This window comes from Nicotiana sylvestris, chromosome 5 (genome assembly GCF_000393655.2).
Source record: "Nicotiana sylvestris chromosome 5, ASM39365v2, whole genome shotgun sequence".
Lineage (NCBI taxonomy): Eukaryota > Viridiplantae > Streptophyta > Magnoliopsida > Solanales > Solanaceae > Nicotiana > Nicotiana sylvestris.
The window spans coordinates 169,271,542-169,415,720 of record NC_091061.1 but is presented as its reverse complement, the minus strand read 5'-3'; the positions used below and the strand labels follow the sequence as shown (position 1 = coordinate 169,415,720).

The window sequence follows — 144,179 nt, the reverse complement described above, 5'->3', positions numbered from 1 at the left end:
TTGAGCCATCAAATCATAACAGTGTTCCCTGTCAGCTTTGAAATCTTTAGCCTGCTTAGCTGCCTCATTCTCAAGAGTAGTTACCTTTCTTCTCAGGGTGGTGATTGTCCCTTCATATTTTCTCTTTATTTGTTGCACAAACTGTGTCTGACCTTTTGCATTTTCCGCTAATTGAGCCCGGGCTTTTGCTAGATTGGCCTCAGACTTTTCTAGGTCATCTTGACACTCAAGGGCTTTCTTTTTCAGACTACTTATAAACCTTTCATCTGCTCGGCTTCTTTCCTAGTTTCTAGCAGCTATTTTCATCTTCCAGATTTGAGCTTTGAGGGCTTCATTTTCTTGAGTTAGGTTTTTCTTTTCTACCTCATCTACAGCAACTTGCAAACCATTTTCAAACTGAAGGTCCATGACTTGCCTTTCCAACTGGCTTATTTTAGCCCTGTAGCTTTCTTCTTTTGCTAACCAGCCCCACTGCTCTTGCGAGTCGCTAGTAAATTGTTGAACGTGGGCTCTCTTAGCAGGTCTCTCAGGAATCTGAAATCTTTTACCGAACCAAACAATGTACTTAGGGTCCACTTCACATCTAGCTAGATCTCGCACTATGGTTTAGGTTCAAGAAATCTACATTCATTCCACACCTGGCGAATTCTCCCTTCTGGAAATACGGCTTTTGGGCCCAATTCATGACATGTTTACTCAAATCTTCGTCATGGGAGACGGTTTGAAATCTTCCTAATTGGCACAAAACCCTGTGGGGAGCATACGGCTGGATGCTCCGAATGCCTATTAGGAGGAGATAACATGCTTCAGCTGACATGTATATTGCTTCGGTGACAGGAAGCCATCCGAATGCCCACTCAATTTTATCGGCAGTCAAGGATCTCAAATGTGCAAGCCAAGCTTCAGTCCCCTCAGGGAATTCAATACCCACTACTGGACTTTCAAATTATTCAATGCAACTCAAATCGGTCATACCGTAATTCATATACCCAACCCGGTGGCAAAGATCTTCATGCATCCATAATTGTAGTAACAGATTACAGCCTTGGAAGAACTTTCCCCCTTCCTGACAGATAGTCAAGGCTCGGTAGATTTCAGATAAGATCGGGGGAATCACAGTGTCGTTGGCTTTCTTGATTGCAACATCGATCATTCCTACTAGACCTACCTCTATATTACCATCTTTTCGCGGGCAGACTACAACACCTAAGAATGCTACTATAAAAGCCAAACCCCGCCTTGCCTCCCATTTGTCTTTATTCCCGGCATGGGTCAGACCAGTGTTCAGCTCTTCAAAACCTCGGGGGTTACCATAACGTTGATACAAGAACCGGAGAGTGCAATAACCTTCAAATAAACTTCCATCCTGGATATCCCGACTAATACTCAGCAGATCCAGAAATCTGTGGGGAGATACCGGTCTTGGTGACACTGGATATCGACTTCTAAGGTATCCATTAAGGCCCACATAACCCGCAACTTCCTCCAGCGTGGGTGTGAGCTTAAAGTCAGAGAAACAGAACACATTGCGAGTTAAGTCCCAAAAAGGTACTAAAGCTTCAATTATGTCCAACCTTGGCTCGATGTTCAACAGTCCGACGAGGCCTCCCAGAACCTTTACCACAGTTTCTCTACTGCTTTTTCCTAGATCATTCCACCACATGCGGAGCTGTAAGGGGACCTCTTTAAGGGCAGTGAAGGGTTCAATTTCATTTGTGCTCATCCTGCACATTTATTAAGGTGATTTAATAACTCTTTTTGACCCAAAAGAGTAACACCATTTTTTCAAAATTTTACTTAAAAATAAAACCCGGTTTTGCAGATACGGCCTTTCAGCACTTCGGGGAAGAAGATTTTAAGGTTGTGCCTACTAATCGACCGAAAAATAAAAAAAAATGACCAGAGGTGGTTGTTCTTGCAAAAGCAGTCTTCCAGTGCCCTTTTGGGGACATTCGGCTTATTTTAGACATGAATGGCATCACCCTGCTTATTTGTGACAAAAACTAAATTTTTTTTGTTTTTGGGCTATTTTGCAAAAGGGAAGTTGGACTCGACGTATCCCACATCCAGTGAGAATCAAACTGGCGTAGTTCGGGAAGATTGAGAATGGAGTAAATAAGCTAACTCTTTTTTTTTGTTTACTTTTATAAAACTCAGACTATGAAAGCTTTAAGAAAAGGAAAAACATATTATTTTTTATTCCTTTTTTTATTTTGGAATTTTTTAAAAAAAAATGCTTTAAAAGAATAAGGAATTTTTTTTGGATTTTTTTTATTTTTCTTTTATTTTTTGAAAGAAAGACTTCTAAAAATTCTTTTTCTATTGATTAGAACTTTGGGAATTTCAAAAGTAAAAGGAAAATATTTTGTTTAAATTTTCATTTATTTTATCTTTTCTAAGGAAGAAAGAAAATATTTTTAGATTTTGGATGTTGCCTCTTAATTTTCGAAAGAGAGACTTTTAAGAAAATGTTTTGGATTTCTGAGTTTACCTTTAAAGAAAAGCAAAAATATTTTTTTGGACTTTATTTCTAAAAAAAATAATAATTTATGCACATTTACAAAAGAAAGACTTCTAAAGAAGAAAAGAATATTTTTGGATTTTTGTTTCTGTTTTTTTTTGGAGTTGTTTTTGGAAAAATACTTCAAAATGAAGGAAACACGTATTTTGGATTTTCATTCTTTTATTATTTTTTATTTTTATTTTATTTTTTTCGTATGAAAGACTAAAAAAGGAAAAACTATTTGTTGAGTTTAAAAATCTTCTTTTTTTTGAATTTTTTAAGGAAATGCTTCTAAAGAAGGAATTAAATGAAAATATTCTTGGATCACATCCGGTGAGAATCAGACCCACGTAATTCGGTCAGTTTTGACGGAACAAGGGAAACATGGCACTTGAAAATTTTGGCTCATTTTGAAATGACCTTTTTTCAGAATTTTGGCAGAGTTTCAGAATTTTCTAAATACCTACCTCTCACTCCTATTTATTATTTTTGATTGTTTTGTCTTTTTTTTTTCTTTCCCTATTTTAAAAACCGGTCAACATGCAAGCCGAAACAAACAGATGCGCAAGTAGCACGTAAGATGCATCAGGATGGTCTTTTTAATTTGGGTACACCTGTCCTAGACGGACCCAACCCCTGTATTGAGTCCCCAAAGTCAAATGCACGTGATGCAAACAAACGTTCCTACTAGGGATCCGGCATGAAGCTGTGTTATTCTAGGTTTAAAAACCTAGGTGTATTGTTCTAGACCTAGCTTACTCGAGCGAACAGCTCGAGCCGAGAGGGGGCAGCGTACCGGGAATATAGAAGCTTCACCGGCTTTGCAACTTGTCCGAACCTCATTCTAAAATTGGGATATGACTCTAATAGAAAAGAAGTCACACGAAGTGCACACTTCCCAGATGATTTAGAAGACTCAGGGAGAAGAGGGTTTCATAACAGTTTTATATACAATTCAAGCAATATCAAAGCGGTAAATAGTAGCATTTAGCACATTAGGTTCAAATACATAAAAATCAGATAATAAATAAAAGTCAACTATAACAGTTATTCCAAGCTCGAATTCTGAACCCTGAACCAGAGGGTTCTTGTCCCCAGCAGAGTCGCCAGAGCTGTCACACTTCTTTTTTACCCGCCCGAGGGGGTGTAAGGGATGTGAGCACGTGATTTTTGTCTTACGAAAACTACTCCAAAATAAATCAAAAAAATAAAATAAATTTCTTTTACTGTATAATTTTTGAATTTGCATGGTGTTAAATATTTGTTTTATGTCCGTAAATGTTTACTTTGTCATAATAAAATGAAAATTAAAATAAAATACATGTTGCATGCATATAGGATTTAATTATATATTTGAAAGATAAAAAAATAAAATCACAAAATTATGTGTCTGTTCTAGTTTTAATATTTCAATGTGTGATTAATGTGTTGTCTATGTATTAATAGGTAATTTATCTTTGTAAGGGTAATTTTATTTTTTATAATTTTAATTAGGAATTTAATTAGAAAATGAAAGAATGGGAAATGATAGAAACGGACCTGGGCCAAGAATTTTTAAACAAAAATCAGGCCCAAATACTCAAAGGACCCGGTCCATGTCAACCAGTCCCATACTGGACTCAAACGACGTCGTTTCTGGATTTTTAATCCGGGCCGTTGATTCATTGCAATCAAACGGTCCAGTTCAGCCCCTGCATAAATAAAACGACGACGTTTAGGGCAACTGGATCTGAACCGTTCATCCATCTTGATCCCACGGTCTTAAAAACTCACCCAAAACCCGATCCATTTCAACCCCGGGTTGACCCTTTCCCCAACTTAAATCAAACGATGTCGTTTTGATAAGTGGATTGATCTTAACCGTGCATCTTAATTGATCCAACGGATGAGATCAATCCACCCCACCCCTATATAAGTCCCAAGCCCCTACCCCGGCCCCGAACTGAACACCCCCCTCCTCTCACTGTTCATCATCGTCCCCAAACCCCACTCCTAACCCTAGCCGCCCCTATTCCCCTCCGCCTGAAACCCGGCGGCATCAACGCCGCCGGTCACCATCTTAACACCCCAGAACCCCCTGAACACCCTCTATCCGAATATGTTAGCCTCTTGGCTCGAATCTTCCTGAAGGTTCTCGAATCTTCATTTGAAGATTCGAGCCAAACTCAGATCTAAACCTAACAGCCCCAAATCGACACCATAACTTCCCCTAACCACCATAGGTATGGATCTGTTGCTTGTTTGGCTCGAATCACTTCCGAGCTTCTCAAATCTTCTTTTGAAGATTCGGACCAAACAAGAACAAACTCAGACTTGTTCTAAAATGACACCAAATGACCCCTAGGCTCCCCTCACCCTTGTGTCATCTTTGGTTCCCTTCGAATCAGCCCGGAAATGTTCGGATTTAAGATCCAAATTCTGAAACCCTAAAAATTTTCCAATCTTGGAATTTTTTCAATTCAAACGAAGGATTGAGGTTTAATCGACCTTAGTCGAAGTATTTTCAGTTGAAAATACTTCGACTAAGGTCTGTTTGATTTCAAAAAGTCCAAATCCAAGTTGAGTTTGAGTCCGGTTAAATTTAAAGATTCAGAGGTATGTTTTTTCTATTTCCTTTTTGTATTCTATATGTTTGTTTTAGTAACCTGTGTAATGTTGCATATTTTTGTTTAATTCCATGATTCTGCCTCCTACCTATCTACTTGATCCGAATGTGAATTGTTTCTGTTGGTTGTGATTAATTACAATGTGTGTAATCGACTCGATTAAGTTCGTCGATTAGTTATATTATAGAATTCTGTTTCTGAAAATGCTGTTTGAAATAATCTGTTTATCAGTTGTTTGTTGACAATTGTTGTAAATAATCAGTTTGACTAATACTCGTTAATTAAATCAGCTTTGTTTGAAATTCAATAGATGCTGTTGATTTCTTAGCATTAAGTTTCAGGCAGTGTCAATATACTGACCATGCCCCTGCACTTATGCTAAATTCAATTTCAATTCAGATTTTTGTTCTGTTAAGTTCTGCGTATTGTTAATACGTTTGTATACAAGTTCAGTGTTCAATCTGAATTTAGTTTTGTCCATTAGCTATTAGACATTGGGTGTTGGATCAATAAGCTATCATTGAAAAGACAAAATGTTTGTTTTGATTTAGGAATTGGTTCTTAGCTGCTAAACAGTTTAATTCAGATAAGTCTGTTAAGATTTAGGCAGTCTTTGGTCTGGGGCAGTAAAAACTGTAATTACAGTAGGATTTTCAAGGGTATTTCTGGGATAGAAACAGTAGGGTAATGTGATAATAGTAGTGGGCTGAAAGTGGAAAGTTAATGGCTATTATTTAGTGTGATAATGGGAAACAAAGGGTAATGGGCTGTTGAAAATCAGGAAAAAGATCACTTAATGGGACTTAAAGTAGTAAAAGCAGATTTTTAATGGAATATTCTGATTTTAAAAGAAGAAGGGGGTCCGGGCAGCACTTAAAAAGGGGGGGACAGACCTGTATAAGATAGAGGGGATTGGGATTGATTTAGAGATCAGTTTTCAGACAGAGAGAGAGAGCTTAGGAGAGCTTGGGAAGACATTTTTTTGAAAGAGAAAAAATCTGATAGAGGCAGATTTTAAAACAGAAAGATTTTAAGAAGAAAAATCTGATTTTGAGAGGAGAAGAAAATATGATTTAGGAGCTCTTTTAGAAAAAGAAATAGAAAAGAAAGTATTCGCACACACACTGAAACAGAAAAAAAAATAGAAAAGAAAAGAAAAAATCCGAAACCTTGTTGTTCTGTTGGAATCTGTCCGGGTCTGTGTACTGATACTATTTGATTTTAAAATCTGAAGTTCTTTAAGAAGCTTTACTCTTGTGAATCTGGGTTTCTTGGGTCTTGTTATTGCTCAAATCTGTGGAAAATACTGATATTCTGCCAGTATTTTGTTACTGCTGCTACTGCTGAAATTTACTTCTTCTACCTTCATTTTCAGGTACTTATCTTTTGAATTTTATGTTGAAAAGAGATTCAACATGACAAATCCATGAAGCCTGAATTGCAATTCTGTTTCCAATTGTCCAAGTTCATTAGTTTAAATTTCATTTTTTTTTGTTTCATGTTAGTTAACTAGTAGTGAATTCAATTTGATAGCTATGAGTTAATTGTCTTATTTTGAAATTCATATAAAGCTTTGTAATAATGTTAGCCATTCCGAAATCTCATTGGTATAGGTATATGTGAATTGTCAAAACAGGGAGTAAGGCATAAAAATGGGCCATTGATTACATCCCATAATACCATTAGCTAAATGTAAAGTAGAATGGAAATATTAAGAAGTTACATTAGTAGTATATCTTGTAACAAATATGATTTTGTTTAGATTGGTATAAGTTATTATATGGTGTGATGACAGGTATAATCATAGGAGTAAAGTGAGTTGGTATAGCTCGTCATGATGTTAAGAATATTATGAATGTTTAGGCGTACATCTATGTTGTATGTAATACAATTCGAATTGAATCAATTTGCATAATAACTCTTTTCTCATCAATTTGATTATTTATCGTTATAAATAAACTGAGCAATTATAATTCTGGATCAAAACAAGCATGTGAGAATGAGGTGATATGTATAAGAACAAATCGCAACACTTTATATCAATAGTAAATAAAAGTAGAATTTGCATTAATTAAAATAAATAAAAATTGTTCAAAAATACTTCTTCCCTTCATAAATTATTTTTGTGAGTTTCATATGGCATTCATCCTTTGGTATATGTATATGTTGTATTTGTGAAGAATAGTATTAATCATGTTCTTATTTTACTTTGAATTTGAATAGTCTTGGGATGAACATAATTAATACTCGGAAATTATAGTCAACGGGCAATACTTAATAAATTGTGAAATTCTTTTAAAAGAATTCAAAGACATCCCTTAAATATGAATTTCTCAGTATTCTCATATAAAATGTGTAGATATAACAAACAATTTGTGAAAATTCATAATACCATTAAGAATATTTGGTGTAATTAGGGATACGTTCGCGTAACCTGATTATACCGATAAAAGCAATTCGAATTATGCGTACGCGCAATTTCGAGCGAATATTTAAAATAAGGGATTTCTTCGAGGACGTTAAAATAATTTCATATAACTCGAGGTGTGCAGTTCATTCTAAATAAAAAGGGTGATGGTGTTCCTGACTTTATTTTTAATATATATATTTTTTTATAAAAACTATAACATGGACAATTTTATTGTGTACACGTACGCGTGGCACAATCCCTGGTACTTATAAAAAATATATAATACGAATATACGTACGCGTAATTCGTCCATATAATTGTAAACAATAAGTAAAAAGCGGTAGTAAAATCATGCAATAAAAACGTATTTAGTAAAATCAAGATAATTAAGCCAATAATAAAAACAGTTAAGCGACCGTGCTAGAACCACGGAATTCGGAAATGCCTAACACCTTCTTCCGGATTAACAGAATTCCTTACTCAGGATTTCTGGTTCGCAGAATAATAAACAGAGTCATATTCTCCTCGATTCAGGGATTAAAATTGGTGACTTGGGACGCCTTAAAATTCCCAGGTGGCGACTCTGAAATAATTAAATAAATCCCGTTTCGACTGTCCTTCAATTGGAGAAAACTCCCCCACGCGCCCCGCGGGCGCGGTGAAAAGGAGGTGCGACAGCTCTGGCGACTCTGCTGGGGACCGAACCCAGAATCTCTGGTTTAGGGTTTAAAGAATTCGAGCTTAAAATAACTGCAATAATTGGCTTTATTTACTATATGATTTTCAACTGTTTATATGCTTAACATGCTAAATGTTTTTTTACCGCTTTAATATTATTTGAATTATGAATATATACAACTGCTACGAAACCCCCTTCTTTCTGAGTCTTCTGAATTTATGGTGTACACGTGCGCGTGACCCACCTTTCTGTTAAAGTCATACCAAATAAGACGGAGTTGGGACAAGTAACTAGGCCGGGCAGACTTTCGTGCTCCCGGTACGTTGCCCCCGCTTCGGCTCAAACTGTCCGTTTGGGTAAGCCAGGTTTAGAACAATCAACCTCAGGTTTTTCACTTAGAATAACTCAGCCATGTACCGGATCCCTAGTAGGAACGTATATTTGCATCATGTACATTTGGCCTTGGAGACTCAACACAGGGGTTGGGTCTGTCTAGGACAGGTGAACCCGAAATAAAAAGACCATCATGATGCATCCTACTTGCTACTTGTGCATTCATTTGCCTCGAACATGCTTGTTGACCAGCTTAAATGAAATCATGGTGAGAAGAAAGGAATAAAATGGGTTGTTTTAAAAATTTCGAAAAAAGAAAAATAGTTTTAAATCTTGAAATAAAGGTATTTAATAAATAAATAAAAAATTGAAAATGATTTTTTTTAGTATAAATTTTCAAAATGAAGTTTGACTTTATTAAAATTAAATTTCAGATACAAAATGAGCACCACACAAAGTCCCTCATCCACGAGTACAGAAGAATTTCTATTTCAGCTTCAAATGTGGTGGTATGATTTAGGCGAAGACGGTCAAAAATGGGTCGTCAAGCATTTGGGAAATCTCACGGACATTATGAAAGTTGAACCCCGTGATGATCTGATTGCGGCGTTAGTAACTTTTTGGGACCCTGTTCACAATGTCTTTCGTTTCTCTGACTTCGAGCTTACTCCTACATTAGAGGAGATAGCTGGATATGCTGGTTTTGACGGAAGTCTAAGAAATCAAAGCTTGATATTCACAAAGGCTCCTTCGGTACATCGATTCTTCGGTCTTCTGAACATCAGCAGTCAAATCAGGAAAAGCAATGTCATCAATGGATGTTGTTCCTTCAACTTTTTGTATTCAAGGTTCGGAAAGTCAGATGGGTTCGAAATTCATGAGAAAGGCCTTACCAATAAGCAAAACAAAGACACTTGGCAGATTCACCGTCGCTTTGCTTTCATGGTGGCTTTTCTAGGAGTCATGGTCTTTCCAAACAAAGAGCGAACAATTGATATTCGCACCGCAAAAATTGTGCAAATCCTCACCACCAAAGAAAATCACACCTTTGTCCCCATCATTCTATCAGACATTTATCGAGCTTTGACTTTATGTAAATCAGGAGCAAAGGTCTTCGAAGGATGCAAAATTTTGTTGCAAATGTGGGTGATGGAGCATCTCCAACAACAGCCCAAGATCATACAGTATGGGTCAAACAATGATAATTGCATCGAGAGCTATGAGGAAAGAACAAAAAATTATCAGGCTCCAGAAGGAATAGAAGCATGGGTATCTCATCTAAAGGCTTTAACGGCAAATCAAATTGACTGGACTCTGGGATGGCTCCCGATGAGGGAAGTAATACACATGTCAACCTCAAATAGTTATCTACTACTATTAGGATTGAGAAGCATTCATCCATATGCGCCACTAAGAGTCCTAAGGCAACTAGGGAGATATCAAATAGTTCCTGATGATGAAGATTTGAGTGTGCAAGTAATCGAATTACACCCAGAAGCCACTATTCCCGAGGCTCTACTTCAGCAGATGTGGAATGGGTGCCGATACTTGAAAAGTGATACTCAAGTCCTAGACACTACAAAGGGTGAGATAAATCCTGGATATGCAAGGTGGTTCGAAAAACGGTCTCGCGTGGATGATGTACCAGAACCTGAGCTAAGAAGGCCAACAAAAAGACCCCATGTTCAAAACTTCAATGATAAAATCCAAGAGCGGTTAATCTGGGGAGAAAAAGAAAAAGGGTACAAAGCAACTATCCATGCCCTAAAAGAAAATCTGAGAAGCCTCAGTTTGGAGAAAGATTTGCAAGCACAAGAAGCCGAAGGCGAGAAGAAAAGTCTAGCTTGTGAGAATGAAAATCTTCATGCTCGATTCCAAAAAATGAAAAGAGTTTCTGAAACGCCAAAAAGAGCTGGAAGGATCAAAAAACCATCGCCAATCTCTTTGAAAAAATGCAAGATTATGATTTCATTCTTGCGGAAAACGAAAGGCCATTGAGCAAAGCAAAAGAAAGGATCCAACAATTAAACGAGGAAGCCAGATCTAACAAAGAACGCCAAGATAGGCAATCCGAAAAAGACAAGGCATAATTCAAGAAGGAAAAAGACTATTGGATGCAATCAGAAGACCAGCTTCGTGCACAACTAGAAGAGGCGAGAAGATGCAACAGAGAACATCAACAAGCAGACCTCGACAGGGAAAGAGCGCAAGCAAGATTAGAGCAGGCCAGACTCCAAGCTCTATTAGAATCAGCTCTAGATCGGGAAAATCGTGTCAGAGATGTAGCCACCACTCGTCAGCAGCAATTGCAGAACCAAGACCAACGTCTCCAAGATTTCAGGGCACAAATCCACGACCTGGCGGTCTACACTTCTCAGAGTTACGTAAACTGTCAGGGAATGGATTATGAAAGGTTTACAGAACATGCACCCACTTTTGCCCGTCATCTAGCATTGGAATTGGAAAGGATGTATCGTACGCTGGGAGGTCATCCAGGTCAAGCTCCACATTGAACGAATAGTCTAATAATATACAACACAAGTGGAAAGTGGGGCACGTTGTGAAATGTTAAGAATTGTATCTTTTATTTTTATAAGTGTGTGTGTTTCAAGCCATTTTCTTAAAATTTTCAATTCCATCTTTGTGTAATGAATAAAAGTGATTGCCTTTAGTCCGAACTATGCAAGGTCTGATTCATGTGGGGGCATGATACGTAGGCAATCTCTAAGATTTGACCACCACGATAAAAGATATATATAATAAATAAAAGTGAATAACAATAAAAATTTCAAGAAAACTGGGACGACACAAGCAGCCGAGCAAATGCATAATAGAAAGGGATTATTTGTCTAGGAGCATTGCATCTCAACGTGCGATTATATATGTGTTAAACTATCAAAACTAACAAGTTTGTTCATTTTCAGAATTCAAGCAGTTAGTTTCTCTAAAGAGTATACTGGCATATTATCACTATCACACAAGATCAAAAGGACCAATACCCGAAAGTATGTCTATCCCAGATGTTGACACAGGTATGGAGCTAGAGGAGATGGATGTCGGGAAAATGAAAGAAGAGATGTTTAAACTCAAGCAGCAAATGGCTGAGATGTACCAAGCCTGGTCTACAGGACAGTTACCCCCATCTCACCCAAATAACCCTGCTCCATCAATGACCCAAACTCAGGATAATATCACCACTGAATTATCCCCAAATTTCCCCATTTACCAGCATTACCGAGGCACCACCTCTCAGACACCGCAGTCTCCACCTCCAAAACCCGTTCCATATTTTCCTCCACCTATGACTCCTGTTTTCGTAGCACCTTCCCCTGCTACATTCCACAAATCTCCTAGTGAGTCTACATTCCAGGCCCAGGACAACCAATATTACCCCCCGGAGCCCACCCTCAAGGCCTCCGAAATTAATTCAACTGCTCCTCGTTTTGATCTCCCAACCGAAATTGACAAGCCAGCCAAAAATGCTGAACAAGAAGAGATGTTCAGGAAGGTCAAAAGTCTAGAACAATCGTTCCGAGACATGCGGGGATTAGGTGGGCAAGTCAGTGTAGCCTACAAGGATTTGTGCTTGTTCCCAAACGTACAATTACCAGTTGGCTTCAAGATGCCCAAATTTGACCTATACAACGGGCACGACAACCCAGTAGCCCACTTAAGGGGTTTCTGTAGCAAGATGCGAGGAGCTGGGGGAAAGGACGAATTATTGATGGCTTACTTCAGTCAAAGTTTAAGCGGATCAGCTTTGGAGTGGTATACACGCCAGGACCATGGGAGATGGTACACCTGGGATGACCTGGCACAGGCATTCGCATACCATTTCCAATACAATCTGGAAATCATCCCAGATCGATTATCTTTGACAAAATTCGAGAAGAAACACAATGAAAGTTTCAGAGAATATGGTTTTCGGTGGAGAGAACAGGCAGCAAGAGTGGATCCTCCTATGAAGGAGAGCGAAATGCTAGACTACTTCCTCCAAGCCTTGGAACCGACTTACTATGCCCACTTGGTTTCAGCGGTTGGGAAATCATTCAACGAAGTAGTGAAGATGGGAGGTATTGTGGAAGAAGGCCTCAAGACAAATAAAATCATGAGCTATTCAGCAATTAAGGCAACTACTCAAGCTATTCAAGGCGGGGTAGGAGGAATCGGAAGAAAAAAGAGGGAGGAAGCAGCAGTAGTTGATTCAGGAATTTGGTCGGGACCCAGAGGTTCACCGCTTTACTATAATCAACAACGACCTCGCCAATCAGCTTACCACCATGATTCATCCCAACACTACCATCACCCTTCAGAGCCTCATTTTTCCATTAACCATGCTCAAGCATACAATCAGCCACCTGTTCACACCAATTGGCGTGCTCCTGTCACACCAAATACTTACCCACGAGCCTATCCCGGACCAGGTTTCAGGCCTAGGCCAGCATTCAGGGGAGAAAGGGAACAGAAAAAGAAAACTTACACTCCATTGGGAGAGTCTTACACTAGTCTGTTCCACAGGCTGAGACAGCTAGACATGCTGAGACCAATACAATCCAAGCTACCCAATCCTCCTCCAAAGAATCTGGATTACACCATTAGCTGTGAATATTGCTCCGGTGCACCAGGCCATGATACGGAGAAATGCTGGCATTTGAAAAATGCAATACAAGAGCTGATTGATACTAATAAAATCGAGGTTCAAACCCCCGAAGCCCCAAATATCAATAGAAATCCAATGCCAGCCCATCAAGAGGCTAATATGATAGAAATCATACAAGCTGATGGGGAGACAAAGAAGCCGTCACAAACTGTCATGATGATCAAGTCTCATGAAGCCAAGCCAGATAAGCAGTTAACAGAGGAGAAGCCGGTATCTAAGCAGAACAGAAATGGTGATGGACCATCTATGATAATCGAGGAGGGATCATCGAGCAAAGTTGCCGCAAAACAAGAAAGGCCGAAAGTGATAGTACCAGGGGTTGCTAACAAACCCATTGTATTCGTGGAAGGAGCCCGTACAGATCGGGTTATTATTGCACCTGTAATCCAGCTGCCGGTCATCAACAACAAAGCCATCCCATGGAACTATGAACGGGTGACTGTAATGTACAAGGGCAAAGAAATCAAGGAAGAAGTGTGTGAGGTGCAAGGCTTGACACGTTCGGGAAGATGTTTTACTCCCGAAGAGTTGAGAAAAACTAAAAACAATCCAACGCCAACAAAGAGAGCTGTGACGGAAGAAGAGGCGGAGGAGTTTTTAAGAAAAATGAAACTCCATGATTATTCTGTTGTGGATCAATTAAAGAAGACCCCCGCTCAAATTTCATTGTTGTCATTACTGATCCATTCAGAGGAGCACCGTCTGGCTTTGATGAAAATCCTGAATGAGGCTCATGTTCCTGAAAAGATCTCTGTAAATCATTTGGGAAAAATAGCCAACAGAATCTTTGAGACAAACAGAATTACATTTGCTGATGATGAATTACCTGTGGAAGGTACTGAGCACAACAGAGCTCTTTACCTCACCGTGAAATGTGAAAACTCCGTAGTAGCCCGGGTATTGGTTGACAATGGGTCAAGTGCAAACATATGCCCTCTCTCCACTTTAAGCAAATTAAAAATTAAAGAGGAGAGGATCCAGAATAATAGTATCTGCGTACGAGGGTTTGACGGTGGAAGCAGAGATTCATTTGGCGACATAGTGTTGGAACTAACTATAGGGCCAGTTGAATTCACAATGGAATTCCAAGTGTTGGACATAACTGTTTCTTACAACTTGTTGTTGGGTCGACCATGGATCCATGCTGCTAAAGCAGTCCCGTCAACACTACATCAGGCTGTCAAGTTTGAATGGGATCATCAAGAAATAGTCGTGCATGGAGAAGAAAGTTTAAATGCTCACAGCAGTACCATTGTACCGGTCAAGGGAACAGAAATTGACCAGGGACCATGGGTATACCAAGTGTCCGACACAGTGTCGGTAGAGAAAATTCCAGAGGGAAAATACCTTCCGAATCCAAAGATATCCTCTGCATTAGTCATGGTAGCTTATGAAATGTTAAAGAATGGCTTTATACCCGGCAAAGGTCTGGGCTTATTTCTGCAAGGAATTGTACAACCAGTATCTCTCCCCGAGAACTGGGGAACATTCGGTTTAGGGTTCATACCCACCACCAATGACGTGATAAGGGCCAGGAAGTTGAAACACCAAGCATGGGTTCTTCCAAAACCAGTACCACATCTGTCAAAGTCTTTTGTCAAGACCGGTGCTAAAAATCGCCCGATAACAACAATTCCTAAATCCCGGGTCAATCCTGAGGAGGAATTAATTGAAAGGTTCGAGAAATTGTTTAGTGATGTGAATATGTTGGAAAGCGGAGAAGGGTGTAGCAACGCAGAAGTTCAATTCGTTGGGCCAGAAACAAAGCTCAATAATTGGAAAGCCACTCCTCTCCCAATTCGAAAGGAGTCTTGGTAGTTTATTTTGATTTTCTTTCAGTTTGTTTGGGTTACTTCAGGGTTGTAATCCCAAAGCTTATCTTACAGTTTGTTTGAAGTGTGCAAAACCTTGTTATCTTTCATCATCCAATAAAAAGCAGTTTCCTTTTTTATCATTCCTGATAGTTTTCTTTTCTTTTTTTCTTTCCTGTACAGTTCCTTTTACGCTGGCTCTAGTGATATGGCATGCATGAGGAATCCTCAGCCCAGTCTTAAAAATCAATCTGGTTCCAAAATATTAATTCAAGAAATATATTGTGATTATGAATCAGAATATGATGAAGATGAGGTTTTTGAAGAGATTAGTAAAGAGTTAATTCACTTTGAGGAAAAAATCAAACCTAACTTGAGTGATACCGAGGACATCAATATAGGGGACATGAGTAATGTCCGGGAAACTAAAATAAGTGTCCATCTTGAGCCAAAGATCCGAGAGGAGTTAATTAAAGCACTCATAGAATTCAAAGATGTTTTTGCATGGTCGTATGACGACATGCCGGGCCTGAGCACTGATTTAGTGGTTCACAAATTGCCCACCGATCCAACGGTGCCTCCTGTCAAGCAAAGGCTAAGAAAATTCAAGCCCGATATGAGTGTGAGAATTAAGGAAGAAATCACCAAACAATTGGAAGCAAAGGTCATTCGAGTCACTCGATATCCTGTTTGGTTGGCTAATGTCGTTCCTGTGCCAAAGAAAGACGGCAAAATTAGAGTATGCGTCGACTATCGCAATCTCAACAAAGCAAGTCCAAAGGATAATTTCCCATTACCCAATATCCATATTTTGATCGACAATTGTGCCAAGCATGATATAGGGTCTTTCGTGGATTGTTATGCCGGGTATCATCAAATTCTAATGGATGAAGAAGATGCAGAAAAGACGGCATTCATCACACCATGGGGAACTTATTGCTACCGGGTAATGCCATTCGGTTTAAAGAACGCCGGAGCAACCTATATGAGAGCAATGACCACAGTGTTTCATGATATGATACACAAGGAGATTGAGGTATACGTGGACGATGTGATCATAAAATCAAAGCATCAGGCCGACCACGTTGGGGATTTGAGGAAGTTCTTCTTAAGACTTCGCAGGTACAACCTCAAGCTTAACCCTGCCAAGTGCGCATTTGGAGTTCCATCTGGAAAGTTGCTGGGATTCATAGTCAGTCGACGAGGCATCGAGCTAGACCCCTCAAAGATCAAAGCCATCCAAGAACTGCCACCTCCAAGAAACAAAACTGAAGTAATGAGTTTGTTGGGGAGGTTAAATTACATCAGCAGGTTTATTGCTCAGCTCACAACAACCTGTGAACCAATTTTCAAATTGTTAAAAAAGGATGTTGCGGTCAAATGGACCGATGAGTGTCAAGAAGCGTTCGATAAAATAAAAGGGTACTTGTCGAACCCACCCGTGTTGGTCCCGCCAGAGCCAGGAAGACCTTTGATTCTTTACTTGACGGTTTTGGAAAATTCATTTGGTTGCGTATTGGGGCAACATGACCTCACTGGCAGAAAAGAGCAGGCCATCTACTACCTTAGCAAGAAGTTCACAGCTTATGAGGCTAAGTACACTCATCTGGAAAGGACATGTTGCGCCCTAACATGGGTAGCTCAAAAATTGAAACACTATTTGTCATCCTACACTACATACCTCATTTCTCGGTTGGATCCATTGAAATACATTTTTCAAAAGCTTATGCCAACAGGAAGACTTGCAAAGTGGCAGATATTGCTCACAGAGTTTGACATCATCTATGTAACTCGGACTGCGATGAAAGCCCAAACACTGGCCGATCATTTGGCCGAAAACCCGGTCGATGAGGAATATGAGCCATTGAAAACTTATTTTCCTGATGAAGAAACAATGCACATCGACGAGGTGGAGCGAATTGAAAAACTTGGCTGGAAACTTTTCTTTGATGGAGCCGCTAATATGAAAGGAGTCGGGATAGGAGCTGTAATCATTTCTGAAACAGGGCATCACTATCCTGTTACGGCTCAATTACGATTTTATTGCACCAATAATATGGCTGAATATGAAGCTTGCATTTTGGGGTTAAGGCTAGCCGCCGACATGGGTATCCGAGAAATCTTAGTCATGGGAGATTCGGATCTTTTGGTACATCAAATTCAAGGAGAATGGGAAACCCGAGACTTGAAGCTCATACCATACCGACAATGTCTACATGATCTTTGTCAGCGTTTTCAATCAGTGGAATTCCAACATATTCCAAGAATCCATAATGAGGTTGCCGAATGCATTGGCTACCCTGGCATCAATGTTGCACCATCCGGACAAAGTTTATGTAGATCCGATACATATTCAAGTCTACGATCAGCACGCTTATTGCAATATGGTTGAAGAAGAATTTGATGGTGAACCATGGTTCCACGACATCAAGGAGTATATCAGGATGGGGATATATCCCGCACAAGCCACAGGAGATCAAAAGAGGACCATTAGGCGATTAGCAAATGGATTCTTCTTAAGCGGAGGAGTTTTGTATAAAAGAACACCAGATCTTGGATTATTAAGATGCATAGATGCCAGACAAGCTACAGCTGTCATGTCTGAAGTACATTCAGGAGTTTGCGGACCCCACATGAGTGGATATGTGTTGGCAAAGAAAATCCTCCGAGCTGGTTACTATTGGCTTACCATGGAGCGAGATTGTATCAGTTTTGTGCGCAAGTGTCATCAATGCCAAATACACGGAGATTTGATTCATTCTCCACCATCCGAGTTGCACACAATGTCGGCACCATGGCCCTTCGTTGCCTGGGGCATGGATGTGATTGGACCAATTGAGCCGGCAGCATCCAATGGGCACAGGTTCATTCTGGTAGCTATTGATTATTTTACCAAATGGGTTGAGGCCAAGACATTCAAATCAGTAACCAAGAAAGCTGTGGTCGATTTTGTCCACTCAAATATCATATGTCGATTCGGAATCCCGAAGGTGATCATCACAGATAACGGTGCTAATCTTAACAGCAACTTAATGAAGGAAGTATGTCAACAGTTTAAGATTACACATCGCAACTCTACCCCATATCGGCCCAAGGCGAATGGAGCAGTAGAAGCAGCCAACAAAAACATAAAGAAGATACTTCGGAAAATGGTAGAAGGTTCAAAACAATGGCATGAAAAATTACCATTTGCATTATTGGGATACCGCACTACTGTTCGCACTTCAGTAGGAGCAACTCCTTATTTGTTGGTATACGGCACTGAAGCAGTAATTCCTGCAGAAGTTGAGATTCCTTCCCTTCGGATCATCGCCGAAGCAAAGATTGATGATGATGAATGGGTCAAAACCCGTCTAGAACAGTTAAACTTGATTGATGAAAAATGATTGACCGCAGTATGCCATGGTCAATTATATCAAAGAAGAATAGAAAGAGCATACAACAAAAAGGTGCGTCCCCGGAAGTTTGAAGTAGGTCAGCATGTGCTGAAACGTATTCTTCCACATCAGGTTGAAGCAAAAGGCAAATTTGCCCCGAATTGGCAAGGACCATTCATTGTGACCAGAGTATTATCGAATGGTGCACTATGCTTAAAAGATATTGAAGGAAAATGCATAGATATGGCGATCAATTCTGACGCGGTAAAAAGATATTATGCATAACTTTTTGAATGTTTGTATTTAGCATTATTTCGAAGATTGGAATGACAAAGGCAATTTATTCTGCTATCCAAACACTATACCATTTGTTTCCCTTTTGAGCCATACTTGTTTCTTTCCTACCCTCTCTTGGAATCAATGAAAGTCAAATATGTAAAAAAAAATCACTATCATTTTGGGAACTACGTTTGACCTGATTCCTCAAAGAGGATACGTAGGCGCTTCGCGGCTCGGTCATAGGGTGCACAATATACATAATGCGCACAAAAAGAAACATCAAGCGACCCCAATCAAGAAACTGGGGCAAGAATTGTATTGGAAATAAGAAAAAGATTCCAAGAGTTGTAATTTTAAACCCATACCAGAACTGTTTAGCTTTTAATACCTTTTCCATTTCTAACCCCATACCAGAAAGACCTTTCGACCAATCTTAGAAAAATGCTGAGTCAAGAAGATGGTTCATAACACTCTGGTACAAAAAAGAAAAGAAAGTAAAAATGAGAGATTCTTATAGGTGAAAACCCACACGGGCACCATAAGGCGACGGAAGTTGAGAGAAAAGTAAAGTGAGAGAGTCTTATTGGTGAAAACCTTCGTAGGCACCATAAGGCGAAAAGGAAGTGAAAAAATGAACAAATGAGGAAAGTTTATCGGTGAAAACTCTTTAAGATATTGCAAGTCCAACAGGTCTGTGAAATGAAAAATGAGGTTGGATTATGGAAATTTTGGCGAAAACAAAAATGAGACAATTGAAAGGAGATTGATTAAAAGACTGGGTTGATTAATCCGAAATGCATACCCTGATCATTGGTGCCAGTAACTCCAATCAGATAAGTTTTTATTCTTTCTCCACCAGTCATCCAAACTTGGATTTTTCTTTTCATTCTATAATTGTCGAAATCAGCGTGTTTCGTCACTAATAATCTTACTTTTCTAAAAGCTTTGAGATAAGTTTTATTCCAAACAAATAAGAAGGAATGTCAAGGGTATACTACCAAGATTCAAGGTTACATGATACAAAATACGGCCACAAAAGGTGGGAGATAAAAGATATGGGTGTAAGAAAGGTGAAATCAAAAGTGGATCAGCAAAGTCAGAAGGGACATATGATTACAGTTAAAAGGGTTTGAAGGAAAACGTACAGAGGGGAATCCTATAGTCAAGGATCAATTACAAGGACAAAACAGTCTTTTCAACCATTCCAAGGCAATAAAGAGAGACAAAGAGAAGCCTCACCATCGGCAAGAATACCCCAGTTAACCACCCTGCTTTAAACTAACGAAGTTTTCTTTGATTTAAAACAGGGGCAAATACAATATTTGTGTCAGGAAATACCTGGTAAAGAATTAAAGAAGTCAGGCGTCCACCTGGAGAATGAGGATGAGAAAAAGAAGAAGTCAGGCGTCCACCTGGAGAATAAGGATGAGAATTAAAGAAGTCAGGCGTCCACCTGGAGAATGAGGATGAGAATTAAAAAAGTCAGGCGTCCACCTGGAGAATGAGGATGAGAATTAAAAAAGTCAGGCGTCTACCTGGAGAATGAGGATGAGAATTAAAGAAGTCAGGCGTCCACCTGGAGAATGAGGATGAGAATTAAAGAAGTCAGGCGTCCACCTGGAGAATGAGGATGAGAATTAAAAAAGTCAGGCGTCCACCTGGAGAATGAGGATGAGAATTAAAAAAGTCAGGCGTCCACCTGGAGAATGAGGATGAGAATTAAAGAAGTCAGGCGTCCACCTGGAGAATGAGGATGAGAATTAAAAAAGTCAGGCGTCCACCTGGAGAATGAGGATGAGAATTAAAGAAGTCAGGCGTCCACCTGGAGAATGAGGATGAGAATTAAAAAAGTCAGGCGTCCACCTGGAGAATGAGGATGAGAATTAAAGAAGTCAGGCGTCCACCTGGAGAATGAGGATGAGAATTAAAAAAGTCAGGCGTCCACCTGGAGAATGAGGATGAGAATTAAAGAAGTCAGGCGTCCACCTGGAGAATGAGGATGAGAATTAAAGAAGTCAGGCGTCCACCTGGAGAATGAGGATGAGAATTAAAAAAGTCAGGCGTCCACCTGGAGAATGAGGATGAGAAAAAGAAGAAGTCAGGCGTCCACCTGAAGAATGAGGATGAGAAAAAGAAGAAGTCAGGCGTCCACCTGGAGAATGAGGATAAGAATAGAAGAAGTCAGGCGTCCACCTGGAGAATGAGGACAAAGAATAGAAGAATGTCAGGCGTCCACCTGGAGAACGAGGATGAAGAAGTTAAAAAGAAGTCAGGCGTCCACCTGGAGAATGAGGATGAAGAAAGAAAAGAAGCAGTCAGACACCCACCTGGAGAACGAGGGAATACAATTGAAGTGTTGAAATCAAAAGCCCGCTCATATGATAAAGGAGCACATTTAGAATCAATAAAGCAGAGGAGTCCAACAAAATCCCCAGCAAGAAACAACGAGAGTCCCAAAAGAAAATACGGGACACAATGAAAAGGAATACGGAATAAGCCAAATGCCCAAGAGTCACCAAGATATCAAGACAACAAGAAACGCAAGGGCATGATCTAGATAAGATTTTTTATAATTCATGTACCATAGTCTAGTTTAGCTTTTTTGTATTAACTTTGAATTAAGGTGTAATAAGGAGGTCAGCAAGCAGTAAAAACAGCACGAAGCAGCAGTAACATCACAGTCCCACGGTAGTCCCAGCTACCCAAAACTTCCCGAACTACATTGACCTGATTCCTTTATAGCCAAGGATATGTAGGAAACCTTTGAAGCAGAGGTTCGGTCAAATCTTTCAAAAAATGCTTCCCACGGAGTATTTGAACGGGCAAAAATCGCTCGTATCCGCTCACTTTATCTTTGCACGAAAACTCTTCGAGTTTCCGCACAAAGAGGGGCAGCTGTGAGCACGTGATTTTTGCCTTACGAAAACTACTCCAAAATAAATCAAAAAAATAAAATAAATTTCTTTTACTGTATAATTTTTGAATTTGCATGGTGTTAAATATTTGTTTTATGTCCGTAAATGTTTACTTTGTCATAATAAAATGAAAATTAAAATAAAATACATGTTGCATGCATATAGGATTTAATTATATATTTGAAAGATAAAAAAATAAAATCACAAAATTATGTGTCTGTTCTAGTTTTAATATTTCAATGTGTGATTAATGTGTTGTCTATGTATTAATAGGTAATTTATCTTTGTAAGGGTAATTTTATTTTTTATAATTTTAATTAGGAATTTAATTAGAAAATGAAAGAATGGGAAATGATAGAAACGGACCTGGGCCAAGAATTTTTAAACAAAAATCAGGCCCAAATACTCAAAGGACCCGGTCCATGTCAACCAGTCCCATACTGGACTCAAACGACGTCGTTTCTGTATTTTTAATCTGGGCCGTTGATTCATTGCAATCAAACGGTCCAGTTCAGCCCCTGCATAAATAAAACGACGACGTTTAGGGCAACTAGATCTGAACCGTTCATCCATCTTGATCCCACGGTCTTAAAAACTCACCCAAAACCCGATCCATTTCAACCCCGGGTTGACCCTTTCCCCAACTTAAATCAAACGATGTCGTTTTGATAAGTGGATTGATCTTAACCGTGCATCTTAATTGATCCAACGGATGAGATCAATCCACCCCACCCCTATATAAGTCCCAAGCCCCTACCCCGGCCCCGAACTGAACACCCCCCCTCCTCTCACTGTTCATCATCGTCCCCAAACCCCACTCCTAACCCTAGCCGCCCCTATTCCCCTCCGCCTGAAACCCGGCGGCATCAACGCCGCCGGTCACCATCTTAACACCCCAGAACCCCCTGAACACCCTCTATCCGAATATGTTAGCCTCTTGGCTCGAATCTTCCTGAAGGTTCTCGAATCTTCATTTGAAGATTCGAGCCAAACTCAGATCTAAACCTAACAGCCCCAAATCGACACCATAACTTCCCCTAACCACCCTAGGTATGGATCTGTTGCTTGTTTGGCTCGAATCACTTTCGAGCTTCTTAAATCTTCTTTTGAAGATTCGGACCAAACAAGAACAAACTCAGACTTGTTCTAAAATGACACCAAATGACCCCTAGGCTCCCCTCACCCTTGTGTCATCTTTGGTTCCCTTCGAATCAGCCCGGAAATGTTCGGATTTAAGATCCAAATTCTGAAACCCTAAAAATTTTCCAATCTTGGAATTTTTTCAATTCAAACGAAGGATTGAGGTTTAATCGACCTTAGTCGAAGTATTTTCAGTTGAAAATACTTCGACTAAGGTCTGTTTTGATTTCAAAAAGTCCAAATCCAAGTTGAGTTTGAGTCCGGTTAAATTTAAAGATTCAGAGGTATGTTTTTTCTATTTCCTTTTTGTATTCTATATGTTTGTTTTAGTAACCTGTGTAATGTTGCATATTTTTGTTTAATTCCGTGATTCTGCCTCCTACCTATCTACTTGATCCGAATGTGAATTGTTTCTGTTGGTTGTGATTAATTACAATGTGTGTAATCGACTCGATTAAGTTCGTCGATTAGTTATATTATAGAATTCTGTTTCTGAAAATGCTGTTTGAAATAATCTGTTTATCAGTTGTTTGTTGACAATTGTTGTAAATAATCAGTTTGACTAATACTCGTTAATTAAATCAGCTTTGTTTGAAATTCAATAGATGCTGTTGATTTCTTAGCATTAAGTTTCAGGCAGTGTCAATATACTGACCATGCCCCTGCACTTATGCTAAATTCAATTTCAATTCAGATTTTTGTTCTGTTAAGTTCTGCGTATTGTTAATACGTTTGTATACAAGTTCAGTGTTCAATCTTGAATTTAGTTTTGTCCATTAGCTATTAGACATTGGGTGTTGGATCAATAAGCTATCATTGAAAAGACAAAATGTTTGTTTTGATTTAGGAATTGGTTCTTAGCTGCTAAACAGTTTAATTCAGATAAGTCTGTTAAGATTTAGGCAGTCTTTGGTCTGGGGCAGTAAAAACTGTAATTACAGTAGGATTTTCAAGGGTATTTCTGGGATAGAAACAGTAGGGTAATGTGATAATAGTAGTGGGCTGAAAGTGGAAAGTTAATGGCTATTATTTAGTGTGATAATGGGAAACAAAGGGTAATGGGCTGTTGAAAATCAGGAAAAAGATCACTTAATGGGACTTAAAGTAGTAAAAGCAGATTTTTAATGGAATTTTCTGATTTTAAAAGAAGAAGGGGGTCTGGGCAGCACTTAAAAAGGGGGGGACAGACCTGTATAAGATAGAGGGGATTGGGATTGATTTAGAGATTAGTTTTCAGACAGAGAGAGAGAGCTTAGGAGAGCTTGGGAAGACATTTTTTTGAAAGAGAAAAAATCTGATAGAGGCAGATTTTAAAACAGAAAGATTTTAAGAAGAAAAATCTGATTTTGAGAGGAGAAGAAAATATGATTTAGGAGCTCTTTTAGAAAAAGAAATAGAAAAGAAAGTATTCGCACACACACTGAAACAGAAAAAAAATAGAAAAGAAAAGAAAAAATCCGAAACCTTGTTGTTCTGTTGGAATCTGTCCGGGTCTGTGTACTGATACTATTTGGTTTTAAAATCTGAAGTTCTTTAAGAAGCTTTACTCTTGTGAATCTGGGTTTCTTGGGTCTTGTTATTGCTCAAATCTGTGGAAAATACTGATATTCTGCCAGTATTTTGTTACTGCTGCTACTGCTGAAATTTACTTCTTCTACCTTCATTTTCAGGTACTTATCTTTTGAATTTTATGTTGAAAAGAGATTCAACATGACAAATCCATGAAGCCTGAATTGCAATTCTGTTTCCAATTGTCCAAGTTCATTAGTTTAAATTTCATTTTTTTTTGTTTCATGTTAGTTAACTAGTAGTGAATTCAATTTGATAGCTATGAGTTAATTGTCTTATTTTGAAATTCATATAAAGCTTTGTAATAATGTTAGCCATTCCGAAATCTCATTGGTATAGGTATATGTGAATTGTCAAAACAGGGAGTAAGGCATAAAAATGGGCCATTGATTACATCCCATAATACCATTAGCTAAATGTAAAGTAGAATGGAAATATTAAGAAGTTACATTAGTAGTATATCTTGTAACAAATATGATTTTGTTTAGATTGGTATAAGTTATTATATGGTGTGATGACAGGTATAATCATAGGAGTAAAGTGAGTTGGTATAGCTCGTCATGATGTTAAGAATATTATGAATGTTTAGGCGTACATCTATGTTGTATGTAATACAATTCGAATTGAATCAATTTGCATAATAACTCTTTCCTCATCAATTTGATTATTTATCGTTATAAATAAACTGAGCAATTATAATTCTGGATCAAAACAAGCATGTGAGAATGAGGTGATATGTATAAGAACAAAACGCAACACTTTATATCAATGGTAAATAAAAGTAGAATTTGCACTAATTAAAATAAATAAAAATTGTTCAAAAATACTTCTTCCCTTCATAAATTATTTTTGTGAGTTTCATATGGCATTCATCCTTTGGTATATGTATATGTTGTATTTGTGAAGAATAGTATTAATCATGTTCTTATTTTACTTTGAATTTGAATAGTCTTGGGATGAACATAATTAATACTCGGAAATTATAGTCAACGGGCAATACTTAATAAATTGTGAAATTCTTTTAAAAGAATTCAAAGACATCCCTTAAATATGAATTTCTCAGTATTCTCATATAAAATGTGTAGATATAACAAACAATTTGTGAAAATTCATAATACCATTAAGAATATTTGGTGTAATTAGGGATACGTTCGCGTAACCTGATTATACCGATAAAAGCAATTCGAAATTATGCGTACGCGCAATTTCGAGCGAATATTTAAAATAAGGGATTTCTTCGAGGACGTTAAAATAATTTCATATAACTCGAGGTGTGCAGTTCATTCTAAATAAAAAGGGTGATGGTGTTCCTGACTTTATTTTTAATATATATTTTTTTATAAAAACTATAACATGGACAATTTTATTGTGTACACGTACGCGTGGCACGATCCCCGGTAATTATAAAAAGTATATAATACGAATATACGTACGCGTAATTCGTCCATATAATTGTAAACAATAAGTAAAAAGCGGTAGTAAAATCATGCAATAAAAACGTATTTAGTAAAATCAAGATAATTAAGCCAATAATAAAAACAGTTAAGCGACCGTGCTAGAACCACGGAATTCGGAAATGCCTAACACCTTCTTCCGGATTAACAGAATTCCTTACTCAGGATTTCTGGTTCGCAGAATAATAAACAGAGGCATATTCTCCTCGATTCAGGGATTAAAATTGGTGACTTGGGACGCCTTAAAATTCCCAGGTGGTGACTCTGAAATAATTAAATAAATCCCGTTTCGACTGTCCTTCAATTGGAGAAAACTCCCCCACGCGCCCCGCGGGCGCGGTGAAAAGGAGGTGCGACAAGGGAGTTTTTTCAATTTAAGTGACATTATTCGAAATGGAATTATTTTATTTAATTTCGCAGAGTCTCCACTTGAAATATTTTAATTGGTGTCCCAAGTCACCGGTTTATTTTAAATCCCAAATCGTGGAAAAATCGACTTTCCTTTTGAAGTCTACGAACCAGAAATTCTGAGTAAGGAATTTTGTCAACCCGGGAGAAGGTGTTAGGCATTCCCGAATTTTGTGGTTCTAGAACGGTCGTTTAAACTATTACAATTGGTCTATTATCTGATTTTAAAACATGTTTCAACCTATGGTATATTTTTTAACTTATTAGCCGCTTTTAATTAATTTTAGGAAAATTCAACGTCATCTAAAACACGTCTTGAATCACGTCACATGAAATGCACCCGCGGTCCACGACACATTTTATCTAACGTTGTTGAGATTTGGATTTGGGTCACATGAAATGTACACCCGAGTTTAGGAAATTATTTTTAAAAAAATAGCCCGCCTAAAGCAACTACGTATTTTCAAGTTTGCGAGAGCCATGAAAAATTCAACTAAATGGCACGCCTCGATTTTTAAGGATTAAAATTAATTAAATGAGGGTCATGCATTTTGAGATTTTATTTGGCATGGCGCGCCTCGATTATTCTAAAAGGATTGTATTCAATTTAAAGCAAACTACAAATATTCATGATTATGTTTCTTCCTAAAACTACTTTGAGATTATTGTAAGGTCATGATTTATGAATATGGAATTATTATTGAAGAAATATATGATTTGAGTTATTATGGACCTAATCACCCATGTCGGTATCAAATTTGCTATTGACTTAACATCCTTTAATTTGGATCCAAGCTATTACATCGTTCTCTCTCCATTTTGAATACATTTTCCTATCTTTCCCTATGAACTACAATCTCATTGAAGAAACTCATTCTGTCTTTCACGAATTCTATTTCTTGATGCTCTTCCTTCATTTTTTTTTTGTTCATATCTTTCAAGTTGGTAGATAACAAAAATATAATATACAAATCAAAAGGAAATACGATGAAAGAAAAATAATGGAAACATTGGTTAAGAAAAGAATGAACCTTTTATAGATGAAGATCTTATTCAATACATATGGAGCAAAATACCATCAAATTTAATGTGCAAACGAACCACAATCAGAGGCAACGAGCGGAAACCTTTCGAACCGAACTCGACTTCGACCTCTTCGGGCTAGTATTTTGGGCTATCTTTTAAATTGAGTTTGAAGCTTTTGGATTTGATTTTTGGTGTGATTTAGCTCCTGTTTTTTGAGGTATTTTGATTTTAAACAAGGTAATGAATGGCTATATTTTTTTTTGGAAAGAAATAGGTAGAAAGAATAAAACTAGTAGAAATTTTCTTTAGCATAGAAGAAGAAAATTTGTTTTCTCTCAATTTCCTCCCCTCTTCCCTCTTTCTTTTCTTCAAATATTTCTCTTCTATTAATAGGATAATTTTCGAAAATTTACAGATTTTTTAAATTATTTTTTTATTTTTTATTTAAAAAAAATCTCACTTACATTTTGCTTTTCTTTTTTTTTTATAAAACGAATTCCCACATTTATTTATTTTTATTTTTTAAATTTCAACTTTAATTACTTTTATCTTATTTAAAATCTCACTTTTTTTACTTTTTTAAAAGAGAATTCCACTTATTTTACTTTTCTTAAAAAAACAATCCACTTTCTTTTGCTTTTCTTTTTAAAAAATTCTACTTTATTTTAATTTAAATTTTTAAAATTTCCAGCTACCTTTATATTTATTTTTTAATTTCAACTTTCTTTTATTTTTTATTTTTTTAAAATTTCCACAAAACTTTACTTTTATTTTTTTTAATTCCATACTTCCCTTTTTCGTATTTTTTTAAATCTCTCCCGAAAATTAAAAGAAAATTTTAATATTTTCGGATTTTTTTAAGAAAATAAAAAAAAATATTAATAGTAATAATTCACCTTCTAAAATTTGTATTTTTAACCTATAATAAAAAGTGTAACAAAGCTAAACATTGTAGGTTAAAACCCCCCTAAAATATTTACATAGAAGAAGTGACCAAAGAAAAAAATTAAATATTGTCAAAAATTAGGTGCTCACAGTCATTGATCAGTTGAACAAAACGCTAGCCCAGATTTCTATCTTGGATCTGCTACAAAGCTCTGACGCACATAAGAATGCCTTATTGAAGGTGCTGAGCGAAGCATAGGTGCCCAGCAATATAACTGGAGGAGAAATGGCAAACATGGTAGGGCAAGTATTGGAGAGTCACAAAATCACTTTCCATGAAGATGAGCTGCCACCAGAAGTGTTGAGCCACAACAAGGCGTTGCACATCACTATGCAGAGCGAAGATTATTTCATCACCAGAATCCTGATTGACAGAGGACCCATCCTCAATATTTGTCCATTGGTAACTCTCAGAACTTTGGGAAAGAGCCTGCATGAGATCAAGGATGGAGCCATCACTGTCAAAGCTTTCGATGGATCCCAAAGATCCACTATCGGGGAAATCAGTTTGTGTCTGCAAATGGGACCGACTTGGTTCGACGTTGATTTTCAAGTAATAGACGTCCCAGCATCTTACAACTTGCTATTGGGACGACCCTGGATCCATGCCACTGGGGCTGTAGCATCAACCCTACATCAAGCAGTGAAATTCGAGTGGAATCACCAAGAGGTAATTATTCACGGCGACGGTAGCAATCCCATATACAGTCGCCAGACCATCCCAGCAATCGGAGGAAGAAGGAAGATAGGCGGAGAAACCTACCATCACATTGAGCGAGTCAACGCCGTGGACAAGGATAAATGGTGGGATAAAAAAATTGAAAGTATACTGAATTGGTGTGGATACGAACCTGGCAAGGGACTTGGCAAGAATCTCCAAGGAATCGCTAAGCCTATCAAGTTCAAGAAACATGGTACCACTTTCGGTTTGGGATATGAATACACTTGGGAGGAGTTCAACCATTGGTCGCCACCTTGGCGCAGTCCCTACTACCCGCTGGAGCATCCGATACCTCGCTTAGAGCAGACCTTCCGGCCAGCCGATGTCATATATGGGTCGGAAGAAGAGGAAGCACTGGCGGCGATGAGGAATTTGTTTTTGGAAGATGACAATATGGACTGTTGTGTCATTTTCGGGGAGGAGGGGGAGGAAGGCCCTTCTATACAGGTTGTGAGCCGAGGAGCACGCCTCAACAATTGGTCCATCAGAACCACCAGGGCCTGGAAAGCTTCGGGGTAGCAAGGCTGAACAAAGCACCATGCATTATCTTTATTTTTCGCTAGTTGACTTTCTTTCTGCATTTTTAATATTGAAATAAGAGCTCCAATGTTCAAAACAATTATGAAATTTATCAAAGCATTTCAGTTGAGGAAGAGGTTCACAAAGACAGAGTTCCAACATGTTCCTAGAGTTCAGAATGAGTTTGCTAATGCATTGGCTACCCTATCGTCCATGATACAGCACCCAGACAAGAACTTCATTGATCCTATTCCGGTAAAGATCTATGATCAGCCATCTTACTGTGCTCATGTAGAAGAAGAAGCAAACGGAAAACCTTGGTTTCATGATATCAAGGAATATTTGACGAAGGGAGAATATCCAGAACTCGCAAATCCTACTCAAAAGCGCACACTTCGGAGACTATCTAAAAACTTCTTTCATAGAGGAGGAATCTTGTATAAGAGGACTCCTTATTTGGGATTACTAAGGTGTGTCGACGCAAAGGAAGCATCCAGATTATTGGAGGAATTTCGTGCAGGGACCTGCGGACCACATATGAACGGCTTTGTCTTAGCCAAGAAAATACTCTGAGCTGGTTATTTTTGGATGACCATGGAAACGGACTGCATCTAGTATGTACGAAAATGCCATCGTCAGATACATACAGACATGATAAAGGTACCTCCAAACGAGCTTACTGCAACAAGCTCACCATGGCCGTTCGCCGCTTGGGGAATGGATGTTATCGGACCTATCGAGCCTGCTGCATCAAAAACACAGATTCATTCTATTGCTAATTGATTATTTCACCAAATGGGTTGAAGCAGCATTGTACAAAGCAGTGACTAAGAAAGTGGTAGCAGATTTTGTCCGCGACCGTATTGTTTGTCGGTTCAGAATTCCGGAGTCAATCATCACTGATAATAGTTCCAATCTCAACAGCGACCTGATGAAAGCCATGTGTGAAACCTTCAAGATCAAATACAATAATTCTACAGCTACAGACCTCAGATGAACGGAGCTGTAGAAGCTGCCAATAAGAATATCAAGAAGATACTAAGGAAGATGATAGAGAAACATAAGCAGTTGCATGAGAAGTTATCATTTGCTTTATTGGGATACCGCACCACAATTCGCACATCAACCGGGACAACTCCCTATATGTTGATATATGGTACAGAAGCAGTCATTCCCACCAAGGTAGAAATTTCCTCCTTGAGAATCATACAGGAAGCAGAACTTGACGATGCAGAATGGGTAAGGAGTCGCTACGAGCAGTTAGCTCTTATAGATGGGAAAAGAATGAATGCAGTTTTCCATGGTCAACTTTATCAGAACAGAATGTCCAGAGCCTTCAACAAAAGAGTCAGGCCGAGACAATTTACACCGGGGCAGCTGGTGTTAAAGAAGATTTTCCCGCATCAAGATAAATCCAAAGGAAAGTTCTTTCCCAACTGGCAGGGTCCATACATGGTTCACCGGGTTCTAAACGGAGGAGCCCTCATACTTGCAGAAATGGACGGTGAAGTTTGGCCAAAGCCGATCAATTCAGATGCAGTGAAGCGATACTATGTGTAACTCTTACGATTTCTTGTATAATGTATTTGAACTATGCCTGACCTGATTCCCGTTTAAGAGGGGATACGTAGGCAGCCCTATGGGTTTGGTCACAATTCAATAAAATTTTTATTTTCCCCCGCTATTAGAAACTGGGGCAGAATTTTGAGGAGGACCCTCAAAATTCCGAAGTTGATTTCAGCCATCTATCGCACGCAGCCGTCAGAAGCGCCAGCCCAGTAAACTGGGACAAAATTTTAAGGAGGACCCTCAAAATTCCGGAGCGAGAGAGGTTGCAATGTCTTGAACTGCGTCGCATTCATCGGTTCATCTAAGGAAAACTATTTTAAATTATGTATTTATGTTACATTCTTTCTAAATCATGCATGTCTGGTATCAAAATTGCTTTGTTTAGCAACGCTACCTCAATGATACATAACGCCAAGCAGGACAAGCGAAGCTCATGGGGAAACGAACTAACCTCCCCCCTCTTACAAAACTCACGATTTTTCTTTGGATGCAGGTACTCAAGTCGTAAAATCATCAGATATATCTATGCACGCATACTTCCCGGGAATACAACTCTCAGAATCACCATCTATTTACAGTTGCTATCCGTACACGACATCCACAGCAGCCACAATATAGCAATTAGCTATCAGCTATCATCTATCATCTAAGAGATTTCATTACTATTCTCCTTTTATTTTCTGCATTGCATAAGGCTACCTTTCTGCCTTCCGGAGTTAAGCTCTACCTCCATCTGCATTTCTCCGCATTGCATAAGGCTACCTTTCTGCCTTTCGAGACTAAGCTATGTCTCCATCTACATTTTCTACATTGCATAAGGCTACCTTTCTGCCTTCCGAGACTAAGCTCTGTCTCCATCTGCATTTTCTTCATTGCATAAGGATACCTTTCTGCCTTCCGAGACAAAGCTCTGTCTCCATCTGCATCTTCTGCATTGCATAAGGCTACCTTTCTGCCTTCCGAGACTAAGCTTTGTCTCCATCTACATTTTCTACATTGCATAAGGCTACCTTTCTGCCTTCCGAGGTTAAGCTCTACCTCCATTTGCATCTCCTGCATTGCATAAGGCTACCTTTCTGCCTTCCGGGGTTAAGCTCTACCTCCATCTGCATGGCTGAAATACCGCCACCTTATTTCTCTTACATGGCTGAAGTATCGCCACTCTATTTCTCTTGCATGACTGAAATACCGCCACCTTATTTCACTTGCATGGCTAAAGTATCGCCACTCTATTTCTCTTGCATGACTGAAATACCGCCATCTTATTTCTCTTGCATGGCTGAAATACTGCCACCCTTTATTTACGTCTTGCATCGGCTGAAAGATCGTCACCTTCTACATTTTCATGGGCTGAAAGATCGTCATATTGTCCAAAGGCATCATTGTTCGAAGGCACCATTTTCATAGCCCGAGAACGCCATGCCATGGCCTGAGGACCCCATTTTATCTTTTGCATATCATTATTCAAAGGCATCATGGTTCGGAGGCATCATCCTCATAGCCCGAGAACATCATTTCATAGCCTGCGAATCCTTTATCATACGCTTCATGCCCAGGACATTATGGTTCGAGGACGTCATCCTAACCATCCAAAGACAGCATTCACGGTCCAACGGGAGCTTGCATCACGTTTAAATTTATGCACAATATATATATATGCTGGTATTGTTCGCAGGTACACCGGCTAGCAACGACAGTCTCAGCAGGAGCGATCCCGCTCCAGTTCCCGCAGCCTATCAGACTCTGCCCATCCTTTCTCAACCTGAACATCGCGTTCGCTTTTCGAAAATCTCCATCGGCATACTCCGCCGATGGATCCCGAACTACATATGGCCTGATTCCTGTAATACCAGGGATATGTAGGCAGCTCAGAAACCAGAGCTCGGTCAAAAGGCTTCAAAATCGTTTCATTCGGTCAAAATTGACCATCATATCTTTACCCGACAACTCTTTCATCCTTCCTGGGTAAAGAGGGGCAGTTGTTGATACCCAATTTTTCTCTATGTATTTTTATATACAAAATACTTTCAAAATAACATGTACATACATAAATAAGCATGCCCCAGAGTTTTGGTATTTTTTCCTAATTTTTAAAGATTTTTAAAATCAATTTATTGTCGATTTTAGCAGTATAAAGACCAATAATTACTTCCAAAATCATCAATTTTGGCGAATAATTTATGTTATTCTCATATTTAGACCAAAATATAATTAGGGTGATTTTTGCATATTTTTTACAAATCTATTTGGTATTTTAAAGCTAAATTGCATGTAATTGCAATTATAGCCTATTTCACGATTAGTAGCATTTTATAATTATAAAATTATTTCCAGTATTTTTAAATTAATATTTATATAGTATTTGTTGGCTCAGTGTTTTAATTTACTTTTAAAATTATTATTACTATTTTTATAAAATAAAAAGGGAAAATAGGCTATTTAACACTTAGCCCATTTCTATTTCAATTACAGCCCTTTCACCTTTCAATTTTGGCCCTCAATTTGACTCGATTCCGCCCCCAAATTAAACCAGCCCAATCCCCCAAATTACTCGACCCATGACTCGATTTAAAAACCCACCCGGCTCCCTTTTGATCCAGGCCGTTGATCATTTTGATCAACGGCCATAAACTCCCTTTTCCTTTTTTAATTCCCAACCCACCCTTAACCTAATTCATTTCACTGAGACGCTGCCTTTGAATCCTCTTCGTCTCTCAAACTCTCTCGACCCTCTCCGAAACCCTAATCGTTTCCCACCTTATCTCACCATGTTTCCACCGGAATCAATGGCGTCTCCGGCCATGGACGGTCTATACTCATCCTTTCTCACCATCAGACCTAAGCTATTCAAGGTTTGAAGCCCAACTTCAATGGCCTTCTTCAGATCCTTCTCAGACTTGTAGATTTATGGCTTCTTCGGCCATTATTCCGGCATGTTCAAGCAATATGAGTCTTTTCGATTTAGGATCTAACTTTCCTCAAGACCTTTCTCATTGCTAGGGTTTTCTCTGCAACTCTAAGTCGTCTGAGGTTCTGTACCCACCTATTTTCTTAGATCTGTGATATGTCTTGGCTTTATTTGACATTTTAAAGGTTTTCCCCAAATTTCCTTTTTAAAATCGTTCAATTTTGATTTTAAGGTTTCTGAAAAAGTTTCTTCAAATATCTTTCTGATTCTTTCCGTTCTTTCTTTAGGTGTGTTTATCTATGTTAGGCTCGTATGTTTTCTTTTCTACTATGCATGAGTTTGCTCTCTTGTTTCTTTTCTATTATGCGAGACTCTTCTATTTTGCTGTCACTCTTATGCTCTCATGTTAATCCGTGTTGTTAATCCTTATTCTTTGCTATATGTCTTTATGGTTGAGTTCTTTGATTTTGTTCACTTTACTAAGTTTTGTTTGTGTTCCTACTAAGCATATTTCATCTACTTTTGTTTAAAGCTCGTATCATCTCTTTCTTTTGAACTTGTTTAAACTCCAAGTTTTCTCAAGCATGTTCTCATGACTTTGAATCAGTGTTCTTTCTATCGTGTGTGTTTGTCTCTCATAAGTCTTTGGAAAAACTTCTGAGCCCCTCTCAAGTGGCCTGCCTTCTCATCTCCATTGTCTGACTCAATTTGAAACCCTTGGATTTGGGGGTTTCTTTGGCAAAGTGGTATTAGGGACCCTAGGCTTTCAGACTCACTATGAGTCTATAACTGAACTCGAATCCTTTTTGCTTGTGGCTCTAAGACTTTCAATGTTAGACTCTTTTTCTAAGAAACCTGACGATTCCTTTTGCTTGATCTGTGTGCTTTATATATGAGAAATTCCTCTTTCAAAAGTTTTCACCAATTAAGTGATTGATTCTAAAATCCCTTTAATAAAGTTGATGAATTGTCACTGATTTTTCTTCGATTGAACCTCTTTTACCTTTCTTGACTTGGTTCATTCGAATTGAACTTGTAATTTTGGTTTCCTGGCTATTTGATTGATTCCCTTGCCATATTTGGCACAAACCATATGCCATTGATTGTTTTCCTTAAATAACTTCTATGTACTTACCCCTTTTGTGCTACTTTGAAAAGGTTTTAATTAAGACTTCTTTCCTTAACTAATTTTTACCCATTGAAATCAGAATCCCTTAACCAAAGGGAGGTTGATTTCAATGATATTTCCTTGCCTTTCTTACTTGCTTTCTGCACTATAAAAGGGACTGCCCTTCTGTACTTTTAAGACACCTTACACCTTCAGTTCACACGACCTACACACTACCAGTCCTTAACTCCAATTCAATACTTGCACACTTGCAATATTGCTTTGAATTCAATACTCTTTCAACACTCTGCTTTTGCTTGAGATCTTTTGGAATTGCTTGGCTTGAAACTTGACCTTTTCTAAGGCTACTGTTTTTACTTATTTTCCCCTGAAACTGGTATGTTCTAATTTAACGTTTCTGCCTCACCCCTATGTGTTTATTTACAGTCTTCTGCAATCCTATTTACTTTACTGCTCATGTTTAATGATTTATGCTAAGTATGTTCTTTCCCTGCACCTGTTTCTATTGTGAATCCCTACCCCATACTCCCTTCTATGTGTTTGAGTTAAGGCTCATGGCCTGGCAGTATTCAAATTGCTGCTCAGGTCATAACCTGATCCACAATAGATCCTAACTCTTAAGATTTGGTTAACAGGATGGTCGGGGGTATGCCAGTATTCCCAATTGCTGAGCATGACCACCAGTCTGCCATGGCTTTCCCCTAATTCCCCTATGCACTTACACTTATTCTTAGACTCTTATGTTCTGCCCCCCCCCCCTCTTATGAGCCTTGCTTTGGGACCTTGAGTTCCCTCTAAACTTGAACATATGAGGGCTGGCCCTTCCACACTGTACTATGATCTCAATTCTGCAATGTGTTTAGGGTGTAAGCATTGCCCGGGGCCCTTTGAGACTCTTAGGAACTTTGACACATCCCAAACATGAGAAAGGCTTTTGGAAGTCTGATGCTCGAAGTTGGTTTATCTCATATTGTTGGACTTTGAGTCTAAATTAGGTTGTTTGGTTGTAGCTGGAATTTCAGATGTAATTTTACTTTTTTTTTCTGATTCATTCGGGTCTGTAATAATTTGTAATAACTATTGGGGTTGGCCAGTGAAAAGGGATGGGGGTGAATGTATGCAAAGGGTAGAAAACTTGCCTATAGGATTTTTTTTTTTGATTTCTGTATTCTCATCTTAGAACTCATGCCTATAAGATTTTCTGATTTCTGCATTCTCATCTTAGAAACCATACATATAAGTTTTTCTGCACTTCTGCATTCTCATCTTAGAAACCATGCCTATAAGTTTCCCTGCACTTCTGCATTCTCATCTTAAATACCATGCCTATAGGACTCTTGCATCTATGTAATCGTTTAAAAACAATAACGCTTAGATAACTTGCCTATAGGAGTAATCAATTGAATCAGCTTCGTCTATGAGTCTAAAATCAGTCATAAGGTCGTTTAAAATCTACAGATCTTTTGTTTATAGAACCAGTAACCCTCTCTTTAAAATCAGTACGCTCCGTTAGATATCATGCCTATAGATCTCACTTAGGCAAACCATTAGGTCATTAGTTAACTGTGTCAGTTTTGATAACTACAACCAGACAAGGCTAATTCGGACTCCTCATCTGAGAAATATGTGATAAATCAACCTATCCTAATGCTTTAAAATTTAATTCAGACTATAACCAGTATTTGAAGTCATGCTAAATAATTTGCTCCTTTAAGTGAGGAGGCAAGTTTGAGCCCTTAAACTGCTATTTGTTTCCCCCTATTTGTTTATGTGTTTTGTTTGTCGCATTAGAATTTTGTCCTTTTAAAACTCTGGAAAAAAAACCAACCTCCTTCCCTTTAGGACTAGTAGTCCCAAATGCCTCCGGGACTGATAGGATCGGGATGCGTAATAGCATGCAGTAAACAACGATACTATTCCGCGTTTAATACCTTAACGGGGTGGGAAAGGGTAGATATGGACATGATGACTGGTGCGCTAATACCAAGTGCAACCCCTCTTCTAAGGAGTAATTGCCGGGTATTGCATTGATGTGATCCATATTGTTTGTAAACCTAGGACCCCTTCCCCTTTACTTGTTATCCCTTTTTTCTAACTGTCCAGACTATTTGCTTAAGATTTCTGTTTTCTTTATCTTTCTTCAAACTTTTAATTCACTTGCAACATTATGTGTAAATCCTCTTCTATTTGAGACCTTTATTTGCTTACTTGTTAGTTAAAGTCACAATTGTAACATGGCCGGGAACCACACTAGTGGATCTTGGGAGGTGTCTAACACCTTCCCTCGAGATAATTTCTAGCCCTTACCCGAACTCTGGTTTTCCAACTCGAACTCTTCTTTAGTGTCCTAATGCACTTTAATCATTAGGTGGAAACTCTTCAACCCAAAAAACCCAATTCCCAAGAGGGAACGAGTTGTCCTCCCAAATGTCATGAACCCAATTTCGCCTTTAGAAAAAGGGGGCGCGACACATGGAATTATGAGAATTTTGATATTGGTAATTCTACTTTTAATCCTCCTTATGCATATTGTGAAGGAAACCACCCAGGGCAAAATTATCAAAATATTCTCGAGAGCGAGTTTTGTGCACCAACTCAATCTTATGTGTGGAATGTGTGTGATATATGTGGTGGTCAAAATGGTCACTTTCATGGTTATTTTTATAGTTCTTATCTTCCCCCAACCCCTTACTTTGATGGTTCTTCTTTTTCTTGTGAAGTTAATAGGAACAAAGAACTCAGGTATGAGGACCTGAAAAAGATCGAGGATATGCTAAAGTGCCTTACGGAACAATATGATGAGATACAACTGCGGGTACAAAGGCAAGGGGCAACTATTCACAACTTGGAGGCTCAAGCGAATAAATTAATTGAACTTTGTAAAGCACAACAAGTTGACATTGTAGATAGTAGCCAATATGAGCATGAATTGGCTGTAGAAATTGCCATTATACTGGAGGATTTAAAAAAATACAAGGATGAGCTAGAGGAGGAGGCTATAGTAGAACACCAACAATCAATCGCACTAGATTTTTAGGATGTCGATGTTGTAGAAGAGATACTAGAGTAAACCAAGGATATTGAGGATACATATTTAGTTGACTCTATTGTCATTAGTGTTGAGAATGTAGACAGTCCCAATGTTCATGTAGTTGAGCTCATTGGTCCTCACTCTAAGCATTTTTCCACATTGTGTTTAGATGATAATATGGAAATAGAGTCGTCCTAGCCATTTACGGAGTCAAGGAGTAAGGAACAAGATGCTTACATTATGGAATTCTTCTTGTGAGAAAATCGGGATTACACACCTCATCCAAAGGCCAAGAAATGCAGAATACTATATTATTTTATTGGGCCAGTCAGATTCATTCCACCACCCCAGGAGCATGATCATAGAGCAGAATCAAAATTTGGGGTCCGATTCATAAGTTCAAAGTGGAGGCAGAAAGAGATTCGCGTCATGCCGCGAATTTAATTCAAACGCTTGTTGGGAGGCAAACCAGCTTTACTGCTTTCTTTTATTTATTTACTTTTTAATTTTTTATTGTATTATTTTTGTAGTGCCGATTTTTAATTTTCTAGGAGCATGGAAAGCAAAGCTATTGGAAGGACGCAACAGCGAAGCAGATGGTTGGAACTAAGTGTGAGGTACCCGCACGAAGGACCAAGCCTGTGAGAAGTTTGAGTACCCCATGAGCTTCTAGTGCTTCGGCCTTTGGCCTAATAGGGAGATTCTTTTATCCTCTTATTAGTATGGTAGCAAAATTCTAAGTGTGAGGTGAGGATATTGTCTGGGTGTCTTTCTATGCTACTTTAGTTGTGTTAGTTTAATTAAATAATATTTTTTTAAAAGATTGGACTTTTCCCGACGATGGATCTATTAGACAATTTTCTTGAGGGATTTAAGTCTAAAGAAAAAAAACAAAAAGATTTTCTTTTGTTAGGTAGTGTAGCAATTACCCCTTGGTTTTTCTTTAAATCACGGTTCTTTTCCAATGGTTTTGTTTGAACCGGGTGTAGCTATTTTTGTTTTGGGAGTAGGAGTCATTGTGTTGTGTTTTGAATTGAATCAATATCTCTTGACTTTGTTATGCCTTGAGAATAGTGAGTACTTTGGTTGTGACGTTTAGGCTCAGATTTTGACTCTTGTATAAGTACCTTAAATTGTATGATATTAACTTTGCTTAACTGCTTTGAGTAGAGTGCCTATGAATCCAATTCTGAGTGAGTTATTTGTCATGTGTGTGTAAGATTTTTTTGTTATTCAGTGCATTGCATTTGATGTCTAGAACTTGCCCTGTGTGTTTGCAAAGCGAAATAGTAGTTTTGTTCAGTCTTGAAAGTGATATAGGCGTTTCTTTGTTGAGCCAGATATGTATATTTTACCCACCTAATTGTTATATATCATAGTTAACTCCTTTGAGCCTGTAATCTTGTTTCTTTGGCAACCACATTACAAGCCTTACCTATTTGTTTGAATCTATTTGAACCTTCTAACCTCTCATGAACACTTGAATTGTAATGATTTATGCAAAAGTTAAAGTGTGAGGTGGTTGGTTTGGCTTTTGAGTGGAACTAATTAAATTAGGAGAAAGGTGCACTGTTTTGAACAAGAAAGAGCCACTTGAATTGGAAAAAAATAGTGTGTTGTTGTGAAAAAAATAATTCCTTGATAAGTGGTGGCTCTTGATGTAAGCATGCTTAAAGAAGAATGGGGGAATATACATTGATGTGAAGGTGGAGTTTTGGTTTGACATAAGTATGGGGTTTGAATGTTAAAGTATATGTATTAAAGTGCTTAGGGAGGTGTAGTTACTCTTATATCCAAATGTATCCTACCCGTCCCGTAGCCTATATTTCAACCAAATAAAGTCCTAATTGATCCTATGGTGCATCTGTTGTGTCATATGAATGTTATTTGTGAGAGTGAGTGAATTCTTTCTATCTTGAGTTCCTAAGTGTTCTTAAATTTTATTGTATGGAACTACTCTCTTTTGTTGTGTGAGGGCACTTGATTCATGAAGGAAAGGTAATGTCAGTGACCTATATGTTAGAGTAAGTGAATGAGATGTGAATAATGCGTGGTACTTGTGAGTAAAATCTTGAGGTGAAGATGTTACGCTTTTGTGCTTAGTCTATTTTAAATACTCTTGGTGTGATGAGTTAAGAGAATTGTTTAAAAAGGTCGTGTCTACAAAAAGGTGTAGTTTGATTGCTTGAGGACGAGCAATGGTTTAAGTGTGGGGTGTTGATGATAGGCTATAATTACGTATTTTAGTCGCTCATTACACTCAAATTTACTGCACTTTAGTTGAGTTTGTGCTTTAATCGCTAGTGTTTTGCACTAACGGTGTATTTTATGCCTTGTAGGAGTGATTACGAGCTATATAGATATTATGGAATGAATTCAAGTGATTTGGAGCTTTGAAGTCTGAGTAAAAGCCCAAGGAATTAAGCCGTGATCGTATTCGGGGATCAACGGATGATAGAGCAACAAAACGCAGAATCGAGTAGGCATATTGCGCACTATCTAGTCAAATGCACATAACGTTTTGCTAAAAACTCCATTTGACTCCACAATATATGGTTGGAAAGATAACTTAAAGGGATACAACTTTTATGTTTTATGGTTTTCCAAATTCTAAATGGAACAGTATTAAAAACGCAGTCGAAACCGCGTCTGCGGACCTGAGACGGGCTGAGGTAGTATACCTGCCATATACCACGTTTGTACCGCGGCCGCGGCAGTCCAGACGTGAAAGATTGTCCTTTTTCGCGTAGTAGAAGGTATAATTATTTGGGCCCAACCCTACTTGGTATATATACATGAAAAAACGGTATTTTTGAGGGATTGGATAGATTTTTGACACAGATTTGACCTAAGGAGGCAGAGACACAATAAAAGCAAGGTGAGGAATTCTTCTACGAGTTTTTCCTTCCTCTTCCTATTTTCATTGTTGGTTATGAATTTTAGTATTTTAGTTTTACATACTATTATGAATAACTAATTTGTTATCTAGGGTTTTGATGGAACCTTTTATAGAATAAATTCTTATTATGTTTTTATATAATTGAGCCGTAGTATTTTCTCTATTTGCTCAACTATATTATTCTTGTGGTTGATTAAAGGGCCCTCAATTATCTGTGCCTATTTAATATGTATTACTCGGGAGAGAGTGCATATTTAGGTAGTTGTTGAACAACATCACTCCCAACGTATGTGAGGAATAAATAACCAAGGGTTTAAAGGTGGGAATAGGGATAACGAAACCTTGGGTGCGATCTAAGTGAGTTGTAATTAAAGCCAGCTAGTGTAACGCGGGAGAGTATGTCTAGTAAATTGTCGTAATTACTCAGGAGAGAATTATAACACGCAGAGCACTCATGATCGATAGAGAATACTTAAGCAAAATTATAGAAGAGATAGCGGGAAGGATTCCGACAAGTGGGGAAATCATAACTCTAGACCTCCTTAATCTTTTCCCAAACCCTTAGTATTTTTAGTTGTTAATTTACTATTTTAATTTGTTTGTTAATTAGTTAAACACAAAAATCTAAATATCTATACGTTAGAAATTATTCAAGCTTGTCTTCTTGGTGATAGTGAACAACTATAGCTAAACTTTAGTTCTCTGTGGGATTCGACTCCGGACTTGTAAGCCGAATTATATTTGAAACGACCACATTGTCCTTTTAATAAGACATAGTTGGGCGTGATCAAATTTTGGCGCCGTTGCCGGGGATCTAACGGTGTAGTTGTAGGTGTACATATTGCTAGGTTTCAAGTTTGAACTTTTATTTTATTATTTGATTTTCTTATTTTTTTTATTTTAGTTTTATTTGTTTATTTGAGAAACATGGAATTATGAGAATTTTGATGTTGGTAATTCTACTTTTAATCCTCCTTATGCATATTGTGAAGGAAACCACCCAGGACAAAATTATCAAAATATTCCCGAGAGCGAGTTTTGTGCACCAACTCAATCTTATGTGTGGAATGTGTGTGATATGCGTGGTGGTCAAGATGGTCACTTTCATGGTTGTGCTTATAGTTCTTATCTTCCCACAACCCCTTACTTTGATGGTTCTTCTTTTTCTTGTGAAGTTAATAGGAACAAAGAACGCAGGTATGAGGACCTGAAAGAGATCGAGGATATGCTAAAGTGCCTTACGGAACAATATGATGAGATACAACTGCGGGTACAAAGTCAAGGGGCAACTATTCACAACTTGGAGGCTCAAGCGAATAAATTAATTGAACCTTGTAAAGCGCAACAAGTTGACATTGTGGATAGTAGCCAATATGAGCATGAATTGGCTATAGAAATTGCCATTATATTGGAGGATTTAATAAAATACGAGGATGAGCTAGAGGAGGAGGCTAGAGTAGAACACCAGCAATCAATCGCACTAGATGTTTAGGATGTCGATGTTGTAGAAGAGATACTAGAGTCAACCAAGGATATTGAGGATACATATTTAGTTGACTCTATTGTCATTAGTGTTGAGAATGTAGACAGTCCCAATGTTCATGTAGTTGAGTGTATTGGTCCTCACTCCAAGCATTTTTCCACATTGTGTTTAGATGATGATATGGAAATAGAGTCGTCCGAGCCATTTGAGGAGTCAAGGAGTAAGGAACAAGATGCTTACATTCTGGAATTCTTCTTGCGAGAAAGTCGGGATTACACACCTCATCCAAAGGCCAAGAAATGAAGAATACTATATTATTTTATTGGGCCAGTCAGATTCATTCCACCACCCCAGGAGCATGATCATAGAGCTGAATCAGTGGAGGCAGAAAGTGATTCGCGTCGTGCCGCGAAGTTAATTTAAGTGCTTGTTGGGAGGCAAACCAGCTTTACTGCTTTCTTTTATTTATTTACTTTTTAATTTTTTTATTGTATTATTTTTGTAGTGCCAATTTTTAATTTTCTAGGAGCATGAAAAACAAAGCTATTGAAAGGATGCAATAGTGAAGCAGATGGTTGGAACTAAGTGTGAGGTAGCCGCACGAAGGACCAAGCCTGTGAGAAGTTTGAGTACCCCATGAGCTTCTAGTTCATCGGCCTTTGGCCTAGCAGGGAGTTTCTTTTACCCTCTTATTAGTATGGTAGCAAAATTACAAGTGTGGGGTGAGGATATTATCTGGGTGACTTTCTATGTTACTTTAGCTGTGTTAGTTTAATTAAATAATATTTTTTTAAAAGACTGGACTTTTTCTGACGATGGATCTATTAGACAATTTTCTTAAGGGATTTAAGTCTAAAGAAAAAAAACAAAAAGATTTTCTTTTGTTAGGTAGTGTAGCAATTACCCCTTAGTTTTTCTTTAAACCACGATTCTTTTCCAAGGGTTTTGTTTGAATCGGATGTAGTTATTTTTTTTGGGAGTAGGAGCCATTATGTTGTGTTTTGAATTGACGCAATATCTCTTGACTTTGTTATGCCTTGAGAATAGTGAGTACATTGGTTGTGACGTTTAGGCTCAATTTTTGACTCTTGTATAAGTACCTTAAATTGTATGATCTTAACTTTGCTTAACTGCTTTGAGTAGAGTGTCTATGAATCCAATCCTGAGTGAGTTATGTGTCATGTGTGTGTAAGGTTTTGCGTCACTCAGTGCATTGCTTTTGATGTCTAGAACTTGCCCTGTGTGTTTGCAAAGCGAAATAGTAGTTTTGTTCAGTCTTGGAAGTGATATAGACATTTCTTTGTTGAGCCAGATATGTATATTTTACCCACCTAATTGTTATATATCATAGTTAAGTCTTTTGAGCCTGTAATCTTGGGAAACCACATTACAAGCCTTACCCATTTGTATGAATATATTTCAACCTTCTAACCTCTCATGAACACTTGAATTGTTATGATTTATGTAAAAGTTAAAGTGTGGGGTGGTTGGTTTGGCTTTTGAGTGGAACGAATGAAATTAGGAGAAAGGTGCACTGTTTTGAACAAGTAAGAGCCACTTAAATTGAAAAGAAAATAGTGGATTGTTGTAAAAATAATAATTCCTTGATAAGTGGTGGCTCTTGATGTAAGTGTGCTTAAAGAAGAATGGGGGTAATATACATTGATGTGAAGGTGGAGTTTTGGTTTGACATAAGTATGTGTTTGAATGTTAAAGTATATGTATTAAAGTTCTTAGGGAGGTGTAGTCACTCTTATATCCAAATGTATCTTACCCGTCCCGTAGCCTATATTACAACCAAATAAAGTCCTAATTGATCCTAGATTGAATGAGCTCGATTAGTGGAGTAGTACACTACGGGCAAGCTTATGGTGCATCTTTTGTGGCATATGAATGTTATTTGTGAGAGTGAGTAAATTCTTTCTATCTTGAGTTCCTAAGTGTTCTTAAATTTTATTGTATGGAACCACTATCGTTTGTTGTGTGAGGACACTTGTTTCATGAAGTAAAGGTAATGTCAGTGACCTATATGTTAGAGTAAGTGAGTGAGTTGTGAATAATGCGTGGTACTTGTGAGTCAAATCTTGAGGTGAAGATGTTATGCTTTTGTGCTTAGTCTATTTTAAATACTCTTGGTGTGATGAGTTAGGAGAATTGTTTAAAAAAGTCGTGTCTATAAAAAGGTGTAGTTTGATTTCTCGAAGACGAGTAATGATTTAAGTGTGGGGTATTGATTATAGGCTATAATTACGTATTTTAGTCGCTTATTACACTCAAATTTACTGCATTTTAGTTGAGTTTGCACTTTAGTTGAGTTTGCGCTTTAATCGCTAGTGTTTTGCACTAACGGTGTGTTTTATGCCTTGTAGGAGTGATTCCGAGCTATATAGATGTTGTGAAATAAATTCAAGTGATTTGGAGCTTTGAAGTTTGAGTAAAATCCCAAGGAATTAAGCCGGAATCGTATTCGGGGATCAACGGATGATAGAGCAACAAAACGAAGAATCGAGTAGGCATATTGCACATTGTATAGTAAAATACACATAACGTTTTGCTCAAAACTCCATTTGTACTCCACAATATATGGTTGGAAAGCTAACTCAAAGGTATACAACTTACATGTTTTACGTTTTTCCAAATTCTAAATGGACAGGGTGACAAACGCGGTCGAAACCGCGACTGCGAACCTGAGGCGGGCTGAGGCAATATACCTGCCATATACCGCGTTTGTACTGTGGTCGGACCGCGGCCGCGGCAGTCCAGATGTGAAATATTGTCCTTTTTCGTGTAGGAGAAAGTATAATTATTTGGGCTCAACCCTACTTGGTATATATACATGAAAAAATGGTAGTTTTGAGGGGTTGGACAGATTTTTGACACAGATTTGACCTAATTAAGGAGGCAGTGACACAATAGGAGCAAGGCGGAGAATTCTTCTACGAGTTTTTCCTTCCTCTTCCTATTTTTCATTGTTGGTTATGAATTTTAGTATTATAGTTTTACATACTATTATGAATCACTAATTTGTTATCTAGGGTTTTGATGGAACCTTTTGTAGAATAAATTCTTGTTATGTTTTTATATAATTGAGCCGTAGTATTTTCTCTATTTATTCAACTATATTATTCTTGTGGTTGATTGAAGGGACCTCAATTAGCTGTGCCTATTTAGTATGTACTACTCGGGAGAGAGTGAATATTTAGGTAGTTGTTGAACAACATCACTTCCGACGTATGTGAGGAATCAATAACCAAGGGTTTAAAGGTGGGATTAGGGATAACGAAACCTTGGGTGCGATCTAAGTGAGTTGTAATTAAAGCCAGCTAGCGTAACTCGGGAGAGTATGTCTAGTAAATTGTCGTAATTACTCGGGAGAGAATTATAACACGCAGAGCGCTCATGATCGATAGAGAATACTTAGGCAAAATTATAGAAGAGATAGCGGGAAGGATTCCGACAAGTGGAGAAATCATAACTCTAGACCTCCTTTATCTTTTCTCAACCCCTTAGTATTTTTAGTTGTTAATTTACTATTTTAATGTGTTAGTTAATTAGTTAAACACAAAAATCTAAATATTTATAAGTTAGAAATTGTTCAAGTTTGTCTTCTTGGTGATAGTGGACAACTATAGCTAAATCTTAGTTCTCTGTGGGATTCGACTCCGGACTTGTAAGCCGGATTATATTTACAACGACCGCATTGTCCTTTTTATAAGGCATAATTGGGCATGGTCAAATTTTGGCGCCGTTGCCGGGGATCTTACGGTGTAGTTGTAGGTGTACATATTGCTAGATTTCAAGTTTGAACTTTTATTTTATTATTTGATTTTTTTATTTTTTTATTTTAGTTTTATTTGTTTATTTGAGAAACATGGAATCATGGAATTATGAGAATTTTGATGTTGGTAATTCTACTTTTAATCCTCCTTATGCATATTGTGAAGGAAACCACCCAGGGCAAAATTATCAAAATATTCCCGAGAGCGAGTTTTGTGCACCAACTCAATCTTATGTGTGGAATGTGTGTAATATGCGTGGTGGTCAAGATGGTCACTTTCATGGTTGTGCTTATAGTTCTTATCTTCCCCCAACCCCTTACTTTGATGGTTCTTCTTTTTCTTGTGAAGTTAATAGTAACAAAGAACTCAAGTATGAGGACCTGAAAGAGATCGAGGATATGCTAAAGTGCCTTACCGAACAATATGATGAGATACAACTGCGGGTACAAAGGCAAGGGGCAACTATTTACAACTTGGAGGCTCAAGCGAATAAATTATTTGAACCTTGTAAAGCGCAACAAGTTGACATTGTGGATAGTAGCCAATATGAGCATGAATTGGCTGTAGAAATTGCCATTATACTGGAGGATTTAAAAAAATACGAGGATGAGCTAGAAGAGGAGGCTAGAGTAGAACATCAACAATCAATCGCACTAGATTTTGAGGATTTCGATGTTGTAGAAGAGATACTAGAGTCAACCAAGGATATTGAGGATACATATTTAGTTGACTCTATTATCACTAGTGTTGAGAATGTAGACAGTCCCAATGTTCATGAAGTTGAGCGCATTGGTCCTCACTCCAAGTATTTTTCCACATTGTGTTTAGATGATGACATGGAAATAGAGTCGTCCGAGCCATTTGAGGAGTGAAGGAGTAAGGAACAAGATGCTTACATTCTGGAATTCTTCTTGCGAGAAAGTCGGGATTACACACCTCATCCAAAGGCCAAGAAATGCAGAATACTATACTCCCTCCGTTTCAATTTATGTGAATCCATTTGACTAGGCACGGAGTTTAAGAAAAGAGAGAAGAATTTTGATCTTGTGGTGTAAATGAGTCACATATATTTTATGTGGCTATAAATCATTGTATAAAGGTAAATTGTTTCCAAATAAGGAAAGAGGTCATTCTTTTTGGCACGGACTAAAAAAGAAATAGGTTCACATAAATTGAAACGGAGGGAGTATTATTTTATTGGGCCAGTCAGATTCATTCCACCATCCTAGGAGCATGATCATAGAGCAGAATCAAAACTTGGGGTCCGATTCATAAGTTCAAAGTGGAGGCAGAAAGTGATTCGCGTCGTGCCGCGAAGTTAATTCAAGCGCTTGTTGGGAGGCAACCTAGCTTTACTGCTTTCTTTTATTTATTTACTTTTTAATTTTTTATTGTATTATTTTTGTAGTGCCGATTTTTAATTTTCTAGGAGCATGGAAAGCAAAGCTATTGGAAGGATGCAACAACGAAGCAGATGGTTGGAACTAAGTGTGAGGTAGCCGCACGAAGGACCAAGCCTGTGAGAAGTCTGAGTACCCCATGAGCTGCTAGTGCTTCGGCCTTTGGTCTAATAGGGAGTTTCTTTTACCCTCTTATTAGTGTGGTAGCAAAATTTTAAGTGTGGGGTGAGGATATTGTCTGGGTGACTTTCTATGCTACTTTAGGTGTGTTAGTTTAATTAAATAATATTTTTTAAAAAGATTGGACTTTTCACGACGATGGATCTATTAGACAAGTTTCTTGAGGGAATTAAGTCTAAAGAAAAAAAAGATTTTCTTTTGTTAGGTAGTGTAGCAATTACCCCTTGATTTTTCTTTAAACCACGGTTCTTTTTCAAGGGTTTTGTTTGAATCGGGTGTAGTTTTTTTTTTTTTTTGGGAGTAGGAGTCATTGTGTTGTGTTTTGAATTGAAGCAATATCTCTTGACTTTGTTATACCTTAAGAATAGTGAGTACTTTAGTTGTGACACTTAGGCTCAGTTTTTGACTCTTGTATAAGTACCTTAAATTGTATGATCTTAACTTTGCTTAACTGCTTTGACTAGAGTGTCTATGAATCCAATCCTGAGTGAGTTATGTGCCATATATGTGTAAGATTTTGCGTTATTCAATGCATTGCATTTGATGTCTAGAACTTGCCCTGTGTGTTTGCACAGCGAAATAGTAGTTTTATTCAGTCTTGGAAGTGATATAAACATTTCTTTGTTGAGCCAGATATGTATATTTTACGCACCTAATTGTTATGTATCGTAGTTAGCCCTTTTGAGCCTGTAATCTTGTTTCTTTGGCAACCACATTACAAGCCTTACCCATTTGTTTGAATCTATTTGAACCTTCTAACCTCTCATGAGCACTTGAATTGTGATGATTTATGTAAAAGTTAAAGTGTGAGGTGGTTGGTTTGGCTTTTGAGTGGAACTAATGAAATCAGGAGAAAGGTGCACTGTTTTGAACAAGTAAGAGCCACTTGAATTGAAAAAAGAAATAGTGGATTGTTGTGAAAAAAATAATTCCTTGATAAGTGGTGGCTCTTGATGTAAGTGTGCTTAAACAAGAATGAGGTAATATACATTGATGTGAAGGTGGAGTTTTGGTTTGACATAAGTATGGGGTTTGAATGCTAAAGTATATGTATTAAAGTGCTTAGGGAGGTGTAGTCACTCTTATATCGAAATGTATCCTACCCGTCTCGTAGCCTACATTACAACCAAATAAAGTCCTAATTGATCCCAGATTGAATGAGCTCGATTGGTGGAGTAGTACACTACGGGCAAGCTTATGGTGCATCTTTTGTGGCATATGAATGTTATTTCTGAGAATTAGTGAATTCTTTTTATCTTGAGTTCCTAAGTGTTCTTAAATTTTATTGCATGGAGCTACTCTCTTTTGTTGTGTGAGGGCACTTGATTCATGAAGGAAAGGTAATGTCAGTGACCTCTATGTTAGAGTAAGTGAGTTAGTTGTGAATAATGCGTGGTACTTGTGAGTCAAATCTTGAGGTGAAGATATTACGCTTTTGTGCTTAGTCTATTTTAAATACTCTTGGTGTGATGAGCTAGGAGAATTGTTTAAAAAAGGTCGTGTCTATAAAAAAGTGTAGTTTAATTGCTCGAGGACGAGCAATGGTTTAAGTGTGGGGTGTTCATGATAGGCTATAATTATGTATTTTAGTCGCTTATTACACTCAAATTTACTGCACTTTAATTGAGTTTGTGCTTTAATCGCTAGTGTTTTGCACTAACGGTGTGTTTTATGCCTTGTAAGAGTGATTCCGAGCTATATAGATATTATGGAATGAATTCAAGTGATTTGGATATTTGAAATCTGAGTAAAAGCCCAATGAATTAAGTCGGGATCGTATTCGAGGATCAACGGATGATAGAGTAACAAAACGAAGAATCGAGTAGGCATATTGCGCACTGTCTAGTAAAATACACATAACATTTTGCTCAAAACTCCATTTGGGTCCACAATATATTGTTTGAAAGATAACTCAAAGGGCTACAACTTTCATGTTTTAAGTTTTTTCAAATTCCAAACGGAACAGAGTGAACAACGCGGTTGACACCACGACTGCGGACCTGAGGCGGGCTGAGGCAATATACCTGCCATATACCGCGTTTGTACCGCGACTGCGGCAGTCCAGGCGTGAAATATTGTCCTTTTTCGTGTAGGAGAAAGTATAATTATTTGGGCCCAACCCTACTTGGTATATATACATGAAAAAATGATATTTTTGAGGGGTTGGACAGATTTTTGACACAGATTTGACCTAATTAAGGAGGCAGAGATACAATAGGATCAAGACGGGGAATTCTTCTACGAGTTTTTCCTTCTTCTTCCTATTTTTTATTGTTGGTTATGACTTTTCGTATTGTAGTTTTACATACTATTATGAATAACTAATTTGTTATCTAGGGTTTTGATGGAACCTTTTGTAGAATAAATTCTTGTTATGTTTTTATATAATTGAGCCGTAGTATTTTCTCTATTTGTTCAACTATATTATTCTTGTGGTTGATTGAAGGGCCCTCAATTATCTGTGCTTATATAGTATGTATTACTCGGGAGAGAGTGCATATTTAGGTAGTTGTTGAACAACATCACTCCCGACGTATGTGAGGAATCAATAACCAAGGGTTTAAAGGTGGGATTAGGGATAACGAAACCTTGGGTGCGATCTAAGTGAGTTGTAATTTAAGCCAGCTAGTGTAACTCGGGAGAGTATGTCTAGTAAATTGTCGTAATTACTCGGGAGAGAATTATAACACGCAGAGCGCTCATGATCGATAGAGAATACTTAGGCAAAATTATAGAAGATATAGCGGGAAGGATTCCGACAAGTGGGGAAATCATAACTCTAGACCTCCTTAATCTTTTCTCAAATACTTAGTATTTTTAGTTGTTAATTTACTATTTTAATTTGTTAGTTAATTAGTTAAACACAAAAATCTAAATATCTATAAGTTAGAAATTGTTCAAGCTTGTCTTCTTGGTGATAGTGAACAGCTATAGCTAAATCTTAGTTTTTGTGGGATTCGACTCCGAATTTGTAAGCCGGATTATATTGGCAACGACCGCATTGTCCTTTTTATAAGGCATAGTTGGGTGTGATAGCAAATGCAATCACGCAAAACTTTAGCATTCTAGTAGACAGGCCTGAAGTAGCAAAAATTGCTGAACCAAGTGTGCTGAAGTTTTTGTTTGTAATTGCTGAACTTAAGCATTCTAGTAACTGAAGTTTTGTTCTCTATTTGCTGAAATTTTTGTTTGTAATTGTTGAACTTAAGCATTATAGTAACTGAAGTTTTGTTCTCTATTTGCTGAAGTTTTTTTTGTAATTGCTGAACTTAAACATTCTAGTAGCTGAAGTTTTGTTCTTTATTTACTGAACTTCAGCATGTTCCAGCTGAAGTTTTGTTCTATATTTGCTGAATTTCAACATGTTTTATGCTATCATTTAATGTATTTTTTGTACAGATAATAAGTAGAATTAGTAACTTAAAAAACTAGATAAATGATTTAGCACAACAAGTTAAAAATTGATAATGTACAAAGATAAATCCAAAAAAAATAATAGAATGTGAATTAAAGGAAATGTACTTACATTTACATGTATGTACGTATTGATTATTTAAGTTCTTACAGAGTCACTATACTTTATTAATCGTAAGTCACAACAAGTTACTATCATCTTCTTCAAAACTTATGGCAATCATCCCCATGAACTGAAGTTTTATAGCAGTACCAACAACGGCAGAAGAAAGAAGAAGAAGAAAACGAAGGAGGAGAAGAAGGAGGAGAAAGGGGATGCAGTTGTTTAAAAACTGGGTACAAGTTAAAACTTTTAAAAAAATGGGTATAGGTTAAATGGAGGCGACCAAATAGGGCGCCCCGTGCAATTTTTACAAAAATCAGTGGCGGCTCAACAGGGAGGCCCAAAGTTGAAGCCCCCAAAATTATTTATATAATATAAATTTATTAATAAAAGTGATTAGAGTTTATAATTTATATTTTGAATGATGTGATAGATGTTATTGAGTTATTTAGATGAATGACTGAATTTTATAATTAATATGAAATACATGAAAATGAATAACTTAATGACGACTTCGATAATTAAAAATATAAAGTCTGGAGTTAGATTATTTCTTACAAAGAGTGGATGAAGCTCTTTATTCAATCAAAATATACTTGAATTTGTCTAATGTATGAAAATATTTTGACATCTACTTAGTGGTACAAATTGAGATTATTAGATTATGAGAATTTATAAAAATATTATTTTAACTGTCAATATATATTTCTTATAAAATATTATATAAGGCTTTGTGAGTTGAGTTACCAAGTATCTTTATTGGTGGAGCTAACAGGCAACTAAGTAAATGATCAAGATACGTACAAAAGGATTCGTACATAATTGTCACCAAAAGGCAAAAAAAAATATTAAATAAATTTAAGGTCTTTTATTAAGATTTGACATTAGACCATCACTTTTGTTGAGCCGCCTCTGCTAAAAATTATTTTTAACTATTTTTTTTAGATGAACCAATAGTGAAAAAATGAGCACTCTTCGACATGTAAAGAGATAGGAGTAGAAAAAGATATGACTTTGAAAGGAGAAAGAGAGAGCGTTGACATGTCACCTCCTGAAGAAATGGGGCCAGAGTTTCTCCTATATAAATTATCGTGTTCGAATTATTGATCCAATCTTTATTTCATGGCCAATTTTAATTCATGGCCTATCTTTAATTTATGGCCACGAGAAACTCCATCCCCAGCATCTTGCAAATTCGCAATTCTTGGCTCTCAATAACTTTGAGAAATAGAAAAAAGAGGAAAACTTACAGGTCAAACAAAGGCGAGTATATATTCTCCCGTATGTCGTCGTCTCGCATCCAAGAATATGCTGGAATGAGATTCATTCATCATTAATCAGGAATGTTCTCGAATTTTAATCTTGACGATTGAAATTCTTAGTGGGAAGCGTTTCTCTTAGATGGATCCTATGTACAGGAGCGGATCAGATGTAGTGTTTGAGTGCCCGGTTCATCTGAACCCAGAATTTTAAATATGGAGTATAAATTTATATATTAAAACAATTCATTAAAAAAAATTTAAAAAAGTAGTAGATATAAACCCATAACTTCTGCCTATGTACGATGGATTAGTCGAACCATTGTATACTAGATGACATGCTCTTATAATCATAATAATATCACGAATGTACACGGTATTTTTATATGTGCTTTATTTCTTTTTAAGCGTAATAATCAGTCAAGTCATAAAAGCATATTTAAAAGCATAAATTCTAAAGGTAGTTTAATTTTTTTATCCAATAAAACACTAACATACAAACTAATTGAAGGAAATATTAAGTTAAGCAAGCAAAAAAGTTATTTGTTTCTTTCCAATTGTAGCCTCCCTTTCCTTATGCATCGGAAAGTCAATTCTCTGCTGAAAATTTACGTGAGTGAATTGGTCAAGCGTGCGTTCCTACTTATTAGAGATAAACTAGTATTAGTACCCGCGCGATGCGCGGATAATTAAAAAGAACGATGTACACCATAAAGTTTAATATGTTAGTGTTAATACTATCTTTACAATCAAACATTAAAAATATATTAAGACTCTGGTAAAACTTTCATTCTATCTCCTAATAAATGTTCTATAAGAAATAACGATACTAAAACAATTTGCTTGATATAAATGTTCTACGAAAAATAATAATGCTATACAATTTGCTTGATATGAAGCATGTGCCTAAGGGAACATTATTGTAGCAAATGCTCGTGGACATAATTTTCCAGAAGTTGTCCTCTGTATTGAGGTTTATCACTACAAAAAGGCATGGGTAAAAATTCAATAGTTTTTGGTCCTTGGGCGACAATTTTTGACGGAAATGAGAAACAACATATATTGTATTATTGATGAGATAATGAAGAAGACATGCCAGAATGATCTTTAGAAGGAAACTTAGTTGTCATCTAAAATTAATGCACACTTTCAGATATTTTGATTAAGTGTAGAATAAAATATATTCAAATACATCAATAGCTTGGATTCTAGGAAGCCAATAGATCTCATCACGTCAACATCAGAATCTAGATGAGCTTCATACACTTGGACTGCAGATAACATAGTCACAGGCCACTGTTCTATGTCACTACAGGTGACATCTTTTTAGACTTTCTCAATTCATCTAGCTTATATTATGCTCTCTCCAATAAATTATCCAAGTTTACATTAAAGTAAAAAGTTGCATACTACCACAATATAGAATTTCCCAGTTTCTGGTTCTTTGGTCATTGTTGTTGTCCACCCAGCAACAGATGAGGATTGCTAGTATAATCCATTAATATTCTTCATTCACACTAATCTGCAAGCTCTAACACGACAGTATCTCTCAAATATGATAAAAATTTGTGGCAGATTAATCACAACAACATGACAATAAAATACACAAACAGTAACCAATAATGACAGAGAGTAAATCATATATAAAGAAAACAAAGAAATACTTAGTTGGCTTCAAGATTCTAGGAGTGAGGCGCTAGAAAAAAAAATGTCATCTCTGATGAACTGCCACATAACATAGTTATACCAAATTAAAAATATTAACTAAAGAAAATGATACATAAGACCAAAGGATCATAAGACAATAACAATACTCAATAATTAAATGATAAATCATTTAATAATAGCTCTTCCAATAGTTGCATGAATTCGATCTCCCTAAAAAAAATTGAAAAGAAAGTTAAGTTAGTAAAGGCGCATAACTTGAAGAAAATACATCACAACTCGAAAAATAACAACAGCTAAAAGAGTATGCACCTTTCATCTTGAATAATTAATTCAATTGAATTAGGATTTTCTGGTTTCTCGCGGTCTGGAACGTGCCATAATCTAACAACACGAACCTTCAAATTCCAACTCATTTTGGACATTGATATTTCACTGATATAGTTATAGTTTGGAGCTATACTTTGCAGTAGTTTGTGCGTAAGCTAAACTCTAAGCAATGTAGAGAAGTCAAACCTAAATAAAAGTTGCTTAAATAAAGATTTATGAGGAAAGACTATCGAAGTAAATCAATTTTTAAGGCATCTGAAATCCTAATTTTAAAAAAAAAAATGTGTAAATCAATGTGTAAGAGTGAATGTGCTCAAGAAATGATACATATCTTCATTTTTTAGCTTTGGGTTTTTTGAATTTTCAACCTTCGTTTATTTTTTTTGTTAACCACCAAATTTTAATTTTTCTTGTCTTTTTCCTTTGTCCTCTTGTTAATAATATCATTTCCTTTAATATAATATAGATGTAAGATACAAAATATTTATTTAATTAATTCTTTCTTAAAAAAGAATACCTACCATAACTGAATTATACACAAAATTTAATTAAAGATACCTATAATAATGTATATTGTTCACAAATAAGGTCAAATACAAAGTTTGTACTAAATAAAAATTATTATTTCAACTTAAAATTAATGTCTAAGATACAAAACAAAATTAACAAAATTTTAATTAATTCTTTCTTAAAAAAGGATATTTACCGAATTATACACAAAATGTAATTAAAGATACATATAGTAATGTATGTGATACCTATATTAATGTATATTGTTCAAAAATAGGGTCAGATACAAAGCTTGTACTAAATAAAGAATTATTATTTCAACTTAAAATAAATGTGTAAGATACAAAACGAAATTAACGAAATTTTAATTAATTCTTTCTCAAAAAAAGATACTTACCATAACTGAATTATACACAAAATTTAATTAAAGATACCTATAGTAATGTATATTGTTCACAAATAAGGTCAAATACAAAGCTTGTACTAAATAAAAAATTATTTTTTTAACTTAAAATTAATGTATAATATATAATGATTCTTTCTCAAAAAGGATACATACCATAATTGAATTATACACAAATTTAATTAAAAGTTATATATAGTTATAGTATATTGGTTTGCTTAATGAAAATTGCATCCTTTTTTTTGTGTGTACGTCTTTGGTCATTAAAAAGAGAATATTTTTATTTTTAGTTTAAATCTTAAAATAATTGGTTTTGATTAATTAAAGAATGAAATTCAACTTACAGAAAATCTTGGACTTCCATTAAATATGTTTCCATTTATAATTCAAATTTTTTATGTTGTCTTAAAATTGCCAAGTGGCTTCATTTTAGCTTGCCACTTGGCTTAACCACATGCTTTACTACTCTCCTTTTAATATAACTAGTATTAGGACCCGCGCGATGCGCGGATAAATTATTTCAAATTACAATGTAGGTTGTTTGAATCATGTGCAAATAATCTTAAAATATAAATCACTCAGATAAAAATTATATAACATGAGAATTTAATTATGAAGCAGGATATGAAATTATTGTTCAAATCTCGTAGTAGACAACCAATCTTTTTAATATATATTTGTAGCAACCTAACCCCTTGATTTTAGTACTTGCATTTTGTTCCGCTATCAATATTAAAGAATACTAAACATGTCATATTGTGATCTGTCTTGTTCGAGCACATTGAATAATATTATTTTAACAAAATTTTTACTATCACTTTAGTTTTATCTAGAAGTCAAATATGTCTTATTCATCACATCTTTTTTATGTAAATTCTTTTTTTTTTGTTCTTTCTTATAGTTATTGTATTTTATTAGCTTATAATTAAATTAATGTCTTGCTTATTATTCTTTTAATAGTATTTAATAAAAATAAATGTTTATTCTTGAAATTTGGTGTACCTTTATGCTTTTATCCTCTTATTCATAATATTTTAAAAAATTTAAATTTCTCAGTAATATTTTTAAAATTATTTTAGTATTTTATTTTATCTATTCTTAAATTAATTTAAAGTATAAGTATCCTCACACTACCTCTATTTTATTTTATACATTCTCTTCCGTAATATAAATTTTAATTATTTTTTATATTAATGTTTTACCTATAACCAAAATAATATCATATTACGTTTTAAATTGTAACTTTTAATTAGTCTAAAATATTAATACATAAGTTATTTGATTATCATATTCCAAATATATTGAGTTCTCTTATAATTAACTTTGTATTAGATGTAGTTAAATTTTCATTTTTTTAGCTATAAGATACAATTTAATTTTTAATTTTCATTAGTAAATTTCATTTAATCATAGAATATTTTTTTTAATTGTTTGAACACATTATTTCTAAATATTGTAGTAATATTTTTACTGTCAGTTCTTTACTTAATATTTTCAAAAACAACCAAAATCTCATCTCAAATTCAAATAATTTTATCATTCTATTTTCTAAATTGGACAACATTTTCCAAAAATTATGCAATGCATTCAAACTCAAACTAACTACACTCGATTAAGATATTAATCATAAAAAAATATTTTCTTAATTTTTTGAACATATTATATCTAAATATTGTAGTAATATTTTCACTGTCATTTTATTTCTTTACATAAATTTTCTTTCATTTTTAGTTTTAAGATACAAATTTATTTTTTGTAAAATTACCTATATTAGAAATTTATTTTGAATATTTAAAATTTTTATTTTTATTTTTATTTTTTCATAAATAAGACTTCAATTTCTGTGGTATTATCCATAATTTGAGCATTCCCATCATAGTTTTAAGAACATTCTAGTCTCAAATTTAAATAGTCTTTTCGTTTCATTTCTAATAATTTAAAATAATTTTGCTATTTTTTTAATCTAATATATAGTCTTATTAAGTTTTATGTGGCTTTTCATTAACTTGTAACTTTATTTAATATCATTATCAACTACTTTTTTTAATAGTATAAGATAAATATATAATTTTTTAGTTCTAAAATAAACATTTATTTTGTTTTAAAAATATTGTTCTAAAATTTTAAATTATTTAAAATTTAATAATGTTTTTAAGTATTCTAAAATATTTAATTTATTTTATTTTCTAAACTTATGATTTATAAATGTCCTTACATTATCTCTAATTTATTTTTATTATTCAATATTTTTAGTTTTTGATTTTACTATTAGACTTAAGTTATGTGGATTTATATTATGACTTTTCTTATCATAATATATAAAACTTTCTCATCTCAAGTTTAAATAAGTTTTACCCTTTTTCCTATGATAAAAAATCTGAATTTTTATTTTTTTCTCTATTTATTCTTTAAGTTTGATTTTATATTATTCTATTCCTAATATTATTACATTGTCATGTGAATTTTTATTAGCCTGTTTGAATTTAATAGCTATTTTTTTCACATTCATTCTAATATAATATAGATAAAAATTTAAAAACTTTCTCATCTCAAATTCAAATAATTTTTATCATTCTATTCAAAAAATTATGTTATGCTTTCAAACTTAAACTAACTGAACTCAATTCAAATATTAATCATAGAAAAATATTTTCTTAATTGTATGAACACATTATATCTAAATATTATTGTAATATTTACGTATACGATATTTGTTTGCACGATTTATCAATATTAATATGAATTTATTATTCTTGTTACTAAAATATCTTTTACTGGTTATTTTTTTTCTTACCTTATAAATAATTTGTATACTTTATGCAAGTTCTTATTCTGCTGCTTGAAGTTATTTAATTTTTAAACTCAATAAATATTAATATCTTAAGTAAATTTTAGTTTTATATAAATAGTCACAGGTTATCTCAATTTACGTCTTTATATATTTTTATTTTTTTCTATTATAGTTTTTAATTAATTTTTTCACATCCATATTTCTAGATAATATAGAAGAAAATCTATGAGTGGATCAATATATAGATATAGATACAAATATACATATAAATTTAGATATAGATATATAAATTAGATTTGTGTAAGATCTATTTAGATTATGCATAAGAATCATTAAATTACTTCCATTAATTATGTTTCTATATATAATTTTTAATTATTAATGTTGTCCTAAAATTGTCAAGTGACTTTATTTTAGCTTGACACTTGGCTTAACCACAATACATACTACTCTCCTTTTAATATAACTAGTATTAGTACCCGCGCTATGCGCGGACAAATCATTTCAAATTGCGATGTAGGTTGTTTGAATCATATACAAATAACCTTAAAATATAAACCTCTCAGATAAAAATTATATAATATGAGAATTTAATTATGAAGCCGGATATAAAATTATTGTTCAAATCTCGTAGTGAGCAACCAATCTTTTTAATATATATTTGTAGCAACCTAACCCCTTGATTTTGGTACTTGCATTTCGTTCCGCTATCGATATTAATGAATACTAAACATGTCATATTGTGATCTATCTTGTTCGAGTACATTAGATCATATTATTTTAATAAAATTCTTACTATCACTTTATTTTTATCTGGAAGTCAAATATGACTTATTCATCACATTATTTTTACGTAAATTCTTTTTGTTTTTGTTCTTTTCTTGTAGTTATTGTATTTTTTAATATTTAATATTAGTGTACTATCATATAATTTTTTATTAGCTTATAATTAAATTAATGTCTTGCTTATTATCCTGTTAATAGTATTTAATAAAAATAAATGTTTTATTCTTGAAATTTGATATATTTTTATGTTTTTATCCTCTTATTCATAATATTTTAATCATTTAAATTTATCAGTAATATTTTTAAAGATAATTTCATTATTTTATTTTATCTATTTTTAAATTAATTTAAAGTATAAGTATCCTCTCACTACCTCCATTTTTTTATATACGTTCTCTTCCCTACAATAAATTTTAATTAGTTATATATTAATGTTTTACCTATAACCAAAATAATGTCATGTTTTGTTTTAAATTGTAACTTTTAATTAATATAAAATATTAATATATAAGTTATTTGATTATCATGTTCCAAATGTATTGAGTTCTCTTATAATTAATTTTGTAATAGATGCAGTTAAATTTTATTTCTTTTTAGCTATAAGATACAATTCAATTTTTAATTTTCATTAGTAAGATTACCAATATTAGAAATTTATTTTTTATTTTTAAAATTTTATTAAATCATAGAAAAAAATTCTTAATTTTTTGAACACATTATTTCTAAATATTGTAATAATATTTTTAATGTGATTTTATTTATTTACATAATATTTTCAAAAACAAAAAAAATCTCATCTCAAATTCAAATAATTCTTATCATTTAATTTTCTAAACTGGACCGCATTTTCAAAAAATTATGCTATGCGTTCAAACATAAAACTAACTAAACTGTATTCAGATATTAATCATATTAAAATAAATTCATAATTGTTTAAACATATTAAATCTAAATGTTGTAGTAATATTTTCACTCTCATTTAATTTCTTTAAATAATTTTTCTCTCTTTTTTAGTTGTAATATACAAATTTAATTTTTGTAAAATTACCTATATTAGAAATTTATTTTGTAATTTAAAATTTTATTTTTTATTATTGTTTTATTTTTCATAAATAAGACTTCAATTTCATGGTATTATCCATAATTTGAAAATTTGCATCATAGTGTAAAGAACATTCTAATCTCAAATTCAAATAGTCTTTTCTTTTCATTTCTAACAATTTAACGTAATTTTGCTATTTTTTTAATCTAATATATAGTCTTATTACGTTTTATGTGGCTTTTTATTAACTTGTAACTTTATTTAATATCTTTATCAACTACTTTTATTTAATAATATAAGAGAAATATATAATTTTTTAATTTTAAAATAAATATTTATTTTGTTTTAAAAATATTGCTTGAAAATTTTAAATTATTTAAAATTTAATAATATTTTTAAGTATTGTATATTTACTTTATTTTATTTTATAAACTTGTGGTTTATAAATGTCCTTACATTATCTCTAATTTATTTTTAATGTTCAATATTTTTAATTTTTGATTTTACTATTAGACTTGAGTTATGTGGACTTATATTATGACTTTTCTTATCGTAATATAAAAGCTTTCTCATCTCAAATTTAAATAAGTTTTACCCTTTTTCCTATGATAAAAAATCTGAATTTTTATTTTTTTTCTATTTATTCTTTATTTTTCATTTTATATTATTCAATACCGAATATTATTACATTGTCATGTGAATTTTTATAAGTCTGTTTGAATTTAATAGCTATTTTTTTCACATTCATTCTAATATAATATAGATAAAAATTTAAAAACTTTCTCATCTCAAATTCAAATAATTTTTATCATTCTATTTTCTTAATTGGACCATTTTTTCAAAAAATTATGTTATGCTTTCAAACTTAAACTAACTGGACTCAATTCAAATATTAATCATAGAAAAATATTTTCTTAATTGTATGAACACATTATATCTAAATATTATTGTAATATTTACGTATACGATATTTGTTTGCACGATTTATCAATATTAATATGAATTTATTATTCTTGCTATTAAAATATCTTTTGCTGATGATTTAATTTTTCTCTTACCTTATAAATAATTTATATACTTTATGTAAGATCTTATTTTGCTGCTTGAATTTATTTAAATTTTAAACTCAATAAATCTTTAAATATCTTAAGTAAATTTTAGTTTTATTTTATATTTTAACTTACTCCAAAGTATAATAGTCATAGGTTATCTCAATTTACATCTTTATATATTTTTATTTTTTTATTACAGTTTTTAATTAATTTTTCACCTCCATATTTCTAGCTAATATAGAAGAAAATCTATGAGTGGATCAATATATAGATATAGATATAGATATAGATATAGATATAGATATAGATATAGATATAGACCCTAGCGGTGCCGGAAAAAGGAGGTGTGACAATATATATATTAGATTTGTCTAAGATCTATTTAGATTATGTATAAGATTTATTAAACTACTTCCATTAATTATGTTTCTATATATAATTTCTAATTATTAATGTTGTTCTAAAATTGACAAGTGACATTATTGTAGCTTGCCACTTGGCTTAACCACAATGCATACTACTCTCCTTTTAATATAACTAGTCTTAAACCCCGCGCGATGCGCGGATAATTTTAAAAAATTATCTATTTTTGAGTGTTATTTACTTATCTTTTATTTTTTAAATTAGTTTAGAGTATAAATATCCTAACATTAACTTTATCCCCCTCTTTTCGTATATTCATAATATAATATTTATTTTAATTGTAATTTTGAATCATCAAAAGTATAAAGAGATAAGCCTTTAACTTTATAAAAAATCTACCAATATTTTAATTATTATTATTTTGTGTATAATATATATATATATAAGAAATTATGAGTTATATTTATTAACTAAAATTTTCTATTTGATCAATTCTATTTGAGCAATTTAATCAATATATTTAATTTTACTCTATCACTTGGATTTTTTTTTAGGATTATTCCTTTATGACTTTTTATTTATTAAGATTTCAGTTATGTTTATATCACAGTATATATATGATTTTTCTCATCATAATGTTAATTAGTCTTATATTTTAATATTACCCATGTAATTTATATTTTATTCTTTTTTTTGTTCTTTAATTATCTAATTATAGTATTCGTTACTTAGTATTATTAAATTGTAATATGAATTTTTAGTAACTTACCAGTTTAATATAATATAATGAATATAGTTTTCTATTACTAATAAAATTTAACTTAACTTTATCTTGTATGACTATTTCTCAAAATTATTTCATTCTTTAAATTTATTTATTTATTTTTATTTTATTTTTTAAAGCAATTCAACGTGGCTTTATTTTAGCTTGCCACAATGCATACTACTCTCCTTTTAATATAATACTAGTATTAGTACCCGCGCGATGCGCGGGTAAAAATCATATCAAATTGTGATGTAGGTTATTTGAATCATGTGCGAATAATCTTAAAATATAAACCTCTGAGATAAAAATTATATAATATTAGATATTAGTTATGAAGAAGGAAATGAAATTATTGTTCAAATCTCCTAGTGGACAACCTATCTTTTTTTTTTATATTTGTATTAGCATAATCCTTAATTGTAGTACTTGCATTTCATTTTGCTGTCAATATTAAAGAATACTAAACATGTCATGTTGTGATCTGTCTTGTTTGAGCACATGAGATAATATTATTTTAACAAAATTCTTACTATCACTTTATTTTTATCTGAAAGACTGAAAGTCAAATATGTCTTATTTATCACATCATTTTTATGCAAATTCTTTTTTTTGTTCTTTTCTTATAGTTATTGTATATTTATTAATTAATATTATTATACTATCATATAAGTTTTTATTAGCTTAATAATTAAATTAATGTCTTGCTTATTATCCTTTAATAGTCCTTAATAAATATAAATATTTTATTCTTAAAATTTGGTATATTTTTATGCTTGTAACCACTTATTCGAAATTTTTTAATCATTTAAATTTATAAGTAATATTTTAAAATATATTTTAATTATTTTATTTATTTATTTTTATTTAATTTAAAGTATAAGTATCCTCACACTACCTCTATTTTTTATACACTCTTTTCTCTACTACAATATTTTAATTAGTTTTTATATTACTATTTCACCTATAACCAAAATAATATCATATTTTATTTTAAATTGTAACTTTGAATTAATTTATTTGATTATTATGTTCCAAATGTATTGAGTTCTCTTATAATTATTTTTGTATTAGCTGCAGTTAAATTTTCTTTCTTTTTAGCTTTAAGATGCAAATTTAGTTTTTAATTTTTATTAGTAAAATTACCTATATTAAAATTTTATTTTAATCATAAAAAAATATTTTATAATTATTTTGAACACATTATAGCTGAATGTTGTAGCAATATTTTCACTATCATATTATTTACTTATGTAAATTTTCTTTCTCTTTTAGTTTTAAGATAGAAATTTATTTTTAATTTTTATTAGTATAATTGCCTATATAGAAATTTATTTTTTATTTTTTATTTTATTTTTCATAAATAAGACTTCACTTTTGTGGTATTATCCATAGTTTGAGCATTCTCATCTTAGTTTTAAGAACTCTAATCTCACATTCAAGTAGTTTTTCCCTTTCATTTTGAATAGTAAATTTTTAGTAATTTAACGTAATTTAGATATTTTTTAATCTGATATATAGTCTTACTATGTTTTATGTGGATTTTCATTAACTTGTAACTTTATTTAATATCATTATCAACTACTATTCTTTAATATAATATAGATAAATATATAATTTTTTAACCATAAAATAAATATTTATTTTGATTTAAAATTATTGCTTGAAATTTTTAAATTATTTAAATTTTAATAATATTTTTAACTATTATATATTTACTTTATTTTATTTTCTAAACTCATGATTTATAAATATCCTCACATTATCTCTAATTTATTTTTATTATTCAATATTTTTAGTTTTTGATTTTGTATATTAGACTTGAGTTACGTGGACTTACCCATATTATGACTTTTTTTATCACAATATAAAAGACTTTCTTATCTCAAATTTAAATTAGTTTTACCCCTTTTCTCTATGATAAAAAATCTGAATTTTTATTTTTTTCTCTATTTAGTCTTTATTTTTGATATTATATTATTCAATTCCTAATATTATTACATTGTCATGTGAATTTTTATTAGCTTGTTCGAATTTAATATATATTTCTATCACACTCATTCTAATATAATATAGATAAAAATTAAATAACTTTCTCATCTCAAATTCAAATATTTTTTTATCATTCTACTTTCTAAATTGGACTGCATTTTCAAAAATTTATGTTATGCTTTCAAACTCAAACTAACTGTACTCAATTCAAATATTAATCATACAAAAGTATTTTCTTAATTGTTTGAATAAAAACTTCAGCACTTATGCCGAAGTTTTTTGTGCATTATGAAATTTTAATTGATGTTTTATTTTTTTGGTATGAAGTTTTTCCAAAAAATGATAATAAAATACATAGTGCAGGAGAAAAACTTCAGCTCCATTAGCCGAAATTTTTACAGATTAACTAAAAAACTTCAACACCTGTGCCGAAGTTTTTTGTGCAATATGAAATTTTAATTAATGTTTTATTTTTTTTTTACCCAATGTAATAGGAAAACTTCAGCTTTTAAATAATAACAAAAAAACTTCAGCACCTATGCCGAAGTTTTTTGTGCATAGGTGTTTTAAATATTAAAACACTCATATAATATTTTAATATAATTTTTTTAGCATATTTGTCGGATTAGAATATTAGAATTCATTGTCAAACAGATTTAGAATGCAAAATCAGCATATCAGTGAAGTTCGTCAAACAACTTCAATCAATCAATCAGAAAACATATAATTCAAAAACTATTTTGAATTCTGGAGATGAATTTGAATACTTACAATGTATTTGAATTTGAATTTGGAATTTGAATCTGGTTGCGAGAGGCGATCTCAAGAGAGACGGATTGATGGAGGAGATCTGGAATTTGAATTTGGGTATGCTTGATGCAACTTTTATATGTTTTGGAAGGGGTATAATGGTCATATTATTACGAATTTTTTGTTAGTTGGTTACGAAATCAATAGTTTTTAAAAATAGGGTATAGGTTAAAAGGTGGCATAAAAATAGGGTACGACTGCAAATCACATTATATCTAAATGTTGTAGTAATATTTATGTATAAGATAATTATTTGCTCGATTTATCAATATTAATATGACTTCATTATTATTGTTATTAAAATATTTTTTTTACTGATTCTTTAGTTTTTTCCTTCCCTTATAAATAATTTGTATACTTTAGTAAGATCTTATTTTGCAGCTTGAATTTATTAAATTTTTAAACTCAATAAATCTTTAATATCTTAAGTAAATTTTAGTTTTATTTATATTTTAACTTACTCCAAAATATAAATAGTCATAGGTTATCTCAATTTACGTATCTCTATATTTTTATTTTTTCTATTATTTTTTTAATTAATTTTTTACCTCTATATTTCTAGCTAATATAGAAGAAAATCTATGAGTTGATCAATATATAGATACAAATATATATATATATATATATATATATATATAGATACAAATATATATATATATATATATTGATCAACTCATAGATTTATTTAGATTATGTATAAGATTCATTAAACTACTTCCATTGATTATGTTTCCATTTATAATTTCTAATTATTAATGTTGTCCTAAAATTGCCAAGTGGCTTCATTTTAGCTTGCCACTTGGCTTAACCACAATGCATACTACTCTCCTTTTAATATAATATAGATAGATATAGATAAAGTATGTAAAATTTTGAAAAAATTAAGCATATAGAATTTAAAATGACACTACTTGATTCCTTATTATTACAAAACTTTGGTGGTGTAAAAGCCTTAGAAATTCGCCTAGGTGATAATGGACTAATTAAACCGTTGACTAAAACTCCTTTCTTATTGAATAAAGTGATCTATTTAATATTTTAACAGAAATTATTTCAGCATACCATAAGCAAGTTTGATACTCTAATTTTGGAGAAAACTACTGTCCTTTTCTTTCTCTCTCCCTCTCTCTCTATTTTTTTTTTTAGTGGGTGATGACTTGCTGTTGCTGCTCTTTATTTTTCGGTACTTTCTAAACGAAGAATTAATCCAAATAGTCGCTCACTTAATCTCTTAAACTAAAAATAGTCGGTTCGAGATTAAGCATTGATTATACTATATGTATGTATGTATGTATGTATGTATATGTTAGAAAAAATTAGCCGAATATGGGACGAAATAATTAGGCCTTGATAGTTTAGTCACTGTCCTTAAGGAATTTAAGCCTCCCAATTGTTGCAGGGATTATGGCAGAATTCCTCCAGGATTCTATAAAGCCTCTGAAATCCGAGTTTTAATAATTAACTCGAATTTTCCACAAGAACAGAATATTTGTAATATTTTGAGTTGTAGAAAATAAGTAGAAGAGAAGGAGATGAAAGTTTCAGATGTCTTTCGTTTTGGGAGATGATATGGGTATTTATAATACCTCTAGGAGTCTGTTAATTTAACAGACTCATCTCTTCATAACATGAACCTTTTAAAATCAATAGTCACCTTTTTAAATTTAAAAGAAAGCTGTTAAAAATATTTTTTGAAATTAAAAGGCAAAACATTTTAATTAATTAAATAAAAGGTGACTAAAATATTAATTTCGGGCTGCTTAATTGGCCAAGTGCCCTTGACTATTAGTAATATAGTCAAATTCCAATTTCCCTCCAAAATACCTTTAAAAATATTCAAACTATAAAAGACAAAGAAATGCTTTTAAACACATCTTCCTTTCTTTCTTTTTCTAATGAGGGACAAAACAACCTCTTCTCAAATACTCCCATCAAGCACTAACTACTCTAACAGTATGTATGTATGTATGTATGTATGTATGTATGTATGTATGCATGCATGCATGCATGCATGTACGTACGTACGTACGTATGTGTATAATTAATATATACCAGCTAGGAAAAACAAACGTTAAACCTGACCGACTATTTTTGTAACAATTCCTTTTTAATATCGATAAAACTTAAAGAAAAATTTTGCGTACGCCGCAATACGCATATATCTATTTGTGTCAATAATATTTCATAGTAGAGCTAGTTATCTTTCTAGCTTAAACATTATATTAAATAGGGAAGAATTTGGGATTAAAACGTCACCCAACAGAGTTAAGAAGCTTAAGCAATATTGTCACATTCATACTTTTTACTTGTTGCATAGAAAAAAAGATGAGAAGAAAAAAAGATTGATAAACTCATGCATATATGGAAGTTAAGTTAATTTTCAAGTTGCATAAAAAGATCGAATATAATTAAGGTTATTTTCTCCAAGTTGCAATAAAAGAGAGAATAAAAAAGGTTTAGATTATTGGGATGGCACAAAAAGAAGCAAATATTTACATACTCAAAAATTCATAGTATAAATAGTCATAGCCTACACCCTTTGCTCATGTTCATTATTTAAGCACGAGTGTTAGAATCAAAATGTCAAGAGTAAGAAATACATTAGTTCTTGGTAGAGTAATTGGAGATGTTTTGGATTCATTTACCAGGTCTGTTAGCCTAAGAGTGTTTTACAACAGTAGAGAAGTTATTAATGGCTCTGACTTTAGGCCTTCTTATGTTACCCACCAGCCTAGGGTTGAGATTGGAGGGGTTGATCTTGGCACCTTTTACACTCGGGTAAATCCCTAATTCATTTTATATGACACTCTTTTCGTATTAAGCAATTTAAAGAAAAATTAACATCTTTCTATATTGAAAAACTCTTCTTTAAACCGTTTCTTAAAAACCGTAAATTTCAGCCGAAAATTCATTGAAATTGTACTCATAACAAACGGTTGATTTTTCACTGATTTCCTGACACGACGTTTGTCAGAAATTTGAGTCTTTCTAACCGTGAGCTTCTCATTTTACCTTTAATGACATGATCTTATAATCATAGAGATGCCATAACATATTTAATACCACAAGTTCTGATGATACTTTTGGTACTATGTATAAAAAAAATTGTATCTTGTCAACTATCATCATACAAAATAAAAAGGATCGGATACTATATATGCTCCATTATTGCCTTTTGTTCCATTGCACTAGCTTTAGCTTTGACAACAACAACAACAACGATCCAGTAAAATTCCACAAAGTAGGGTCTAAAGCTTTAACTTTGACAAACAAGTGTATAATCTAGGGCTTCACTTTTTCTCATTTTGTTTACTTAATCTGGAAATGTTAATCAAGACATGTTGGAATTTCTCTTCACTTGTTTTTGAAGGTTATGGTGGATCCTGACGCTCCAACCCCGAGCGACCCAAACTTGAGAGAGTATCTACACTGGTCAGTATATTTTTTTTCGACTTAATTTATATATACCGATAGTAAATTATTAACTTTTACACTATTAATACTACAATGTTCGTTTTACTAGTATTTCTTCTCATGCTTTCCGTAGAGTGGGAGTTCAGTTTAGGTTTGACTGTTTGAGCCTTGAGGTCTAGGCGTTACGTGTGTTGGGGTAAAGCAACATGAATTAAAGGAAGTTCACTTGAACTCCCTTAGACAAATATATATATATATATATATATATATATATATATATATATATATATATATATATTGGAAAGATGCAAGATTCTCGTAACCTGTGATAATAAGTTTTTTCTATGATTGGAACTCTTATTCAAAATTGTTGTCTTGTCATCCTCAACTATGGTGGACCAATCCAATATTATTCATTTCAATCATATCTATATATCTGGTTAAGTATCTTGCAAAGAATAGAAATCATAATAGAAGGGTTAACATCGACTTATAAAGCAATGGGAAAAAGTAGCTACTTCAAAAGTTATAGTTTTATCTTATTTAGAAATTCGCATACACCCAACCCCGTTTTTCTATTTTTGATTTTTCATTTACTTGAAAATAAACTCTCTTGATATATATATAAAGGAAAATGTAATTAATTATCGAAATAATCCTTAATATAAGTATATCCTTGTTAATGTTTGTTCTTCTTTGTTCTCTGTTCAAATGATAATGTCCTAAAAGTTTCACCGGTGGAATTTGAACTCCATGGCACTGACTATTTTTCATTTACAAAGAGATTGAGAAGTGGCTTTTTGTGAATTTTATTGAGAAGTGGCTTTTTGTGAATTTTACCTTTTATTCTGTTAGGGCTAGCCTATGTTGACAGAGTAGAAATGACACCATATAGCTATTCTAGAGGGCTGTTATTTATGAATTAGCTAATCTGTCATTAATTTCAGCTTTTCAGTTTAATTTTTTAGAACATGAAGTGCTGAAATTAAGATTTGTAGTTCAAATTTTTAGGACAAAATAAGTATTGGCTAATCTCTAAATAGTAGCCCAAGAATTGCTATTCGTGTACTTCCCCCTCTACGGACTAGCCCCATACTCTGGTGTTATGGGCCTGTTCGCCGACTAGGCTTTCTTTTCTGTATTTATGGACCAGGCTAAATCGGCCCACAAATCCCCTAGCTACATCATGATGTGTCACGTAATTTTCCCCTTCTTCATTATGGGGCCAGTCCAATTTGACTTTGTCACGTTTAGGGGGAAGTGCACGGTTAGCCACTAATAACACATGTATTTACTTTTAAGCCACTATTTAAAATGTCTTTAGTCTTTAGCCACTGTTTTAATAAACTTTAACTGCCTGGACGAAAATACCCTTCTGCTCATATCCTTAACTTTCGAATTTAACTTCAGGACTACATGTCCTTAACTTTTGAACTTGTAACTCTAAGTTCAAGACTACATGTCCTTAACTTTTGAATTTAACTTCCGGACTACATGTCCTTAACTTTTGAACTTGTAACTGTACGTTCGGGACCAAATGTCCTTAACTTTTGAGCTCGTTAGTCTAAGTTCATGACCTATTGTCCTTAACTTTTGGGCTTCTTAGCCTAAGTTTAGGACTTATTGTCCTTAACTTTTGAGCTTGTTAGTCTAAGTTCAGGACTTCAAGACCTATTGTCCTTAATTTTTGAACTTGTAATTGTAAGTTCAGGACCTATTGTCCTTAACTTTTGAGCTTCTTAGCAGAAGTTCAGGACCTATTGTCCTTAACTTTTGAGCTTGTTAGTCTAAGTTCAGGACTTCAGGACCTATTGTCCTTAACTTTTGAACTTGTAACTGTAAGTTCAGGACCTATTGTTCTTAACTTTTGAGCTTGTTAGTCTAAGTTCAGGACTTTAGGACCTATTGTCCTTAACTTTTGAACTTGTAACTGTAAGTTCAGGATCCATAACGTAGCAGAAAACCATACATTATTTATATTTTTTCACAAAAAAAATAAAAATAATAATAATAATAATTGCAATTTACATATAAAAATGATGTCAAATGAAGTGCACAAAATTCTTCCAAAATCATCGTAGAATAAGAATAAGTTAATATGCCCTTGTTGGAAAAAATATGCGCACTTTGGTGTTTTTTATGGATTATCATTTCAAGTATTGCTCGCGTTGGACTTTTTATGTAGAGATGTGAATCAAATAATAAATATTCTTTTCTAAGTTATAGTATATAGACAACTGCAGATCTAAATTAATTATTTAGTTATGAAATACCACTAATTATGTTTATATTATCAATATCTCTATGTGTGATATGATGTTAATATACTATTCTTTTCGGTCTATTTTAATTGATTTTTTTGGTTGTTTTTACAAAATATTAAGGAATCTACCTTTTAGCATTAACTAACAATAAAATCGACCATATTAACTTTAATTTGTTCATTGGAAATATAACAATTACTCCTAGACTCTTTATTCTAAGGGCAACTTAAAAAAAGTTAATATATAAAAAAATCAAATATTATGAACCACAAAAAAAAATATAAAAAATAAATTAAAGTGAATCGGAGGGAGTAGCTTGTTAAAACACTATCCAAATACATTCACCAACTTCTACTTCAGCAAATAATTAAATTAACGAGCAAGGTTTGGAGATCTTGTCGTAGCAACCTCGAAAAGTTGAAAAGTAACCATGTGACACACCACCTACAAACATGCACTCCAAAATCTTTATATACTATTATATATAAACATTCATATATCAAATCCCGTCATTTATTACAATAAGCCCTTTCCACAAAAAAAAAAAAAAGAAGTTGTACAAATCATCCTTTATAATAATCAGAGTTAAGGTCTATATGAATTTTGATACCAAATTAGTTCAAATGACCTCAAATCTTTCTCAAATTTTATATATTGACTCATCTATATGTTTTCAATAAAGCTCAACTATATTCATTAAAAAAAACTTTTTTTTGCTTATATATATATATATATAGAGAGAGAGGGGGTTTTGCTAACCTACTACATAATTGTAGTAGGTTAGCATTGTATACATATTTGAGTTCTCCAAAATACCCTTATTACATGCCACCACCTTTTCATTAATAATGGGGATAATTTTGACATTTCACAAAAGAGGACACCCCAATCCAGCTAGGGCTGCTTATCGGACGGATCGGGCGGATAATTATACTTAACGGTTCGGCTTATTGGTTATCAGATTATAAACATAGTACTCCCTCCGGTCCAAAATAAGTGATTTTTTGGTATTTTTTTTGTGGTCCAAAATAAGTGGTTTTTTCAGATTTCAAGAATGAATTAATTATTTTTTTCCTACATTGTCCTTGGAGTAAATAATGCTGGAATATGTGTTAGGAGTGTTTATGTGAGATAGTAAAGGTTAACATGGTCAATTTCATTGCTAATTAATGCAAAAAGGTGGGTTTCTTAATCTGTGTGAAAACATTCAAAAAATTACTTATTTTGAACCGGAGGGAGTAATTCGCTAGCCATCCAATAAGATAACGGGTGAATTGGTATCGGATTAATAATTATCGAGCGGTTATCTGACGGTTTAACGGATAAATCAAATAAAAAAATTTGAACAATCCTAATATGTTGCTTTATGATAGAATTTGTTAACACTTTGTAATTTGTATTCAATTGTCAAATGAGTCAAAAAACAAGTACTTCCACCTACAAATTAAGCCTATTATGCTACATAACAAAGCTCCTAATAACTATAGAAAAGACTGGAAATATGACATGAATGCATCAGGCTTTCATGTTTACATAACATCGCATAATACTAGGTTACATGATTTTAGTTTATTTTTTCTTTTTAAAATTCAATCTACTCGACAAAGGAGAAAATGGAATAAAAAGGAATTCCAATGATTTCACTAACATAGAGGTAAAAGTATAAATATAAAAATTCTCAACGGGTTAACGGTTTATCTGATAAGAAAATTGAGTAATCCGCTCCCAAATCATTAAGTCGCTAATTATAAAATCTCAATCCGTTCACCAACCATTACCCCGATAAACCGATACCAATAAGCCAATAAGACATCGGTTTGGTTAACGGTTACGGTTCGATTTTGAACAACTATAAATCCAGCAATCTCTCGTCCTCTTCGTCAAGCTCCAAACTTGCCGTTTCAATAATCCATTCTTCTTCATTCTCTATATCTTTGTTCTAACAGATCCTATAATTTATTAATGTTTGGCTTTTTCCATTGAAATCAAGGTTAGATAAGAAGTGTTGGGCGAGAGCAAATTGAAAAAAAAATCATGAAAAAGATGAAATCCAATTGAAAAAGAAAATGAAAAGAAAACACAAAAGTGCCTGCAATTGAGAAATTGAGAAAACACATCCAACTCTATCTTTTCTGGGACATGTCCTCGCTCTGTGCACTAGCAATAATCCCCACCTCTGTCGGTTAAGTCGATTTCTCTAAAGGAGTCATTGTTCAATATCCAATTATTAATTTGTATCAATGCCTGAATGTCCTATTAGGTTAATAGAATGAGAACATATTATGAGGATAAATTGTTCTTCTGAAATGTAGTGGAAATTGCATCAAAGAATTGGGTGTGTTGAATGTGAACCTCCCCCCTCCTCCCCCATATATATATACACACACATTTATGTATGTGTGTATGTATGGAGGCATGAAATAACAAGGATAGTTTGGAGAACTCAAATATGTATACAATACTAACCTACTACAACCATGTAGTAGGTTAGCAACCTCCCCCCTCCTCCCCCCCTATATATATATACACACATGTATGTATGTGTGTATGTATGTAATGTCCATACATTTAATGTGATGGCATGAAATAACAAGGATAATTTGGAGAACTCAAATATGTATACAATACTAACCTACTACAACCATGTAGTAGGTTAACAAACCCCCCCCCCACACACACACACACACACACACACATACATATATATATATATATATATATATATATATATATATATATATATATATGGATGTATGTATGTATGATGTATGTATGTATGTATGGATGTATGTATGTATGTATGTATGGATGTATGTATGTATGTATGTATGTATGTATGTATGTATATGTATGTATGTATATATTTCATCACCTTATTTACTATCTCATCCATGAAATTTCCTTTCTGTCTTGCATCTAATGTTGCTAATAGCTTAAAAATATGGAAGAAAATCTTTGTGTGTAATTCTTGGAGAAAGAATATTATTTATTTGAGTTTTTAATTTTATACTATGTATTTGACTAGTTTTAATAAGTCTATGATTAATGACTAAATGTTGGTAAATTGAGACTTTTTTGTGACATTTTTCGAATATTCCCAAGTAAAATCTTCCCCGAAAGAGAACCCATTAAGTTCAGGATGCATTATATTCCTGATCATTAACTCGAACGATTACGAGAATCAACTCCTAATCGGAATTTATATATATACAAAAAATATATATTTTTTCGGTTATTATTTTGAGAGCGCCTAACTCCGTGGCACAATTAATATACGTAACGAAAGCATGATTCATGAAACGGCTATTCTAGCTAGCCCAACCCTTTAAATACCAAGGATGTAATTGTATTTAACCATTCAGAATTTGTATCATCAACGTAATACACTACTCATCATTGTTTTTCATATGCATGTCCATGTTCTATTGTCTAGAACGACAGAATTAGTCCCCCCAAAACAAGATGTTCAAGGATTAATGAATAATAAAAAGAAAAATAATACTGTATAACTGCTCTCAAAATAATAACCAAAAAAAAATGCTTTTTTGGTATATATATAAATTATGTATGTTATATACAAAAATTATACAAATTTTATATACTTTTTCGGCTATCAAATGTAAATAGTTTCTGACGCAGGCTGTAACAACCCGACCGATCGTTTTGAGAATTTAAGCTTCGTTCAGCGGCATAAGATCTTGAGCAACTTCGTATTATGTGTTATGACTTGCGTGAGTGGTCGAGTTCAGTTACCAGATGATTCGAAGTCAAATTGGAAGAAGGATTCTACCTTTGGAAGCTTAAGCGGTGACAGTTGACCGGGATTTTTGAATTCGTGCAAACGGCTCTGGAGTGAGTTCTGGATGATTTCAACAGCTTCATATGGTGATTTGGGACTTAGGTGTGAGTCCAGATTTGGGATTTGGAGGTCCGTAGAGTAATTTGAAGCATTTCGGCGAAAGTTAAAAAAATTTAAGTTTTGGAAGGTTGAGAGGTTTGATCAAGAGTTGAATTTGGTGATATCAGGGTTCGATTCCAATTCCGGAAGTTGGAGTAGGTCCGTGATTTTGTATATGACTTGTGTGCAAAATTTGGGGTCAATTGGATGTGATTTGATAGGTTTCGGCATCGGTCGTACAAGTTTGAAGTTCATTAAGCTTGAATTGGTGTGAGATTCATGTTTTTGTTGTTGTTTGATACGATTTGAGGGCTCGACCAAGTTCGTATGGTGTTTTAGGACTTGATGGTATCTTTGGTTGAGGTGCCGGGGGCCTCGGATGTGTTTCGGGGTGAGTTTTAAGCGAGTCCGGGCATTTCGGCACTCTAATGTTGTTCTGGAATGTTGGAAGTGTGGACCGCACAATTTCATGTGCTGAGGAACATTTTTGAGTGTTGTAGCAGACGAAAAAGTGCAGCTGCAGACGAAAAAGTGCGGACCATAGAGGAAAAGTGCGGACCGCACAATTTTGTCTGCGGCCGCACTTCTGGTGATTCCGCAGGTACGCTGGTCCGACTTCAGAAGCTTATATCTTTTGATCTACAAGGAATTTGGAGATGATTCAAAAACTTATATTGTATCCATTTGTGTCTAGCTTCCAGAAAGGTAAAGAAGTCATCATTCAGACATCTGTAGAGAAAGTTATGGCTAATTTATTGAAGCCTGGTAGTGGAGAGGCTGTGAAGTGTGACCGCATAATTTTTGTGTGACCGTAGAACTTGGAAATGTGCGACCGCACTTGAAAATGTGCGGACTGCACATTGGGAGGTCAGAGGATGTACCATATATAAGGTACATTTTTTGGACTTAGAGAGCTCGGTTTGTGACGATTTTTCGTGGGTTTTTCAAGAAATTCATCGGGATAAGTGATTCTAACTTGGTTTTGGTTAATATACATGAATATATTACTGATTTCATCATTTAATTAGTACATTGATATTGAAATTTGGGAAAAATTGTAGAAACTTCATAAACTATAAATTAGGGATTTGATGATCGAGTTGTGATCGAAATTGATTAATTTTGGTATGGTTGGACTCGTGCTTAAATGGGTATTCAGATTTTATGACTTTTACCCGATTCTGAGATGTGGGCCCAGGGCCCGGCTTTTGTGTTAACTTTTTGACTTTTGATTTAAAGCTTAGTATTTTCTTATGGAATTGATTCCATTAGCTCGTGTTGATTGTATCGAATTGCTTTTGGCTAGATTTGGGCCATTCAGAGTCAGATATTCGTGGAAAAGACATTGTTACTAATTGATTGAGCTTGGTTTGAGGTAAGTATTTTGCCTAACCTTGTGCGTGGGAACTACCCCTTAAGATTTGAATCTCCTATGCTAATTGTAGTCCGTGTACGCGAGATGACGAGTGCGTGCTCGGACTTATTTGTGGAAAGTTGGCCTTTTAGGGTTCTTAGGTCCTTATATTCATTGAGTATGAAGTTGTTCTTGATATGATTGAGTTTCATATTTACTAGTTTCACCTCTACATGCTTTAATTGGAAATAATTGCTTTATGATTCACTCTTATTGCCTATTTGACTCTTATTTGACTTAACTGAAGATTTTTACCACTTCTATTGTCATGCTATCTTTTCATAACTGCTTGTCTTTATTTAAAATTATTATTATCTTATCCTGTAATTGTTTAGTCTTAATTGAGGTTATGATTATCTTTCCGCTGCTTATGCTTAATTGAATTTGTTGTATCTTCTTCGTAATTGCCCAACCTTAAAAGAAGTTTAGATATCCTATATCTTAGTTGGCAGGTCCTTATTTGGAATTATTTGACTCATGTTAGTTCCCTTGTTGTTGAACTGCATATTGTGGGATCATTGTTACAGATTATTTTCTCCCTCATTGAGTTGTTCTTATTATGCCTAGTATTCTCTATTGTGATTATTCCTTGTGAACTAGATTTACCGTTTCTTTGTGATCGAAAGTTCTTGAGTTGATTTACTTGTTGTACTCTTGTATTTATTGTCATTGTTACTGTTGTACTTGTTGTTGTGATGCACGAGGTTTCTGTCGTGTGGTTGTCATTGTGATGCACGAGGTTTCTACCGTGCGATTTTTGTTATTGGGATGCACAATGTTTCTGCCGTGCGAGTGTTATTGGGTTGCATGAGGTTTCTGCCGTGCTATTGTTACTGTTAATATTTGCACATGCGGCATGACAAGGCGTGATATATATATATATATATATATATATATGTAGGTTGCGCATGTGGCGAGACAAGGTGGGAACGTTATATTGCACATGTAGCGAGACAAAGTGGGAACGTTATATTGCGCATGTGGCGAGACAAGGTGGGAACGTTATATTGCACGTGTGGCGAGACAAGACGAGTACTTACTTTATTATTGCACACGTGGAGAGACAAGGTGGGGTATATCGGGGATTGATTTGTGATGACTTGTGATGGCCTAGGGGAATTCTTGTTGTTGATATTTGTGTAGTGATGCACTACCTATGTGAGTTCTATTTTTGTGGAAATTGCGGGAAAATATTCTACGTGCTGTCCGTTTCTTTTTATATTCTTACTAACTGGCATGATCTATGTTAGAATATTTGCACAAGCATATACGTAGTTATGCACTCTTATCGGTTAAGAGGATGGATCTTGATATTGTTTAGTATTGATACACACCATTGTTACTTGCCTTCTATGTGAGAATGATCCTCTTGGTACGTGAGTCACCATTATGGTTATAAATTTGTAATGAGGGCACATGATTCCAAGTGTTTATGGTTCCAGAATTTGGACCCGTGAATTGTGAATACTCTGAGGTTCGGTACCTCATGATGGCTATGAGCTAAAACATAGTGTGAAAGCGAACATTTTTGTTAAGTTATTATTTGAATGTCCTTTATTTGTGATCACTGGATTTAAACTGTGTTCTGCTCATCCTACTCTATTATTATTATGATGTTCCGCTGTTAGTTGCTGCTTTCCTTTTCTTACTGCAATTATCATATCGTTTTGTCATTATGCGTAGTCTTTATATAGATATTATACTTTGTTTTTCTGTACTTATACTTGTCAGGTTATTTAATCCAGTAAGTGTCTTGACTGTTCCTCATCACTACTTGTGATGACCCAATAGGTCATCTTATATTTTTGAAAATATTCTGTATTCCAAAGCCTTAAGTATCTTAATTTAGCCTTTCTCGATTTGCGTGCGCAGTCCGAGTATTTTTCCGGAAGGCTTATATGCTAAAAACTGATAAAAACAAGAATTTTTGCCTAAAAGTTAATTTTAGAAGACTTCGGTTAATGTTTTGAGTAAACGGACCCGGACTCACGTTTTGACGGTCCCGGTGGGTCCGTATTGAAATATGGGACATGAGCGTATGCCCGAAATTGAATTCCGAGGTCCCTAGCTCGAGATATGAATTTTTGTTGAAAATTGAAAGACCAAAAATTTAATGGTTTTAAAAATTTGGTTAATGTTTGGTCTCGTTGTTGTCGAGTTTGTATTTTGGTTCCGGAGCCCGGTACAGGTCCATTATAATTTAAGGCTTGTCTGTAAAATTTGGTGATAAACGAAGTTGGTTTGACGTGATTCAGACGTCCGATTATGAAAATAGAAGTTTTAGAGCTTTCTTGGAAATTTCATTCGATTTGGTGTTAAATTCGTTGTTCTAGGTATTATTTTGGCGATTTGATCACGCGAGCAAGTTTGTATGATGTTTTAGGACTTGTGTGCATGTTTGGAGCCCCGAGGGCTCGGGTGAGTTTCAGATAGGCTACAGGTTGTTTTAAACTTAGAAAATTTGATTTTTTTGTGCTTCAGCTGATATCTGGTATGTTCTTCTTCGTGTTCACGAAGGTACTCTCGCGAACACAAAGAGTGAATAAGACTGGTGAGTTTTCTTCTTCGCGAACGCGAAGGATGGGTCGCGAACGTGGAGCGATGGGGGCTTTACCCTTCACGAATGCGATCAGCTCAACGCGAACGCGTAGTGTTATGAACCTGGGGGAGGGATCAGTGGGTTGTTATACGCGAACGCGAGCCCAGGCTCGCGAACGCGATGGCCAGGGGAAATACCATCGCAAACGCGTAGGCCTTCTGGGTCGCTACCCTTCGCGAACGCGGCAGGCCCTTCACGAACGCGAAGAATGCCCGACGCCCAATTTAAAAACAGAACCAAAAACGGGATTTTTCCATCCTTTCAAAAATTTCAAAACTAGAAGACCTAGAGGCAATTTTCAAAAGATATTTTCTTCTCCAATTTGTTGGTAAGTGATTCTAATAGGATTGGAGCCGACCTTATAGGTTATAGCTACTGGTTCAGCAAAACCCAATAACTTTGGCTCAAACTCTATATTTGTATTAATAAAATGTGTATAAAAATTCTTTTTAAAACCCAATATGTAAACCCAAAGAATATTCAATTATAATATAGAATCCAAAAACTAAAAATCCTAACTCCGCCTCTGCATTCAGTTAAGTCATAGAAATATCATGCCATAAAAACGATAGACCATCCTGACTTGTGATGAGAGATGGGCCACGCTGATGTGGCATATATATATATGTATAATTATTTTAATACTCTAACTTTGAAAAAAAACCTACTTCTCTTTTGTAATTTGCATAGTTGTTGTTGCTGTTTATTCGTTTAGTACTTTAAATGTATATATTTGTGTCAATAATATTTCATAGTTTATCTTCCATTTCAATTAATGATAAGCAAACTTCACAGGTAAAGGCAATTACCGGCATTACTGTACATCCCGTTCTTTCATTCCACTCTTTTTTTTATTTTATAATGAAGATATTTATTCCGCCCTGTTTTAAAAGTTATTACAAATTGGAACTTTCCTAGGACACAAAGTTCCTAGCTTGTCCAGTTCAAAAGTAGAAACAACAAAAGGGGGCGGGGAGAAGTACAACATAGGATTTCCAAAAAAATTCGATTTGCTTCCATGTTTTGCCATAGCGTCAGCCACTCCATTCGCTTCTCTGAAGACGTGAGTGACCTGAGGCTCGCCTGCTCTAGTAAGCATCCATCTGCAATCAATAATCAAATTTTAATACGGACCATTGTCGTTAGTAAGCATGTTAACTAAGATATTGCAATTTGTTTCAACCACTAGTCGCCTAATGTTTTGTTGTATTGCTATTTTTAGACCCTGTATAAGTGCAAGGCCTTCCATGTATATGTTTGTAGCGTGGAGGATGGACATGTTAAAGCCTATAATCCAGTTGCTATTTTGATACGGACCATTTCACTCAATATAGTGCTCATTCATCAACTTTTAGTATATCATAAGGATTTAAGTTATATTCAATGCTTCATTAGGAGATTTCAAAGGCCGACCTGATAATAAACTAAATAAAGCCCTTAAACAATAATCATGCAATATTAAGGGGATTAATGGCTGTCTCACTTGGTGAGCTCCCGATCTTCCGCAGTTGAGGTGGTCATACTTGAAAGAAGTAAAAAAAAATCTCGATATATAATTTATACTTCTAAAATTAATATTTTACTTATATACACAATGTAATTTCTTCCATTTTTTAAATCCTTCTATTCAACACATAAGCTAGCTAGCCATTAGAATTGATGGGTTATTATAAGTAGCGGAAGCAATCCCAGTATCAAAACCACATATAATCTAGACAACTAGCATTGTAACAACCCGACTGGTTGTTTTGAGTATCTACACTTCGCTTGGCGATTTAGAGCCAAACTCTGTGTTTTGAAGCCTTTAGAGCCTCAATCTAGCCTTCCTTTATTTGCATGCCCAGTCCGGGTATTGACTCGGGAGGCTTATATGCTAAAAAAAGAATTTTTGCCTAAAAAGTTAATTTTAGTTGATTTCGGTCAACGTTTTGAGTAAATGGATTCGGACCCGTATTTTGACGGTCCGGTGGGTCCGTATTGAAATATGGGATCGGGGCGTATGCCCGGAATCGAATTCCGAGGTCCCTAGCTTGAATTATGAATTTTTTATTGAAAACTAAAAGTCCAAAAAATCTAATATTTTTAAGAATTGATTGATTGTTTGACATTGTTGATACCGGGTCCGTATTTTAGCTCTGGTGCCCGATACAGGTCCAATATAATATTTTTGACTTATCTGTGAAATTTGATGGGAAACAGAGTCGGTTTGACGTGATTCGGACCTCCGATGGTAAAAATAGAGATTTCAAAGCTTTCTTGAAAATTTCATTTGATTTGGTGTCCAATTCATAGTTCTAGGTTTTATTTTGGCGATTTGATTACGTGAGCTAGTTCGTATGATATTTTTAGACTGGTGTGCACTTTTGGTTTGGAGTCCCGAGGGCTTGGGTGTATTTTTGGATCATTGGTTGAGAGTCTAGTAAATTTAAAAAAATTGGGAGTTTGACCATGGTCAATATCGGGTTAAGACGATCTCTTTTCAGTGTTTTGAGTGCTCGAGAAGGTCCGTAGCGTGTTTTATGATTGAAATTTATGTATGGTTTGTGTCCGAAAAGTTCCGGATGAGTTTCAGGGTGGTTTAGGATCATTTCGGAGAAGTTTGGGTTTTGGTGGATTCTGGTGCGATACTATTCATTTGCAATTGCGAACCTTTTATGGCAATTGCGAAAATACTGTTCATTAGCAATTGCGAACTTTTTATGGCAATTGCAAAAACACTGTTCATCCGCAATTGCCAACAATTTATGGCAATTGTGAAAATACTGTTCATTCGCAAATGCAAAGTTTTGTTCGCAAATGCGACATCTGCAACCTATTAAGTGCTTAGAATTTCCGAGTTTTTGCTTCAGTTTTTCATATTTTTGAACCCTAGCTTCGAGGTGAGGCGATTTTGAGAGGGGATTTTCATACCAAAATATTGGGTAAGTGTCTTTAACCAATTTCCAACTATATTTCATGATTCTGTACAAGATTTAACATCAAATTCATGAGAAATCTATGGAAAAATTTGGGGATTTTGTCAGAGTTTTGAAAAATAAAAAATTGAGATTTGAGAGTCGAATATGACTCGAATCTAAAAACAAAACACATATTTGGACTCGTGGGGCTATGGGTAGTCAAGACCTACTATTGGACCCGAGTTTCGACCGGGCGGGCCCGAGGTTTGACTTTTGTTAACTTTTTAGAAATTGAATAAAAACCATAGCTTTATTAATTAAAATTTTTTTCTCTTGCATTGTGCGGTGTATTCAAGTCGTCTTTGGCTAGATTGAGTTAAGCGGAGGCGAATTTGTAGAGAAAAAGGCTAAGTTGAGTGTTTAGTTAGCCGAATCGAGGTAAGTGTTTTGCCTAGCTTTGTTGAGGGAATTTTTCCTCCTATGTGTCATTGTTTGCTACATGCAAGGGCGATACATATATGAGGTGACGAGCGTATATGTATGTACCAGGGTTAATCATGCTCGGGGGGTGGATTATGTTATATTTGTATTTATAGAATTTTATGACATTCTGCTTAATACCTTACTTGACTCTTAGATACTAAGGACATAATATTTAATGATATATATCAAGACTTAGTTTGTTATAATTTGATCAAACTTGATGGAAATTGTAAGAATACATTGATGTGTCTAATTCGGTCATCTCTATGCGAAATCATTACTACATTACTACAACCGATATTCTTTATATGCTAGACGCTATACTTGTGTTGTGGATCATTTATGAGATTTGTGGAAGTATTTGAATAATACGGTTCTTAAGGGTTGTTGAATTATTGTTGACTTGGAAAGTTGTAATTGGGAATTGTTTGGAATATCCGTTAAAATACTCTCCTTGATGTCAGTTATGCTTCCTGCCTTATTTGTTACTATTATATATGCTTGGTAAGGAAGTGTGTAAAGCATTAAGGGTGATGCCGTGCCATATTATTGAGAGTAAAAGCACGACGGGTGATGCCGTGCCATATCATTGAGAGTAAAAGAAAGAAGGATGATGCCGTGCCATTTCATTTATATTGTTATGCTTGTATGTTATTGTGAGGTTATGGCACGAAGGGTGTTTCCGTGCAGGTGAGGACGAGGGATATGCATTATGATGTGATATCTGTTTCCCGTGTATACGTTTGTGCCCTTACCTGGAGATGTTATTGTTGTATTTACATATTTTGTGTGACTTATCATTATTGTCCTGTACTTGACTTTCATCTCCATTGTTGTTGCATTGTCCATGTCTTTTACTTGCTTAACTTGCGAATATCGTGCCTATGTTCTGATTTTATAATTATACTCGTGTTGTATCTATTATGTTGCACCTTAGTGTAAGCCTTCCACCATGCTAGCCATTCATGCCCTTACTTGTTAACTTGTAAAGATCATGTGTTTCCTTCTTGTTTGCTATATTTGTACTTAGGCCTTCACTTTGCTAGTTAATTGAAGTTGATACTCTTTGTTTTCCCATTGGTTGTTATTACTCACGTGCTTTCCGCCTAGTCTTTTACTGTTGCCCACATGTATATCCTCGTCCATTGTTATTACTTGCGAATTTTCTACTTTGTAATTCCTGTTATCGTGTTTCTGTCATCTGGTTGGTTCTGTTATATGTATGTTTGGGAAGGATGAGTTGAACGCACGAAGGGTATTGTTGTGCTAATTGATTTATCACATAAATTTATTTATATATGGTGAGGATGAGATAGAAGCACGAAGGGTGTTACCGTGCCATTTGACTTGATATCTTGGATACATTTCTCATACCAGGAAAGATTGTAATCTTCTACTATGATTCCTTCTAGTAATTGTTGACTGTCTCACAGAGTTGTATACGGTATTTTTATCTGTTATGTTTTGAACTGCCTATACTGTTAGTCTAATGTACAGGTTATAACAATAAGAATCTTTCAACTAAAAGCCTCGTCACTACCTCGATAAGGTTAGACAAAATACTTACCAGTACATGGGGTCGGTTGTACTGATACTGCACTTCTGCACGTTCCGTGCAGATTTTAGAGCGGAGTTGCTGGTGACATCAGGTGCTGATTCGGAAGATGTTCGTGCGTTTGGATATAGCTGCCACTTCTCCTTGGTAGTTTGTATTATTGCTAATCTATTTATGTAACTTTCAAACAGAACGTGTATTTATTTGTAGCAGTTTTGAAATTCCAAATCTTAGAAGCTCGTGATTCGTACTACCAAGTCTTGGTAAACTTGTAAAGGTTAAGTTAGCTATTCTCTATTTTCTTATTATCTCAGTCGTATTGTATTTTTCATGTTAGTTAGCTTACCTAGCGGGTTGAGTTAAGTGTCATCACGACTTGTGATTTTTGGGTCGTGACAAGCATATACAGAGTTTTACAAGTTATCTATTGAAATGTGAACAAAGCTCCTCTATGACGTGAGCCTCTAGTTCCATAGTAACTCAATAAAATCTCCACAATCAACACGATCACAACTCTCGAACGTTCAACGATCTTGTACAGTATTACCCAAATAATATCCGAAAATAGCAATTCCGTATGGGCGAAGTTTCTAGGAAAAAAGGGGCTGAAATTCGGCCACCATCCTCTACTCTCCCTCTGGGTAGAAAATATTTTGTTTTTATAGCACAAGTTTTGAGGGTTAAAATCCTTTTTCAAAACCTATTGGGTTCTCTTTTCCATCCGAAAAAGAATTCTTTTATTTCCTATTATTTAGGCTAGATCACTTGGTGAGATCCCCGGTCTTCCGCAATTTAGGTGGATAGTTAATTACTTAGCATATATTTACCAATTATATATAAATTAAGCTAAAAGGAGTATCCTTTAATTGTAGCCACTTTAATTGGTAATAACCGTACCCAAGCCTGTCATGTACTCCCCCCTGTTGAGCAGAATGGGCCTCCATTTTGGACTTCTTCAGACCAGGCCCAACAACCCACATAATAATATACACACATAGAAATATAGTTCACACATTCTTTAGCCATTCTTATATTTGTAAATATAGCCACTTGGTAGCACTAGTATATATACTTGTATTTCTAGAATAAAGAGGTTATGAGATTCAGAATAAAATAGAGTTTCTTCTCCGATGATTCTTTTCCTCCTTTTTCTCTCTACTATAAAGCTAGGGTTTCCTCCATTGAAACCCATTGTATGAGCTCACTCTGAGCTTCTAACATGGTATCAGAGCGGGTGAACAAACTCCGTTCGTTCTCGTCTTTCTTCTGATCCTAACCTAGAGGTTAGATTCTGTGGTTTTTAACAAGTTCGAAGAAACCCTAACTTCCGAAGAAGGTTCGTTATTTGGTGGAATTTCAAGTTTCTGACCTCATCTATGGTGAAATAGTAGCTGAGGTTTTCTTCTACTGGTCGTCTTCTCAACTCATCAAGAGATTTGCTGCTAATTTTGGTTTGTTGAAACAACACCGATATTATCTTCCTCAAACTTCAATTTTCTGTAATTTTTCATCAATCCTAGTCTTATAGATTTTTGTTGTTGTGACTGTGCTATCAAAATTGAGTTTTTCCTATGTCTATTGATGATGTTAATTAATCAGAGGGTTTTTCAACTTTCACCTTAGATTTCTCACATCCTTTCTACGCGCACCCTTCTGATAGTCCTGGTACTTATTTAGTCTCCTCTCTTTTTGATGGAACTGGTTTTGTGGCTTGGAAGAAAAGCATGCTTGTGTCTCTTTCTACCAAAAACAAATTAGGGCTAATTAATGGCCGTCATGATAAACATGCTGAGGATTCTCCTTATTACCCCTATTGGGAAAGGTGTAACGACATGGTTATTTCTGGGATCACCAATTCTCTGTCTAGAGAAATAGCTACCAGTGTCTTAGGGTATAACACTGCTAGAGAGATATGGTTGGATATAAATGAGAGGTTTGGTCAATCTAATGGGTCAAAATTCATCCAAATCTAAAGGGAGATTGGTTCTATCTCCCAAGGAACCTCAAACATAGCTTCATATTTCACCAGACTACGCAGTCTTTGGGATGAGATGAACACAGCTTATGTCGGACCTGTTTGCTCATGTGGAGCCCTTCCTAAATTTCTAGAGGAACTTAAACTATTCTGGTTCCTTGCTGGGATAAATGATTCGTACTCCACAGTCAAAAGCAACATTCTTATGATGACTCCTCTCCCAACTGTCAGTAAGGCTTACTCTATTCTTTAGAATGATGAGAAACAAAGAGAGAAAGCATAGTCTCCAGGTTTTCTGCTGAATCTATATCTTTCTCTGCTTCTTCTGCACCTAATAATGGTTAAAGATCTTTTAATCAGAGAATTCAATTTGAGACAAAGAGATCCAATCAGTTTGTATCTTTCATGTACTACAAGAAACCTGGACACACTATTGAAAAGTGTTGCAAACTCCATGAATTTCCCTCTGATTTCAAGTTCAACAAGAACAAAAGATCAGCCTTTTGTGTACATGTTGATGCTTCCTCTTCTGGTATTCTATCAGCTTCTCCCCAAGGTTCCACAACTCCTGACATTTCTTCACATGGTTTTACTCAAGAACAATATCAACATCTTATGAGTTTACTACAACATTCTCATATCTACCATGGAGCCAACAACAACAACCCATCTTCTGTCAGTTCTAGAGAAAACACTGCTTATGCAAACTTTGCAGGTTTGTTCTGTAGTTCTGTAGTTAATTCTGTGAACTTTCGTGCTTGTGCATCATCTCAATTCACCATAGACACTTGGATCCTAGACTCAGGGGCCACTAATCACATGACTCCTCACAAACACTTACTTCACAATTTAACACCACTAGCTAGGCCTTACTTGATAACATTACCCAATGGATACAAAGTGAAGGTTGTTTCCACTGGTTCTCTGCACCTTAGATATGATATAATTCTCCACAATATTCTTCTAGTTCCCTCTTTCCAATTCAATTTAATTTCCATTTACCATCTACTTTTGCAGTTTAGCTGTTATACAGTCCTCACTATTTCTAAATGCTTTTTACAGGGCCCTTCTCTGAAGAGGCCACAAGAAATTGGTAGAGCTAATAATGGGGTGTATTTCCTCCATCTTGGTGATGATGTTCAATCTCTTGTTTGTACTTTACCTTCACCATGTACTACTTCTGATTCTAGTGTTTTTACATGTTCTAGTTCTATTTATGTTAATGATCCTATTTCCCTCAGTCCCTCTTGTAATATACATTCTAACATCAATAAAATAGATTATTTTTGGCACCAAATAATGGGTCACTTGCCTTATAATAGGATGAAATTCATTCATTTCATTTCTGATAAAATTTCTTCCAAACAGCCTTTTATATGTCCTATTTGTCCCATGGCTAGACAACAGAGACTCCCCTTTCTTGATGGTTCCATTCATTCTACAGTCCCTTTTCGGTTAGTTCACATTGATATTTGGGGCCCCTATCACACCTCAACTTACAATGGTTTCAAGTATTTTCTAACTCTAGTAGATGATTACACTAGGGTAACTTGGACACACCTACTCTCCTCTAAAAGCAATGCTCTTTTTGTTCTGAAGCCTTTCACCTCTATAGTTCAAACTCAATTTCACACTTCAGTTCAATCTTTCAGGTCTGATAATGCTTTTGAACTAGGAACTAGTTTTGAGTGCAAATCCTTCTTTACTACTCAAGGCATCCTACACCAAACTACCATTCCTCATACTCCTCAACAGAATGGTGTTGTGGAAAGAAAACACAAACACCTCTTAGAAACTTCTAAAGACTTGCTTTTCCAATAACACTTACCTACCAAGTATTGGTGTGAATGTGTTCTCACAGCCACATACCTCATTAATAGATTCCCCTTCATTGTTCTGAACAACATATCCCCCTATGAAAAATTGCATGGACATCCTCCTCAATATGATCATCTTAGATCCTTTGGATGTTTATGCTATGCCACCACACCTAAATCTGGAAGATACAAGTTTTAAACAAGAGCACTGCCTTGCATCTTTCTTGGCTATCCCTGTGGCAAGAAAGGTCACAAGTTGCTCACCCTTTCTAATCATACTATCCTTTATTCAAAAGATGTTGTATTTCATGAGCATGTATTTCCTTATTCCTCTCTTACTTTACAAATCTTTCCTTATTCTCCTACTATTTTTGTAGATTTGCCTAACTTTCCTCCTTCTCCCATTTCTACTTCTGCTCCTCCTTCTTCCGTTCCTTCTCCTCTTGTTGTTTCTCATGCTCCTTCTTCTACTTTTGCTCCTCCTTATTCCACTTCTTCTCCTCCTGCTGTTTCTCATGCTCCTCTTTCCATCCCTGCTTCTTCCTCTACTTCTCCACCTGCTATGCCCCATGCTCCTTATGTTTATATTCCTACTAGACATTCCTCCAGGATCAGTAATCCTCATGCTCATTTAAGGGATTATGTTTGTCCATCTCTTGCTTCCAAGGCTTCTACTTCTCTAGCTTCTAAGGTCTCTTCTTCTGCTTTGCACATGAATGGGACCCAGTTTTATCAACAGGCTGTATCTCACCCTACTTGGCAAAAAGCTATGTTAAAGGAATTCCAGGCTTTAGATGCAAATCACACTTGGGACATTGTTCCCCTTCCCCCTCACAAGAAGCCTATGCCTTGTAAATGGGTCTACAAGATCAAAAAAGGTCTAATGGTTCCATTGAAAGGTATAAGGCCAGATTAATAATAAGGGGTGACACTCAGAAAGAAGGCATTAATTACAATGAGACTTTTTCCCCTGTGGTCAAGTTCACCACCATTAAATGTCTTCTTACTATTGTTGCTTTAAGGAATTGGAATGTCTATCAACTAGATGTCAACAATGCTTTTTTACATGGTGATCTTCATGAAGAAGTTTATATGAAGATCCCTCCCTATTTACAACTTTCCTCTACATCACCCTCTTCCTCTTCTCCATTGGTTTGCAGGCTGAGGATGTCTTTATATGGCCTCAAGCAGGCTTCCAAACAGTGGTTTTCTAAACTATCTGAGGCTTTGCTTAGTAGAGGCTACATTCCTAGTAAAAATGACTATTCCCTTTTCCTCAAGTCCACTGGCAGTTCTCACACAGTTTTAGTTGTTTGTATTGATAACATCCTTCTAGCTGGTGATGATATTTTTGAGCTGGATGTTGTCAAGGCTTTCCTTGATGCTCAGTTCAAAATCAAGGATCTAGGGTCTATTCACTACTTTCTGGGTTTGGAAGTCACTAAGGTTGATACTGGTTTTCTTATGACTTAACAAAAATTTACCTCTGATTTACTTTCAGAATTTCATTGCCAAAAGTTTTCCTCTATGGTCACTCCTATGGATGGATCTGTCAAGCTCTCAACTGATATGGGGGAGCCCCTATCTGATCCTAGTACTTATAGGAGAATAGTTGGCAAACTGAATTTTCTCCAACACACCAGACCTGATATTGCCTTCTCAGTGTAGCATCTTAGTCAATTTCTCCAAGCTCCTCAGGTCCCTCACATGCTTGCTGCTATCCATGTTCTGAGGTATTTATCTGCTGCCCCAGCTATGGGAATTCTCCTCTCTCTTGGTGTTGAGTTTAATCTCAAGGCTTATTCTGATTCAGACTAGGCAGCTTGTATCGTGTCCAGGAAGTCTGTCTCTGGTTATTTTATCACTCTTGGTGGATGCTCTGTTTCTTGGAAGAGCAAGAAACAACAAACTGTGTCCTTATCTTCTGCTGAGGCTGAATATAGAGCTCTTCGACAAGTAGTTGCAGAGGTGTCCTGGTTACTTAGGTTACTTGCTGATTTTGGTGTCTCTATTACTCACCCTGTTCCTATTTTTTGTGATAACCAGGCTACCCTACACATTGCTAAGAACCCAATGTTTCATGAGCGCACCAAGCACATCGAGATTGATTGTCATTATTTGCGCGATAGTGTTACTTCTGGTTTGGTCTCTCTTCATTATGTTGCAAGTGCTGACCAACTGGCTGATATCATGACCAAGCCCCTTACAGGTCTATCTCACTATCATTTTCTAGGAAATCTTGGAGTGTTATCACCCCCAAGCTTGAGGGGGGGGGTGTTGAGCAGAATGGGCCTCCATTCCAAACTTCTTCAGACCAGGCCCAACGGCCCACATAATAATACACACACATAGCAATATAGTTCATATATTATTTAGCCATTCTTATAGTTGTAAATATAGCCACTTTGTAGCACTAGTATATATACTTTTATTTCTGGAATAAAGAGGTTATGAGATTCAGAATAAAATAGAGTTTCTTGTCCGATGATTCTTTTCCTCCTTTTTCTCTCTACTGTACAGCTAAGGTTTCCACCATTGAAACCCATTGCATGAGCTCACTCTGAGCTTCTAACACCCCCATCCACATAGGGATGTTCTTCCATTTTTAAAATCCTTTTGTTCAACGCATAAGCCAGCCATTAGAATGACATGATGCATATCTTTTGCATTGTACTTATCTGTTATAATAGCTTAAAATACGTGTAATTATTCTTAACTTTGTCACCTAAAAATAGGGGTGGAGTCAGTGTTCTAGCTACGGGTTCGGCGATCCCAGTAGCTTTGGTTCAAATCATGTATTTGTTTAGAAAAATTCATTAATTATTCATAATTTAATAATTTAGATCCTGTAACTTAATATGCTTAGAAATTGTCACGACCCCAAATCCGGACTCGGTGGTGATGACGCCTCTCTCGAAGACAAGACCAGCCGACACATTTCCAATTCCGTTTTAAGCAATTAAACAATAAGCATTTAGTCTTAAACATGATATAAATTCAAAAGTAAGCAGTGACAATACAAACAATTTGCGGAATACAACCCAATACAGCCTGATACCGGGATGTCACTAGTCATGAGCATTTAAAAATCCGGAATAAGAAAAGAAAGTCTATAGAGTTCAACACAAATATAAAACAAAGAGAAGTAAGATAAGGGAAGAAGCTCTAGACTATGAACGCCAACAGCTACCTAGAGAATCTTCGAATTCGCCTGAGCTAGAAAGATCAACACTCGGTAGTGGGACCAGATGCACCTAAATTTGTACACAGGGTGCAAGGAGTAAAGTAAGTAATCCAACTCAGTGAGTAATAATCATAAATAAAGATTGAAAGCATGAAATCATGTAAGGCACATTATAGGCTATAATGAAGTAGTAAAACAGGTAAGAACAATGATTCAGTAAAGATATGTAAAATCATATAAGTTCAGTTTAAACTTCAAGAAATGCCTATTCAACAATTAAACATGTAAATAACAGACAAATAAGACAGATAAACACATAAAGGATTGCCCTTCGGGCACAATGTCAACAATACCAGCCCCTCAGGCTATATATTTCACATCACAATAGGTACCCGCGCTCACTAGGGGTGTGCAGACTCCTGGAGGGGCCCCTTACGGCCCAAGCGCAATATCAAGCCATCTTGTGGCATTATCACTAGGCCCTCTGCCTCATATCAACAAGCCTCGTGGCGTACATATCTTAGGCCCTCAGCCTCATAAACATAATCAGTATTTCCTCACAACATAGGCCCTCAACCTTACTCATTCAGAATCTCACAGTCACTCGGGCAATAGTAAAACATAGTGCTCAGCCCAAAATATCATCTAAAATATCATTTAAGTGTTAAAGCAGAGTAAACATGGCATGAAGCCCAAATATGGCATTCAGCCCAAAACATGATGATAGCAAATAGTTTCAGTCAAATACGCGGTAAAACAATCATTCGGGATGGACTAAGTCACAATCCCCAAGAGTGCACGACCCCACGCTCATCATCTAGCATGTACGTCACCTCAATATAGCATAACGATGTGCAATCCGGGGTTTCATACCCTCAGGACATCATTTACAATCATTACTCACCTCAATCTGGTCCAAACTCTAGCCCGCGATGCCTTTGCCCCTTGAATCCGCCTCCACTCGCATTGAATATATCCAAAATCAGAATCACTACATCAAAATATGCTAAGGGAACGAAGCTGAAGCGAAAATAATCAATATACAACAAAAATATCGAAATTACCAAAACCCGATCCCCGGAACCACGTCTCAAAATTCGATAAAATTCACATCAATAGATTCCTCATCTCCCCACGAGTTCATACATATCAAAAGTACCAAAATCCGACCACAAATGGTCCCTCAAATCCTCAAGTCTAGGTCTCCAGTACCAAGCCCTAGTTTCCCCAATTTTAATCCCTAAATTCCATTAATTATAGCTCTAATCCATAAAATAATACCATAGGAACGAGTTTTAGGTCTAAAATCCTTACTTCAATGAAGTTCCCTTGAAATCCTTCTTCAAAATCGTCCAAAAAGCTCCCAAGCCGACATAGAAATGGTGAAATAACTCAAAAATCGCGAAGGAAATAATTTATACTTTTTGGCCCAAGGATTTCGCATTTGTGGCCATATTCCCGCTTTTGCAGTACTGCATTTGTGGTCAATGAACCGCTTCTGCAGTTCTTCACTTAACCAGCCAAAATCGCATCTGCGATGAACATTCCGCACATGCGCCTTCGTAGGTGCGGTCCCACAACCGCATTTTCGGTTCCTGCCTTCCCAGGTGATTTACGCTTCTGTGGCCTCCCTTCTCACATCTGCGGCATCGCACCTGCGGTCCCCAATCCACAGGTGCGAAAATACCAGAAGCAGAAAATCTGCAGCTTCTACAAAAATTCCAAACTCTCCGTCAACCATCCAAAACCACCCTGAGGCCCCCAGGACCTCAACCAAAAGCACAAACATATCCCATAACCTTATTCAAACTTATAACAATCTTCAAAACACCTCAAACAACATCAAATAAACCAAAACATATCGGATTCAAGCCTAAGTTTCCAAATTCTTCCGAATTACGCTTTTGATAAAAAAGCCAACCAAACCACATCCGAATGACCTGAAATTTTGCACACACATCCCAAATGACACAACGGAACTACTGCAACTCTCGGAATTCCATTCCGACCCCTATATCAAAATCTCACCTATTAACCGGAATATGCCAAAAATCCAATTTCGCCAATTCAAGCCTAAATCTACTCCGGACCTCCAAAACACATTCCGATCACGCCTAAGTCCCAAATCACTTCCCGAAGATATTCGAATCATCAGAATTCACATCCGAGCCCTCTAACACATAAGTCAACATCCGATTGACTTTTTCAACTTAAACTTCCTCAAAAGAGACTAAGTGTCTCAAACCTTCTCAAAACCTTTCCGAACACGAGCCAACCAACCTGATCACTCATAGAACCAATAGACAAAGCAATAAGAAGCAGAAATGGGGAAAATGGAGTGGTAACTCATGAGACGATTGACCGGGTCGTCACATCCTCCCCAACTTAAACAAACATTTGTCCTCGAACGAGTCAAGAAACATACTTGCAGCCTCAAACATGTGAGAATATCTGCTCTGCATCTCCCGCTCGGTCTCCTAGGTAGCCTCCTCCACGGGCCGACCTCTCCACTGCACTTTCACTGAAGCTATATCCTTTGACCTCAACCTTCGAACATGACGCTCCAAAATAGCTACTAGCTCCACATCATAAGTCAAATCACCATCCAACTGAATCGTGATGAAATCCAAAACATGCGATGGATCCCCAATATACTTCCGGAGCATACAAACATGAAATACTGGATGCACACTCGACAAGCTAGGTGGCAAAGCAAGCTCATAAGCCACCTCCCCAATCCTCCGAAGCACATCAAAAGGCCCAATGAACCGAGGACTCAATTTACCTTTCTTTTCAAACCTCATAACACCCTTCATAGGTGAAACCTTCAACAGAACCTTCTCACCAACCATGTAGGACACATCCCGAACCTTCCTGTCAGCATAACTCTTTTGCCTCAACTGCACCGTATGAAGCCTCTCCTGAATTAGCTTCACCTTTTCTAAAGCATCCTGCACCAAGTCTGTCCCCAATAGCCTAGCCTCACCCGACTCAATCCAACCAATTGGAGATCTATACCACCTCCCATACAAAGCCTCAAATGAAGCCATCTGAATACTCGACTGGTAGCTGTTGTTATCAGCAAACTCCGCAAGCGGTAGAAATGGATCCCATGACCCTCCGAAATCAATGACACAAGCGCGCAACATGTCCTCCAATATCTGAATAGTGCGTTTGGATTGCCCGTCCGTCTGAGGGTGAAAATTTGTGCTCAACTCAGCTTGAGTACACAACCCTCGTTGCACAAACCTCCAAATCTGCGAAGTAAACTGAGTGCCCCTATCTGAGATGATGGAAACTGGGACACCATGCAAACGAACAATCTCCCAGATATAGATCTCTGCTAATGGCTCTGAAGAATAGGTAGAACACACATGAATGAAGTGTGCGGACTTGGTCAGCCGATCCACAATCACCTAAATAGCATCAAACTTCTTCAAAGTCCGTGGAAGTCCAACTACAAAGTCTATAGTGATCCGCTCCCACTTCCACTCTAGAATATCCATTTGCTGAAGCAAGCCACCCGGTCTTTGATGCTCATATTTCACCTGCTGACAATTGAGACACCGAGCTACAAATCCCACAATGTCTTTCTTCATTCTGCTCCAGCAATAATGCTGCCTCAAATCTTGATACATCTTCGCGGTACCCGGATGAATGGAATACCGCGAGCTATGGGCCTCCTCCAGAATCAACTCCCGAAGCCCATCCACATGGGGCATGCATACCCGGCCCTACATCCTCAACACCCCATCATCACCGATGGTCACATATCTAGAATCATCATGCTGAACTCTGTCCTTAAGGACAAGCAAATGTTGATCATCATATTAGCGCTCTCTGATGCGATCATATAAGGAAGACCGAGAAACCACACAAGCCAATACCTGACTGGGCTCCGAAATATCCAACCTCACGAACCGATTGGCCAAAGCCTGAACATCAACTGCAAAAGGTCTCTCCCCAACTGGAATATATGCCAAACTCCACATACTCACCGTCTTTTGGCTCAAAGCATTGGCCATCACATTGGCCTTTCCCGGATGGTACAATATAGTGATATCATAATCCTTTAGCAACTCCAACCACCTCCGCTGCCTCAAATTAAGATCATTCTGCTTGAATAAGTATTGGAGGCTGCGATGATCAGTAAACACCTCACAAGACACACCTTACAAGTAATGCCTCCAAATCTTCAATGTGTGAACTATGGCAGCTAACTCTTAATCATGAATGGGGTAGTTCTTCTCATGGAGCTTCAACTGGCGAGAAGCATAAGCAATAACTCTACCCTCCTGCATCAATACACAACCAATACCAACTCTCGAAGCATCACAATACACGGTATATGAACCTAAAGCTGATGGTAAAACAAACACTGGAGTTGTGGTCAAGGCTGTCTTGAGCTTCTGAAAGCTCTCCTCACACTCATCCGACCATACAAATGAAGCACCCTTCTGAGTCAAGTTGGTCAAGGGCGATGCGATATATGAGAATCCCTAAACAAAGCATCGATAATAACCCACCAAACCAAGAAATCTGCGAATCTCTGTGGCTGAGGACGGTCTGGGCCAACCCTGAACCGCCTCTATCTTTTTCGGATCAATCTGAATACCCTTGCTGGACACCATGTTCCCCAAGAAAGCCACTAAATTGAGCCAAAACTCACACTTGGAGAATTTTGCATAAAGCCTCTCCTCCCTCAATCTCTGCAACACGACTCTCAAATGCTTCGCGTGCTCCTCTTAACTACGCGAATACACCAGAATATCATCAATGAAGACTATGACAAATGAGTCGAGATAAGGCCGGAACACGCTGTTCATCAAATGCATGAACGCTGCTGGGGCATTGGTCAGCCCAAAAGACATCACTAAGAACTCATAATGACCATATCGGGTCCTGAAAGCCGTCTTAAGAATATCCGAGTCCCTGATCTTCAATTGGTGATAACCCAAACAGAGATCAATCTTGGAGAACACTCTCGCTCCCTGAAGTTGGTCGAATAAATTATCAATGCAAGGCAAGAGATACTTGTTCTTAACTGTTACTTTGTTCAATTGCCTATAATCAATGCACATCCTCATAGTACCATCCTTCTTCTTCATAAATATAACCGGCGCACCCCAAGGCAACACACTAGGCCGAATGAACCCTTTATCAAGGAGTTCCTGAAGCTGCTCCTTTAATTCCTTCAACTCCACTGGTGCCATACGATACGACGGAATAAAAATGGGCTGAGTGCCCGGCACCAGGTCAATACCAAAATCAATATCCCTATTCAGTGGCATGCCCGACAGGTCTATAGGAAATGCATCGGAAAAATCCCTCACAACCGGAACAGAATCAATACTGGGAGTCTCAACACGACATCCTTCATAAAAGCTAGGTACGAAGACAACCTTTCCCAACCATACGCTGGGACTTCAAGAATGAGATCACTCTACTGGGAACATAATCAGTCACACCTCGCCACTCAATCCGTGGCACACCAGGTATAGCCAATGTGACTGTCTTGGCATGACAGTCCAGAATAGCACGACACGGAGATAGCTAATCCATGCCCAAAATGACATTGAAATCCACCATACACAATAATAAAAGATCCACACGGGTCTCCAGACCCCCAATAGTCACCACGCACGACCGGTACACACGGTCTACAATAACATCGCCCACCGAGGTAGATACATGAACAGGTGAAGCAAGACACTCATGGGGCATACCCAAATAACGAGCAAAGTATGATAACACATAAGAAAAGGTGGAACCGGGATCAAATAATACAGAGGCATCTCTGTGGCAAACTGAAACAATACATGTGATGACAGCATCGGAAGCAATAACATCGGGTCTAGCTGGAAGTGCATAGAAACGGTCCTGACCGCCACCTGATCGACCTCCCCCTCTAGGTAGACCCCTAGCTGACTGGGCGGGTGGTGGTGAAGTAACTGGCATTGAAGCCGATGACTAACCCCTCTACTAAGATGAACCCGCAAGACGACGAGGACACTGCCTCCACATATGACCCATCTCTCCACACTCATAACAACTCCCAGGTGCTGGAGAAGGGGACTGAAGGGAACCCCTCGCACCGGAGTGACTAGCAGATGCACTCGACATAGAAGAGCCCTAAACTGATAGAGCACGGGACGAACTCTGAGATGGAAGGGCACTAAGTGATGACTGGCCTTGATGAGAACTGTGAAAATCATGACCCGATGATGCCCCACGATAACCTAGGTGAGCTGGCTGAGCATGCCTGATGGACGGCCTCTACCGTGCTGAAATTGACCTCTCGAAGGAGCAACACTGTAACTACCAGATCCTTGAGGCCTGTTGGCCTCCCTCTCCTCTCGCTCTTGGCGACGAACAGACCAATCTCACGAGCAATGTCTACAACCTTCTCGAAAGTCGCACCAGTCACCCTCTCCCTGTTCATGAGAATATGAAGCTGATAAGTGAGGCCATCAACAAACTTTTAATACTCTCTCTATCTATAGGAACTAACCAAATCACATAACGAGCTAAATCGGAGAACCTCATCTCATACTGCATCACAGTCATCTCTCCCTGACACAACCACTCAAACTCCCTACGCAGCTCCTCTTTGCGAGACTGTGGCACATACTTCTCTAGAAAGAGAACGAAGAATTGCTGCCAGGTAAGAGGTGCTGCACCAATAGGCCTACACCTCTCAAAAGTCTCCCACAAAGTGAAAGTAGCTCCAGAAAACTGATAAGTAGTGAAAGCGACCCCGCTGGTCTCCAGAATACCCGCTGTACGAAGCATCATTTGACACTTATCCAAGAAACCCCGGGCATCCTCGCCCTCTACACCACTGAAGGTTGAAGGATGAAGTCTACCAAATCTCTCCAACCTACGCTACTCATCCTCTGGAATGGCAGGAACTACATAGTCCTGAGCAGCTGTAACCAGCTAGGCTGGATGTGCCCCCAGCGCCTGAAGTCCATGCACGACCTGCTTAGGTGTGCGAGTGGCGGGAGTCTAATTGCCTTCCCTGACCTAAGAAGTAGTTGCAGCTGTAGTGACTGAAACCGCCTGAGCTAGGCCAGTGCAAACTGATAGGATCTGAGCAAAGGCCTCCTGAAGACCCGGAATCACAATGGGCACAGCTGGTGCTGCTGGAGCGTCCATAACTGGGACCTGATCCTGAACTGGGGTGGCTGGTGGATCTGTAGGTGCTTCCCTAGCTGCTATACAGCCATACCTCTGCCCCTACCGAGACAATGACCGCGTCCTCGGCCTCTAGTGGCCACAGCTGGCAGTACTGGTGGTCGTCTATCCTGACCGGTAGCTTGTGTCCTCACCATCTGTAAGAGAATAGAATGACAGAAGTTTAGTACTCGGATCAACAAATTCGCACGACAAGAATCTCAAGAATATGAAGTTTTTCCTAAAGGTTCTGCAGCCTCTCGAGGATAAATACAGATATCTCCGTACCGATCCGCGAGACTCTACTAAACCTACTCATGACTCGTGAGACCTATGTAACCTAGGCTCTAATACCAACTTGTCATGACCCCAAACCCGAACCGGGTCGTGATGGTGCCTCTCGTGAAGACAATGCCAGCCGACCCATTTCCAATTCCATTTTAAGCAATTAAACAATAAGCATTTAGTCTTAAACATGATATAAATCCAAAATTAAGTAGTGACAATAAAAATAATTTGCAGAATATAGCCCAATACAGCCTGATACCGGGGTGCCACTAGTCATGAGCATTTAAAAATCTGGAATAAGACAAGAAAGTCTATAGAGTTCAATACAAATCTAAAACAAAGAGAAGTACGATAAGGGAAGAAACTCTAGGTTGCGAACACTGGCAGCTACCTAGAGAATTTTCTGATCTGCCTGAGCTGGAAAGATCAACACTCGATAGCAGGACCAGATGCGCCTGAATCTGCACACAGGGTGCAGGGAGTAAAGTGAGTACTCTAACTCAGTGAGTAATAATCATAAATAAAGACTGAAAGCATAAAATCATGTAAGACACATTATATGCTATAATGAAGCAGTAAAACAGGTAAGAACAATGATTTAGTAAAGATATGTAAAATCATATAAGTTCAGTTTAAACTTCAAGAAATTCCTATTCAACAATTAAACAGGTAAATGACAGACAAATAAGACAGATAATCACATAAAGGATTGCCCCTCGGGAACAATGTCAACAATACCAGCCCTGAGGGATATATCTCACATCACAATGGGTACCCGCACTCACTGGGGGTGTGCAGACTCCCAGAGGGGCCCCTTACGACCTTAGCGCAATATCAAGCCGTCTCATGGCATTATTTCTAGACCCTCGGCCTTATATCAACAAGCTACCTCGTGGCGTACATATCTCAGGCCCTCGGCCTCATAAACATAATCAGTGTTTCCTCACAATATAGGCCCTTGGCCTTACTCAGTCAGAATCTCACAGCCACCCGGGCAACAGTAAAACATAGTGCTCAACCCAAAATATCATTTAAAAAGTCATTTAAGTGTTAAAGCAGAGTAAACATGGCTGAGTTTTAAAAAATAGTAGAATATAACATGACTGAGTTCAAGTATAAAGTCAACACAGTGAGAAAATATCAATAAAAATTCCCTAAGGGTTCAAATAGTTGGCACGAAGCCCAAATATGGCATTCGGCCCAAAACATGATGATAGCAAATAGTTTACAGTCAATACTCTGTAAAACAGTCATTCGGGATGGACTAAGTCACAATCCCCAACAGTGCACGACCCCATGCTCGTCATCTAGCGTGTGCGTCACCTCAATATAGCACAACGATGTGCAATCCGGGGTTTTATACCCTCAAGACATCATTTACAATCATTACTCATCTCAATCCGGTCCAAACTCTAGCCCGTGACGCCTTTGCCCCTCGAATCAGCCTCCACTCGCGTCAAATCTATCCAAAATTAGAATCACGGCATCAAAATATGCTAAGGGAACGAAGCCCAAGCAAAAATAATCAATATACATCACAAATCTTGAAACTACCAAAGCCCGACCCCTGGGCCCACGTCTTAGAATTTGATAAAATTCACATCAATAGATTTCTCATCTCCCAACGAGTTCATACATATCAAAAGTACAAAAATCCGACCACAAATGGTCCCTCAAATCCTCAAGTCTAGGTCTCCAATACCAAGCCCTAGTTTCCCCAATTTTAACCCTTAAATTCCATTAATTATAGCTCTAATCCATGAAATATTACCATAGGAACGAGTTTTAGGTCCAAAATCCTTACCTTAATGAAGTTCCCTTGAAATCCTTCTTCAAAATCGTCCAAAAAGCTCCCAAACCGACTTAGAAATGGTGAAATAACTCAAAAATCACGAAGGAAACAATTTATACTTTTTGGCCCAGGGATTTCACATTTGCGGCCATATTCCCACTTCTGTGGTATTGCATTTGCGGTCAACGAACTGCTTCTGCAGTTCTTCACTTAACTGGCCAAAATCGCATCTGTGATGAACATTCTGCACCTGCGCCTTTGCAGATGCGGTCCCACAACCGCATCTGTGGTTCCTGCCTTCCCAGGCATTTTCTGCTTCTATGGCCTCCCTTCTCGCATCTACGGCATCGCACCTGTGGTCCCCAATCCGCAGGTGCGAAAATACAAGAAGCAAAAAATCTACAGCTTCTACAAAAATTTCAAACTCTCCGTCAACCATCCGAAACCACCCTGAGGCCACCGACACCTCAACCAAAAGCACAAACATATCCCATAACCTTATTCAAACTTATACCAATCTTCAAAACACCTCAAACAACATCGGATCAACCAAAACACATTGGATTCAAGCCTAAGTTTCCAAATTCTTCCGAATTATGCTTTTGATCAAAAATCCAACTAAACCACGTCTGAATGACCTGAAATTTTGCACACACATCCTAAATGACACAATGGAACTACTACAACTCCTGGAATTCCATTCCGACCCCTATATCAAAATCTCACCTATCAACCGAAATACGCCAATAATCCAATTTCGCCAATTCAAGCCTAAATCTACTCCGGACCTCCAAAATACATTCTGATCACGCTCCTAAGTCCCAAATCACCTCCCGAAGCTATTCGAATCATCGGAATTTACATCCGATCCCTCTAACACATAAATCAACATCCGATTGACTTTTCCAACTTAAACTTTCTCAAAAGAGACTAAGTGTCTCAAACCTTCTTAAAACCTTTCCGAACCCGAGCCAACCAACCCGATCAATCATAGAACTGATAGACAAAGCAATAAGAAGCAGAAATGGGGAAAACAGAGTGGTAACACATGAGATGACTGGTCGGGTCGTCATAGAAATCTGAACTCATAAGGTTGAAATCCTAGCTCTGTCTCTGCCTAAAAAGATAGGAAATCTCAGCTCCTTGTAACTCAAGGAAGCTTAAGAAATATTGTCACTTAATACTTTATAATTGTTGCATAGAAAGAAGATGAGAACAAATAAGATTGATTTACTCATGCGTGTATGGAAGTTTTCAAGTTTCAGAAAGAAGATCGAATATAAGGTATATCCAAGTTGCAGAAAAAGAGAGAAGTAAAATAAAGGTTTAGATTCTTGGAATGGCACAAAAAGACTTGAGGCAAATATTTAGATACTCAAACATACTATAAATAGTCATAGCTAGCAACACCTTTTACTCATGCACATTGAGTTCGTGCAATAAATTGTATTAAAGGAAGAAATAAATCTCATTTAAGCAAAAATGTTAGTGTCAAAATGTCAAGAGGAAGAGACACATTGGTACTTGGTAGAGTATAACAACCCGACCGACCGTTTTGAACACTAGCACGTCGTTCAGCGGTTTGAGGCCATGAGTAGATTCACTTAAGATATTATGACTTGTACGTGTGGTCGGTGTCGCACCTCCTTTTTGCCGCGCCCGCGGGGCGCGTGGGGAGTTTTCTCCAATTGAAGGACAGTCGAAATAGGATTTATTCAATTATTTTCAGAGTCGCCACCTGGGAATTTTAAGGCGTCCCAAGTCACCAATTTCAATCCCTGAATCGAGGAGAATATGACTCTGTTTATTATTCTGCGAACCAGAAATCCTGAGTAAGGAATTCTGTTAATCCGGAAGAAGGTGTTAGGCATTTCCGAATTCCATGGTTCTAGCATGGTCGCTTAACTGTTTTTATTATTGGCTTAATTATCTTGATAATTAAATATATTGATGTTATCTGATTTTACTACCGCTTATACTTATTGTGATTGAGAACCCTTCTTTGAATCGAATTACGCGTACGTATATTCGTGTTATAAATTAAAAGATGCGGAATTGTGTCACGCGCACGTGTACACAATTACTTTTGACAATATATTTATTAAGCACATTTTTTCGAGATTGTGTTGAATCAAGAATAATTATTTTTCTTGAATAGTGAACCGTACATATCGGATTTTTATGAAATTGATTTAACGCCTTTAGAAAAATCCTTTTATTAAATATTCGCTCGAAATTGCGCGTACGCATAATCCGAAATTTTGCTTTTAAAAGTATAATCAGGGTACGTGAACGTATCCCTAATTGCGCAACATATTTGTAATGATATTATGGAATTTCCACAAAAAAAATGTTTGTTATATCACGAGAAATCTCGTTTTAAGATATTCTTTAATTTTTTGGAAAATAATCCACAATTTATTAAATATTGACCATTGATTATAATTTCCGAATATAAATCATATTCATTCCAATTATTCAAATTCAAAGGACAGAATAAAAATATGATTAATACTAACTTTAAAACAAATATGACATATATATATATATATATATATATGCCAAGGAATAAATTACATATGAAACTGAAAATGAATGATTCATAAAGGAAGGAAATATTTTCCAAGAATTTTCATTATTACTTAATGCAAATTCTATTTTTTAATTACCATTGATTTAAAGTGTTGCCATTTGTGTATATACAACTCAACTTATTCTCACATACTCGTTTTAATCTTAATAGATGAAATTAACTTACTTAGTTATGCCTATGATTGAGTTAGGATAGATATAGATATAATCAAACCAATTTGATTCTCAATCTATGTGAATTATTACTAACTATTAATTTTCACATTGTATAAGTTCCTAAGCCCTTTATTACTAAGAAAGAGAATAAGTCTTGTTGACTTAATAAAATGATATTGCATACAATATATTACTTACTATATTTGACACTTTTGAACATACGGATTATACTAATACATCTTTCAACTATAAATTATGAACACCACCAATGTTATGCCAAAAGATGGCAAATTGCAGCTAATCATCATCTAGCTTTAAACAACAACTAATTAACTAACAAGATAAACTTATAGCATATTTTCTTTGATAATGCTATATTATGCTATACCTATCTAACAACACCATGAAGTGTAAATAAAAACCAACTTTCTGCCATGCTTCTTATTTACACAACTCATAGATAACTAAACTAATGAAATTTGACATGGATAACATTATTACAAAGTTTTATATGAATTTCAAAATAAGACAATTTAACTCATGGCTATCAAATTGAGTTCACTACTAATTAATTAACATAAAAAATGAAAATAATGAACTTGGACAATTGGAAATAGCATTTCAATTCAAGCTTCATTGATGGGTCATGCTGAAATCTCTTTCCAACTTAAAATTTAAAAGACATATACCTGAAAATGGAGGTAGAAGAAGTAAGTTTCAGCAGTTACAGCGGTAACAAATTCAGTAGAATATACTGATAACACAGTAAATCTGAACAAGAATAGGATTCGAAGAGCCCAGATGCACAGTAAAGTACTTTTAAGAAACACTTCGGATTTTAACTGAACAGTGGAATCACATAAAGTTGAACAGATTCAACAAAAGAACAACATTTCAGATTTCAGTTTTTCTTCAGTTTCAAATTCAGTTTGTTTCTGATTTTCTGTTTCTGCTGCTGTATCTGTGTGTGAGTGTGTATGTGAGTGTTCTATTTTCTGTTTCCTTCCTTTAAAATCTCAGCCCTCAAAATCTCTTAAAAATTCTCTCTTAAAAATTCTCTCTCTCTCCCCTTTTTCCTGAAATCTGCCCCTGTATTTATACAGGTATGCCTCCTTCCTTTTTGTGCTGCCTGGACCCCCTTTTATCTTTTAAAAACAGAAAATCATATCTAAAATATGCTTTTAACTACTTTAAATCCCATTGAGTGAACTTTTTCCTGATTTCCAGCATTCCATTACCCTTTGTTTCCCATTATCTCCTAAATTATAGCCACTAACATTCCATTATAAGCACACTATTATTATTATATTACCCTACTGTTTCATTTCTCAAATACTCACTGAAAATCCCTCAATACTACTGTTATTACTGCCCCAGACCAAAATTGCTTAAACCTTAACCAAATTATCTGAATTAAACCTGTTTAGCAGCTAATAACCAAGTCCTAAATCAAACAAACATTCTGTCTATTCAATGATAACTAATTGATCCAACACCCAATGTCTAATAGCTAATAGATAAAACTAAATTCAGATTTGAACACTGAACTTGTACACAAACATTTTAACAATACGCAGAACTTAACAGAACAAAATCTGAATTGAAATTGAATTTAGCATAAGTGCAGGGGTATTGACAGTATATGCATTACCTGAAACTAACTGCCCAGAAATCAATACATACACAACATCCATTTGACGGACTCACTGATTTATAAACAAACATGATTTAAAAGACTAATTAACTAACTATCTATAACAATTGTCAACAAACAATAGGTAGACAAATTGTTTCAATCAGTATTTATCATAAACGAGAATTCATAATATAACTAATCGACGAACTTAATCGAGTCGATTACATACATTGTAAATAATCACAACCAATAGAAACAATTCACATTCGGATCAAGTAAATAGGTAGGAGACAGAAATGACAGAATTGATCAAAACAAATATGAAAAATCAAAAAGCTATTGACACAGACAACAATACACTTAGAATACACAAAATAATAGAAAAATACCTCTGAATTTTAATCAGACTCGAACTCAACTCGGCTTCGGATTTTTGTTTGAAATCAAACAGACCTTAGTCGAAGTATTTTCCACTGAAAATACTTTGACTAAGGTCGATTGAACCTCAATCTTTTACTTGAAATCGGAAAAATTCCAAGATTGGAAATTTTTAGGGTTTCAGGTTCTTGGATCATAAATCCGAACATTTCTGGGCAGATTTGAAGGGAACCAAACATGATACAAGGGTGAGGGTAGCCTAGGGGTTATTTCGTGTTAGTTTGAAATGGATCTGAGTTTGTTCTTGTTTGGTCCGAAATCTTCAAAAGAAGATTCGAGAAGTTCCGAACTGATTCGAACCAAACAAACGATAGATCCATACTTAGGGTGACTAGGGGAAGCTATGGTGTCGGTTTGGGACTGTTAGGTTTAGATCTGAACTTGGCTCGAATCTTCAAATGAAGATTCGAGAACCTTCAGGGAGATTCGAACCAAGCGGGTAACATATTCGTATAGAGGGTGTTCAGGGGGTTCTGGGGTGTCAAGATGGTGACCGGCGGCGTTGATGCCGCCGGGTTTCAGGCGGTGGAATCCTAGGGCGGCTATGGTTAGGAGTGGGGGTTTGGGACGATGATGAACAGTGTAGGAAGGGGGGGGTGTTTGGTTAGGGGCCGGGGTAAGGTTTGGGATTTATATAGGGGTGGGGTGGACTGGTATCGTCCGTTGGATCAAGTAGAATGGATGGATGAGATCTACTCACTTAACCAAACGGTGTCGTTTGGTTTAGGTTAGGGGGACGGGTTGAACCGGGTATCGGATCGGGTAAGGGTCTTGGGTTAGGGTGATGAGATCTTGGCCGTTGGTTGGATTTAATCCAACGGCCCTTGATAAGGGGTAACCAAACGACGTCGTTTGATTCTGTTTTGAATTGGACCGGACATGGTCATTTGGATTGGGCCTGATTTTGTTTAGAAAATTTGGCCCAGATCCGTTTTTGCCCATTTAATTCCACTCTTTTTAATTTCCAATTTAATTTTTTCAATTAATTCATTTTCTAATTTAAATTTCTAATTTTAACTATAAAACCATTTTAACTTCACAAAAATATATTAATTACTCTATAACAATTATTTAACACATAGACAAAAACATCAATCACACAGTGAAACATTTAAAATAGAACCAATGCATATTTTTTGTGATTTTATTTAAATTATCTCTTAAATGCATAATTAAATCCTATATGCATGCAATATGTATTTTATTTTATTTTTTGATTTATTTTGACAAAATAAACATTTACGGACATAACACAAACATTTAACACCACGCAAATTCAAAAATTACACAGTAAAAGAAATTTATTTTATTTTTTGATTTATTTTTGGAGTAGTTTTCGTTAAAGCAAAAATCACGTGCTCACAGTCGGAATTGAATTTCGGAAAGTTCGGAGTAAATTTGGAAAGAAAATTCTCATTTTGGAAGCTTTAAGTTGGAAAATTGACTAAGGTGTGATTTTTGAGTAAACGACCTCGGAATCAGGATTTGAAGGCTCCAGCAGGTTCATATGATAATTTTGGACTTGTGGGTATGTCTGAATCAGATTATAGATGACCTAGGAGTGTTTCGGCGTTTATTGTGGAAGTTGGAATTTTCGAAAAATTTTATAAATTTGGGTTGAAGTGCATTTCAATGTTATCGATGTCCATTTGGGATTCTGAGTTTGGGAATAGCTGCGTATGGTGATTCTGGTATTGGGAGCACATCCGGAAGTGGATTCGGAGGTCCGTAGGTCATTTTGGGGTCATTTGGTGAAAGTTAGAAATTTGAAGATTTTTGAGAAGTTTAATTGGAAGTGGACTTTCTGATATCGGGGTCGGATTCCGATTCCAGAAGTTAGAGTAGGTCTGCAATGTCGAGTGTTATTTGTGTGCAAAATTTGAGGTCAATCAGACGTGATTTGATAGGTTTCGGCATCGAATGTAGAAGTTTGAAGTTCTAAAGTTCATTAAGCTTGAACTGGGGTGCGATTCATGATTTCGTTGTTGTTTGATGTGATTTGAGGCCTCGAACAAGTTCATATCATGTTTTGGGATAGGTTGGTGTGATTGGCCGGGGTCCCAGGGGCCTCGGGTGTGTTTTGGGTATGTTTCGGATCATTCTGGCTACTTTGGATGCTGATTTTCTAATGTCTGGTGTTGTTCTTCGCGTTCTCGAGGATCCTCTCACGTTCGCGAAGAAGGATTTGGCTTCTCGGATTTTGTTCTTTGCGTTCGTGAAGAAGGAAATCTTTGTTGCACAGGTATGACTTCGGAGGCACATATCTCGCAATAAATAAGGAATTTGGAGATGATCCAAAAATGAAAGTTGTAGCCCTTTGTGTTTAGTTTTCAAAAAGGTAAACTATTTAGCATTTGGTTTTGTATACAAAAAGTTATGGCTGGTACACTACAACCTCTCCGGGAAGATGAAGAAGAAATTTATGTTGTACAAGGCTGACTTTGGCAGCTTATATCTCAAAATTTATAATGAAATGGGAGATGACCAAAACATTAAATTTGTTGATCTTGGTGTCTAATTTTTAGAAAGTTAAAACATTTGTCATTTGGAGTTTTTTTACAAAAAGTTATGACCATTATACTAGAGACTGTCTGAGAAGAGTTTGGAAATGGCTTTTGAGAATTTTGTCCATTGCGAATGCGATGAGAGGCCCGCGAACGCGAAGAAGGGTTGCCTGGGCAGTGTATAAGTTTGAAAAAATGGGTTTGGCTCATTTCATCTCATTTCCTCCATGGGAGATGACCTAGAAGCGATTTTGGAGCTCCATCTTCATTAAGCGATTTTGGAGCTCCATCTTCATTATCTATGTCAAGGTAAGTGATTCTCACCTATTACAAGTTAAATACTTGGATTATATATAGATTTTAACATGATAATTCATGGGAAATTAGTGAAAATTCGGGGTTTTGGTAGAAAATCTAAAAATTGGTACTTTTGGATTTTGACCACGAATTTGGGCATGGAATTGAGAATAAATTATATATTTGAGTTCGTGATGTTATGGGTAATGTTTATCTTCAAAAATATTCGGAATCTGGGCACGAGGGTTGATTTTATCGACTTTTCAAACGGAGTTCAAAATTATTGTAAATTGGATTATAATAAGTATTGGAGTATATATATTTATAGATTTGCACATTTATTGACTAGTTTTGGAGCATTGAGCATCGGTTTGAGTTATTGGAATGTCTTGGGAGCCGGTTATGGAACTTCGAAGCGAGGTAAGCCTCTTTTTTAATCTTGTAAGAGGGAATTAATCCCATAGATGAATTGAATTAGTATGCGCTTCTAAGTGTGGGGGCTACGTACGCATGAGGTGACGAGAGTCCGTGTGTAGCTACTAATATGCTTATGTCTGGGGTAGTCTAGGACCCAAATCATGTTATATTTGCGATATTTGCATCCTACTTGTTAATTTAATTGTTAAAAATATATTGGAACATGATAAGGAAGTTGTAAAAAGTTAAACTTCACCTACTTGAGTTTTGGACGGGTCATTTGACCGTTAATGACAATTTAAATTTCTTTGAACATTAGCCCTTAATAAATTTTGAATTGGTTGTTTATATGTGTTTTCTATTGTTGTGGAGGGGTCCGAACGTCTCGATAGAAGATAGATGCATCTATTGTTTGTGTCATTCGACCTTCGGCAGTGCATAGTTTATATTTATGTTTGATCGGGCCGTACGACATCGGCATGATTTGCGCATGATTGATTTAGTTGTCCTGGAATTCATAATAATTGATATTACTTCATTGGTCTGAGATATAAAATGGTAAATGATAAAAACAAAAAAATGAATTTGGAAATTTCTTATTAACAAAGAATTATTTACTTACTTCATGATATTGAGTTTACCACCGCTCTATACAATCCATGCTTAATCATATCATCGATATTTTAATTTACAGCCCATAGTAAGTGTCACGACCTGGATTTCCCACCCTCGGGAGTCGTGATGGCGCCTACTCCTAGAAGCTAGGCAAGGCACTAAACATAGAAAATTTCTAACTCTTTCATTTTTAACCCTTTTTAACAATCTGAATTAACATGTATCCAATATTTAGATATTAACGATAAATGAAATCAAGCGGAAGACTTAATCTAATATAATAACCAAGACCTGTACGATAATGACAACACACATCTCTACCCAGAATCCGGTGTCACAATATCACAGATGGACTAAGATTACTACAACAAATGTCTGAAAGAAATACAATCTATCTCGAAATCTAATGAAAACAAAGTACATAATAATGTAGGAGAGAACGCCGGGCCTACGGACGCCTGCAGGACTACCTCGGGATCTCTAGTTGGACTGAAGGCAAGCTCCCCAAGTGCTACTATCCAAACGTTGCTTCGGAATCTGCACATAGTGCAGAGTGTAGAATCAGCACAACCGACCCCATGTGCTGGTAAGTGCCTGGCCTAACCTCGGCGAGGTAGTGACGAGGCTCGGACCAGACTCCAGATAAACTTGTGCAGTTATATAATATACAGTGGAAAATAAACAAGAATAAATAATTAACATGGGAAGGGTACATGCTACGGGGGAAATATCAAATCCAGCAGAAACTTAAGAGAAATATGAGAGAGCAATTCAAGATTTACAACAAAACCATAATAACATTGTTACGGCGCGCAACCCGATCCCTATCATTTAACACTTTTGCGGCGTGCAACCCGATCCATTTATATCACTGTTGCGGCGTGCAACCCGACCCAATATAATATTTTTACGGCGTGCAACCCGATCCAACATAATATTGTTGCAGCGTGCAACCCGTTCCAACATAACATTGTTGCAGCGTGCAACCCGTTCCATATATAGTATTGTTGCGGCGTGCAACCCGATCCAACATAACATTTGTATAGCTTTAGAAACAACCATACCAAGAGTCCCAGCAAGGGATCAACAATAAGCTAGACTATCCCGACAAGGGATTCGACAGTAAAAGTAAATACATCCCGGGAAGGGAGAAACATCTATAACCAATCTTAACCCAACTTCTACTCACCTCAGCTAACACCAATACTCAATTATAAGTAATTTCCACGAAGACAAACTTAATCCTTGCTCAATGTCAAGAATCATCAATTAAAGCATTCGTAGTACTATTTAAGAACATAAAATAAATTGCAATTTAAGACTCACGGTCATGCTCGACACCAACGTATAGATACTCGTCACCATGCCTATATGTCGTACTCAATAAGAAGCAAATAGAAAATAGGACACAACTCCTAATCCCTCAAGCTAAAGTTAGATCGAACACTTACCTCGAACTTCCACGGCCAACTCAAGCCTCAAACACCGCCTTTCCTTTTGAATTTGACTCCAAATCAATTGTATCTAGATATAATCTACTTAATAACATCAATAAACGCTAAACAATCCAATTCCAATGATTAATTATAGCTTTCCCATCATTCTTTCCAAAACGTCAAAAATTGACCCCGGACCCACTTGGTCAAAATACAAAGTTCGGACTAAAAGCCGATCACCCATTCACCCACAAGCCCGAATATATAATTAGTTCCAAAATTCGACCCCAAAATGAGGTCTAAATCACAATTATACAACAAGCCCTAACTCTACCCAAATCCCTAATTTTCTACCCTTAAGAACATGATTTTAAGCCTAGAAATCTAATGGGTGTTAATGGAAATTGAAAAAAATGAATCTAAGATTACATACCTATGAATTGGTGGTGAAATCCTCTTTCAAAAATCGCCCAATTTGGAGTTTGGAAGAAGAAGTTATGAAATTTTGATTAAATCCCGATTTGGCTTCTGTTTTAAAATCACTGGACAGGCCTTCATCGCGTTCGCGAAGAGTTGGGCCTAAGTGACCTTCACGTTCGCAACATTGGGATCGCGTTCGCAGAGTTTTGACTCCTTGAGCCTTCGCGTTCGCGGGCCAGTGGCCGCGTTCGCGTAGCACAAAATACCTTTCCCCCTCCCCAGGCCCAAAGGCCTTCGCATTCGCGATAGCAGGTCCGCGCTCGCGAAGTGAAACACCCCCAAGGCTTCGCGTTCGCGTCCTGTGTCTCGCGTTCGCGTAGAAGGAGATTTCGTTCAGCCTGACTAACCCTTCGCGTTCGCGAGAGTCCTTCCGCGAACGCGAAGAAGAACACACCAGAACACCAGAAAATTGAAAACCTGCAATCTTTTCCAAGTTCAAAACCTTCCGAAACTCACCCGAGCCCTCGGGGCTCCAAACCAAAGATGAAAACTATCTCAAAAACATCATACGAACTTATCCGTGCGATCAAATCGCCAAAATAACCTCTTAAACAATGAATTTAGCAGAGAAATCTAAGAAAATCTTCAAAGTTTTCAAAGTAGGAATTTTCACAACTACGAGTCTGAATCACCTTAAACGACTTCCGTTTCTTACTAAATTTTATAGAATCATCTTATTTCACATATAAGACCTGTACCGGGCTTCGGAACCAGAATACGGGCCCGATACTATCAAATTCCAAATGCATTTCATTTCCAAAACTCATAGAAATTTCAAGAAAATAATTTTCTTTAAAAAATTAATTTCTCAGGCTTCAGACCTCGGAAATTCGATTCCGGGCATACGCCCAAATCCCATATTTTCCTACGGACCTCCGGGACCATCAAATCACGGGTCCGAGTCCGTTTACCAAAAAATGTTCATTTTATAGTCAAAATTTATTATTTTTCACAGATTTTCACATATAAGCTTTCCGGCTACGCGCTCGGACTGCGCACGCAAATCGAGGTGATGCTAAAAGAGGTTTTTAAGGTCTCGGAACGCAGAATTTAATTTAAAAACAAGTCATCACATTCTCCTCCTCTAAAACAACCGTTCGTCGTCGAACGGACAGAAGAAGGAAGTACCTGAGTCGGGGAAAAGATGGGGATAACGACTCCGCATATCGGACTCGGACTCCCAGGTCGATGCCTCAGCAGGCTGATCTCTCTACTGAACACGAATAGAAGGAAAACTCTTTGATCTCAACTGACGAACCTGTTGGTCTAGATAGCTACCGGCTCCTTCTCATAAGACAAGTCCTTGTCCAACTGGACAATGCTGGAATCTAACACGTGGGATGGATCGCCGTGATATTTTCGAAGCATGGACACATGAAACACTGGATGCACGACTGATAAGCTCAACGGCTATGCAAGTCTATAAGCCACCTCTCCCACTCGATCAAAGATCTCAAACGGGCCAATGAACCTAGGGCTAAGCTTGCCTTTCTTCCCAAATCTCATCATGCCCTTTATAGGCGACACTCGAAGCAGAACTTGCTCACCGACCATAAAGTCTAAATCACGAACCTTGCGGTCGGCATAACTCTTTTGCCTGGACTGAGCTGTATGAAGCGTATCCTGAACGATCCTGACCTTGTCCAAGGCATCCTGAACCAGATCCGTACGCAACAACCGAGCCTCTCCCGGCTCAAACCATCCAACCGGAGACAGACATCGCCTACCATATAAAGCCTCACATGGAGCCATCTAGATACTCGACTGGTAGCTTTTGTTGTAGGCGAACTCTGCTAAAGGCAAAAACTGATCCCACGAGCCTCTAAAGTCAATGACACAAGCTCGGAGCATATCCTCCAAAATCTGAATGGTCCGCTCGGACTGCCCGTCCGTCTGAGGATGAAACGTTGTGCTCAACTCAACCCGAGTGCCCAACTCTCGCTGAATTGCTCTCCAGAAGCATGAGGTAAACTGCATACCTCGGTCCGAAATGATAGAAACGGGCACACCATGAAGGCGAACAATCTCCCGGATATGGATCTCAGCTAACCTCTCAGAAGAATAGGAGACTGCCACAAGAATGAAATGCACTGACTTGGTCAGCCTATCAACAATAACCCACACTGCGTCAAACTTCCTCCGAGTCTACGAGAGTCCAACAATGAAATCCATAGTGATCTGCTCCCACTTACACTCGGGAAGCTCAATCCTCTGAAATGAACCATCGGGCCTCTAATACTCGTACTTAACCTGCTGACAATTCAAACACCGAGCCACATATGCAATGATATCCTTCTTCATTCCCTGCCACCAATAATGCTGCCGCAAATCCTGATACATCTTCGCGGCGCCCGGATGAATAGAGTACCGGGAGCTATGGGCCTCCTCTAAAATCAACTCTCGTAGTCCATCCGCATTAGGCACACAAACGCGACCCTGCAATCTCAAAACTCCATCATCACCTAAGGTAACCTGCTTGGCACCTCCATGCTACACCGTGTCTCTAAGGACACACAAATATGGATCATCATAGTGTCGATCACGGATATGCTCCAATAATGAAGAACGAGCAACTGTGCAAGCTAACACACGACTGAGCTCAGAGACATCCAACCTCATGAACTGATTGGCCAAAGTCTGAATATCCAAAGCAAGCGGTCTCTCACTGACCAAAATATAAGCAAAACTACCCATACTGGCTGACTTCCTACTCAAAGCATCAGCCACCACATTGGCCTTTCCTGGATGATATAAGATGGTGATATCATAGTCTTTCAACAACTCCAACCACCTCCTCTGCCTCAAATTCAACTCCTTTTGCTTGAACAAATACTAAAGACTCTTTGATCCGTGAACACCTCACATGCCACGCCATACAAATAATGCCTCCAAATCTTCAATGCATGAACAATGGCTGCCAACTCCAAATCATGAACTGTGTAGTTCTTCTCATGAATCTTCAACTGCCGCAAAGCATAGGCAATGACCTTGCCATACTGCATCAATACTGCACCAAGTCCAATACGAAATGCATCACAATAAACTATATAAGGCCTTAAACCTGTGGGCAAAACCAACACTGGTGCCGTAGTCAGAGTTGTCTTGAGCTTCTGAAAGCTCGCCTCACACTCGTTCAACCATATGAACTGGCCCCCTTTTGGGCCAACCTAGTCATTGGGGCTACAATAGATGAGAACCCCTCCACGAACCGACGATAGTAGCCTGTCAATCCCAAGAAACTTTGAATCTCTGTAGTTGATGCTGGTCTAGGCCAGTTCTTGACTACCTCAATCTTCTTCGGATCAACCTAAATACCCTCTGCTGATACAACATGACCCAGGAATGCAACTGAACTCAACCAGAACTCACACTTCGAGTACTTAGAATATAACTGACTATCCCTCAAGGTCTGAAGAACCACTTTAAGATGCTGCTCATGCTCCTCCCGGCTACGGGAATATATCAAAATATCATCAATGAAGACTATCATGAACGAATCCAAGTAGGGCCTGAACACTCAGTTCATCAAATTCGTAAAAGCTGCTGAGGCTTTTGTCAACCCGAATGACATCACCAAGAACTCATAGCACCCGTACCGAGTGCGAAAAGCTGTCTTAGGGACATCGGGTGCCCTAATCCTCAACTGATGGTAGCCAGATCTCAAGTCAATCTTCGAAAATACCTTAGCACCTTGAAGCTCATCAAACAAATCATCAATCCTCAGTAATGGATACTTATTCTTGATCGTAACCTTGTTCAACTGCCGGTAATCAATACATATTCTCATCGATCCATCCTTCTTCTTAACAAACAACATTGGCGCACCCCAAGGCAAAACACGCGGCCTAATAAAACCCTTCTCAAGCAAGTCTTGCAACTGCTTCTTCAACTCTTTCAACTCAGGCGGGGTCATATGATACGACAGGATAGAAATGGGCTGAGTGCCCGAAGCCAAATCAATGCAAAAGTCAATATCTCTGTTGGGTGGCATACCCGGCAGGTCTGAAGGAAAAACCTCAGGAAACTCATGAACAACGGGCACAGAATCAATAGAAGGAACCTCAACACTAGAATCACGAATATATGCCAAATAGGCCAAACACCCCTTCTCGACCATACGTCGAGCCTTCATATAATAAATAACACTACGGGTAGAATGACCAGGAGTCCCTCTCCACTCTAAATGATGTAAATCCGGTAAGGCTAAGGTCACAGTCTTGGCATGACAGTCCAAGATAGCATGGTAAGGTGATAACCAGTCCATCCATAATATGACATCAACATCAACCATGTCCAAAAGAAGCAAATCTACACGAGTCTCAAGACCTCCAATCACAATTATACAAGAATGATGGACTCGATATACCACAATAGAGTCACCCACCGGTGTAGACACATATACAGGGGCACTCAAGGAATCACTAGGCATGACCAGATACGGTGTAAAATAAGACACATAGGAGTACATAGACCCTGGATCAAATAAAACGGAAGCATCTCTGCCACAAACCAGAACAGTACATGTGACAACTGCATCAGAAACCTCAGACTCAGGCTTGGCTTGAAGAGCATAACATCGGGGCTGGGCCCCACCACCCTGGACTACCTCTCTAGGATGGCCTGCAGCTGGCTGGCCTCCACCTCTAGCGGTCGGGTCTCTACCTCTAGAACCTCTACCTCTACCTCTAGCACCTCTAGCTGATCGAGCGGTCTGTGGAACACCTGGTGCCTGAACCATAGCACGGGAACCCTGCTACTACGACTGAGTATCCACCAATCTCGGACAAGCCCTCCTGATATCACCATACTCACCATACTCAAAACATCCACCTGAGTGCTGTGGCTAAGAAAACTGAGACTAACCCTGGCGACCTGAATGACCACCCCGAAAACTCTGGAGCAGCAGTGCACTGATAGGAGCTGGTGGTGCAGTGTAGAGCTGCTGATCAGAATACTGCATGTGAGAACCACGACCACCTGAAGCACCGTGAGAAACCTGAAGTGTTGACTGAAAGAGCCTAGGAGGATGGCCTCTACCATACAAATACCTACCTCCAGATGAGGAACCACTGAATCTGCCTAAATGATGGGGCCTCTTGTCCGACCCATGACCACCTCCCTGTGACAGAACCATCTCCACTCTCCTGGCCACATTGGCTGCCTCCTGGAAAGTAATCTCACTCCCAGTCTCCCTAGCCATCTGAAGACGAATCGGCTGAATAAGTACATCAATGAACTCCTCACCCCCCCTCTCTCTCTCGGTGGGAAGTATGACACGAGCATGACGAGCCAAGTCGATGAATCTGGTCTCATACTGGGTAACAGTCATGGAACCCTGCTGGAGACGCTCAAACTGCCTCTGATAGGCCTCTATCTGATTCATGGGTAGAAACTTCTCCAGAAATAACTGAGTAAATTGCTCCCAAGTCAAAGCTGGCGATCTGGCTGGTCTAGCCAAACAAAAATCTCTCCACCAAATCTTGGCGGATCCAGACAAGCGAAAAGTGGCAAACTCGACCCCATTGGTGTCAACTATCCCCATGTTCCTGAGAACCTCATAACAACTGTCTAGATAATCATGGGGATCTTTAGTAGATGCACTGCTGAAAGTAGTAGTAAAGAGCTTGGTGAACCTATCCAACCTCCACAAGGCATCAGTAGACATAGCTGCTCCATCACCGGTCTGAGCTACCACACCCGGATGAACTGCTAGAGTCTGAAATTGGGGAGCTATTTGCTCCGGGGTGCGAGTAGCAGGAGTCTGGGATCCTCTTCCAGCCTGAGAGACGGCTGGTGCTACAGGAAGCAAGCCTGCCTGGGTGACGCTCTCCATAAGGCCCACTAGACGGACTAGAGCATCCTGAAGTACTGGGGTAGCAATAAACCCCTATGGGACCTGAGCTGGGTCCACCAGAACAGCTGGGGTCGGAACCTCATCATTAAAGTCAACCTAAGGCTCTGCTGCAGGTGCTGCTGCGCTGGGCTGAGCTTTGCCCCTACCTCGACCTCTAGCACGACCTCGACCTTGCCCTCTGCCCCTCGTGGGAGCTACTGCTGGGGGCTCGGGCTGCTAGTCAGTGGATAAGAAAGTGCGTGTTCTCACCATCTGCGAAAGAACAGAGTAGAGTTTCAATTAGCATTGAGAAACCAATCCGCACGAGAGGAAAGAATAAATGTGGAATGTTTCCTAACTCTGTAGCCTCTGGGGATAAATGCAGACGTCTCTGTACCAATCCCTCAGACTCTACTAAGCTTGTCCGTGAATTGTGAGACCTATGTAACCTAGAACTCTGATACCAACTTGTCACGACCCGGATTTCCCACCCTCGGGAGTCATGATGGTGCCTACTCGTAGAAGTTAGGCAAGCCACTAAACATAGAAAATTTCTAACTCTTTCATTTTTAACCCTTTTTAACAATCTGAATTTACAGGTATCCAACATTTAGATATTAACGATAAATGAAATCAAGCGGAAGACTTAATCTAAAATAATAACCAAAACCAATACGATAATGACAACACACATCTTTACCCAGAATTCAGTGTCACAATATCACGGACGGACTAAGATTACTACAACAAATGTCTGAAAGAAATACAATCTATCTCGAAATCTAATGAAAACAGAGTACATAATAATGTAAAAGAGAATACCGGGCCTGTGGACGCCTGTAGGACTACCTCGGGATCTCTGGCTGGACTAAAGGCAGGCTCCCCAAGTGCTACTATCCAAAAGCTGCTCTGGAATCTGCACATAGTGCAGAGTGTAGCATCAGCACAACCGACACCATATGCTGGTAAATGCATGGCCTAACCCCGACGAGGTAGTGACGAAGCTAGGACCAAACTCCCGATAAACCTGTGCAGTTATATAATATACATCGGAAAATAAACAGGAATAAACAATTAACATGGGAGGGGTACATGCTACGGGGGAAATATCGAATCCAGCAGAAACTTAAGAGAAATATGAGAGAATAATTCAAGATTTACAACAAAACCATAATAACACTGTTGTGGCGCACAACCCGATCCCTATCATTTAACACTGTTGCAGCGTGCAACCAGATCCACTTATATTACTGTTGCGGCATGCAACCCGACCTAATATAACATTGTTGCGGCGTGCAACCCGATCCAACATAACATTGTTGCGGCGTGTAACCCGTTCCAACATAACATTATTGCGGCATACAACCCATTCCATCTATAGTATTGTTGCGGCGTGCAACCCAATCCAACATAAAATTTATATACCTTTAGCAACAACCATACCAAGAGTCCTGGCAAGGGATCAATAATAAGCTACACTATCCCGGCAAGTGATTCGACAGTAAAAGTAAATACGTCCCGGCAAGGGAGAAACAACTATAACCAATTTTAACCCAACTTCTGCTCACCTTAGCTAAAACAAATACTCAATCATAAGTAATTTCCATGAAAACAAATTTAATCCTTGCTCAATGTCAAGAATCATCAATTAAATCATCCGTAGTACTGTTTAAGAACACAAAATAAATTGCAATTTAAGACTCACGGTCATGCTCGACACCAATGTATAGATACTCATCACCATGCCTATACGTCGTACTCAACAAGAAGCAAATAGCAAATAGGACACAACTCCAAATCCCTCAAGCTAAGGTTAGACCGAACACTTACCTCGAACTTTCACGGCCAACTCAAGCCTCAAACACCATTTTCCTTTTGAATTTGACTCCAAATCAATTGTATCTAGACATAATCGACTTAATAACATCAATAAACGCTAAACAATCCAATTCCAATGCTTAATTATAGCTTTCCCATCATTCTTTCCAAAGCGTCAAAAATTGACCCCGGGCCCGCTTGGTCAAAATACGAGGTTCAGACCAAAACCCGATCACCCATTCACCCACGAGCCCGAATATATAATTAGTTCCAAAATTTGACCCCAAAATGAGGTCTAAATTACAGTTATACAAAAAGCCCTAACTCTACCCAAATCCCTAATTTTCTATCCTTAAGAACATGATTTTAAGCCTAGAAATCTAATGGGTGTTAATCGAAATTGAAGAAAATGAGTCTATGATTACATACCTATGAATTGGTGGTGAAATCCTCTTTCAAAAATTGCCCAATTTGGAGTTTGGAAGAAGAAGTTATGAAATTTTGATTAAATCCCGATTTGGCTTCTATTTTAAAATCACTAGACAGGCCTTCATCGCGATCGTGATAGGTCTGTCGCATTCGCGAAGAGTTGGGCCTAAGTGACCTTTGCGTTCGCGACATCGGGCTCGCGTTAGTAGAGCTTTGACTCCTAGAACCTTCGCGTTCGCGGGCCAATGGCCGCGTTCGCGTAGCACAAAATTCCCTTTCCCCTCCCCAGGCCCAAAGGCCTTCGCGCTCGCGAAGGGAAACACCCCCAAGGCTTCGCATTCGCGTCCTGTGTCTCGCGTTCGCGTAGAAGGAGATTTCCTTCAGCCTGACTAACCCTCCGCGTTCGCGAGAGTCCTTCCGCGAACGCGAAGAAGAACACACTAACACACCAGAAAACTGAAAACCTGCAATCTTTTCCAAGTTCAAAACCTTTCGAAACCCATCCGAAACTCACCTGAGCCCTCGGGGCTCCAAACCAAACATGTACACTATCTCAAAAACATCATATGAACTTATATGTGTGATCAAATCGCCAAAATAACCTCTTAAACAACGAATTTAGCATAGAAATCTAAGAAAATCTTCAAAATTTTCAAAGTAGGAATTTTCACAATTACGGGTCCGAATCACCTCAAATGACTTCCGCTTCTTACAAAATTTTACAGACTCATCTTATTTCACGTATAAGACCTGTACCGGGCTCCAAAGCCAGAATACGGGCCCGATACTATCAAATTCCAAATGCATTTCATTTCCAAAACTCATAGAAATTTCCAAGAAAACAATTTTCTTTAAAAAATTTATTTCTTGGGTTTGGGACCTCGGAAATTCGATTCGAGGCATACGCCCAAGTGCCATATTTTCCTATGGACCCTCCGGAACCGTCAAATCACGGGTCCGAGTCCGTTTACCCAAAACGTTGACCAAAGTCAAATTAATTCATTTTATAGTCAAAATTTATCATTTTCACAGATTTTCACATATAAGCTTTCCGGCTACGCGACCGGACTGCGCACACAAATCGAGGTGATGCTAAAAGAGGTTTTTAAGTCCTAGGAATGCAGAATTCAATTTAAAAACAAGTGATGCATCACAGTAAGTGTCGGAGTCGACCCCTCGTCACTACTTCTTTGAGGTTAGACTAGATACTTAGTGGGTACGCATTGATTTACGTACTCATACTACACTTGCTGCACAGTTTTGTGCAAGTACATATGTGTCTAGTGGTCCTGTGAGAGCAGAGGCGTGGTTAAGTGTGGGGACTTAGGTGAGCTGCATTTCCACAATTTGATCCGCATCCAGCATAGTCTCCTTCAGAGTTACTTATGTATTTTCCTGTCTAATTTGTTTTTAGGACAAATGTTGTATTTTATTTTATCTTCCTAGTTAATGCTCATGCACTTGTGACACCGAATTTTGGGGGTATTTATGAGTTGTTCAGTAGTTTAGTTGGGAAAATATTATCATTTACTCTATAAATTTTATTTCTCATTATTTAATTGAAGGAAAAATCATGATTTCATAAAATACTAAAATGAGTAACTAAATTAATCAAGTATTGTTGGCTTGCCTGATAGCGATGTTAGGCGCCATCACGATCTTTAAAGGATTTTGGATCGTGACATAGAGTGACTGGAGATGTTTGGATCCATTTACAAGATCTATTGACCTAAGAATGGTTTACAACAGTAGAGAGGTTGTTAATGGCTGTGACTTTAGGCCGTCTCAAGTTATTCATCAGCCTAGAATTGAGATTGAAGGGGCAGATGTTTGCACCTTTTACACTCTGGTAAACACTTCGTATTCATTTTATATATCACTCTTTTTGTCTTTATGTTTTTATCTGTTCTACGAAGAATAACACATTTCTGTATGGAAACCAGTCAAGCTATCAATATGGGCGGGCCCGGGCTAGCCTAGCCTAGCCTACGTGGGCTTTAGCAATTGACGGGTTGGGATAGGCTAGCTTACCATTTTGATAATCCTTATAATGTTCAGCCCACCCCAGCCCTATGTAGGCTGCCGGCCACCACGGGCTGGCCCGCCATTTTTTAAAATATAATTTTATATTTTTCTTTACGTTCTAACTTAAATAAAAATCTTATTGGAAAATTTTTACAAATCTTAATACTTATACTGTATCAACATATCACGATAAACACTGAAAAAGTAAAAGACAAGACTATATTTCATCTAGTAAAAGTCAAAACTCAGAACAAACTATTCAAGAGAACGTCCATGACGCTTATGGATATCCAACACATCATCTTCATCAAACACATTTGAATTCGCTTGTGAGTAGGTTGTCTTAACATCTTCACTTACATCTACGTCTACAATTCATATGCAATATTAATTAGTTAAATATTCAAAATAATTAAATTTTTAAAACTAATTAATGTTTTAAGACTTTGATCATTTAACATGATGAACTCAATAAACTTTAAGCTTGGGATACTCTTCTTGATATTTTTTGTGTCATACAATTTTTATATTTTAAATACATATTTTTATTAGGCCCACGGGCTGTCCCAACCCAACCACAGTCAAGCCTCATGGGCCACGGGTTTTACTCAGGCCGCACTTAAAAGCCTCGTTTTTAAATGGACTCCAAAAATTCTAGTCCAGCCATGCTAAATCACAGGATGGGATGCGCTGGCCCAGCGGGCCAAGCCCATATTAACGGCTCTAGAAAACCACTATTAGAAATGTTTCTGACAGACTTTTCGCCAGAAAGCTTAGGTTTTCGACCGATTTAGAATGGATACGTGGGATTTGTGTCTTTCACTGTGGTTTTTTTATTTTACCTTTAATAACATGTTCTTATAGCCATAGAAATGTCCTGACATGTTCTTGGAGGGGCAGATGTTTGCACCTTTTACACCCTGGTAAACATCCCATATTCATTTTATATATCACTCTTTTCGTCTTTCTATTTTTATCTGTTCTACGAAGAATAACATCTTTCTGTGTTGAAACCCATATTAGAAATGTTTCCGACTGACTTTTCATTAGAAATCTTAGGTTTTCAATGGATTTTGGATGGACATGTAAGATTTGTGTCTTTTTATCTGTGGTCTTTTTATTTTATCCTTAATAACATGTTCTTATAGCCATAGAAATGTCATGACATGATCTTGGAGTGGAAGATGTTTGCACCTTTAACACTCGGGTAAACATCATATATTCATTTTATATATCACTCTTTTCGTCTTTCTATTTTTATCTGTTCTACGAAGAATAACACCATTCTATATTGAAACCCATATTAGAAATGTTTTCGACTGACTTTTCATCGGAAAGCTTAGGTTTTTGACGATTTCGGATGCACGTGAGATTTGAGTCTTTCTATTTGTGATCTTTTTATTTTAGCCTTATAACATGTTCTTATAGCTATAGAAATGTCATGACATATTCTTGGAGGGGCAAATGTTTGCACCTTTTACACTCTGGTAAACATCCTATAATTTATATATCACTCTTCTCGTCTTTCTATTTTTATCTATTCTGCGAAGAATAACACCTTTCTGTATTGAAACCATTACTAGAAATGTTTCCAACGAACTTTTCGTCGAAAAGCATAGATTTCTATGGATTTCAGACGGGAACGTGAGATTTATGTCTTTCTATGGATTTCGGATTTCTCTGATAGCTTTATAGCACACTCTAATTTTGCCCACTAAAACTTACGCAAATAGTAAGAATAAAATCAAGGGCAAAAATCACTTTTAGTTCGTAACAGAAATTATTTACATCCGGTCCAAGGCTCAGGATTCGATGGATGGCGGGGCATTTAATAAAAATTTATCACTGCTCAAAGATTGGTATGGAGGTTTATGCTAATATTTGGCTACTTTTTGAAGACATTTGCAAGTATATATGAAGTTTTTGTTGAAGATTTCTGGTGTCAGTGACTCCTTAACTCATCATGTGCGTCCGCCTTTGCATCCGGTAGCTATAAAAGGGTATAAAATTATATATATATTTTTTATATATATATAACATACATAAATGTACTTATATATATAATTTTCGACTATTATTTTAAAGCAACTATACAATGTCATTTTCCAAAAAATAAATATTTCTTATCTTTTTGAATTAATTTAAATCCTAATTTCTCATGATTTTCACCTACTAAACACTTCAACATTTCTCTCTTTGTAATCTATATATGGCAAATTTCAGCAGCTCTCGCATATATTCACTTCAATCCGATCATTGAGTATCTTGGAAAGAATAGAAATCATAATAGAACGGTCAACATCGACTTTGAAAGCATTAAAAACGTAGCTACTTCAAATGCTGGGGCGGCTCAACAACATTCGAGTCTAAAGCAAAGCCTTAATAAGAGGCCTTGAAAAAAGAAAAAAAGAAAAATAAAAATAAAATTATATATATAAATACATATATATAATTTGGTTTTATAAATACAAAAAATTGAATAAATTTCACGGTGATTGCATCACAACTGAAATGAGAGAACCCGGATAATATATTTCCTCCATCCCAACTTATGTGACTCCTTTTTTTTTCTTTTTTTCTATCAGCTCCCTTTCTATATTTGGTTATAATTCAACTTTAGCTTTTCCTTTTTACTCTTAATGAGATGATTTTTAGCCACACAAGTTTTTGTGATTTACTTTAGATCACAAATTTCAAAAGTCGTCCTTTATTTCATAAACTCCATGTCCAATCAAACACTTTCATATAAATTGGGATAGAGAGAGTATAATTTAAATGAGGAAAATAAATGATAATTAAATTGGATTATTCGATATAGTTACATGACTAACTAATGAATAGAGAAATAAAATTCAGTAAAAATACAAATTAAAATTGACAGAAACCAATTTTGGTTATATTAATTAGAGAAAGAAATTGAGTTATTAAAAATTAATATGACAATAAAGAAATAAATTTATCAATAATAAGAAATAATTATATAAAGTATATTATATATATAGAAAAATAGTAATTTCGGGGCCCTTAAATTATTGAGGCCTAAAGCAAGTGCTTCACTTGCTTTAGTGTCTGGCCGTGCCTGTTCAAAAGTTAAATTTTATCTTATTTAGAAATTCGCTTATGTATTTATAGCACAAGTTTTGAAAAGTTAAATTTTTTTTCAATACCTATTGAGTTTTCTTTTCTACAGGAAAAAGAATTCTTTAATTTCCTATTATTTAGGCTAGCTCACTTGGTGAGCTCCCGGTCTTCCGCAGTTGAGGTGGATAGTTAATTACTAGTGTATCTTTACCAATAGTATACAAATTAAGCTACCCTTAGTCGTAGCCTCTTTAATTAATTGGTAATAACCGTACCCACACCTATCATTTACTCCCCCACGTCTCTCATCTACCCTCATGCCTCTAATCACATATAGGGAGGTTCTTCCATTTTCAAATCCTTCTGTTCAACGCATAAGCCAGCCATTAGAATGCAATGATGCATCTCTTTTAATTTGGATTGTACTTATCTGTTATAGTAGCTTAAAATACGTTGATAATGTAATTATTCTGTACTTTAATTTGTCACCTAACAAAGCTAAGAAATCTCAGCTCCTAGTAATTATTGCATAGAAAGAAGATGAGAACAAATAAGATTGATAGACTATTGCGTGTATGGAAGTTTTCGAGTTGCAGAAAGAAGATCGAGTATATATATATATATATATATATATCCAAGTTGCAGAAAAAGAGAAGAAAAAAAAAGGTTTAGATTCTTGGAATTAATGGCACAAAAAGACATGAACCGAATATTTAGATACTCAAACATACATAGACATACTATAAATAGTCATAGTTAGCTACACCCTTTGCTCATATTCATTGAGTTCATGCAACAAATTGTATTAAAGGAAGAAATAAATCCCATTTAAGCAAAAGTTCAAAGATCAAAATGTCAAGAGGAAGAGACACATTGGTACTTGGTAGAGTGATTGGAGATGTTTTGGATCCATTTACAAAATCTATTGACCTAAGAGTGGTTTATAGTAGCAGACAGGTTATTAATGGCTGTGACCTTAGGCCTTCTCAAGTTATTCATCAGCCTAGAATTGAGATTGGAGGGGCAGATGATTGCACCTTTTACACTCTTGGTAAACACTCCGTATTCATCATTTTATATATCACTCTTTTTGTTTTTGTTTGTTTCACGAAGAATGACACCTTTTTGTATTGAAACCAATACCAGAAATGTTTCCGACAATTTTCGCCGGAATGCTTAGGTTTTCGACGGATTTCGGATGGACACGTGAGACTTGTCTTTCACTGTAATTTTTTTATTTTACATTTAATAACATATTCTTATAGCCATAGAAATGTCATGACATGTTCTTGAGGGGTAGATGTTTGCACCTTTTACACTCTGGTAAACATCCTATATTCATTTTATATATCACTCTTTTCTCTTTCTATTTTTATCTGTTCTACGGAGAATAACACTTTTCTGTATTGAAACCCATATTAAGAATATTTCCGAACGACATTTCGTCGGAAAACTTAGGTTTTCGACGGATTTCGAATGGACACGTGAGATTTGTGTCTTTCTATCTGTGATCTTTTTATTTTATCCTTAATAATATGTTCTTTTAACCATAGAAATGTCATAACATGTTCTTGGAGGGGCAGATGTTTGCACCTTTTACACTCTGGTAAACATCCTATAATTTTTTATGTCACTCTATCTTTTCGTCTTTCTATTTTTATCTATTCTATCAAGAATAATACTTTTCTGTATTGAAACCATTACTAGAAATGTTTCCATTTCGTCGAAAAGCATAGTTTTCTATGGATTTCAGACGGGAAGGTGAGATTTGTGTCTTTATATATGTGATTAATTTCTTTATTTTATCCTTAATAACATTTTCTTATAGCCATAGAAATATCATGACGTGTTTAAGAGCACAAGTTTTTATAATATCTTTGGTATGTACAAAAATCTATTTAATTTTTTCATTCTTAAACTATTGTGTCCGGTCAAATAACATCATATAAAATAAAACAGAGGCCAGTCATATACCATTGTTTCTTGTTTCTTGTACCTTTACACTAGCTGTACACAAACAAGTGTATAATCTAGGGTTTCATGATTTTTCATATAGTTTTCTTATTCTGGAAATATTTATCAAGACATATTGGAATCTCTCTTGTTTTTTAAGGTAATGGTGGATCCTGATGCTCCGACCCCAACCAACCCAAACATGAGAGAGTATTTGCACTGGTCAGTATATTGTTTGTCGATTTAGTTTATACATACTGATAATATAGTTAGTTTTTACACCATTATTACTAAACTGTTCGTTTTACTATTCTTTCTTCTGACGCTTTCTGAAAAGTGGGAGGTGGGTTTGAGTTTGAGGTCTAGGTGTTAGGAGTGTATTAAAAGAGGTTCACTTGAATTCCTTTCGTTAAAAAATATATTATACTAATACACTAAAACAAATTTTTTTTAATACATACATAAATTGTTAAATCTCATATAAATAAGCTTTTAATTTATAAAAAAGTGGCATAAGAATATAATCACTTTAGACTGCATGTTCAAATCTTAAGTGTTGCATTCTTGTACTTTAAGGGGTCGTTTGTTTTAGAAACAAGTTATCCCATGATTAATTATTGCGGGATTAGTTATCTCTGTATTAACTATTCCATCCTTTCATGGAGATAAAAAAATACTATAATTCCGGGGTAACTAATCTCGGGATTAGTTATACCATGATTTTATCCCAACCAAACGTGGGATAAACTCATCTCGAATTTAATCTCGAAATTAATTATCTCTTATCTCTTATCCCTCATACCAAACGAGCCATAAATTCCTTCACTGTTATTCCTCAAAGTTCAAAGAAGCATGATTCTCGTACCAGTGATAATAAGAATTTCCATGATTGAAATTCCTATTCAATTGTTTTCTTGTCATCCTCATGTATATATGGTGGACCAATACATTATTCCAATATGTCGGATTTCTCTGATAGCTTTATACCACACTCTAATTTTGCCCACTCAAACTTACGCAAATAGTAAGAATAAAATCAAGGGAAAAAATCACTTTTAATTTGCGGCGGAAATTATTTAGATCTGGTCCAAGGCTCAGGGATCGACGGACGCGGGAAATATTATCACTGCTGAAAGATTGGTACGGAGGTCTATGCTAATATGTGGCTATTTTTTGAAGACATTTGCAAGTATATATATGAAGTTTTTGTCAAAGTTTTTGCGTCCGCCTCTGCATCCGGTAGCTGTAAAAAGGTATATATATATATATATATATATATATATATATATATATATATATATATATATATATATATATATATATATATATATATGTATATATATACAAAAAATATACAATTTTCGGCTATTATTTTTAAAGCAGCTATACAATGTCATTTTCCCAAAAATAAAATATTTCTTATCTTTTTGAATTAATTTAAATCCTAATTTCTCATAATTTTCACCTACTTTGTAACACACTTCAACATTTCTATCATCGTAATCTATATATGGCAATTTTCTGTAGCTATCGCATATATTCACTTCAATCCGATCTTTCTAGGTTGAGTATCTTGGAAAGAATAGAAATCATAATAGAACGGTCAACATCGACTTAAAAAGCACTAAAAAAGTAGGTCCTTCAAAAGTTAAAATTTTAGATCTTATAGAGAAATTCGCTTATACCCAACCCCAGTTTAATTAAATAAAAAAACTTTCGATTTTTCTTTTACTTGAAAATAAACTTTCTAGTAGTATGTTTCAATTCCATGGAATTTCTATTATTAGTTTAAAAAAGATGATGTGAAAAAGATGAGAAATGAAGAAAATCCCTATGTTTGGGTAGGTTTAAAATAGTTCTTTTGAATATACTCCAGAACAGTTTGGGTTCTTTAAATTTTGCCAAAAGTGAACCTTTGATCTATTCGTCAACTATTTAACAAATTCCGATTGTTAGACTATATGAGAAATGTGGGGGGAAAAAGATTTAAATGGGAGCTTGAACAGCACAACTAAAACTCCAGGAATTTTTCGAACTCTAGCATAGTGTGTAAGAGTTTCTCTAGTAAAAGCCTCGAACTTTAGCACACTATGGTGGAGGGTATTTCGTGATTTATCTAGAGTTATTTTTGTCTAAATTTTATTTTTTCATTAAAAATGACTATTACTCAATTACATTTCTAATAGTCGCTAAATATTAACAAACGATCCAAAAAATGGACATCCGACGCTATTTTCAGTGGAAATGATACCAGATAGCTCTTTTAAGCATGTTGTTTAAAATATATCCACAGTTTATTATGTATTTAAAGATTAGCCAATTTTGCTCAAACTTTAGGACAACGTCCTAGAGTTTAAACCTCATATTTCAAACTTCAGGATATCGTGTCCTAAAGTTCGAAAATCGTGTCCAAAAGTTTGAATTTTATGTCCTGAATTTCAAATTAGCAGCTCAAAAATTCAGGACACGAAGTCCTCAATTTCCAAATTCAGAATACTTAGTCCTGAAGTTTGGGTGAATTGACTCATCTTTAAATACATTTAAGGTCATTTGATCCATTTGATATGTAGCAATGACTTTATGGAATAAGAACAAGAAGAATTAACCTAAATAGTCACTCACCCAACCACTTAAACTGAAACTAGCTGATAGATGAATAATATAAATATTATTCATGTATAATATATGTATAACTGTGTATAATCAGCGCATAATCTATGTATATCGGCTAGAAAAAATAAATAATGAATTTGTCCGGCTAGAAAAGTCTATGGAATACAAATGCTAGAAATAAAACTTTGACTCATCTTCGTTTCTTAAAATGTGTTCGAAAAATATCATATTCTTTTGCTGATAATTAAGAATATCATATTGCAAAAAACAAAAAAAAAAAAAACATTTTTGGAATTACCTACCCAATTTAAACAAGTGCGCTGATTCTTTGCTAGGTTGGTCACCGATATCCCAGCAACTACAGGAGTAAACTTTGGTAAGCCTCTGTCCTTCATTCTAATCACGATTTTTGTTACTCTTATATTTCATCATTCGAGTTTCGGAGGAAATATTATTTCTTTTTCCTCTAAGGTTATAAGTAGACAAAGACAACGTAAAATTGAGAGTTAAAAGTAGCCATAAGTTATATTGCCCGGACTCTCCAAAAATATTGTCGCATTTGTATTTGATTATCAAAAAATACATTACATTTGGAAGAATCCGACACGCATTATGTCATATTTTTGGAAAGTCCGAGCAATATAGACCATAAGATTAGACATGATTTTTAAGTGTGATTTATGTTTAGTTTATTTATTGCATTTTAGGAAATGAAGTGGTATCCTATGAGAGTCCAATGCCTACAACAGGAATACATCGGTTTGTTTTTGTGCTATTTCTGCAATTGCGTCGAGAGATTAATGTCTATGCTCCTCGAAGTCGTCAGAATTTCAACACAAGAGATTTTGCAGAGCTTTATGAACTTGGATTACTTGTTGCTGCAGTTTACTTTAATGGCCAAAGGGAAAATGGCACTGGTGGTCGTCGACTATAATATGCAACTGTTTAATATATATAAATAATGTGTCCAAAACCTAGCAAACTGCTTTTTCTAGAATCCAAAACTCAGAATCCTATATCTTTTGGCAAATATCCAAGAAATAAAATAAGTTAATATGGCCATGTTATATATATATATATATAGAGGCAACTGCTGACCAATTATTTAGTTATGAAATATTATTAGCTTTGTTTATGCTATCAATATCTTTACGTGTGATTCAGTGAAATACTAGTCTGATAAAACACTGTCCAAATACATTCAGCATCTTCCGGTTTGGAGATCTTGTCGTAGCAACCTCGAAAAGTTGAAAATTACCCATGTAACACACCATCTACAAGCATGCGCTCCCACATCTTTATATATTATATTAACAACCATATATCAAATTCCGTCATTTATTACAATATGCCGTTTCCACAAAAAAAAAGAAGTATAAATCATCCTTTATAATAATAATTTTAGAATCACCATACAAATAATTTTCAACACTCATCATGTTTACAACATATATATAAGAGTCGTTCAATTTTTTTTAAAAGTATAAATTTTTGTTTCCAGCGAACGAATAATCATTGAGTCCTCTTTCCGGACAACACAATCTTAAGCCAACAAGAACTTATGAAAATAAGATTCAAATTTCTCCATTTCTTTGGCAGGAAGAGCAACCAAAATATTGACCCCATCATTGTTGCTGCTTATATTATCATCAATATTAGGGAAAAACAAATGATATCTTTTCTATGGCTAACCACTGGACAACTATACTTAGGTTTTCCCCAAGGGTATTCCACTTCAGAAAACCCTAATCTCCACCAAGAAGAAATTAAAAATTAATTCTCCATTATGGAAATCTTAGGCTTGAGAAGCTAAGTTTTTTTTAGAAAATCTTGTAGCTTGTTCCATCGAAGGTTATGTGATTTGTTGATGTGCCCAATGCAAAACCACCACACTTAAGTGATGTCACCTAGAAGAGGTAAATTTTTTTAGGTAAATTAACCTAAATAACCGTCCACCCAATTACTTAAATTTGAAATATTTGGCTCATGTAGTATTCTATATAATCATGTGTATAGTCATGTATAATCAGTGTATAATATATGTATATCAACTAAAAAAAATAAACAGTGAATCTGATAAATTATTTGTGTAAAGATCCCAGAAAATTAAATGGTTATGCTGTCACATGACCAAAGTCTTGTTGCTTTGGAGAGAAAATGTGGTTCTCAATCCCATTTATGATAATTTAATGTGGCTTGACAATGACATATAATTTAGCATGCACATGGAGTTTAATGCCAATGTGTCTCAATAAGTAAATTATGGATCTTAATCTTCTAATCAATAGTAATCTTGTGTTTATTGTCTTTTGAAAAGCTAGGAGAGCTGTGTAATAGGTGAAGGCTTAACTTTAAAAGTATACATATGACCCCAAATTTTTCTATGAAAAAGTAAAATGGGGGATACCAAGTGAAAATTCCGTGTTCTTATCCTTTCTAACTAATGATTAAAAACAAAAGAGTAACAATTTCACATTTTTAGGTGTTGAAAATTGTATCTAGTGCCAGTTAGCCTAGAATAAGTATAGTCTCTTAAAAATTTTAATTTTTTGATATGTATATATAATTCGATTTGTAAGTAATGAGTTGAATTAAACTATAAACTCCGTCTTAAATGCACCTTTGTTGTTATTTAACATCAAAGATGAGACTAAGATGTGATAGAACATCATTTACTTACCTTGAGATAGGAGGCAGCCCAAAACATTGGCATTATGTAACGATCCGACCGGTTATTTTAAGCTCTAGTGCGTTGTTCGGTAATTTGAGATAAGCAGCTTCACTTCAGGTATTGTGACTTGTACGCCTGGTCGGAATTGAATTTCGGGAAGTTCAGACTTGATTTGAAGAGAAAATTCTCATTCCGGAAGCTTTAAGTTGGAATAATTGACTAATGTTAGATTTTTAATAAACGAACTCGGATTAGGATTTGAAGGTTTCAACAGGTTTATATGATGATTTTGGACTTGGGCTTATGTCCAAATCGGGTTTTGGATGACCCGGGAGCATTTCGGCGCCTATTGTGGAAAGTTGGCATTTTGGAAGAATTTCATAAATTTGGGTTGAAGTGCATTTCAATGTTAGATATCCGTTTGGGATTCCGAGTATGGGAATAGCTCCGTATGATGATTCTGGTATTGGGAGCGTGTCCGGACGTGGATTTGGAGGTCCGTAGGTCATTTCGGGGTCATTTGGCGAAATTTAGAAAATTTGAAGGTTTTGAGAAATTTGACCAGGAGTGAACTTTTTGATATCGGGGTCGGATTTCGATTCCGAATGTTGGAGTAGGTCTGTAATGTCAAATGTGACTTGTGTGCGAAATTTGAGGTCAATCAGACGTGATTTGATAGGTTTCGACTTCGAATGTAAAGGTTTGAAGTTCTAATGTTCATTAAGCTTGATTTGGGGTGCGATTCATGGTTTTGACATTGTTTGATGTGATTTAAGGCCTCGAGCAAGTTTGTGTTATATTTTTAGACTTGTGTGGGTGTTTGATTTGGAGTCACGAGGGCTCTTGTGAGTTTCGGAGTAGCTTCGAAATGTTTTGTTAAGAATTTAGAGTGTTGGTTCTAGTTTCATCGCATATACGATATTTTGGTCGCAAATGCGACTACCGCATTTGTGAGGTAGTCCTCGCATTTGCAAACCTGGGCTGCTGGGGAATGATTCACATTTGTGACAATATGGTCGCTTTTGCAAAGCCTGAAGAGTTCGCATTTCCGAACTCTGTATCGCATTTGCGAACTCTGTATCGCATTTGCAATGAAGGCCTGGTCTGTCAGGGGTCACATTTCGATGCTTCATCTGCATTTGCGGAGGTCGCATTTGCGAACCCCCTGTCGCAAATGCGACATCTGCGACTGAAGCCAAAGTCTTTTTATTCCGAGACTTAGCTTATTTCCCTCATTTTCTACTTAGACTAAGGCGATTTTTGAGAGCATCTTGAGAAGGGTTTTATCAACATCAAGAGGTAAGTGATTTCTACTAGTTGTGAGTTAAATACAAGGTTTATGTATGGATTTAGACATAAATTGTAGAAATTTGGGATTTTGAAGAAAAACCTAGAAATTTATATTTTTGGATTTTGACCACGAAATTGGACATAGAATTTGGAATAAATTATATATATGAGTTCGTGGTGTTATGGGTAAAGTTTATCTTCGAAAATTTTCGGAATCCGGGCACGTGGGCCCGAGGGTGATTTTATCGACTTTTCGAGCGGAGTTGGGAATTGTTATGAATTGAGTTATAATGAGTATTATAGTATATATTTATGGATTTGCACATTTATTGAATAGTTTTGGGAGTGTCGGGCACCTGTTTGAATTGTTGGAAAGGCTTGGGAGCCGGTTATGAAATATTGGAGCAAGATAAATCTCCTTTCTAACCTTGTAAGAGGGAATTAACCCTATAGGTGAATTGATTTAATATGTGCTTCTATTTGTGGGGGCTACGTATATACAAGGTGACGAGAGGTCGTGCGTAGCTACTATAATGCTTAATGTCCGGGTAGTGTAGGACCCAAATCATGTTATACTTGCGATGTTTGCAACCTCCTTGTTAATTTAGTTGTTTAAAAAATATTGAAACTTGGTAAAGGAATTGAAAAGGTTAAACTTTATTTACTTGATCGTTAATGAGAATTGGCATTTCTTTGAATAATTGTTCCTTAATAAATCTTGAATTGGTTGTTTTAAATGTAATTTTCTCTTTTGTGGAGCGGGCCGAACGCCTCGATAGCAGATAGATGCATCTATGGTTCGTGCCATTCGACCCTCGGCAGTGCACAATTTAAATATTTATATTTGATCGGGTCATACGACCTCGGCATAATTTGCGCATGATTGAATTGGTTGCTTTGGAATTTATAATAATTGATTGCTTCGTTGGCCTGAGATACACAATGATAAATGATGAAAAATAAATTTGGAAATTTCTTATTAATAAAAGAATTGTTTACTTATTTCATGATATTGAGCTTACAACCGTTCTGTGTAATCCATGCTTAATCAGATTATCGGTATTTTATTTATTGCTCATAGTAAGTGTCGGAGTCGACCCTTGTCACTACTTCTTCGAGGTTAGACTGGATATTTACTGGGTATGCATTGATTTACATACACATACTACAATTGCTGCACATTTTCGTGCTAGCACATATATGTTTTGCGGACTTGTCAGTGCAAAGGCATGATTAATGTGGGGACTTAGATGAGTTGCATTCTATGTTACGATCCGCAGTCAGCAGAGTCTCCTTTAGAGTTATTTATATCTTTCCTATCTAATTTGTATTCCAGACAGATGCTGTATTTTATTTTATCTTCCTAGTTGATGGTCATGCACTTGTGACACCACGTTCTGGGAGTACTTATGAGTGTTCATTAGTGTATTTGGGAAAAATATTATCATTTACTCTGTAATTTTATTTCTTATTATTTAATTGAAGGAAAAATTACGGTTTCAAAATACTAACATGAGTAATTAAGTCAATCAATTATTGTTGGCTTGTTTGATAGTAGTGTTAGGCGTCATCACGACCTTTAATGGATTTAGGGTCGTGACAATATGGTATCAGAGCACTAGGTTCACTTGGATCTCACGATCATGAGCAAGTCTAATAAAGTCTTGCAGATCGGTACAGAGACGTCTGTACTTATCTTCGAGAGGTTATAGGGCTGTTAGGAGCACTTCCCTTCTTGATTCCTCATCGTGCGATTTTATTCCTTTGAGGCTTATGCCTTTGTTTCTTTCCTATTCAATCTTATGCGGCATGAAGCGCTTGTTATAAATCAAGAATCGAGGAATTATAATGGTACTATAGATGTGGTGTAGGATGTTTTCCCCTGCGTATTTGATTAGGCTATGGTCGTCGCCTTGCGGAAGGCCATTCTGTCTTTTTAGCTTATTATTAGTATTACCTAAGGTTTTGAGATTTGGCATCGATCTTTATGATGATTTGTGCGTTGCTATCGGTCATTATTTGTGTAATGTAGGATTGTCTATGCGTTGAGGCAGTGAATGATTTGAAAGGAGTGTTTACTCAGTGCATGATTCAGAGATTCAGTATTTTATTTCCGGTGGAGGAAAGGCAATCGAACTATGAATGTTCAGGTTTGGGTTGATGGAGTAACGAGAATTGGTATTTTCGAGCGTGGTGGAATTTTTATCTGTGATGTGGTGTCGTCATCCTTGATGAACGCGTTAAGGTTCGTCGTTGTTATGGTCTTTATCAATTTGCCTTCACGACAAAGTAGTGTGAGATGGCCCGAGAAGCGGTTGTCAGAGATAGCGAAGTGTAGCAATTTCGGAATTCAAATAGGTATTTCTAATGTTGATGGCTCGAGGAAGATGATCTTCGGAGAGGTTTAATGTTGTTAGCGACCTATTGGTTCAAGTGCTGCAGAGATGGATCTTGATTTAAGGGAACAACTTTGCGGCGAAGGATGAGGAAGGACATGTGGGAGGTGTCTTACGGTGTTTAGATTTCTAGAAGTCTAGGTGTAAGAAGCAGAAGTCGAGTAGTTGCTTAAAGGAGAGGGTTTAACCAAAGGGGGAGAGTGGCAGAGTAGCATATGGATTTCGTAGTATGATAACTACACGTCTTGAGGAAAGTTTGGAGTGATTTGGGGATTCATGGTGGATAATGACTAGGCTTACTGGCTTAATTTGGAATATTGGCTGCTATACGGAGGAAGGTTGGATACGACAGAAAGGAGTTGCTTGATATGGAGAAGGATGTAACATGACTTCGGATTTGAATGTATTGTCGCACCTTTAGTTGATGTCCATGAGGAGTGAATGAACTTATACAGCTGGTGAATGAGCATGGGCTCAGGATGGTCTAAGGATTTCATAGTAATGGTACTCAGTGCAGCGTCCTTGGAAGGTATCATCATGGAATTTTCACATATGAGTTATCTCCTGCGAGCAAGTTAGCGGTTGCATGGTGATGACGAAGCTTTGACGAAGAATTTTATTGTCTATCCGGTAAGAGGTCGAATATGTAAATGTGGTTAGTGATTCAGAGTGTTCCTAAAATGTTAATAGAAGGATTTCGAGGAATTTGATGGGTTAATTGTGCATGATCGTGTCAATGGAGGATAAGTAATCATGGTGGGTTCCAAAGTTATGTAATAGTAGCTTCAAGCTAAGTGGGAGAGACCCCACCGCCTATGATTGGATTGCATGGTTATCTACTTGTGAGGTTTATAGTTATCAGCATTTTGGTGGGTCATTACGACTAAGGAAAGAGAACATCAGTGGTAATTTGACCAAAGAATTTGAGGAATGTGTGCTATAATTGGACTCAGCGATTCACGTTCAGGCTTTGGGAAGACTCAGGATTTATGCTTCGTGTAGAGGTGATTTATAAGGAAAGTAATTAAGCTAGGTGCTTCTTTGAGAGAGGTGTTCATGCGCTAACAGAGCCTTGGAGTCTAATTGTAATCGGGAACAAGTCAGACTGGGTGACTCTCAACAATGGTTCTAGTGGATTCAAAAGTTAAAGTGCAGTGCTTAAAGATTTCGAGTTTGTAGTATGATTGAGTATCGAGCTCTTGCAGCGGATTATTAAAAGGGGCTTAGAATGTTATATGTTATCTTTGGTCTGCAGTAGCATTAGAGAAATGGGATAAAATAACTTTGGATTTATAAAGAAATTATCAGAATGGTTGTACTAGTTGAAAATGCGAATATGCGCATACAGAGGGTATGAGATGGTTCGTGGGTTTTGAGATAATGTGGTCTTGTGAAATAAGGTCACTTAAGATGAGTGCGGATTTAGGTTCGTGATGTTTTGAATGGGGCTATTATTATTCCTAAGGCAAGTCCAGAGTAAATTAGAAGAAGTCGGATCAGTTAGCAATGGTTGAATTGGTATGATAGTGGCAATGATTAGTCCCTTCAGTATGTTAAGTCACGCATGTGATTTATGGCGGTGTGTGCAAAGCTTGACGGCCGCCGTAATTGATTTTATTTGGAGGCATTCGAGTATTATGTACTGTTATGTGTAGATGGATCCCCGAAGAGTTATGGTCGTTTAGACCACTACTTGAGGAATGTGTTTTCTACAGCTATGGGGATTCAATCATGTGTTGCGATGGTTCTCCTGGAATGAGTAAAGTGAAGGGTTTCTATATGATGAAGTGTGTATCTTATTATTGGTCATGGGTTATAATGAAATTCATATGCTCTCTCGTATTGGTAAGATACGTGCGGTGAGCGGCATGAAATTTGAAAGTTGAGGATCAAGATTGCAGTTTGGTGTCAACAAGAATGTCAAGAGCTCGGATGAATGGGAAAGGATTCAGATGGTTAGAGTAAGCTTGTATTGTCTATAGAGTCACCTGAGATTGGTGTCCTGTGTAAGAGGCTCTGCATACTGATTGCAGATTCTTGATTCGCTTTACAACGTTAGTATGGCCGGTGATAGGGATGTGCAGACTTGTTACCTAGTGCGGAAGGTCGTGGGGGCATATCCCACAGGAAGATTGTATAAGTGTGACATGTAGTCACTTGATTGATTGAAGATTAAAACCAAGTTTGGAGATTTTTGGTACTATCGCTAATGTGAGAGTTTAGGCCTGAAAGGCGCTCTATTCAGTTGGTTGTGAATCGTGGAAATTTGTTCCAGATTCAACGGATGTTATTGTTTGTCATGGGAAAAAAATCATTGTGGATCCTTGGAAGGGTATTGGCCCAATATGGTACGGTTAGAATCAACTGTGGTCCGTGGAGGGATTTATAGGTAAGTGTGTGCTCTATATCGGGCCGGAGGTGTCCATTTTAGCATAACGTTGTTTATGGAGGAGTATTCGGGCTTTGGACGTTACTTTTGTCATCAACTATTCCGTGTAATCTATATTATGCCAGGTGGGTTGCGAGGTGGTTTGATTATTCACACTCGTATTGGAACCCTGTGTAGCTTGTGGTATTGTGAGAGCAGGATGGCTCTCAAGATGCAGGTCAATTATTGCACCTTAGTTGTGCTTGATTTTTGTAGTGTATGACGCTATCTGTCTCCCTAGGGATGGTATTATGCACTTGGCGTGCTTGTGGTCGACATTCGGATATTTCTCAGGAATGAGAATTCTAGCTCGGTAAGTATTTTCTTATAGATTATTATGCGTGGATCGGGTGGCAGCCCGTCACGGGTATGTTGTGTGGACTGGGTGGAAAGCCGTCACGGGTATCATGATTGGATCAGATTGCACGATGCAACGGTATCATGTGTGGATAAGGTTGCACACTGCAACAGTGTGATGTTAATTAAGTACAGTTCCCCATATCTATTCTTGTGTAGGGTGGCAGCCCGTCACGGGTATGTTGTGTGGACTGGGTGGAAAGCCGTCACGGGTATCATGATTGGATCGGATTGCACGATGCAACGGTATCATGTGTGGATAAGGTTGCACACTGCAACAATGTGATGTTAATTAAGTACAGTTCCCCATATCTATTCTTGTGTATTTTGTTTCTCATTTTTGAGGAAGGTTCATAACATCCATTCGGTTGTTTAATTAGTTGTGTGGGTTGAGTAATTCTTTCCAGAGTTCGATTCCTTATGTATCACATTCAAGTTGTGGCTTATTAGTATATGGTGGCATCATATGAGACTTTTGGTAGTGTCTGATGTGGCTTATTGCCTGAGCAACTTATACTGGGTGAGACGAGATTATTGGACCCGGGATAAGTGCGATCAGATTTGTATGAAGCGTACTTAACGAGCAAATATCGATATTCAGTCCAGAATGAGGTAATGGTTCTTGTCGGAAGGAGAAACTCCATGAATTGTGATTCGGCAGGTGGTTATGAGTTTCTACACATCTCTTCTGTCATGGAAGTATTGCGAGAGTTGAAACAGAACTTATATGAGTCATGAGGTGTGTTGTGGGCATCAGATTCGTGGGATTCCGGCTATTTTTATCAGAGGATATTATTATGGTCACGTGAATTATGCGGTGCATGGTGTGGATTCAGCAAAGGTATGCAATCATGTATTGGTGCATTGTGTAGTGATTGATATGGTGTCCGTATGATGGAAACAGGCCTGATAGAGAATTTTGGATGTCAAAATTGGGCTCTAAGGCTTATTTGACTAAGTAAAAGGGAGAATCTTCATACTGGCTCGAGCTAGTGTGCTCAACTGAGTTATGGTAGCATGGGTAGGTGCACGAGGTATTAAATAATGATTTTAGACAACTCCAGAGCAGTTCTTAGTGTTCGAGGACGAATGTATGTTTAAGTGGGAGAGAATGTAACGACCCGACCGGTCGTTTTGAGCTCTAGCGCGTCGTTCGGCAGTTTGAGGTCATAAGCAGCTTCACTTCAGGTATTGAGGCCACAAGCAGCTTCATTTCAGGTATTGAAATTGACTAAAATTGGCCTAAGGAATCCTCTAACGTTGGCTTGCCTAGCAAGTGAAATGTTAGGCGCCATCACGGTCCCAAAGGTGGAAATTTCGGGTCGTGGCATTTATTCAATACCAAATCAAATCAAACCAAACCTAGTTGGGTTTTTAATAGGTTTGGTGCGATTTTCAGGTTCGATTTGTACACCCCTACTCTCTAGTACTCCTACTATAACTATTTCATGATTTACAAGTTACTCTAACTTGTAAAACAAATACTCACTCCAACTCACTAATTGTTTGTGACAATTTGATTATAACTCGATTTCCTAAAATACATTTACTAGATTGACTCAATAAGAACACAACATTGATACTCGACTATAGTGTGTAAAATATAGTTATTCAATTGATGTTTAAAAAGATAATCCCAACAGTCCAGAAGGATAGCATTTAAATTCCCTGTACTCCGAGATCTTTAGGACTCCAAGAATGTAATTATATTTAACCATTCACAATTTGTATCATCAACATAATACTACTCATCATTATTCTATTGTCTAGAACGACGGAGTTCTGACCAATTAGTCCCTAAAATAAAAATGTTCAAGGATTATTGAATAACAATATATATATTTTTTGTATTTTCTTATTATTTCACAGTTCATACTTTACTTATTTGGACTGCGTAGCTATTTTCGGATGGAATCATTTGCATAAAGAGATAGAGAGAGATATACTTTCCAAAGAGAAAAGGAGAGACCGTTAACATATCACATGCCTATTCGAATCTTTTTATCCAAATTTTACTCTTACTATATTAGAAGTGGGAGTGCGTCGACATGCCAGCTTAAACTTTTATATTTTGCCCTTGCTTTTCAGTATTATAACTTTTGTTGCCATCAAATAATTTGGTAAATAAAGGGAACTTTGTAGGCATTTTCAAAGCCCACCCACAAATGAATAGTCCATCATTTCTTATTACTGCCCAGGGACACGTGTGAAGAACTAGAGGAAACAGTGGACCCATTGTTTAGTTGTGTTCCAAAGATAGTACTATTATACTCCCGTTTCAATTTACGTCAACCTATTTTCTTTTTGGTTCATGTCAAAAAGATTGACCTCTTTCTTTATTTATAAATAATTTATTTTTATGCTATGATTTATAACCACATAAAATATATGTACTTCATTTTACACCATAATTCAAAAGTCTTCTCTATTTTCTTAAACTCCGTGCTCAGAGTTCACCAAAACTGAAACAGATGGAGTACTATATTACTGAGATTATGGACCCCTTTCATCTTTATTCTTGCTGACCTCTATGCTTTTACACCTTCTGACGTGGTGCATCTGTTTTCTAGACATCCTATTTTTATTTACTACTAACAGATGCATTATGTTTTATTACTAGTACTAATTAAGACAAAAGCACTCTTTTGATAAATCATAGGTAAAGTTATAGTGCTTCTTTTTGGTTCATCAAAATCTAATATAGAATGTTATAGTACTTCTCTTTGGTTCATCAAAATCTAATATAGAATGTTATAGTACTTCTCTTTGGTTCATCAAAATCTAACATAGATTAGGCTAAGTAAGAAATGAAGAACTTGTTTAATACTATGATCATTACTCTTTAAGTACATCATACGATCGATACTTACATTTTATCCTTTCTATGTCTCAAGCATATATTACTTCTTTTCTTGCTTAGCTAATTTTGGGACGATTATAAAAATGTTAATTACTATTTTTCATGCAAGTTTTCTGATTTGCAAAGACATGAGATTTTGTACGTTGTAGCTTTTAATTTCTACTAATTTATTATTTTATTGAAACTCAAGCAAAATATTGATATATCATATAAAAAACTATTTTGTTATTCGAGAGACACACAAATTAAAATTATTACTCCATAAACTTCAAAGGTCGTTATGCTATTTAAGAAAGCACTAAGACAAATTTAGGCATATTTCCTTTAAAAAAAAAATACCCAAACACCTTTTGTTTATTTTTTCTACAATACGTGCAAAAAAGCTTATTCAAATAGGAGAAAAACGAGAATATATTTTCCTGCATCCATCTTTCTTTTGTATTCTGCAGCAATTGTTGAAGTGGCTCAGCAATTCTACTACAGGTAATGTGTCAACTATATATTGGACAATGTGAATATAATAGTCTATTTTCTTCCGATGTAATTTTTGCTAATGGGTTGCGTTGAGTGTATAGTAGCTCTTTTGCTCGCCCCTATCTCTAAAGGGGCATTTTTCTTACAAGGTTTAATTTATACCCTTTCACCCATGCTATAAAAATACAAAATCACTACAGAAGATTCACGTGAAAAACTATATCATCTTTAGCATCAAATTTTAACGAAATAAAGTATATGAAAACATACTCATACAGAAGAACAAAAAAACAAACTTGCCACACTTATATATTAACTTCATAATTCCACAACTCTATTGCAAAATTATAAAAGAAAAAAAGGAACATGTCACATTGATATATTAATCTGACTTTCCTCATGATCATATCTTAAATTAAGAAAAATTTGTTGATCATACGTAATCTATGGAATATAAAGTCAAATCATAGATTAGCTTGATTTATGTCAATCTATTCATTTAAGCTTGGGCCCGTGCATAGCACGGACTTTACTTCCGCTAGTATATAATATGCGTGTCTGACTTAATTCTTTAATTTATGGCCACTAGAAATTCCATTACAGTATCTTGCAAATTCGAAACTCTTGGCTCTCAATAAATTTGAGAAACAGAAACAAAAGGAAACAAGTCAAAAAAAGGCGAGTAATATTCTCCTGGGTCTTCTTTACTCCTCTCACTTTCTTGATTTTTTCATGCACTCACAACACATCCATGCACTCTCTTTTACATATTCATTTACTACGTTGATATTGGTCGGGGTGTTCAAACCGAACTGAAAAATCGCATCACACCGAAAAGTCAAATCAAACCTATTAAAAATCTCAATTAAGTTTGGTTTGATTTGGGTTGGTATTGAGTAAAAAACCCAAACCAAACTCACATATAAATATATAATTTTTATATATACTTTAATACCTTATATTGTATCACTTTTTAAATCAAGTGTCATCGAAATGCGTCAATCATCTCTTTGTTCTTCCATATTCATATGTCAATATTTTTTTATATATTTTTCGAATTTGAAATGGTATTTCAATAACTTAAAATTAAATAGAACATATCATTATTTAGGTATCATATTGACTTTTTTGTTTATTTTTTAAATTCAGTAAATCTTGAAACCGTACATCAACAAAAACTTATTGTTAGATGACTAAGAAAATAACTATCATGCGTTACTAAAAATATTCTTCCATAAGAATATTTTAGTAGATCATATGTCTGTCAATTTTTTTAATTTTTACTAAACATATATTCACTTATCAAAACTTTATCTGTAACACAAAGTAAGATTGAAATAATATTCATGTAACAAAAAAACGCAAAAAATGAAAAATCCGACGAAACCGAACCAATCCAAACCGATATAGTGTGTTTGATTTGGTTTTGATAAAAAATCGAACTAACTCGGTCTATATAAATCCCTAAATATTGGTAATTTCGTCTACAGACGTGGTTCCATTAATAAAATTCCTTTATATTTAATCAAAGATCTCGGATTCTAACTCCAATTATAGTGATATTTCTGTCGTATATCAACAAAGTAGTGGGATTCTAACTCGGATTCTAAAATAGTGATCTCGGATTCCAATTCTAAGAATAGTGGGATTTAATCAGATATTGGTAATTTCGTCTACAGATGTGGATCCATTAATGAAGTTATTTATATTTAATTAAAGATCTCGGATTCTAACTCTAAAAATAGTAATATTTTTGGCGGAAAAAAGAGTATACATAGAAGTGTTGTCCTATGTACACAATGCAAATTTAGATTAGTTGAACCCGTGGATCTTGTACGGATAGTTAAGTTAAAAAAAAAAAAAGGCATTGTCGTCTCTCTCCCCACTTCTTCTTGTCCATTTTATGCAACACTCAATAGGAGATTGCAAAGGCCGACATGATAATTATAAACTAAACAAAGCCCTTAAACAATAAATCAATAATCATGTAATATTAAGAGGATTTAATGGCTAGCTCACTTGGTAAGTTTCCTGGCTTTCACTGTTGAGATGGAAAATTCAAATCTCATTAATAGCGTAGTATCTCCTTTCCCTTTTCTCTGCTCCTCCCTGATGTAATTATTTTTTGTTTAAATGTAATCTTAAATAATCGTATTTAATGACTGTAGTTTGTCACTGATCAATAGAGTTTAAGGGAATGCTGCCTTTTTTAGTTTATTATAAATAATTTTTTAACTTTGTAGCGCTAGGGTGCTTTTGTTAATAAAATTTCTTTACCCTTTTCTCAAGAGAGGTTCTCATATATCTAAAATATCTAGCATAATTATATTTACCAATTGTATACAAATTAAGCTAAAAGGAAGATTATTTAATTGTGCTTATCAACAAGAAGTAGATCAATTATTCCTTTCACGTAGTGCTTATCGAGCAGAGGCTTTGCCTACAGTTGAATACATGTATGCTAACATGGTAAAGATGTATTCCTGAATAAGAAACTTAATTGACAAACGCTATTATCCATTAAAAAGTTTTGAAGCATTAAATTCGAAAATTAAATTAATTTTTTAAAATTATTATGTTTGAATAGGGTGTTGTTGCGAATAATTGGGAATATCCTTTGAAGTTTATATCTCAATTTTGAGGGAGTTGGCGAAGATTAGAGTTGATTTTGATTGAAACTCGAAGAGAAAGAAGAACACATGACATACTGTCACGACCTTAAACCCAGACCCGGTTGTGACGGCGTCTCTCGTGCAGACAAGGCCAGCCGACACAACACCAAATTCCTTTAAACAATTAAAAATACACAATTTAAGTCTTTAAAATGATTAAATCTCAATTAAGTAGTGAAAATAGTACAATTTGTGGAATATAAAACCAACACAGCCCGACATCGGGGTGTCACCAGTCATGAGCTTTTATCATAACAACTACAAGTCTTAAAGAGTCTACTCAACTATTACATAACCAAACCAGAAGAAAATAAGATAGAGGGAGAAGCACTGGGCTGCGAACGCCGAGTAGCTACCTAGTGAATTTCCGAAGTCTGCTGGAAGCACTCAACCCCTCGCAAGCAGGACCTGAAGCGCCTGAATCTGCACATGGGGTGCAGGGAGTAAAGTGAGTACTCCAAATCAGTGAGCAATAATAATAAATGCAGACTGAGCAATAAGAAATCACGTAAAGGCACATCAACAGGTTATAACGAAGCAGTAAAAGCTAGTAAAAGCAATGAAACAGTGAAAATATGCAATGTCACTTAACAGTTTAAAGTTCTTAAAATTTGCCTTTTTAAGCAGTTAAGCAAGTAAATGACAGGCAACTAGAAAAGATAAACACATAAAGAACCGCCCCTCGGGCACAATACCAACAGAATCAGCCCCTCAAGCAACACATGGAACAACACCAGCCCCTCGGGCTATATCTCAAATCACAATGGGTACCCGCGCTCACTAGGGGTGTGCAGACTCCTGGAAGGGCCCCTTACGGCCCAAGCGCAATATCAAGCCATCTCGTGGCATAATCATATAGGCTCTCGGCCTCATATCAACAAGCCACCTCGTGGCGTACAAATCTTAGGACTTCGGCCTCATAATCATAATCAGTGT

General features: G+C 36.2%; 2 protein-coding genes across 2 annotated transcripts; both read left to right on the top strand.

Moving 5' to 3' along the window:
- The first annotated feature begins 46,245 nt into the window (after nucleotides 1-46,245).
- On the top strand, nucleotides 46,246-89,896 carry LOC138869646 (uncharacterized). The gene is made up of 11 exons (XM_070147279.1): nucleotides 46,246-46,897; nucleotides 85,140-85,473; nucleotides 85,570-85,741; nucleotides 85,876-86,421; nucleotides 86,578-86,764; nucleotides 87,710-88,231; nucleotides 88,378-88,788; nucleotides 88,834-88,943; nucleotides 89,001-89,065; nucleotides 89,171-89,541; nucleotides 89,853-89,896. The coding sequence occupies exons 1-11, from the start codon at nucleotides 46,246-46,248 to the stop codon at nucleotides 89,894-89,896; spliced, it is 3,414 nt and encodes a 1,137-aa protein (XP_070003380.1).
- Nucleotides 89,897-124,381: 34,485 nt separating this feature from the next.
- On the top strand, nucleotides 124,382-129,029 carry LOC104234573 (protein VERNALIZATION 3-like). Its single transcript, XM_009788163.1, has 4 exons — nucleotides 124,382-124,591; nucleotides 125,643-125,704; nucleotides 128,431-128,471; nucleotides 128,803-129,029. The coding sequence occupies exons 1-4, from the start codon at nucleotides 124,382-124,384 to the stop codon at nucleotides 129,027-129,029; spliced, it is 540 nt and encodes a 179-aa protein (XP_009786465.1).
- The last annotated feature ends 15,150 nt before the right edge of the window (nucleotides 129,030-144,179 follow it).

Excerpts from the sequence above, each read along its gene's own strand:
- LOC138869646 (XM_070147279.1), top strand. The coding sequence starts at position 46,246 with ATGGAATCATGGAATTATGAGAATTTTGATGTTGGTAATTCTACTTTT. Across the intron at positions 85,742-85,875 it reads TGATGACTCCTCTCCCAACT|AGAATTCAATTTGAGACAAA; the intron begins GTCAGTAAGGCT and ends TCTTTTAATCAG. Across the intron at positions 89,066-89,170 it reads GCTGCTATCCATGTTCTGAG|GAAGTCTGTCTCTGGTTATT; the intron begins GTATTTATCTGC and ends TATCGTGTCCAG.
- LOC104234573 (XM_009788163.1), top strand. The coding sequence starts at position 124,382 with ATGTCAAGAGGAAGAGACACATTGGTACTTGGTAGAGTGATTGGAGAT. Across the intron at positions 124,592-125,642 it reads ACACTCTTGGTAAACACTCC|GTAATGGTGGATCCTGATGC; the intron begins GTATTCATCATT and ends TTGTTTTTTAAG. Across the intron at positions 128,472-128,802 it reads AACTACAGGAGTAAACTTTG|GAAATGAAGTGGTATCCTAT; the intron begins GTAAGCCTCTGT and ends ATTGCATTTTAG.